At 26.3% G+C, this 112,898-nt stretch overlaps 1 protein-coding gene across 8 annotated transcripts; it reads right to left on the reverse strand.

Annotated features, from left to right (window-relative positions):
• Positions 1-8,147: 8,147 nt before the first annotated feature.
• Positions 8,148-112,464, reverse strand: cpx (complexin). 8 transcript variants are annotated; one of them, XM_067278322.1, is made up of 5 exons: positions 112,352-112,462; positions 36,086-36,225; positions 16,986-17,152; positions 16,306-16,441; positions 8,148-13,073 (listed from the first exon to the last, which is right to left on the reverse strand). In XM_067278322.1, exons 2-5 carry the CDS (start codon positions 36,138-36,140, stop codon positions 13,000-13,002), a joined length of 432 nt encoding a protein of 143 aa, XP_067134423.1. In that variant the 5' UTR covers positions 36,141-36,225; positions 112,352-112,462; the 3' UTR covers positions 8,148-12,999. The 8 variants fall into 8 exon arrangements, with proteins under 8 accessions (XP_067134423.1, XP_067134432.1, XP_067134418.1 ...); XM_067278331.1 differs by lacking the exon at positions 112,352-112,462 and adding an exon at positions 69,663-69,817; XM_067278317.1 differs by lacking the exon at positions 112,352-112,462 and adding an exon at positions 56,455-56,601.
• Positions 112,465-112,898: the final 434 nt, after the last annotated feature.

Below are 112,898 nucleotides of genomic sequence, written 5' to 3' on the forward strand. Positions count from 1 at the left end.
AATTATTAATGCAAATATTTCTTTTATACTAGTAGAGTTTAGAAAACTATGAGTATTGTAACTATGTAGACTGTTTTTGTAAGTATTAAGTTAGTTTAAATAAAATTTGGGTTAATGTTATCTTAGGTAGCCAAGATGGCAGCTTGTCTCTAATTCCAGCAAGGAAACAGTGGGTCGCACATTCTAACCTAACCTAACCTAACCTATTCTAATAAATTACATAATTATTAGCAACCAAATTATTAGAATAGGTTAGGTTAGGTTAGAATGTGCGTCCCACTGTTTCCTTCCTGGAATTAGAGACGAGCCGCCATCTTGGCTACCTAAGGTAACATTAACCAAAATTTGAAGTGTGTTATACAAGGTCTGGTCAGAAAGTATCCAAATTGGATTTATTTTAAAAACAGTTATGTTAATTACAAATATGGAACTTAATTGTCTCTGAAGTAGTCCCCTTCTGAATCCATACACTTAGCCTAACTCTGTGTCCACTGCTTGAAACATTTTAAACTCATCTAAAACAGAATGCATGAGGCAGCTATTCACTATTGTATTTCCTCAGCATCCTAAAATCTTTGTGCATATGTTATGGACAAAGTGATTAATACGGGCATTATGAATAATGACCAACAAAATCGGGCATTGTAATAAATATTGATTAATTTATCAAATTGACCGGTCATTATGAATACTGCTATCACCTAGTCGGGCAATGTGATAATAATAAGTTGAGGAATAATCATCCAACATACACTAGCTAATCGGCACTCAGTTGCGTGTGCATATCATGTTTAGTACCGAATTTAAAATTTGATTAAAAAAACCTCCACTTATTTCATTTAGAAATATTTATTTTTTGTGAATTATTTCAAAGTATTTTAAGAAGAACATGTAATCTTTTAAAACTAAGTACTATTAACTATATTAATTAAATGGCAAAATTTTACCTATGTGTACCATCTTGACGGTGTTCGCGACTGTTGTGCTCTCGATGGATTTCTCCCAGAGGGGAGCCGCCGGCAGACCGCTGATTGTTTAGCGTTGCTAGATATTGATACATACTAGTTATTGATACGTGTGTTCAAGAACTACCGTGAATAAATAACTAGTGACGTTAAACAATCGGTGGCCTGCCAGTGGCTCCCCTCCGGGAGGAATCTGTTGAGAGCACAAACAGTTGCGATTGCTGCCAAATGCAGTACTAAATGCAATACGCACGTGCAACTGAGTGCTGATTGCCTAGTGTATGTCATATGATCACTCCTCAACTTATTATCATCACTTTGCCCAACTAGGTGATAGCAGTATTCATAATGATTGGTCAATTTGATAAATTATTGAAATTTATTACAATGCCCGATTTTGTTGGTCATTATTCATAATGCCCATATTAATCACATTGTCCATAACATATACACAAAAAAAATTCCTTAAAAATTATTTATTAATCCACTTGTGGCAAAATTCATGCATTATTCATTAGTTTTTATAATTTATTGTTATGTATGACAATAAACCTAAAAGTTTGAATAAACAAGGAAATATTCTTAAGATTGTAATTTAAATGGCTTTATGACTACGACCTTACATAAAATATCTATTTTGATGTTATTCAAAATAGAAAAGAAAATCAATTTCACATATATACATATTCTATAATCTTAATTTTATTACTAAATGATGATGATAATTATAAGAAAAAAGTTGTTAAAAAATTTTCAGTACTTAACAGATGCATCTATTTTTCCTAGTTCTTAGAGAATATTTCAATAATACAAGTATTACAAGTATTTCTGCATAAGGTAGTATTATTTCATGATCCATTAAAATTTTAATGCAACCCATAGTTTGAGAAACACTGAGCTAGGCATAGGGTTAATCTTGGAACCAACAATACATACCATAAGTCATTTGTCCCTTGCATGTTTTGTTCACTTATAATAAGGCTTTATGATATTGAAAAAATTGATTAACGAATTTGCATCATATTTTGTCAAAAACATGGAGAAATGTACAAAGACACACACTTAGTTACAAACAGTCTTTAGAGAAGATTGTATATTTACATTTAAATATACTATATTCCTAAAACTTTCACAAAAATATTTTAAGTTGAGCTGAGGGACACAGTCCATCACAAAAACCAGCATTACATAAGAATGGCAAATGCAATTCCATCACAACAATAAACCTTTTGTGAGAAAGCAAGCAGTTTCTCACAAAGCATCACATTCCAAAAGCCCAACAGCCACCCTTTTTGCCAGATTTTTCTCCATGACTTTTCCTCATCCCAAAAATTAAAAGCCATTTGAAAGGAAAAAAGATACAAAATGAAATTAACAAAATCTTCTTACAATCTGAAAAGTACACTTTACAAAAGGGTTCATTAAGTTTGAAAAATGTTAAAAGTTTTTCTTTATAAAGTAAAATTGTTTCAAAATTATTCAGGTTTACCAGGTTTTTAAAAATTTTTTATTATATTATAAACATTTGGGTCACAGAACCATTACAAACAAATATATTGGGTCGTGTGATCAAAAAGTTTGAGAAATGCCGGTCTAGCTGTTTCTAACTGTCCTGTTTAATTTGGACTTAGGCCACTTTTTGATCACACCTTGTAAATTTGTAAAGTAGCAATTATTTAGAATATTTTGGAAGAAAAATGTCTGGAAGTGGAGATTGGACTGGAGGCTCATGTAGCATAACTGACAATGCAGTAGCAATGATTATACAGATGAATCAATTTTTAAATAAAAAATACTTATTTTGTTTCTTTTAATGAATAAATGTGTAATAGAAAACTTGAGAAATTTTGGACCTACAAAATGGAAATCAAAACATTTAAAGGGCATTTCTTAAAAGTGAGGAGTTAAGTATAGATCAATGGTGTGTTATGCTAGTGTTATATATATGCAAAAAGAGCAATTGCCCACTAAAAGGGGACACAAAACCAATTTTTTATAAACTCATTACAGTAGTAAGAATATCAAAATTTAAATTTGGGCCATATATGGGGACCCTAGATTTCTGGCATGGCACTGAACTTAACCCACCAGAGGTCATAAAAAACAAACAAGGATACAAGGAATTCCCCAAAGAAAAATGTTTGAAGTCAACACACAGGGGTCCTCTACTTCAAATTTTCCTGGGCCCCCATGTAGCTATAACATGCCACTGGTGTAGTAACATCATATCTTTTTTACATGCATTCATTCATATGAATTTTTGCATGCTGCATTTTTTATGCAAATACTAAAAAGATTCAAAGTTAGTTTTTAGAAACTTTTATGTTTCAAATGTTGAAAATTCTAAGTTTAATTTTTGTATTTCTATTCAAATAATTTGGACACTTCTCAAAAATGGATATTTTACTATTTTCTGTAGATGTCCATTATTGAGAAGTTTCACTGAATTCTTTTAAAAAATGATTAGATGGACTGTAGAGCTGACCAGAGATGAACACTAAAAATTATTTGATGCCTCAATCATACCACACAGCAGTCAAGTGCTGTATCATCTGACCTAATTGTCAATCTAGTTTCTTAATAAATAATTACACAATAATAATATTAATAAGAAAATATAAATATTGTTTTAGTCAAGTAGCCAGATGATTACAGGATGCTGCAGTCTTACATAATATCAAGTGCAGATTCCTCCAAAAGCTGGAACTTTTCTAATATGCGACAAGAGAACACTTCCTCACTTTTGAAATAAAAAAATTTGCTAGAAAAACAGATGTTTTTAGCCTTTTTTAGTAGCTTGCCTCAAGTCATTGAATGGAAAAATCTAGATAAAAACTGAGCATTCCAATTATAATGTTTTACAGCTTCAAATGTTGTTTTAACCTAGAACATGAACCTAGAACATAACCTAGAACCTTCAATTACATTAAAACGATATTCAAAGTTATAGAACGTTATAATTTGGAATGCTCAGTTTTTGTCTTTTAGTATTTTCATTTTTTTGATTCGATAACCCGAGGCAGGCCACTAAAGGCGGCCAAAACGATTACTGTAATTAATCAGGCTATGTTTTGCTACTATTAACGGCAATCATTTGGTTTATTATTAATACGTCGGATCGGGCTTAGTGATGTTTATATATATAAAAAGTTTGTTGGAAAAAAGTGAGAAAGGTGGCTTATTTTATGTAATATACTCATTTGCTATAGTATTGAAATGGTACTGAATATAACAAAACAGTTTATCAGTAATTTCTGATAAATTACTTATAAATGAATTATTTATCATTTTCAGTTTTAAAATGTTAATATAAATAAATAAATGAATCATTTCAAATTTACTTAAAAAAACTTTTAACATATTCAAAGAAACACAGTTTGCATATTTATTAATACGACATTTTAGAAGAAGAAGAGTAAAAATATTGTAATTTTTTATATTTCAATTATTGTTAGAATAGGAAATTTTTTCTTCAATATCCTATTATTATTTAAAATTTGAAAATATTTTTTTGAATGCAATAAAATTAGTTATTATTTAAAAATCCAACAAAATTTTATTTTTTTAAAATTATTTGAATATTTTACCATTACAATGCTTTCATATTCAAATATTAAATTACAACAAATATATTTTTTAGTTTTCCTTTATTTCTTTAATGTTATAAAAATTTAAATGATTGCCATTTGATAAATTTAATGTGATGATAATTTTAAAATATGTAAAATTATATTTTTTTAATAAATTTTTTAGAGTTAATACTTAATAGTGTTTAATTGTTAAATTTATTGTAATAATTTATTTTAATTATAGTTATTTATTTTTGATATGGATTGCTGCTTTGTGTTAAGACTTCATCCTCTGAATTCCAATCACAATTTTGTTCATTAAGGTAGATCTGACCCACAGTAAGATCAATCAATGTACCGTACGTGATGAATATAATCAATAAGTACTGTACAATTATATTATTCATTTGTTTTACATTGGAACGTGCTTGTTAATTTAAATTTAAAAAGTTAACAAATTGGTAATTGTTACTTTTCTTCAGTAAATATTGTTCAAAAATCAGTTTGGCCACTTTGCTTTTTTATATTATCTCAAATAAAATTTTAATAAAAAACAAATATAATTATAATTTTTCTAATGGTTATGCATTTGCATAATATAAAATAATAAACTTTTAAATTACATCTGTTATATTAAACTAGTCATAAAGTTTAAAGAAAATGATAATAAAAATGAAAATCAAGTATATTTAAGAAAGAAGATTGCTATGCTTAACCTACTGTAACTTCCAAATTTGCATCAAATTAGAGTAAATAATAATTTTATAAAAACTTATAGATAAAAAAATTTTTAAAGTTTTACTGTTGTGTAAATTAATTATTATGGTATTTCTGATGGAAATCTGTTACAGGAAGAATAAAAATCTTGCAGTAATATGCAAGAAAAGCTTTGTTGCAAGATGTTACTTTGTCATTATGAACTTGTTTTTTTTTTTTAATTTATAAATTTAAAAATTTTCAATACATTTTTATTCAAATGATTACAAACATGTAGAAAACAATAATTTTAATGTCTTTTTATAATATGTATATTGCAAGTACAGTATATTTTTGAGCATCAGTATTCAAATACATACATACATATCCTCATGCTCATCCAAAAAGGGTGAGCAACAGGCAAAAGGGAGACTACAATCCTACACAAACCATCCATTCAGCAACTTTATCCATACCTTCTTATCCAGATACAACTCTTTTGCTTCATACACATTCATGCCTCTTCTAATGCACTTCCTTCTTACATTCTCTTTCTGACTCAATACCTTATATTCTTTCAAATACTCATCCACTTGTTCTAACCAAGACTTCCTTTATAACCAAGGGTTATAAAGGAAAATTCTAGAAGGAAACAAAGAAAACTAAAACTAACTTAAATCAATATTTACAATAAATATAGCGTACAGCAGCTATACGGTTAACTTAAACTCTGGATGAGTCCATTTTCAAATTGCCTCCCTTAAAAATTGAATTGCCCCTTGTGGGGCGTGGGCCCCACGTTGGGAAACACTGCTCTACATTCTTTTATTCCTTGCACCCACCACCTGTGCTCCTGCATTCACTCTTCTGGTGATTTCACCATCTATTCTTCCATTCCTATATATCATGCTTCCCGAATATATAAACTCATTCACTACCTAGCTCAATTATGCAATCCATTTGCTCACCTTTTGCATTCAAACACAATCAATTTAGTTTTACTCATATTCACTCGCAACATAGTTTTACTCACAATCCTCCCATGCCTCTTCAAGATTAGACAATTGTCTGAAGCTCTTAAGTATATAAATATACTTAATAATTGGTATTACTTAATGTTATTATTGTTACACAATTTATTTGCTATTTGTACTATTAAACATTAAATCTGGAACAAATTTGAAGAAACTTTTAAAAGTATATTTAATGTGATATTTTTTATTTAGAATAATAAATATAACGTAAGTATTAACTTAAAAAGACTATTAAAATTTCATTTGATAAGAATGTACATAAAAATGTTTATTGTTATTTTTATATCTTTATCCACTTTGGACATTCATGTGAACTGGGGCTTGTTATACCAAGGGAAGTGAATAACATAATTTCTACATAAAATATCTTTAATGTAACATAATCCTGTATGCCACTACATTTCAGCATTTGAATTAAACAATTTCTGCTTCTTTTAGTTACAGATAAATTACTAATTGAAATTATGTTTTAATATTTATGAAATTTAACAAATAATTGCAATCGTTTATATTTCTTTTACTTGTTTCCTATTTAAATAATTTTTTTTTTAATATATAATATTTTTATAAATTTTAAAATTTTGGTTATTTGAAAATAAATAAAATATAATTCAAGTTTTATTGGGTAATATGTTGGAAAGTTATTGCTTTGTAAAGTAAATACATAAGACGAAAAACATTTAAAGTTAAATTCTTCTAATAAAAATAAATTTTTAATATAAATTTTATCCATTAAAATTCTCTTTTTAGATAAGAGAGAAAAATGTTTGACTTATATTATCTCATGAATAAAATTAAAATATAACAGTTTCAAATTAAATAAAACTGCATATATATATATATGATTCTGATGTTATTAAAGCATCACAAACTATAAAAATAATAAAATTCTATACGAGTTTGAACATTTTATTTCTTTAAAACTATATTTTGAAAAAATACAGTTAAATTGAACATGAATAAAAATGGACTTTTTTAAAATGCTTCATTTTTGTTCTTTAAAATATATTTACTATATATTTAATGTTTGATACTGATATTGTATTCACTTCAAAAATAAAGTTTAAACTGAAAAAATGTAACATCTCCAGGAATACAGATTATATATTTAAACTTTTTATAGTATTTTTATTTTACGTAATATCACAATATGATATTTATTCCAATAATCTGAATATACAAGGAAATAATATAAGTTGATTTCTTTAAATCTTCATTTCATTCTAATCTGTAGGTTAATTGTTTATTTTATAGACCAAAATGTTTTGTTCTAAAAAATAAATTTATATTATTTTTCAATACATATTTAATACTTGATTTGCTATTTTTTATTTATTGAATAAATATAAATTGGAAAGCCTCCAGTCTCATTTTACCTTTGACATAATCTACATTAGAAAATGATAGTGTAATCAGCACTATGTATTAGTTGTTTTTATCTCTCAGAATCCCTTTCAGATACTCATCTGAAAGGGATTTGAGTGAGCCTCAGACCTTGGTATTGCAAGTGCTAAGAAAAAATCAGGCTTTTACTACAATAGTATGACTCATATCAAGCTATTCTAAATTGAGCCATTCCAGCTCTTTCCATATCTTCTTTATAATTTATATAAACTTTGGTGAAAAAAACTTAAGATAGATATTTTAATATTAAAAATTCTTAGTGGATATATCTTAATATATATATATATATATATGATTTAGTATTTAATACATCAAGTCAAAAAATGTGTAGCTCTCATAATGTCAATTTATTAATTGTAATATGTTTTATAAAAAGTTCTATTGTTCAAACAGTTAGGTCTATGTAAAATTAAAGAAAACATTTATTAAATCAACAAATGAACTTTATTGAATGGCAGACACAGAAAAATTCGATAAAATCTGAATCAACTTTTTAATAACATCTGTTTACACCAAGATTACACGAATTTGGAGCACTTCTTTTGGCAATAATTTTAATCCATTAACACAAAACCAATATTTCTAAGCTCATATAGTGCTAAATCTACACCTGCCTAAATTAATATAGAAAGTTTTTTTAAATCTATTCACTGACACATCGATAAGTTTGAATAATCAAAAAAACATCGATCGTATTACCCGCACTTTCTTCTCTTCTTTTTTTTTTAAAGCATAGGAATAGGTCGGAAATTTTGAAGGAGTAGCCATGTGAATGTCCATTCTCGTTATCACAAATTTGTAGAGTACCAGTTCTAAGTCAAGGTAGAGATCAGATTATGCTTCTCTTTCTTTTAATATAATTTACAAAACTTGATAATTTACAAAGTTCATTTTGGTACATTTGACATTATTTATATATATATTTTTTATATTTAATAACCTTTGGCATTTTTTAATGCTTTTTAAGCATTGCCACAGATTTATAAACATGATCATATGATCATTTATTCATAAAATGCTTTTGAGATTAACTTAATAATTTTGTAATTTAAAATGTTTTTATTTCATTAATTTATCATATGTAGAGTTTATAAAATGTTGGAATTTAAAGCAAACAAAGTATTGGAAATATGTAATGCCATAGTGTTATGTGTGTGTATATAAGTGGGTATTGTGTAGCAGGGAATGTCCAGTTTTGTTATCATCATTCATATGTCTTTCACAAATAAATTAACATTACTCCTAAATTCAAATTACTACACATCAAAGAATCACACTAATTACAAATGATAGATTTAATGTGTATTTTTTTTTTTTTTTAATCTATAACTAGCTGCCGTTGAATGGTCAGGGATTTAATATAGAATAAATATGCTTAGTTATTTTCTGATAAATGATATCATACAACCACAGGATTTTTTTCTTTTAAAGGCACTAGTATTGAAAATCCATGCTACTAAACTACTAACTTAAAAGTGACTGAAGGGAACATCCCTGATCATTTCAGCTACTGAACTATCGCCATGTGTTTATTGCTCTTTTACAGCACATTCTAATATGAATTCTATCATTTGGATAGAAGTACGTTATTTCGTTGAATAATTAAAGAGAAAAATAGTGGCTGTATTGGCATCTTACTCAAAATACATTTAATAGTAAATGATAAAATAGGAAACTTTACACAAACAATAATAATATAAGGCATATACCTGAGGATATACACCTGTAAGTGAATAAAAATTTTCAAATTTTATGCCAGAAGGCTATCAAATCTAAAGAATCATATGAAAAACTGTGATTTCAAATAACTCTTTTGCATCCGATAGCAAAAATTTATATCCGGAATTTTTGAAATATATACATCACATCATATATTCTTTATACATTGGAATATCTGGCATATACGGATATGGTACATGTAAAGTTTTGCTGGATCTATGGATATCTAACATATACAGATGCCGAATATTTAGATCATAATTATGGATGTTAGATACCTAAGTCTCCAGTATCCAGAGGATGCTGGATAAAGATATCCAACAAACCATAGATACTGGATATGGATCTCCAGCAGACAGAGGAAACTGGACATCTGGATATCAATAAGGAAAGATTGTTTGGATATCTAGCTTATCATGGATAATGGATATCTGGATATCTACCTTACCATGGACAATGGATATCTGGATCTTCAACATACCATGGATATTGGATATCTAGCTTATGAGAAACTAAAGACACTAGAATATCTAAATGTTCGGCATCTGCAAATATATAATAATCAGGATTAAAGCACAAGAATATTGTCATTTCTTAAAATAAAATAAAAATATACACAACTTTTTATAATTATTTACAAATTTTCTATAATAATAAATTCAACCATTTCTAACAGTTCCAAACTATAATAATGAAATCCACATATTGTAGATTATAACTTTCAAGATTTCCTACATAAAATTATTCTAAGCATTTTTATATAATTATTTCTAAATTTTATTATTCTAATAAAGACTTAGTGAAAGACTACAGTGATTATGGTCCAGTAGCATTCAAGAGATCTACATTGGGCTACGGACTATTGGATAGAGATAGAGATAGAGAGAGAGAGAGAGCGGAATACGGACACATCATCAACAACACAGATGGAGAGAACTTGTAACATTGAAGGAATTTCAAAATTTTTTATAGATATTTACTATATTTATCATTGTATCTTTTTACATTTTTACGAAATTGCAGTTTTGGGAACAAATGGGAGGTCTGTCTTCCTGGAGGTTCTCTGCACCCAGGCCCTTTGGATTTAGTTAATCACATTAGGGCTCTATCTTTTATTATTATTTTGTTTATATTAGGCCTCCATAAACAGAAGACTGGATGGATGGGATTCAAATTAATTTTATCTTTTATTAATTCTACAATGTTGTAAACATAGTCAAATTTTATTTTATAAATTGGTTTTCGAAATTTAAGTTAAATATGCATTGAAACAAAATTGTTACACTCAATATTTAAAAATTAGGCACAATTAATTCAAATATAATATTCGTTGTGAAACTTCAAAATTAATTCACTAATTTAAGTATTTAAAATTTCAAATAAATTATTTTGTGAATTTATTAATTTTCTGAACAACAAAGATTTCTAAAGGAATAGTACCAAATTTTTTAAATAGGGTTGCCACTTATTGTGAAAGACTTATTAGAAATTTTATGTTTTCAATATTACTTTTAGAAATCAATTTTTTTCAAAATCTTTTGTGTTTTGGGATGTTTAATTCAGTCCTTCGTTTTCATGCATAAGTTAAGTAAATCCTATCTTTATAGGCTTTTCTATGTTCAAATTCTTTCCAGTTGAATCACAAATAATTATATTTTTAATCATCTTGTATCAATTTTCTTAATTATGCCAAGTTCAAAACTTGTCAGGAAATCTCTCAGAATGGAAATCTGATCTTGTACAAGAAATAGTGTTTTTTTTATAATAATTTTCTAAATATAAATTACTAAAAGTTGCTAACTAGCTCCTGAATAATCTATTATTATTATTTTATTCCGAAGCTGTTTCGGTTTCAAGGAGATTAGATTATAAAGTCGGGAGTACGAAATTTTTTTTATTTCCCATACAAAAAATATTAACTAAAAATATCTCAAATTGCAAAACTTCTCAATGAGCAATTTGTGTATAATAAAATACACTTATTAATACGCTCTGCTCTCACGATAGAGGCATTTAGTATAATGGCATTAATGCACCAACTGGCCTGTTATTTAGAGACCCCAATCAATTTTATTTTAAGGATTCATCATTGTTGTAAGGATGGCAACCCTACTAGAAAAAGGATAAGCCATAGCAGAAACATTGAAATAACTGATAGAGGATATCAAGTTTATGCATTTGAAAAAAGGAAAAGAAAAATGAAAAAATTTTTGCTGTTTCTTTTCTTTGGAATCTTCCCTAACAATTCTTATACCAATTAAAAATGTTCAAAATTTTCCACAATTTTTATATATTGCTTTAAACAATATAAACAAACACCACTAACATTTATATACAGCATGTAGAACAAGAATTCACCTTTATGCTGGGAATAAAGGCACCTTTTATATAATGTCTTATTATGTATTGCCCTCATTTGAGAATCTCAATTCTCGATTTTATCACTTCACCACTTTTTAATCAAGACCTCGCCTTCAAATAATTCTTCTATATATGTACTCTATTAGTGCAGCTGAATCTAACTATAAAAAGAACATATACATATTAACTGCCCCAATACTTCTAACAGCATTTTTCAATCGGTCTCTCGTGCATCATTTGAATCTCTAAAAAATGTCCTAAAAAAGACCTATTTGTTTTCATAGCTTACCTAGAATTCTCTTTCTTACTTCAAGATTCATATATTCTTTATTATAGAAATTATAGACTTAAAAAGTCTAAAATATTTCTGCAATGTTGGGGCTAAACATCAGTTTGCACTTGTCCAACCCATTGCATTTATATAGAGATCTTCTGGAGATCAAGTGTTTTGAATGAATTTGACATCAATTCACAAGAAATTCCTTCATTTTCAAATTAAGAAACGATTGATAAATGCTGTTTTGACACCATCTATGAAAACTGGACTATGTATAGGTGACTATGATAGTTTATAAACACGGACAATCATAAATGCACAAGGGTTCTACAGTCTTTCTTCGCCGACGAAAGATATGCCTATATACCATTAATTGGCACGTTTCAGGATGATTTTTTTTAAAATATAGGATAGACACAACGATGGTATATGGAAAGAATAGCTAGTTTACATCACACATGCACATGTACACACACATTAATATGTAATTATATACATTCTAGGTGCCTTGAAGTTAAGAGCGCGGCGAACAATGAATATTCGTTGTTTTGTGATTGAACCGCCGGGCCATTCAGCTGAATGATCGCAATCAAGCCGGGGAAGGAGGAGGATACAAAACATAACAGGACAATCGCTGAAGTGTCAAGACACACATCATCATGGAGACACATCATCTGAGCGCGTGGGATCGTTGTCTTGGAAACCTGTTAAGTGATCCGCAAGCAATAGGTGCGGGGCAATTTGGTCTTGTGGTTATGTGGATTATTTGATTCCTTTCCGTTTGGGCTTCCATTTTTTAATTAAAGTAAATAATCATATATCATTTATTTACGTGTGAAATGAAGATTTTTCCACTTAGAAAGTGTGTTTTTTTGTTTGTTTGGACTAAAAATACGATTTCGAAATACGGCTAATTGCACGGATATATTCTAGAAGAAATAAAATTAGTGTTGCATAGAACATGGCCAGATATTTCATTGAAGAGCACACTTTCCTTCAATTGTCGACTTGAGCTCGTTTACTTGCGTTTCCAGCGAGTTCTTCAACTCTGTAAAGAAAACCATTGAGTTAAAAACAATTTCATTTAGGCCTAATCAGAGAAAAGTATTGATACATCAAAGAAATCCTTGACAGTAAATGTGTGTGTAACAGAAATATAAACAATATATAAATCGCGAAATTGTGGCACCGATTGAATTTCCTAGCCGGTGCTTCGTGACATTCAAAAAAGTTTCGAATTTTATTCATGAATACTGTAATGTCACGATAAAACGGAAGTCACAAATAAAACACAATGAAATTCGCTAAGATTCATATATATATGAATGCTGGAATATAGAGTTTCATAGATGAATGTTGCTTATTAGAATTAGGATAGGATTGATGGAATAAGTCAAAGCAATACTTGGGCGATCTGCCAACTGAAGTACCCCTTGGCAGATCGCCCATTTTATGGCAAATTTGCTCCTATTTACGTGTCAGACACGCGAAGAAAACCAGGAAGACTCCGCATGGCGGCCTGTTGGTGGCATGCCACCAGTAATCGGTGATTTTATCCACTGGTGAGCGTATTACAATTATTTTTCATGTTGCCAAACATTAAATATGTTAATCTTTACATTACATGGCGTCCAAAATAATTTAGAATCTAACTATAAATAAAATATTTTAAGTAGAAACAAAATTAAAATGAACCATCGACAAGTTGAGAGTAGTTCGAAATTTAATACGTTACATTGTGGGTACATACGAAGCCGTGGGTATATTTTGTATCTATAAGAATTTTAAATTAGTACCTACATTCGTGGGAGTAACACAATTTAAATTCAACTATAAATATCTAATATAGAGACACGAATTTCTCATATTTAAACCACAAAAGGTTACATTTAACCTTGGTTGACGAATAATGACTTCACATGGGAATTACATTAATCATGTAGTGGAAGTTCTCATTAATGTAGCCTAATATAAAATATAAGAAATTGTAAAATATTTTTCGATTTCAATTTTCTTTTTAAGATAAACCTGGACCAGATCAGAAATAATCTTTTTATGATCAAAATTCTATAGAGGAAGAATGGCATTTTGAACTGCCCTTTTACTTTTTATCGAGTTTATTCGTTTATAGATTTTGTTAAAGAAAGGGAAAGAAATAAAGAAAAGGAATTCCTGCAAAATCTATGATCGTATTTTTCGCTGATGGGTAGAAAAACAATAATCTAATGATCTTTTTATGTCATTTCGAGATCCATAACAAGTAAAAAATAGTTCATGTTTATGTGAGTTGGGGGAGAATCCACGATAGAATGGCAAATAGTTCCCCGGCGGATACGTTCTGTAAAGAAGTTTGCACTATTCGGTTGTTATTGATTCTTAAAGCAGTATCATCCGACATATCCCTTACCTATGCAATATCTATCTTATCAATAAAAAAATAAGTTAGAGGATCTGTTTACGCACGCTGCACACGTCTACGATTCTTTTCTTTATCCTCCGAGAACTGAAAATAGAAAAATCCCCACGGGGATTAAATGGAAGATAGACGTTATTTTTTAAAGCTTCTTTGGTGTGATTCGTATAATTTTTTTTCTTTTTTTTTGATCAGAATAAAAACATTGGACGATAAAAAGTTGTACGAACTTTCTTCTATGTAATAAGCTTTTCAATTTTTCATTCTAAACACGCGAATAATGCCAAACTAATTATTATAATCTACCTAATAACTAAGTAGTTGTCTGTCTTTAGTTTCAAACTAGCTATTATTTGATATTTGATATCAAATTTTCAACTAAAATGTATGTTTAAACTGATATATACTGTAGACAATCGATACATCGTAATTTTCGGAATGAATTATTTAGCTTACAACCAATTGTCATTAAATCATACGGTAATAATACCAATATAAATTCTAGGTAAATTTATATTAACATTAATTTTTTTTCATCGTTTAGGTCAGACCGTCCACACCAAAAAAAAAAAATAAATAAATAAAAAATCGTAAAAGTTGAACAACAATTTGTAGGTTATTTTAAGAGAAAATTTCGATTAAAATATGCCACTTAAATAAATCTAGATGGGTTAAATAATTCAAGAATTTAGTCCTCACAACAGGATTTTCACTTTTTTTTATATTTTACTTGTCGATTCTTTTAGTGTATTGGAAATCTTTAACCGGTAAGTACATAATATAAGGAAGTTCCCAACTAATAAATAGCAATCTACTGGTTGAGAAACTGATCCAGATTTTTTTAACATTCTTAATGAAGATTTTGTACATTTGAATATTGATTTAAGAGAGAAAAACACGAGATAAACTTTTCATAAGTGTCGTTAATGATCCAAACAGGTTACATTTTGCATTCAACCATTGTTTTTCCTTAAATTTACAAAATTTTTGCCTCCTTAAATTAATAAAATTCTCAATACTTTCAAAAACCTCTATTCTTTCTCGGTATTAAATTGTTTCTGGATAATTTTTTGATAATGAAATTCGGATATTTTTTTAAAAAATATTAATGAACAGCATTAAAAAAATGCTGAAATTATAAAATATTCTTGAACTTTGAATTAAAATCTTAACAATATTAAGTTCTTAATAAATTCTTACTGAGTTAATAATTTAAAAACGAATAGTCTAAAAACTTTTATTAATATTTTATTTTTGTTGTAACTTAATAATGCGAAATAAAAGAAGAGAAAGGACATAAAATTAAGATTTTTATGACTCTAAGTTAAGTATCTTTAATATTTTTTGTATTGTTTTGTATGATTTATTCCTTAGAATAAAATGTTTCTGTGCAATTTTAATCTACAAAATAATCGTAAAAATCAAAAATTGACATCATTAATTTATAGTTTATAGCGCAAACATTTTCCTGTAAAGCTTTGTCTTTCAGTCCAAGGAAAGAAAAATAAGATTCGAATGGAAAAAAATTAAGGTAAGTACTGTACTTTTCTAGATATTTTTCCATTCGATGAAATTTCTGTAAAGAATTTAGAATTTATTACTTTAAAACAAAAGATTTATCCAGATTTAATGTTTTCCAACTGGGAGAGTACGATCCACTCTTTGGAAAATTTCGTATCTATTTTGAGTCTACTTTTTAAAAAATTATATTAAATCTATATTATAATTTATAAGTCTGCCTTGCCTTTAAAAACTACGGATACTTTTTAAAATAAACCCATAAATTCATAGAGAAAGATAACCATATAACATTAAGAAATCACGTATTTTATGCTGAAAAAATAGCGTATATTTAGAGTTGACATACTTGTAAAATCATCTTGATCTTCCAACTCTGCTTCTGCTGCTAATTCTTCTGGAGTCTTTTTTCTTCTATTAAGCCCTCCCTCTGGTTCTGGTAATGCATTCTCAGCTTCTATTTCCTCTTTCTTCTTTATATTATACTAATTAAAGTTCAAATATGATTAAAATATTTTGTGTACAATAAAAATATTCCTCTAAAAATTGTATTCCTTTTAAAAGTTATATTTCTTTAGCATAAATTCAAATGGAGGAATAATGTTTACAGATATGAATAATGGACTTATGGTGATCTATAGTGAAAATTTTGAAAAGTTTTCAAAAATAAACACGAATTTCAAACTTTATTTTGTCAAAAATATAAAATTCATAAAATATTTTTATAAAGGTAACAATTTTAAATTTTTCTAGCAAATTTTCGCTAAACACACATGCCACAAACAAATAGTTTTGAAATTTGAAGCATTCAAACTTTTCAAAACAATTTCGAATATTTTTGAAATTTAAATAATTTCTTAAAATTAAATTTATTTTTTGAAATATTCAATTTTTTATCATAATAATTTAAAATTATTATTATGACATCATTTTTCTTAGTGGCATCTCGATGAATGACTCGGTATCATCCACGGAGTGAGTAAGAAGCTAGAAACAAAACACACGAAGAGGAATATATGCATTTAGTACCTTATCACGAATTTGTTGCCTCATTTGCTCACGCTCTTCTTCTAATTTACGATGCTTTTCCTTTCGTCGTTCTTCGATTTCCCTCAAGGCATCCAATCTTTCTTTCTCAGCTTCTTCAGCTGCTTGCTTTTCTTCTTCCGTCATTTCGTTTTCACCCCCTACGCTACCTGAAATTTCACATTCACCAATCAAAATTACATCCTAAAATCTCTTAATTTACATTATTTATAGCCCAAATAAATATGCAACGTGAAGGGAAACATTCGTGTTCCGAATGTTCAAGTTTGAATTCTTTTCGAATCTGATTATTAAATGTCACCAGATGCTGAGTCGAATATATATATATATAAAGGATTTTTTGATACAAAATATTATATTCTTTATCATGTTTTTTTGCCTATGATGCAAACAAAACTGATAGAAAAGCAAATATCAACAATCGTGACTGCATGCCATTCGGATTTCCACCACGAAAATGAAATTCAAAATTTCATTCATTGAATATCACCAGCTGCTGCATGCCGTATAATTCTGTAGAAGGATACTAAAAAATATATTTAAAAAATTAATATTTTCCGTAATATATTAACTTAATTAAGATTTAGATCAATTGCACATTTTCCATTTAGCATCACTAAAAATTTTGCAAAAAAAAATTGAAATTTAGGCACTTTAAATAATGTTTTTTCTTTCTTAGTATTTACTTTCGAACTAGAAGAAAGTATTATGTAACAGATTATTTCAATAAAATTTTCTTGATCAATATCTAAAAGAATTGGATTTTGTTAAACAAATAATTGTCTTTCTTTTAAACATACCCTACAATAGATATAAAAATATATTATTTATAAAAATCAATATTATATAAAAGATTACAGAGTACAACATATGTTCTTACTAAAAATATATTTTTCTAAAAAATTTAAATTTTTTTTTTTACACTTTAAATAAAAGGAAAGTTTTATAAAGTTTGCTATTATTTGCTAATAAATTTTCGTAGAAAACAAAGTAAAAAAAAAAAATCAGGAAAAAGTATGGAAATTAAGAAGAAAGAAGAAACCAGTCAAGCGTAGGATATCATAGTTCAATCAATCATCGTGTCTGTATCTCATCAAGGATCTAATTATTGACACACGAGTAATGTCGAACAGTAACCATCTTTACTTCAATCCATCGATCTCGAATGTCAAAAGGTACATCCCAGTTTACTTATTTCCTTATTAAATACAATAATAATTCTAGAAAACTAAGATGTAAATCCATTGAAAGCATTAGAAAAATTAAAATCTTTCATCTGAAAGACATGTTATTTACATACTTAAAGCTTCTTGTTTTTTATATATATATATTTTAATCATCGAAATTAATGCATTTTTCATTTATTTATTTTTTTCTATGTTTAAAGATTACGACTTTTAATTATAAGTGGATTAAATTAATGTTTGTTTGACAAACATGATTTTTTTATTTATTTAATTGAATAATTTAAATATTAATTATTATTTAAGGATGTCATTTATAACTTTTACGAGAAAATTACAAGATTATCATAAATATATCCAGCATTTTTTCATATTTTTTATGGTGTTTAAACGTGTTTTTTAAATAAGAAAAGCATTATCGAGTGTTCTCTTTCAGTACGGATCAATTTTAAGTCTTTAAATTAAAATTATTTTAATATTCAGAGAATTTATAATGAATTTCGGATACTCTATCCACTATACCTTTTTAATTATTAAACAGTTTATATAAGGAATACTATTTTTTAAGAAGATAATACCAAATATATCGAGTTAAAATTTTAATATTACTAAATTTTCATATTTAAACATTAAAATATTAATGTATAAAATAACATTAAATCTGTCTAGTATTTCCACTAAATAAATATTATACTTTAATCTTCCAGCCATCTTCATGCGTTTAAATATTTATTCCACATAATCTTGCTTATTTGTGCATTTTAAAATATTTTAATAATAATAAAAATGTTTATTTAATTGAAAAGGATATTTGAAACTCTCATTCCTTCGTTTTTAAAGTAATAAAACAAATCATTCCGTATTAAAAGTTATATTTGGCATATGTACTGTATATATATCAACGTAGGGATCGCGAACTACGGCTTGGAAATTCTGAATAGATGATGATCGTCATGGTAGGGATGCTGATGATAATGGAGGAGGAGGAGGAGGAGGAGAGGAGGTAAAGGGGTGGAGATGGCGATGAGTTAACTGTCTTATAAAATTTTAAAGTATAAACTTACTTATATACACGTGTTTCTATTATAAAGATGTAAATTTCTTGTTTGGTATAAAGAATTGAAAAAAAAATCATGTTGGGGGAAAAAAGAATATTTAAAATATGTCATTCGAAATAAGAATTTTTGCGAAAAGATAAAAGTATTTTCTATAAGGAAAAAAAAAGGAATTTTTTCACTATATGTGAACATTTTTTTCCAGTTGTATAAACATCTTACATTCAATAAACTGTTTACTTTGCTTTATAATAATCTTTTGTACATCGTACAAATACTTTTGCTTTAAAAGAAAACAAGAAAGGAACACATATACATTATAACATTAAATTAAATATATTTAACTTATATAAAAAATGAAAATATATATATATATATTTGTTGTTTAACATACGAATATTTACTGAACTAAAATGTGTTTATAAAATTGGTTTATACTTAGTTATAAACACGAGTTGAGTTTACTAAAAACAATTTCGAAAAAAATCGATTACGCAGATTAATGATAAATGATTAAACAAGGAAATAAAAATTACAAAATTCAACAAAAAAGAAGCAATAAATGCAATTAATTACTCGATAATAATGAATAAATCCCTTTTTTTCTTCCTTGTTAACGCAGTTCACAAAGAAAAATTAAAGAAGACATTAATTTGTTTTTGTCGACAAAGTCATTTGCTTATTTTCTTTTTAAAATTATGATTCTAATTAAAATGCTAACCAAAAAGAGGGGTAAAAAAACTTAATGAAATTTTGAGTTGTCACACCATAAAATCCTAAATGCAAAAATTTTTTTCAAAAAATAATTCCAAATTTTTATCATTTTTAAAAGAAAAAAGTTATTATAAAGTATTCAACATTAAAACTCAGTAAATTTTTATTTTTAAATTTAACAAATATTTTTAAAATTAAAAAAAATATATATATATAAAAAGATTTTCTTCTATAAAATACTTAATTTAAAAAAATAATAAATTAAAAAAAGAATTTTGCTTCTGTATAATTCTATTAAACTTATCTCCAACTGCGATTTTAATTGCAACTGTTTTTTGTTTTAATGATTCTTAATTGCTAATTTTTAAGAAAACATATTTTAGAAAGAATTTCCTTAACTAGTTAAAAAAACTTCTTGATGAAGATTATTTAGAGTTTAAAAGTTAAAAATTCCAAAGTAAACATAGAATTAAATTTAAATTCGATAAACTTTTACGTGCTTAAAAGATAGAAATCGTGAAATATATATATTTTTGTTTTAAATAAGGAAAAAATATATTACTTTGCTATTATCTTAGACCATCAATTTCTACAAAATTCTCCTCCTCCTAAGTTAAATTTGCATACTCTTAACATTTCACTTTCTCGTTTGTCATCAGAAGCTGTATGTAGACAACACGACAGAAGAGAGAATTTCAAAAGTTTAGATCAATGCGAAATCGGATTTTCAATAAACCTGATCAAGATTTATGGAATGACTAATGATGAAAATGAAACCAAAGATTTTTTAAATACAATTTTATATATTGATTTAAAGGGAGGGAAAAAAAGGAAAAAGTGAAAAGTACGTTGCAAAAGGGAGGAGTTTTTTAATGTCACTTTGTAAATTTGCGCTTTATGGAAACTTTTACAAAAGCCTTATCGTGAATGACTTGACATTACATTTGTAAATTCGATATATGAAAGTTTTGCTTAATTACAAAAGTGTTTTTTTTTTAACATTTCAAATAGAAAGTTACATCGGTGTAGATGTAAGAGAAGTATTGATTGTGTATGAAGTACTTAGCGAAGGCACAGCCCCTGGCAAAAGTAGGTCATGAGCACCATCTTGAGGTTAAAAAAATACATAAAAAATTCTATTTATACCGAAATAAAGGGAGTGATTAAGAAAATTACCTGAGGCGAAATGCAACTGTTGTTAAAAATATGTACCGTCGTTTCTTCCTAATGTAAGATTTTTTCCCCCTTTCTCTCTTCTTCTCTAGTAAAGAACCTAGTCCTTTATATGATTACTAACAGAAAGTTACAGCTGCTGTTTTTGGAAATTGCTCAAAGCCACCTTTCTCTAATGGATATGTTTTTCTTTATCGATTCCACAAGAATAAAATTGACTCGGACCGTGTCGTTTTGTATATACATAAACACCTCGATAAAATTTTTAATTATTTGCATAATCCGTTAAGAGAGAAGATTTTTTACATTTTAAATTAAATTCTATACGACTTTTTGAAAAAGACAGAGTGAACTGAGAGTTGATTTCAGTTGCTGGCAGATAACATATTATAATGAGTTTCTAGTAGGTATATGCGTAGTGTATAATTTAACTGCCACATTAGTAAATGAACTTAAACAAATATAAAAGAGGGAGAATATTTAGTAGATCTTCGATGTTTGCAAAGACACAAGAGTATCAAAATTCCATTAGTGTTAATGCACCAGTAGATGAATGAAGTGAAATCTCGTTTGCTTCGAGTCCAGCAGCTGGAGTGAGAACTTCTATTCATGAAAGCACCAGAACTTTTATCAATGGAACTGGCCAAGGATGAAATTTGTGCCAAATGTTAGCTAGAAAAGAGATTTTCCTCTTTCAAATAAATCCTTTTGACATTTTGATAATTTGTCTACTTATTTCTTCTTTTTTAAATCTAATAAAGTTTTATTATATTTTCAATTTCTACTCTTGCAAAATATGTTGTGACGACCTTCAGATCAATAACATTAACATTAGTTACAAGATGTCAAATATTATCATAATTATTTAGTTTTAATTACATTTTAATGCGAAATCTGAAGAAATTTACTTAAAAAACTGAGAGAGACTTTTGATAGATTAAAAATATGAAACAATTTCGATTCATTTTTTTTTATAAGAATTCATTTATAATATAAATTCTGATGTTCAATTTTAAATGGGAGAGTTCGAAAATAGTAATAATAAATAAATTATAATCTATTTTCAAATTTTTTTTGCTAAAAAATCATTTCCAAATGTCGCAAATAAAATATATTTTTATATATTCTGACATTTGACATTTGCCATTAGATTTTTCTGAATCTTCTTAGATTTCACCATTATGAGGTGTTAAAGATTCTCTCGCCTCTTAAGCAATTCTTATTTTATAATGCCATTGGGCATGATAAGTTTGTGACATTTTTTACGAAAAAAGTAACGAACAAGAAATATAAATCTTTTACTTTTAAAAAATTTATCTTAAAAAGAAAAAAAGGTTTTGAATTGTCATTCGCATACAAAGTTCTTAATTCATTTAAATAAGCTGGAAATAATTTATTATAATTCTTAGAAAATCATTTCAATATTTAAAAATTCAACTATTTTTGAATCATGAACAGAATAAATTAAAGTTTAGTAATAAACTAAAACCGATAATATTTAAATTTACGAAATTCAAAAGTTTCCACGAATTGTTTAATAGGAAAATTTGTGAAAATTTGATGTGAATATAATTATAATTTGATGAATTCAATTATAATCATCTTTCTTTATAGTTAAGAAAAAAAACAATGTTAATTATATACAATTCTGTGCAAATTGTACTTTGTTCTGGTTGTTGTTTTTGTGAAAAATCTCAATTTTAAACCATGCATTATCAGTGTACACTCAATGTGGTCCTTTCCTCAGCCAGCAGTCATTTCCGACATTGATGGATCACGGGAAATGGGATAATGTTTTCCAGCTGGAAATGTCCGAATCTGAATCATTTCTTTTGTTTTTTCTAAAACTTACATTTACTTTGTAGATCTGTCGACAGGTGGAACTTATGTTCTATTTATTCAGTCTATTTAATGTATTTTGTATCATTTGCACTCTTCTAATTACCTTCTAAAAATTAAAAAATCTTTTAAAGAATCGAACTTTATTAGAAATACTTTAATTTCGAAATCGAATCCAGAACTTAATAATTTATGAGGCAAAAGAGCCGATGTACTCGTATAAGGGCTCTTACTCCTGTAATTGCTCTTGATCTCTTGTTAAGTATTAAAGTGTATCTACACTAAGATGTCAAAAAGTTCTCCTCCTTGAGATTTAGGATTTGCGAAATATAAATAATTCAAAGAAGTACACGATTCTTGCAAGATGGAGGATTTCGCGGAAGTATTAAAAGTTGGAATTTTTTAAAATTCTAATTACGTAATTACCTCGATTCTAAATTATACAAGTACTAGATAATTAATGCAAGAAGTTAAACTATTCGAATTATAGATTCTTATATCGTGTTTTGTGAAACACGCTTTTTCCTTATGTCCCACGGCGACTTAACGCATTGCACATCTCGAAACAGGCAAAAAAAAGAACGAGTCTCTGAATTTTATCGCACGATAAATATTTGAAGACATTATTTAGTAAACAAAACATAAAAATCGATAGCTATAATGCAAATTTTTATCCCTCCGAGTATTTAAAAAATTGGCAAAATGGCTACTTTCCATATTGAGAAACTGCTATAAGAATTCATATTGTTTGAAGTAAATTCGATGCTATTATTGTTTAGTAGGCAAGAAACACTCCGGAAGAACTTTATATAGTTCTTTGTTCTCCTGCATTGTCCTCCAGGGAACGAAATTTACTGTCCTTTGTCTGGCATCTGAACCTAACAACGTTACTTCGGATCATAAAGCGGGAGTTTGCCAGTTTGTCGTCCGGCATTTTAAACAGGGTACCAACTTTATCGCAGCGACACAATTACCGGGTTAACACGTGATTCTCGACAAAAGTTGGATCAAGAAACCCTCCTTTCTAATTTTTTTCTTTAATGTTTGTTTAAGCTATTGATGATATTTGACTTGTTTTATAGACTCGCAACTAAGTAAACTTTCAGAGTATAATATTTTTAAAGAATAGAGTTTAGTGAGTTTATAACATCGGTGTAATGTCTATTTACAAAGACGTAACTCGATTTTTACTATTATTTTAACTCAAAAAGGGAATTTTAAAACATAATTAATGAAATCGTTAAAAATTTTCCAGTTTAATTTGGTTTTTTAAACATTTTTTCGGTAGTTTAAATGCTGCCGCATTATAATTTAATAGTTAACTTTTCTTAGTAAATTATGAGCTATAAGTTAGTTAATAACGAAATATTTTTAAGTTTATAATGAATAAATTTATACGACTTCCTTTAACTTTTAAAAGGAAGAACATTTTTAAAGTGCTTCTTTATTTTTTTAATATTAATTTTTAAAAAACTAATATTTTTAAAATTAATTGTGCTTTTTACATTTTAATAACTTAAATTATTTTAAAATTTTTAATTTGCATTAATAATTTCTATTTTAAAAAAGGAATTTTTAATAATTAAATTTGTAGACTTTGTTTAAGTAAAGGACAATTGAATACAGAAATCAATTCTTACAATTGTCTTTAATTAAAAGTCCATGTAATTATTTCTAAGAGTTTTGTGTTTTACAATTTGTTATATAAAATTATTATTATTTTTTTTTTAATTTATTACTTTGATAAGTGCAAAGAAATTATTTATTGACTTATCTGTAAATTTACAAATGAAGCTTACCAACGTGAAAAATTAATTATATAAGAAAAACTAATTGTTATATATATATAATCAATCATTAACATTCTCTAAAAAAATTATTTTTATGCTTCAAAAGTTTCATAAATTAATAAAATTTTATTAATAATAAAAAATTGCATTTCATTTTTTTAAATAATTGATTGATCAGTGAAAGCGAGGAACAGTACAATGAAGGCTAATGGCAGGCTACAATTATGCCCATTATAAATGGGACCGACCCGCAATGGGTCTGTCAACACAAGTAAAGGATAGGGAAAAACAGGCGTATTAAAGAAGCGAGAGGGCATGTGTCCCTTAACCAAAAATTTTAAATAAAGATAAATAAATCAAACTAAATTAATTTTATGCACACACCTATTTCCCATTACCAACTTAAGGTACTGGAAAATTAACGCTACCTATGTTAAACTATGGAGATCTGGATGGAATTCGAACTCGGATCCTCCGTAACGGTACATTGATACTTATCGAACATCGTTTTAAACAATTTTTTAAATCACCACTTAATATTATAATTCAAAAGTACAGAAAATTATAAATAATTTTGTATTAGAAACTTTTTAAGGTTAAATATAACGTTAAAATAAAATTTAATCTTAAGATATTATTAAAGGCAACAATTTTAAGATTTAGGAATCCCTCTAAAATGGTTTTTAGAACGTTTATCATTATAACTCTATTAATAACAATTTTTAAAGGCTATTTATAATATAATATAATATAGAATTTATTTTAAGTAAAATAATCTTAAACATTAAATAAATATACAAGAATTATATCATGACTTTTCTATATAAACTCGCGATGATTTAATGATTTAAATCGTTTTATTTTGATTCTGACAGGAATCAATTGTTGTTTTTCTTTTTGAAAAAATACATTGGAGAAAAGAAGTTTGCATAAAATCTCTAAAATTGGAAAAATGTAAGTGTAATATTTCTTGACAATGATCTTCCTCTTCTGCAGATGATGGATGAAGATTTACATGCTATTTGGGTATATATACTTTACAGGCTATTTTAACGTCAAGTAAATTCTAGAATTTGAAATAAATTCAAAAGATTTGAAATTCTAGAAGTTCACAATGACTCCAGAATTTCAAATTTCTGAGATTTATATGACAGTGAATTAGAAAAGTATTAAATTTTTCAATATTTGGATAAACTGAATTATCAATAATTTATATACTTCTTTTAAAATGGCGTAAAATAATAAATATATTACATTTTAAATGCTTATTATACAATAATTATTCATTCAAAACAAAAACTTATTTTTGAATTCAATTTAATTTATTATTTACAAGTTAATAATGAATTAAAAATTAAATAATGTTTTGAAAACTTATGAATATTTCCGGTTCAAAATGTAATTCGATACATAATACTTATCTACTCATATGTAATATTGATATTAATGAATTGATGCAATTTTATTCATTTAAAAATTAATACTCGAGCTGCTTTAAAATATCTTAAAGTTTATATTTAATAATGGAACTAAAATTACATAATATTAAATTAATGTATCAGTTATAAATATTACATCTTTAATTTGAAATTTGTAACATAAAAAAATATATTTTACTTATGCAAAACTTCATAAATAATGTGTTATTCGTAAATCTATATTTTTCGGATATTTTGAGTGAGCTGTAAAAATATAGCTTATATATATATATCTATATATATATATTGATTTGTCCATCTGAATGTCTGCCCTTAAGATTTCTCAGAAACTGAAATAGCAAGAACTGTTTGGATGTGTTATACAGTAAGTCGTATCTGTACTATATTTTCACTTCCAAAATTAGAGAAAAAAATCCCTTCAAATAGTTCTTTTTCTATGTTTGAGTTCTAGATTTTTGCAATTTCTATATTTTCTCTATGATTCACTTTTTATATATATAATTTTTTTCAGATAGACAAAATAAATTTCTATAATTTATTAAATTATTTTTATAGAAATTTTTAATGCAAAGACGTTTAATTTTAGAGTTTCGGCAATTTCTTTTCTTATTTTTAACAAGATAAATCCTATGTAACAACATCGTGCTTTCAGATTCATTAGAAGAGGATCTTTTTACAGAAACTAGATTACCAAGCTCCGATTACAGTTCATGTTTTAAACAATTTTTAGAGCAACTTTCTCCTTCTTAATTCTTCTACATTACAAGAATTTGAACTTAAAAATAATTCTAGAATATTCTTTTAAATGAAATTAGTTTGTTTAAACAAGAAATTTTTAAAAAATTCGCAACAATATTTCTTTTAATCCAATATTATAGAATACATTTTTAACCTTTTTTTTAATAAAATTGACAGGTGAACTATTTTAACGTAATTATAACTTTTAAAAATTTTCGATAAAACTTTCAAATTATATAAATATTAAGAATCCAATTCGAATTTTTGATCGAGTATTTTAATATCATACACTTCAAAAGGAGAAGCTGTCAGTCAAAATTGCTAAATTTCTGCTTTGAGTTGTCAAGTCAATTATTTATAGACGAACGAATAAATTTATAAAATGAATATAAATTTAAATAAAAATTTGAATTTCTTATCTTAAAATCTATTTCCTTAACATTTGTTTAAGGTATTTTATAGCAATTATAAAACTTTTACTATGTTAATGCAAATATTCATTTTATTATAAAAGTTAAAAATCTTATAAAATGAAATATAAATTATTGTTATATTTTATTTTAAAATACAGTAATATAAATTATTTTTTTCCTATTTTTTAAAGACAATTGTATTTTTCTCAGTGCTATTTTTGGATGCCGCGATCTACACGTTGAGAGTTTTCCTTAAAACTAAACCTCTATAATCCCATTATAATTAAACTACGATTAATTTATCTAAAAAAATAAAATATTTGATAATAAATTTGGGTTTATAGCGATTAGAATCCTGTAAATTTTTAATTTAATTTTTAAAAATAGTCTCTGTTTATCGCTATAAATTTTGACTCGATAAAACTCGTTATATCAACAGTTAAAAACAAAATTATTTTAATTATAAATCAAAATTAATTCGATTTTAAAGCTGTTTATTTTTAATATCAGAATATATTTTATTAGAAAATAAATAATTCAACGATAATGTTACTAATGTAGCGAAATAATTACATTTAATTAAATCTATAGAGGTATGAAGTTTATTGTTAGAGATTTATGAGGATTAATTAACGAATGCAGCTACTAATTCCAGTTAAGAAAGAAAATTTTATGTAACGCAATTTTCATTTAACATTCTTTTTATGAGAAAAATAGATTTTAAAATCCGAGAAACAATGCATTTAGCCGAGAAAAATAAAATAAAATATTTTACAGCTACTCGTACAAATGTATAATTTTCGGAGGGTATTTGTTAAGAGGAAAATACTTAAAAATATTTTTACGTATCTTGCCGAAAGATGTCGTAAATTTCAAAGTACTAAGAAAATTGCAACGTGAAACAAGTATGGATTGCTGGAACAATGTAATATCATTAACTTTATGACGTTGTATCATCTGCTTAGATGTATCGTCGCTAGGATAAGACTATTTTCTCAGTTAAGAGTTACCTGTTGATCCCGTGTTAATTAAAATTTCTTTGTGTTTTTTAAAATAAAATTACCTATAAAACATTGAATGGCTTAAGAAAGATATTGTAATAATAATAACATTATTACAATACGACTTTTATATTCAAATTAAATGCAAAGTAAATTTAAATACTCAATTTTAGAGGTATTTGAACTGTTTAAATGATTCAGAGTGAAGGATTTTCGAAGTACTTTGAAGGTTTTTTGAAATATTGAAAGAATTCGGAGATTTTCGTGAAATTCGAAATATTTAGAAGGTTTCAAACTTATCTGGAACATATTTATCTGAATATCTTGAACTTACATACAAAATAATTAAATGATAAGATAATATAAACGGTAAAAAATTATTATTCTATGAAATTTTATTGATTATGAATTTTTTATAAACTATATATATATATATATATCGCCCCGTCCGTGAGAATAGTTTGACTCCATTGTGGGCCTGGCCGAAATTCAAATAGGTTTGGAAAAAACATCCTGTTAGTGTCCAAGGTAAAAGAGAGTCAAAAATGAAAAAATATACTAGAAAATACCGAGCTTAATACTTTTATAAAATTCCCATTAGTTTGAAAATCATTATTAAATTTCAATAAATTTAATCAAAATTCAGTCGATTCTTTAAAAATTTCTTGAAAAGTTTCTTGGAATTTTTATCGATTCGGGATCAATCTCGTGTGTCAGTGCGCTTTTAGTGACCCTATTTTTTTACATTATATGGTAGTAAATGGATGTTTAACGAAGCTAAATATAATTAATGACCCATGCAAATTCGAAACTAACAACATTTTGAGAATTAAAAATTCTTTTGGAATACAGAAAATTTTACTAATATAATGCCACTGTCGAAAGTGCCACTCGTGAACAGCGAAAGTACATTCCGTATAATTGCATCGTTTGCAGCCAACCCTGAAGTAATCAAATTAATTGATTGGAGACATGATCAAACTTTTATATCACTTTTGTATTCTATCCGCATTCGGTTCGTGATTGGCGCCAAGGTAATGAAATTCACTTTCTAAATTTTATTCAATGTGGAAAACAATTTATACTTAATTACATTATTAAAGTAAATAATTTAATTTACGAAATAAAAAAGAAAATCATGAAAATTTAATGAAGGAATAATTATTTTAAATTTATGAAATCCGCAGGAAAAAAGAAAAAAAATTGAAAATAGAAATTAGTAGTTGCAAAGAAAAAGAATTGATGATTTCATTTTTCTTCCTTGCAATCTTCAATTAGCAAAATGTCAGGATGATTAGTTAAGCAAATTTTTGATGATTACAAATATCAATGAAGAATTATTTAACCGTCAACGGAAAAAAAACGCATTGCTTCCGTAATAATTTACTTATTAAGAATTTAATTTTGCAGTGAAATATTTTAATAATTTCGATTTTATAAACTGAAGTAACAATTCTCGAATTAAAATCCTGTTATACTAATTTGGTTTGTTAACTTCAATAGAAAAATAATAATAATGATAATAGAATTAAACACAAATAAAAATTTATTCTGTATTTCGGATATAACAAAACAATGAAATTTTAATATTTAAAATTTGTATAATCAACGAATTTTTTAAAGAAAATTTGATATTTTTCGAGTAGTAAAGTAGTTTATTTGGTATGAAAGATAAACCGTAATGGTCTGCTTAGACTCTAAACTGCTTGTAAGAATGGAATTGTTTATCGCCTGAACTAAAACAATCGATTTGCAACAACACAAGCAAATGAATGGAAAGCATCCATTTTCTCTATCAACAAATGCTCCCGCTATTTGTTGTTGATTACAGTATTTGGTATAAAAGTTGATGAAAAAAAATATTCTGAAGAAATTACTGTTTATCGTCCTCGCAAAATTTAGCTTTCTTGAATGAACTTGGTAAAGAACGTTTAAGATATGAAAACATGTAATTTTTATAGATGAAAGCAAATGGTTTTTTTTGTGTAATGAAAAGTTCGACGTTGCCAAAAATATTTCGGCTCCATGTAAAAAGTATAATCATCAATATTTTTTTATAAAATAATCTAATAACGTTAATATTGGTGCGCGCACGAATATAGTTTAATGCTTTGGTTTTATATATTTATAGCGATGAAATTATACGTTTAAATTGCAATACATTAAATCGTTGACAATATATGGCGATTAAAATCTTGTCATGTCATCATAAATGATTAATTTGGTATTGTTAAAAGGTATTAAAAGCATATTACTTAAAACTATACAACTATACTTTCTTAGAATAGTAAACTATTTAAAGAATTAGAATATTATAAAAATTAACATAAAAAAGGCAAGTTTTCTATTTGAAAAAATAGAAAGATTGTCTTTTTATATTCATTTTTTTTAATTTTTAAGTTATTATTTTCAGTAAATGATTCAGAATGTGTACAGTCACGCAACACTGAAGATTATTGTTAGTTATTTTTAATAAAAATATAATTCAAATATTTAAAATTTGAGTAAATGTAAGAGAAATTCTTTAAGTAAATATATTCCAAGTAATTTATTACTTAATATCAAAAGAAATTATAGCTGTGTTATAAATTTAACCAATTTCTAGAAATAAAATGTACAATATTGTTTACGAAAATGCTGGAAAACAATATATATAAAAAACTTTAAATAAAATCCTAAATAAATAAAACATTCTCATAAAATTTAATTTAGTATTATCGTCTAAAGCTTCAATTCTTTACGTATATAAGGTATTTCAATAAATCTGATTCTCAAATAAAATAAAAACTTTTATTTAAAATAATTAAAATTGAGGAAAGTTTACTTATTAAATAGAGACAAAAAAAATAAAATAAAATAAAGATTTGTAAATGTAAATACATAAAAGTAAATGTTGAAAATTCTGTTTGTAAGACTGAACTTTGACATTAGTTTCAGATATGATTATGTCAAAAGTAAGGAGAGAGAAAAGAAGATAAGAATGAAAAGAGATTGTGACTGTTAGATTATTATAAAAGAGACAGTAATAAATCCAATTTAGTAAGAAAGAGACAAAACTGGGAATTATTTGACAAGATTGTTCAAATTTCATTGCTGAAATCAGAATTAGAGAAATCAAATTATAAAGGAAACTGAAATGCTGAAAATGACTCAAAGATCCATTAATGCTATGGCTGAAAGCCAAATGATCATTATAAAGATAATTAGACAGATATGAACAAGTTTTTTGATTATTAAAATTAGACTTTTAATGAAGAGGAATTGCTGAAACGGATAATTATTTATGCATACGTATGCAGATTTCTGAAAGATTTCATATTCACCCTTTACATTAGAATAGAATATCCATTTACTTATCGACAACGAATAAAATTATGCAATTTAAAATATCGAAAATATCGAATTTTTCAAGTTCCTTTCAAGTATGTTTTCGTTATTGTTATTAAATCTGCACTCTAATAATTATAAATTCCAATTTTAAAAGGATATATGCGATCGAATTTAACTGCTATTGGTGAGTGGAAAAAAAAACTCACTCTCACTGTCATTCGATATATCATAAAAATAAATTATTATAAAATAGTAGATTAAGTAGAATCTTGGCTAAAAATTTAAATCACTAAAAACTTGGAAGTAATGTACTTAAAATAAAATAAATTAAATTCAATTTATTTTTATTTCTGGTAGAAAGTATTGTTTAATTTCGTTTCCTAATAAGATTTGCATGCAGTGAAATAATTAAAAGAAAAAAAACACATAGCTTCTAATATAATTTTGATACGAATTTAACTAATAAAATTGGATTTTTTAACGTTAATTTTTATAGAAAGATAAATTAATAAAATTCAAATTTAATTAAAAAATAATAACTTTATTTAACCTTTATGCAATAAATAAGAAAAATATATTTAACGCTTTTCTTTTTTAAGAAACTAAGTATAAAATATACAAAATTAAAAAGTTATTATTATTATTATTATTTATTAATTTATACATAAGAATATATTTTAAGAATAGATTTATATAGGAAATTAATTAGTGAATATTTTTAGAAAAATGTCGGCTTATAACGTTATACTTTGTCATTTCTCAAATCGTGTGATGTTACTTTAAGAACAAACTAGAGTAATGTCGGGTGATGTATAGAATGACCAGAAAATGGAAGATTACGGTTGACATAATGGATGGTATGGTAAAACGGTACATTGAGCAGAAAATAACAACCAATGGTCTGAAATCCCCTAGTAAACGATGGATTGTCCTAGATATAAGTTGATGTCACCACATCAGATAGCCTCAGGTGTAAGAGGTTAATTGTTAACAATAAATCGTCACTTGTGGTTTTGCCAAAATGTCGCGAGACTTTAAAGAACATTCTAGGTTATAGCTTTTCTTCGTGGGGAAAATACTTCTGATAGGAAACGATATACAGGTTTTGCTTGGATAGTAAAACTTTTACAACAAACCCCTACTGATATAAGATATATTGTAAAGATGCTCTCGTTTTTTATATATGTGTATTTTGTCGACTTCAAGAAAAGTTCAAAGGATTTGTCGCGAGATAGAAACGGAATAAATAATAATAAAAAAAACTTTTAAAAAATTGTTTCGAGAAATATTCTCTCTTATATAATCAGCTTTATCTAAACACTACTTAAATCGATTTTTAAACCGTTATAAAGTAATGAAATTTTCCAATATCCCTCTCTATATATAAATACAACCTCTTCTTGATCTTGTATTAATATAAATGAGATTATAATAATATATTCTAGTAAATTAATTAATAAAACTGGATTATATTAAACGGATATAAACGAATTTCATCTAATAATATAAAGCGAATGTGTGAATTTTAATTAATATGTTGACACGTTAACTAGCTTTGAATAATTCGATAGATTATTATTATTACATTAGCAATAATTTTTATTACTGTAATTTTAGAATCACTTCTTTAAAAAATCGATATATTTTTTTTATATAATAATAGAAATGTGCAGAAAAATATTTAAGAATAAAAATCAGGTCCAAATGATCGGGAAAATCGAAAAGATAAATAAGTCGAGTGATAGTAATTTAATAAAATAGAAGCTCGATATTACTTTATGTTTATAACTTTTAGATATAAACTTAGAGTATTTTTATGATATTTCCTAAAATTTCATTTATTTTTTTACTTTATTTTTCTTGTTATCACATATCATAAGTTTACTAGAAAGTTTAGAAATATAATTTCGAAAATTCCCTTTAGCATTATATTTGATGATGAATTTTGTTTTAATAAAAAAATACATATATTTGTTGCGCTAAATTCATTTTACAGAAATGGAAAATATTTATTAACAAATCATTGTTACGAATGACAGTTTTGCTGATTTTAATTTAAAATATATAAATAAGTAAGAACATTTTATTTATTACTGATTTGAAAATTAAAAAAAAAGAAAAATATGTAAATTATTGGTTTAAAATATGGAAAATTTCCTTGTTGATAATATAAAAAATTGAAAATAAAATGCAAAAGTTTATTTACTTCAATCTAAAAAAATAAAAGTAAGAATTTTAAAATTAATTTTTAATTATATAAAACGAAAATAAGTACGAAAACTATTCGCTCGAATCTAGAAATTTTAATGTTTTAATCTAAAAGAATGAAAATAAAAGCAAAAACTTAATTTATTTTATTTTTAAAAAATGAAGAAAATAAGTACGAAAACTCAATTCATTATTTTTGTCGACTTAACAATAAATTTTTTAAAAAAAAAACAATAAATAGTTGTACAGGACTTGAAACACTCTTTGTACGACTTCAAATACTAGATTAAGCACAAGAATGTTATAATTAGATGCTTTCAATCACGTTCAGTCGCATTACTCTTTCCAATATTTCTAATTATAGTTTCTCGTTTCTATTCAATCTGTCGGATAAATGTCATGTGATAAGAATAGCGAAAGACTTTACTAAATGAAATGACTTTAACGATATTACTTTTGCGAATATTCATGTTTTAAATATGAATGATAAATCAAAAGAAAATTCAATATTCTGAAATTGGAATGTTTCGTGAGAATTTCTTTAATCTAGAGTTATGTTTAAGCTTTCAATATTTACGCATGGAAAACTCTTTGTTTTTTGAATTTTGATTATTCGATTTAAAATTGTAATTTTATTAAATTGTGACGGGAGAAAAAATACAGTTTCTGAACTAAAACGTGTAGCTGAATATTAATCGCTAACTACTTTCATTTTAAAGAATATTTTATTTTTCACTTTTGATGGGCTAATTAAATATAATTTGTTATATTTAGAAAAATAAAAACATTTTAAATTATTTTTCTACCGTATTATTATTATTCATGCTCATAATTATTTAAAATTTATTTATTTTTATTTTAGTAAACTGTAGCAATTAAAAAATTTCTAACTTTTTAAAAATAATCGCTAGATTTCGCTGTTTATTTTTGGAATTTTGTAGGAATTAAACTCTAAACAAATTCAAACTGTGCGTTTTTTTGTATGGAATAAACTCTCAAAAACAAAAAAAAATTGAGAAAGGAATAAAAACATATAAAGAAATTGTAGTAAAAAACTGAAGAAATATTCCAAAAACGTCAAAAACTAATACATCAAATAGAAAAATTAAGGATTTTCTTATTAACGAGATATCCGATACATTTCTTACTTTGTACGTTCATTACTTATTAAATAATGGATTCATACAAATATAAACAAGATAGAAATGATAATATATGATATATAAATAAGGAAAAAATAAGACAAATATATCATTTTTGTATCCATTCGATCCATTATTTACATTGAAATTTTCAAGATGGAAATCTCGTGGGAAGTACATTTGATAAATTTTCCAGATATATATAATATTTTTGATAAAATTTCGGCATTCTAGTAATGAAATAAATGCGATGATGTTAAGTAGAAAACTTCAATCTACGATAATTATTCAAACATCAGTTTAATGAAATTTTAGTAATTAGCATTTATCCCATTCCACCAAATAATTTTCCATGTTTAATTGTCTTTAGACAATGATTTTCTATTTAAAACAAAGAAAAACTGCGTGTCTTATCTGTTTCCCCCCTAGAATTCTATCAAAATATTAATTCAACATTTTATTATTTTTTAAATAATTATAAATTTATATACTTTATTCTAAACTATAATTTTATTTTTTTTAAGTCTCTCTTAAGTTAATTTTTTTAATCATTTTAATTATGATTTGTTGTTAAGTGAAAAATTCAAATTATAATTTATCACCAAAACAAATTTAAAAGTTGCAACATGAAAGAAATTTTCAAAAATAAAATATAAAAAATATATATATTAATAGAATTCTGATGATAAATTACAAAAAAAAATTCAATTTAAATGTATTTGGAATTTTCATAATAGTTATTTTTCTTTATTTTCAGTTAAAAATCTGATTTATTATGAAAAAAAGGAAGGTATTTTATAGAGAAAGAGAAAATCAGTTTAATCGATCTACACGTTTTGTAGTTTCTTTAATGGTTTAGTATCAACCATCAACAAATGGTATCAATTAGCCAATGCCAACCGCAGAACCCTTGATAGATTAGTTTCCTCAATACATCCATTAAGCAGAGCCTTACTTTAAGCCATTTTGTTTGAAAATATAACCAAATTTTGAATAATAATATACAAAATAAATTAATATTAATATTTTAGTGCCATATTTCAATTAAAATCATACCTTTGACGGCATTCATTTTACTCCCCAACATCTGCTTGGCTACAAATGCCGCCATTTTGTATTCCTATTCTGTAACTTCTATCGAAGAAGATAGAATGCTGAGAATTTATAAATGATGTTTATTGCGGGAATAATGAGAGCTGAAAAATAAATTAGCACATTTAATTTGAATTATTTCTATTTTTTTTTAATGTTATGATGAGTAGCCAAAATTTTTTTTTTTTTTTTTTTTTAAGTTTTGATTATTCCCTATTAAATTTCACGTAATACAGGCAGTTCCCGACTTTCGGACCGAATGAGTTCCTAAAATTGTGTACGAAAGTCGAATGTCCGAAAGTCGAGCTAGACGTTATAAACGGGATTCCGTTGACAGAGAGCTAAAAAGAGAAATTATAAAATCAGTTATTAAGATAGGAAAGTTTTAGTTTTTCAGAGAGAATATGTAAAAAGGCATAAGAAAGTATTTTTAAAAGGTTAAAAAAATCATAGATTAAACAGAAAACAGGCAATAAAAATTGATTTCTACAAGTGATTTTGGTGTTACCGTAACCGAAACTGGCGCGATAAAGCTGGAAATTTCTGTTTGTCGCCTGAAAAATGTACGAAAAAGTCAGAATTTGTGTACGAAAAGCGATTTAGAGGTGTCAAAGTATCGCGTATGAAAGAGAAAATTGTCCGAAAGTCAGGACCGCCTGTATATAGTTTAATTGTTACAGAAAAAAAATCAAAATTTTAACGTTTCTCTTCTATATCATGAAGTATTGATCTTATTATTGAAAAGAATAATCAATACACAGTTCGTGGTATATTTTAAAGAATAATCAAAAGTTAAAATTTTTAATTTATCCGTGCTATATCACAAAATACAGTTTATTGTTATAGAAAAGAATAGTCAAAGTTCTTTCTTTCTTTGTTCTCTAGCAAGACATGGTTCTTTCATAGAGTGAAGAGTAGCAGAAAATGATCTTGCTGTAGAGCAAAGGATGGAAGATATACAATTCTTATTATACAGAAAGTTAGTTAATTATTGCTTTTTGGCAAAAGAGCCTATTAAGCTAAACTATAAAGCAAGATATAGCAGAAATTAATCAACTTTTCTATCTTTCTCTTCTTTATAACAATACTTACTTCGTGCTATAGCAGGGAATAATCAAAAATTCAAAATTTTGACTTTACTTCTTGTTATAACCTACTTAAATTGTACTTTTATATAAAAAAGCAATAAAAAAAAATAAGATATATCGTTAATTTTTTAATTGCCATTTGACATGAAACAGATACCACAAAATTTCGCAGATAAACTATAAAACTTACATTATTTATTGATTATTATTAACATATTCCACCGACTAACAATTAAATTATTCGGAAAAGTTATAAAAAAAACTGCAATTTCAAGTTATAAATTTAATAAAAATATATATATATATATCGAATTTTATTGTAAGCGATAAAGTATGATATTACAGATATGTAACATATCAGACAACATCTTTAAATTTTATTTTAGAAAAGAAGAGAATAATGTCATTGATGGATACCCCCAACAAAGCGATGCATTCTATATAGATTAGAACAAGAATATCCAAGAATTATCATCATTAATCTTTATTTATCACAAACAATTCTTTTTTTAAATGATATAACATCAAATCTAGACATTTTATACTGGACAGTGTCCAAACTGTATGTTTGCGTACGCGATTTTTGATTGATGGAGTTGCTACTCTCTCGAGAATTCTACAAAAGATAAGTTCAACTGTTCTTTATCGAAAAACGAACAGGAATTATACTTAAACTTTGATATAGAAAATAGAATAAATATTTTAAAATATAAATAAGAATTTTCTTTCAATCAAAAATATAAAAATTACTTTAAAAATGGTTCAAAGTAACTGAATAAATGGATAAATGTATCAGGAATAATATGTTTTTCTTTAGATACTATAAATTTTTAAGCAGAGTTAGAGAATTAAAAAAAAAATAACTAATAAAATTTCGATTTTTATAAATCTATTTTACAACATTTTACAAATATTTTATTAAACACGTTTTATTCAGAAATTCTAAGTTTATATTAGGATATATTGTTACATCATTCATGATAAATTTTACAGAATCCGTTGCAGAAAAAACTTTTTAGATGTAGAAACTATGCTAATGAAACAAGATAAAAATAAATGGTCTGTCGTAAAAATAAAACTAAAATAAAGAATGTAAATCAAAGAATGCATTTTGTCTTATTTGGTAGTGGACTGTAAAAAATAAAAATATTCAAAACGTATTTTTTCATTATCGACCACATAAACAAATTTATCTGTATATAAAAGAAGACTTTATATATATATACTTTTAAAGATAAAGAAATGTGGGATTTTGTTAAAATGGCAACCTATAGATGTTTCTAAGCTTTGGCTTCTTATCTCAATGATAAGTGCTATCTTTTTCTTCTGTTGGTATTGAATAAAATAGCAAAGTCGAACTTCTAAAAAGAATGCCATTTAGTAGAAAATATCGAAAGTGATGTTATTCCTTCTCACTCCATGTATGATTTCTATATTAGTTATTTCATGAAGAATTTGATGAAATTCTTGAGGTACACGTCTTTCACATTTTGTTATTTCGGATAGGAGCGCGTATAACTTCCAGATAGCTTCTGGTAAAATTCTGTTAATAGACAAGCAAACAGACATAAGCTTGATTTAGATGTTGATAGCTACAGAAACAGTTAATCCCTTTAAAGAATCTAATCATTCGAGATTTGTTTTGAAACCGTAACAGACGGGATAAATTGCTTGTTTTTTTCTGTCTCTTAAATCTGTAAATCTGTTCGCTTTTCGTTTATTTTATACGAAACAATACTTATTCGAAGGTAAAGAAAAATGTAAATAAGTATAGAAATTAAATTTTAATATTTATAGATGGATATTATTTGAATTCAATTTTTGAAGTAATGAAAAAAACCGTCTGCTTTTTTAGATAATTAACTAGAAAATAACTAAGCTTAACGATCGTCTTTGATAATCAATCTAAGAAAACGTTCACGCATGAGGAGAATTTATTTTCTAGTAAATAAAATGAACCATTTGCACAAATTCAAATACTTTATTTTTTAATTTAGTATGTTTTAAAAACGTTATTAATAATTGAAAATGTCAAAAAGTTGCAAATGAAGTTGTAACGTGCAGTCGAAGAGAAGCGAAATTTGGATTTTGTAATGGAATTTTTATTCTTTTTTGGTAATGTATTTTTTGAAACGTGATATTTTTTATAAAAAAAGAAGAAAGGAAGAAAACAGTAATACTATAAAACGAAAAAATTGATAAGCCTACTTTTCAGTAATGAAAGATATTGGAAAGGATCTGTAACGGAACTGTAGTTTATAAGCTCTATAAGATTCTGTAAGGGAACAATGATAAAGTTTTGTAAAGGAAATGACGATAAGGTTCTGTAGACGAATAATGATAAGGTTCATAAGGAAAATAGTAACACTCTGTAAAGGGACATTAGTAGGGGTTGAAAAAGAGAGAATAGTAAGATTCTGTAAAAAAGACAATTAAGGAATTCTGTAAAGAAAGCAGTAATAAGGCTACACAAAGAACTGTAGTAAAATTTTGTAAAAAAAAAAACATTATAAAGTTTTATAACGAAAGCAATAAGATTCTGAAAGAGAATAATAATGAAGCTTTGTAAAGGAAATAATAGTAAATTTCTACAAGAAAATAATATTGAGGAATTCTGTTTCTTTAAGAAATATTGATAAGATTACATTGAAGTCAGCTTCTATAGAGAAAATATAACAACATTTTATACACAATATAATAATCGGATTTACGCGCTTGAAATTATATATAAGATTAAAGCTACGAGATAAAAATAATTCTACAGAATTTAACAATAAAAATAAACAATTTAGAAATTAAAATACAGGCTATTTTGTTTTATGAAAGAAAGAAGAAATTCGATTTTCCTTGTATGAATAAACGGTTATATCAATAACAAAATTAGAATTCTATGAAAAATATAAAGGAGAAAAATTAGATCGTGTAAAAAATAATTATAGAAGCGAAACTTTTTTAGAAAAAAACTAATTATTGTATAAAATAAATCCCGAACATATTCCCAAACGTTAAAAAAAATGATTCCAACAAATTTTTTTAATTTTCTAAAATAGAAGCAATAATTTTATAATAGTAATTATGGTAACGTTAATAATAAGAAAGACCGGAACTAGATCTGTGTAACGAACATGTAATTAGCAAATTCACTAATATCTTTATGTGTCTAGTTTTAGGTCATTTACTTCGCTTGTCCTGCTTTTGCAAATTGTAATTTCCTATCTGGATTACAGATAATGAACTTTTAGAATGATTATATATTTTCTAACTAAAGTATTTTCTCCTTGTTATCGACCGAAAATTGATCTTTGCAGCAACAAATTTTGTTAGATGTTAAATGTGCGTGTAATATTCAAAGACTAGAATTACACGCTAACTATATACAGAATTCTTTATTACGACGTCCTCTCCCACTTTTTCAATATGTTTTTTATATTAAAAATTTATTTTTTTTATGTTACATGTAATTCAAAATTTTTGGATTTTCATCAACGTCGAAATTCCTTATCCCAGTAATCATTTTTGATTTAAACTTTTGAAAATATTTCGTATCTTCGGTGAAATATGTTCAGTCAAAATTATTAATAAAGAATATTAATATGGAAAAATTTATTAAATTTTAAGACCTTCTTTGAGTTTCTCAATTTGCACTCGAACGTCTGTCTACGTGTCTGTTCCGTTCTGCAATCAATTATTATTCTGATCGAATTTTTAAAAGTTGTAAAGTATGATTAATACTTTTCATAAGATGTCTTCTATCAATTTTCATCAAAAATATTTATCGAACGTTTGTTATAATTTATCACGACACTCTTCATATAATTATCACAAAAAAGTTCCATAAAATACATAGTTGTTAGTTGTTAAAGTAAAGTGTGATTAAATATATGTATTTAATAATAAATTACAAAAAAAGCTGTCAAAAAAATTAATATCTTCCTAAGTAAGATTAAAACAGAAGAATTTTCTTTTTGAAATTTCGAGTTTTTAATTAAAAAACAAATATTTATTTTTGAGATTTTTAAATTGAATTTCAATTTATTAACTCTAATTTTTGAACTAGAAAAGCTAAATTTTATTTTTTAATTTTTTGAATTTCGAATTTTTAAGTTCAAAATCTTTTAAGTTTTATAAATTGAAATTCAATTGTAAAATTTCATATTTAGAAAATTTTGCACGAATAAAAATCAAAATTTTGTGTGGTCCACTAATAGTTGAATTACTAAAAACCACTGAAGACTGGCAACTACCACCGAACACCGATAGTTGAACACGGGTTTGTGCCCCACCAACGGCAGATCACGTGGAGTTTTGGGTGTCTTCTTCACATGCCTAACACCAAATAGGAGCCAGTTTCCTATAGAAAGTCCTCTCAGAAGATCTCGTATGTGTTGTTGCCTTATTACATTAATACAATCGAACCAATCAAAATTTTAACTTGAAAATGTTTTAAAACTCAAAATTTTTCATATACTTATATTAATTTTTTTTCAAAATTAAAAACTAGAAAACGATTTTTTTAAATTGATTTTTTTCCATTGTCCTTGGATTTCTCCTTACTTCTGTATTTCGAATTATTTATCTTTCTAAATTACAAAACAGAACAAAATTTTGCATATTTTATCCATTGTAATTATTCTATTTCCAAATTAAAACTGAAATTTCATATATTTTAATTCAGCGAATATGTTCAAACAACTTATTGATTATTAAACGATGACTTTACTTTATTAAAATACAATGCTCCCATTTTATTTTCGTTTTAAATGTACTCGAGAGACTCACAATTCTTGCGAAATCAGAAAATCAATCAAACCTTACGTAAGTTTAGAGAATAGTAAAATAAACTACAAAACTTTCCTCTACTCAAAATGGAAAAATTACATCTGCCGTTTGACATAAAAATTTTTAAGTTTAATTCCAAAATTACGTAAAATTTCAAATAAACATAAATTCTTGTAATAAAAGTGCTTTTATTTCAATAAAAGTTTTGTAATAACTCAATTGGTTCTCAAACATGATAGGGACATATACATTTATTTACTGTAACATTTAATAAATCTCTCTTCTGAGTCTCGTTATGTTTTAAACTATCGTCTTTAATGATCTACATCGCAAAATATTAAATTTCCTCTGGATATTTTCAATTTTTCAACAACTCGAAATACTTCAGAAATTAAAGAAAAAATTCAGAATTTCACAAAGAATTTTTTTAAAATACATTTTAATTTTCATAAAGTTTTTAAATTCTCTTAATTTTAATCTTTCCATAACTTTACTTGGAATTTATAAATTTTAATTTTATTTTCAATTTTATAGTAAATTATATTCATCGTGATTGTTCGGAAGGAGGATTTCTGATCGATATATAAATTAAGATTGGGTTTTCGGAATTAATTTATTTATCTTAGAAACAAACAAATTATTGCAAATCAATACATTGATCCAAACAAGGTAAATAAATGAAGTTACAAGAACGGTAGTAGTGATTAGGAAGTGAAGACCACAGGGAGTCTTGTTATATGCTTACAAATCCCTCAAGTAAAGGTAGCATAATGTAATGGTTACTATAATCAAACGTTTTGCCGCGACCTTACTAAAAGTCACAAGAAATTTGTCTTATAAAATATAATACATTACCATAAAAGCATTATGAAATCTACTAAAATTTTAATTAAATTATCCCTTTCGACTCGTTTAAATTCAGTTGTACTGGAATTTTCAGCCTGCGCTTACCTTAATGGCTTAAATTATAATTTATTACAGGAAATATAACTTACCACAAAATACTTTAATACACAAATAACATATTATCATCATCATCATCAATGTGATGTTGTGGTTACAATGATGTACAACGTTAAGAATGGTTTTCTTTCTTATGCGTTATGAATTTGATTTACAGCAATTGCTTAGTTTGCGATTATAATAATGGTTAAATTGCCCATTCTAACATAAATCTCTATAAATTATTCATTTATTTTTATCACATTTAATTAAAATAATAAGAAGAAAAGGATTCTTTTTGAAAACAAAGTTTTAAGAATATGCGATGCGTTAGAATAAGAATTTTTGTATTATTTCTTTTTAAGAGAAAGACTTCCAAAAGTACTTTTCTAAACAAGCTCCTTGCACTGATTCGAATTTAATTTTCTTCAGTTTTAAAATAGCAGAAAGAATCTGAAAGCCGACATATTGAAACAAAGATATTAAAATAATTTTCACTTGAAGAAAACTTTTAAAAAAAGGAAGTAGAAAAGATGGAACTTTAGATAATGGTTGTGAAATTTGAATTTAAAATTCGCAAGAAAAATTCAATATATATATATATATTCTTGCATTTTTCTGAAAAGAACGGAGAGTTTTTGTTTAGAATATTTATAAAAATGTATCATAAATAAAAAGCATATTATAATTTAATAATAAAACGTTACTAAATCATGACTTTTTTAAAATAAAGTACACAAAATTTATATTTCTCTTCTTAAAATTATCAAAACAATTAGTTCTCGATCTACAGAAATATTCCTAATCATTCAATAAGTTAGAAAATTTAGGAAATGCAATTTTATAACGCAGCGAATAAAATAAAGCAACTCATAAAACAAATTTATTAATTAAAAAATAACTTTTTATATAAAAATATTTTATCTTTGTTAAAAAAAACAAAAAATGAGAATTGTTGAGAGAAGAGTCATTTAACTATTTATCTACTTGTGCTATCAACTGATTAGAAATGAAGAGAAACTCTATTGAATCTCTAACAACAATTCTAATGAAAAAATCAAGATAAGTTCTTTAAGAATAACGAGGATATTATCTGTACGATTGTCATAAATACATAGAGTAGAATAGAAGAGGGATTATATGGAAACTTCAATAAGATTAAAACATTGTACAGGAAATATTTTTTATTAAAAGATTTAAATTCTTCATTATACTTTTGTAATGATGTAGATTAAAGTCAGTAGAAGTAAAGGAAAAGTTTGATTTCCAAGTAAGAATTTTCAATTCTCATTCTCGTAATGTAGTCGTCCCAATGGAACCAGTCGACAGCTGTATAATGGAAATCAATCAGCTAGTCAGCTTTACTAGAGTTGTATCTTCTTTTTTTGAAGTATTCCAAGTAATTCTTTCGGGGCGACTGAAAGTTTTATTGCACGGAAAAAGTAAACTATCAGTTGAGAGAGTCGTTACAACATCGACATCAATCAAATTTTGTGGTTCGCCTCGAGCTTATCAAAATAAAACAAGTAGCCTAATACAAAAAATATCACAAATTTCTAATGCTCCGATATTATTTTACTTCTCTTTCCGATATTGATAAACAACAATGTACTTACTATTTTATCAAATTAGTTCTGGAAATTTTACAAGATTGATCGATCGAGTTAGAAAGCAATCCCAAAGAATTGCAAATTTCTTAAATTCTGTTTGGAATAATCGTAAAATATATCAGAATTTGTAGATTTTACATCCTTTTGTTTGTTTGTAAGAATCGAATTTAAAATTTAAACACGAAAACGTATAACTTTTAAGTAATTTTGCGCGAATTTTTAGTAATTAAATATATTTATGAACATATTTCTAACAACTTTATTATATGAAATATATCTCAAAATTCCTTAAAGTTTTTAAAATTACAGCCTCCAAAACTTATAATTTAACAAGTAGAGAACATATTCATTAATTAAAATACCATGTTCATGAGTGAACATAGTAATTGCCACTGCTTCAATATGTTTTGTATTGTTGTAAATGTACGAAAATTTCATTCATTTGACACATTTTACGGGATTTTCTACTTTTTTAAAGAAGAGAATAAGACGTGTTATAGCTTTTATTATTTATACGCGGAAGAAAGAGCGAAAGAGTCTAAGTAATCTCGTTACATTGGGTCACTATCTGCAGATGCTATTGTCTTTTCCAAGAAAATGTCTAGCTTTACTTCTAACCACACTAGTTTTTAACTTTTTCGTAGAAAGAAATCAAGTAAAAAGTCCGTTTTCCCATCACTAGAAAGATAAAAAAAAAAAGAAGCTGAATAGACTAAAAGTTGTCGAGTAAGTTGAAAGGAAAAACTTATTAGCGAGCGACAACTTTGGCAATTTCGCGTCACATGACTCAATAAGCCGATCTTACTTCCAATTTGAAAGGATATTTTTGTGTCGTTTCAACCTAAAAGCTTACTGTCAATGTATTTTTGCTGTATATATATTAATATTGTTATTTTTTAGAAAATAAATCCACTGTTTAACATTGTCTCGTGAGGGAGCAAGAATTTAATTAAGTGTAAACTGTTAGAATTTACCATCCGGTAATGTAAAATCGCTTCAAATTCGATGCAAGAGAGACTCTAGGTGCTAGATAATAAGTATAAACGAGGGAAAAGTTTTAATTAAAAATAAAAATTGCTTTAAAATCCATAAAATGAGAAATTTCTTTGATTTGTTAGTGGATCGATATTTTATGCAGTAGTCTATGAAAAATTGCAAGTTATATTCTGTAAAAGAATATTGGAGTCAATAACAAATGAGGAATTTTCGACCAATTAGTCAATTATTGTGACTTGTACTTGTGACTAACCTTTCATATTGATTTTCAATATAACCATTTAATCACGTTTGACTACTTTTCATTCATCCTGAGAAAAATAATTAAATCAGAACAAATAAATGGAATTACAATGCATACGCATACCCAACTACTGATATCTGCAATGCAAAGTATAAATATTGCATCTTATAAAACAGAAATATTGTAATTTGAGAAGTGAAATTAATTAATTATTAAGCGTGTACAGATGTTAATATACGAGTGATAATGATAACAGAATATAAATTTGAGACATGTTGGCTCCAATAGTATTTTATCTGTCGGCAGTCTTGGAGACAGACATCTTGGCGTCAGAATCACCATTCATCTGTCAATGTCAAAATTTACTCTTTTTAACCTCCTTTTTGGCCTTATTTTCCGTGCTATTCACTAGATGAATCGGTCATATATTTGTTGAATAAACATTACCAGATTAACATTGAGCTTTCTTACTTGGTGAAGAATATACGTGATATGGATGCTTGGTATTTCAAGAATTACAAATGCCATATTGTTAGTATTTGTAATTTTTAAATATTACGGATGATTACTGTTAATGATTCGAATTTTGTATAGTTGAGAATTTTTTTCTAAATACTAGAAGACGATAAGGTAAAAATCTTTATTATAATTCACTTTATATTAGAACTTACCTTAGATTTCTAATCCTTAATAATCTTATTCTATAGGCATTACTTTAGAGCATAGTTTCAAATTTAAATCCTTATACTAGAGCTTATCTTAGATCACATCTCAATCCTTAATAGACCTTATTCTATGGCCTTAATCTTAAAGACCTTATCTTGCACTGTAGTTTAGATCTTATATCTTTATCTTAGATGGAAACTGGTAAAATTAAACTATAAATTAACGTTCAATTTACTAATTGTACAATAAAAAACAGGATTTTACAAATTGCATATACAGAAATAGCATTCTCAGTTAGTAAATTAGAAAAGTAGAAAGATAATTGAACTTCTATCGAAGAACACACTTAAAATTTTACAGATGAAAAGTCAGAAAACATGAAGATTGATCATCTTAAAAAGCTTCACGCGTGAATAAATTCAAATAAATCCTCATCATCTTCACTTAAAAGGATTTTAAAGCAATTAATTTAAATTTTCCCGATTGTATTTCGAACAACCTTTATCGAGTTATCAGAATTTATTTCCAAGTACAACTTCTGAGTCAACACACTTTACATGTTAAGTTCCGACCTTAATGGCAGTCGTCGGCAAAGAGATCAAACAAGCCGAAGCTAATGGTTCCACAGAATAGTAGATGTTGAAATCACTTGGGTGACTTCGAATTACCAAATGCGAAACACTTTAGACAGATAATGAATCATTTGTTTCATCATTTATACTCAAAAACAAGTCGTATATAACTTCGGCTTTTATGTTAATTGAAATACCTTGTAATTATATAAATAAGAACTTTACGAAGAAAACAATAACCGAAAATTTACCCAAAACCATCTTTTATATGAATTTTTGTAATTTAATATTCATTTTCTACATGCGAGTGAGCTTCGAGGTTAAATTTTATTGATTAATTATAATAATATACCATTTACAGAATAGACAAAACTTAAGATAGTGAATAAATTTATGCACCAAACTAAAAAAACCTTTTGGTGTATGAGCCACATAAATGGAAAAAAACTTTTAGAAACAAGGGGGAAAACCATAAAAGCTTTCAGTTCTCAGTTGAATAGGAAAGGTTTTATGATCTACCTTATGTTTTAGTGCATGGTTTTAACATTAAGATGTACATTTTTTATACAGCAAGCGCATTTTTCAAAATTGAATTAAACGTTTTCGATGAAACTATCCAGAATAAGAGCTGTGAGCCACATGCCGATTAAAGAAATAATCTTTGGACTAAAAGATGTAAACAGTTTCGGTTCCTGTTTTCCAAAACCTGTTTTTAACCTTATTTTTCTTTAATTGACTTATAACTCATATTAGGAATTACTAACCTTTGGTTCAACATGGAGTTTTTAATTCGATTGGTAAAATTATATTTAACATTTGATCAATAAAATATTATCTGGAGAGTAGTTACAGCTATAGCCAAAACTCATATACATATGAAACTCGAAAACATCTTTTTCTCTTGATTATTTTTATTGTTATAAACAGGTAATACTCAAAAGTACAACAAGCAAAGAGAATACATTCATAAACAGAATTTATATCGATTGTTAACGATTAAATCTAAAAAAAACCGCAAGAAATAGAAGGAAAATGGCCGTGTTTACGTATAAAGTTTTAAATTCTTTAACCGTATGAAAGTTTAGAAAATAAAATTCTTTTCCTATTTAGTCACGTTACACGGCACAAGCGTGAACGATTTAAGAAATGGTACATTTAATTCAATAAGCGTATGTTTTTAATATTCACCGTTATACATTTTACTAAAATCTCACTAAAGCCGAAAGACTAATGCTATAAAAGTACGATGCGAGATGAAAATATTTTCGCTAAAAATATTTCTATCTGCGCTATAAAAACCAAAAAAAAAGTTCGATAAAAAATTTTAAAGTTAAAATGCTTTAAAAAAAGAAAAAAATACGTACACTTTACTTAGTGAATATCGATCGCTGCGATTGATGATATATATAAAATATCATTTGGTTTGATTAATTAAATTAAAGTAAGTGTAGATTAAGGCGGAAAAAACAAGATTTCTACTTAGAAACATTCTTTCTTTTTTCCTGAATGTGCATTCTCACGAATCGACTGAGTGTAAGTTAGAAAGAACATCAATCTAAAGCACGGGTCAATTGTCCAGTCATCCAAAGTGGAAAATATCTCAGAAAAAGTGTAATACTTGTCAGAAAATTAAGAAAAAAAAAGATATAAAATAACTAAAATAAATCTTTAACTACTATTTGGAATGCAAATTCTTGTAATAATTTATCAAATTTGTTGATGGAAAATAGGAAAATTCAATTGTCCATGTCTAGAAAATTCTCTCCTTTTTTGTAAGTGGTTTGTTAATAAAGCTAAAATGGTTTTAAAACTAACTTTTTTTGGAAATAAATTTGAAGAATTAATAAGCATCTATTAATAAATTATAAGTATTAAAAGCATAAAAAAAGTCATATTAATTTCGGATCTTAAAGCTGGAATGCCTAGAGTTGTTTCAATAGTTGTTAATAATAGATGTACCCAAGAAAATTGGATTAAAGTTTGGCAATGCGTATGTTTTCACGTTAAATACGGCCTTAAAATGAAAATAGATATATTCAAAATTTCAAATAGAATTAATTTTGAAGTTTTCCTATCTTAGTTTTCAATTTGTTAAAAATCAGAATTTTGAGAATGATCTTAATGTGCTTTAACTTATAGAATTTTCGAAAATGATCAGAAAAAAGATTTAATTGAAATTCTACAATTTTTTTTTCCTTAAAAGATACATTAATATTTTAAAAATTTGAAAGCTTAATTTATTTTCATGAATTTTTTAGATACTTAAAAAATTCATCCGAAAAAATCTTATTATAAATACTAATAATTCAGTTATTCGGAGAAAATAATAACCAACTTTTATGTTTTATACTTCACTGTTTTTATTCATTATATAAATTTTAAGAGTTACTTTTTTTCATAATAATAATAATAATAAGCGTTATGGATTTTCATGTTTGTAAATTTACTTCTTTTTTAAATTTAATCGATAGACAAGACGTCATTTAACATAAAAATTGGTGCACCGATAGATTAAAAAAAAATGAAAATTTTCCACGTAAAGTTTAGAATAATACGCAAATTATATAGCAAAAATTTACACTTTAACGTTTACGATCTGAAAAAAGGAAATGAATTTTTACTTTAACTAACAAATTGCTCCTATAATATAAAAGCGAAATGAATAGAATAAAATATAGAAAAATATGTCGAAGTGGCCAATTTCTTTACGTTTATTGATTTAAAATAGGAAGAGAAAATTGATAATTTGATCAAACAGAGGTGTTTTATAGACTGTAGACTTTAATAGAATGTATAAAGATGGTGGTCCAAGAGTTGTGCAACTATATAATTTGCTTTTCGCTCGTTATCGATTTAAAGAAGAATGAAAGATGGATTTACCAAACTAGGATAATAATAGAGAATTTCGTAACAAAATAGGAAAATTGGAAAATTTTTAAAAGCTACTGAATAAGACGTTCTGCTTTACTTAATTAAAAACGCTAACATCGCCCTATCTTGTTTACTTATTGGAAAACTAAAGATGAAGAACGTTTGAAATAATGATCTTACTTAATTTCAAATTTTATTTGTCTTTTTAATTTTAATTTTGTGTTTAATATATTCAGTTGTACTCATCATAACTATTATTATATTGAAATATAAAATATATTCAACTCTTCCCACCTTTTGGCACTAAGATCACGATGGATTTAGTTAGGCTCACGGGTAATGAGCTGTGGCCCGACATATTCGGAACAGGCCACCTTTCTGGGTTTTTCACAGCCCGGACTCGATCCTGGATCCTCCGGAGCAATAGACTGACACCTTAATCGCCTCAGTTTATAATATTACATTCAATTTCTCACTACATTTCTAATTTTAACGCTTTGCTAAACTTGGACATTAAGAATTAAAAAACAATAAATGCTGATTGTAATAAAGCATTCATAATTTTAAGAATTATCTAGTACTTTATACACTCCAACAATTATGCACTGTTAGCTTTCATATATTAAAGCCTAGTACTCATTGTTTTCGACTTACATTGCGATTAAGCATTCGTAACTTCAGTACCAGCTTTCAACACTTACTGCAATCAAGATTTCAAGCACTATGCACTTTCAACATATTGCAACTAAATATTCACGGTTTCAAGTACTTTCACCTTTGGATATTCAAGCATTACTATATTCAAGCACCCATTACTTTCGAGCATTCATTGGCGAGTATTCAACATATTCTCTACACTGAAATTCTTACAGGGTTTTCATATTTAATGTCAACTTTCGCGAATTATTATGTTGTATCCTTTCAAGATAATATGACAGAATTATATTACGTATCAAAATTTTAAATTCTCTCCATAACTCCAATACCTTACGAGCATCAATTAACTGATACTGTGTTATTAGGAAATTAATTCAGAGAATAACTATCAGAATAATAAATTAATCGCCGTTCAAAAATTAATGCAAAGCGATACTCGAGCATAAATGTCGCATTTTCGATTAAATTAATGTTGATTAAGTAGGATATTTGCAAAGTTTTCGAAGAAAATAGTCGTAATAAACGCCTTAAAAAACGTATGATCGATATATAAATTTATAGGCTACTCATTTTTAACGAAGTTTAGATTAGTCACGAACGAAATCAGACTACTTTATGTTTCTAAATTTGTAAAATCGATATTATATGTATCGATTAAAAGATAATCGATACACTGATCAATAATATAGAGTTTGATTTAAATTAAAATTTTGCTTTATTATTACAATTATCTTCAATTTAAAAAAATATCATTTTTTCCCTTGAAGTTTTATTAGTAAGATTGAAAAAATGGAATCGTAATTAAGCAAGTTTCGGAATTTATCAGCTTAACTACTTCATTAACAAGCTACGAACGTAAATCTTTGATTTGATTTCCGTCAGGCATTAGTGTCAACTGAAGGATATCTTTACCTTTGTTATCTCTTCACCAATAAATTTAAAAAATCAAATAAAATTACACAATGCTAAACTAATTATAAAACTTGGGATTTGTAATTAAATATTTCGTGTTTGTTCTTTTTCGTTTGGTATATCCGTTTTAATTCTTAGCCTATGATAAAGAATCTTCGGATTAAAATATGAAATGAATTTTATAAATTATGATCGAAAACTTTAAAGAATAAAATTGCACATACAAGAAGGTCGATATATTATTTTTATATTTTTAATCTTTGTTGTGTAATTTGTGCGATTCAACCCTTTGCATATGAATTCTTTAGCCTTTTCCATGGTGCTTTGTATTCAACCCTTTTCGTGCGCTTTGTATTCTTCAACCTTTTGTGCTCTTTAACTCTTTATATGCGCTTTATATTTTTCAATTCTTTGCATGTGCAATATATTCTTTACTCTTTGCGTGTCTCTTCATATTCCTTAATCCTTTTCCATTCTTTATCCGATTATATGAGCTGTATGTTACGTATCTATTGATCCGTTCTATGTCGTATGCATTTTTACCATATCTTATAACTAATTTTAAGTCTAAGTACCTTTCGTTTGTGCACATTTTATATATTTTTTTAATTTTCTGCATTATAAAACATACAGAACACACGTAAACGTGTAATGTATGTTTCAATCTCGCGCGTATACTTCATATCATTTAACCCTTTATCTATATTCCACATTAAGCAACAGACATAGAAAAACTTTTATAAATAAAAAATAAAGAAATATTCTCACTTTTAATAGGAAAAAATATATTTAGTTATGAATTCAAGCAGATATTTCTATTTTTAACATAAAGATGTTTGGTGTAATGTGTAGAGTATGCATCAAAAAGAATTAGAAATTTGATTATATTAAAATAAGCAAATCTACCAAATATTAATATTTAAGATTAAAAAGTATATTTTTATACTAAAACCTGCTTACAAAGTTTAAATAAATCTAAAAAAAATTAGAAAATAAGCTTTTATTTCATCAGTAATGAATTTAGGTTTCAATATTTTCGTGTAATTTTCGTGCACCGAAAGCTTATTTTATATAAATTTGATGATGATGTTTCTTATTTTATTAAGTAATAATAACATAATTGTAAATAGTTAGAGACATTTCTCGTAATCATAAATTTCGTAGAAATTCGAACATTTTTCGGAAATGAATAAAGATTTGGGGGGAAAAAAGAAAAGAAACGAAACGAAAATTGCAAAATGGATTTTTGTTTTCGTGTTTTGAATTTTTTTATGGTTTTTCTGAGGCAAATAAACATTTTTCAATATATAAAAATCTATTTGTTGAAGGATTTCGCAACGAAAATCTCCATCTTCACCAACGATTTTCCTTTTTATCTTTTTTCATATTTTTTTCTTTTTTTGGTCAATGCAAATGTAAAAATAAAGATAAAAAAATTTATAGCTAAATCAGATTTAAATCTCTTTATTTTTGCATATATATGTATATATTATATTACTTTCTAAAAGATTTCTTCGTAATAACAAATTTATTGTAAGTTTTTAATACAAAAATGTTAAATTAAGATGTATACAATATTACAAAAACGAGAGAAAATTACATAAAAACCAAAAATTTCTATATAGAAACATATTTTAATACGTAAAAAATCAATAAAAGCAGTTATGATAAGTTATGATACTTATTTATATCTTACAACAAAGATAAGTAAATGTAAAGTTTTCTTTTAAACTATTTTTAAAAATTATATCTATGAATAATAAAATTTATTTTATAATTAAATATAAAAACAATATTAAAATTCAAATGTACACATTCATATATTTTATTTTTAATATTCGAATGGAATATTTGTTACCTAAAGGCAATTTTAAGTTGAACAAACAGGTAAAGATTACAATTCTAGAATATTAAGGGCTTTCTTTATACTTTTCAAAGTAATAAAAGAATCTATATATATATATATATAGATTTCAATGTTTATAATTCAAGTCAAGCCATGGAGAAATGATTATTGCTGTGGAGTTAAGAATCGAGAAAAGAAATAGATAAGTGGAAAAACTGATGACACGCTTTCTTTGTTGAAAAGAATAATGTATCAAATGTAAAAAAAAGAAAAAAGAGTACATCTTTCATGACAAACGTCTTGATTTAGATGTCCAGAATCACACTGGATGGTGTCCAGTTATAGATAAAACTGTTCCTGTGGGTATAATTTACGTTTAACACTATATATTCGTGTTAGGTTTTTTAAAAATATCCTTTAAAATACTCTAAAATTCTCCATATTAAATTCCGTAAGGTAGCATTTCTATTAATCACACTTTCCTCGTTTTAGTAATTAATATAACACTTTTAAAAAATTCAACAATTAATTATGTAACTTAAAAGAAACTATATAAATAATTTTAAAACTTATATAAATAATCTAATATTTTATACGAATTTTTCTTCGACAAAAATGAATGTAAATGTGTAAGTAATAACGCGACGGTGCGAGAAAATATTTATAAAATTCTAAGAATTTATGGTTAATATTTGAAATAAAAATGCGAATTATTATTAAATTTTTTATCGCTTTTCAATGATTAAAATAAATATTTTATGCTGTATTAACTTCATTTCTACGATTTAAAGTATATAAAAAAATGTATTCAATTGTATTCTAGTGAGCTTTTAGGAGAGAGAATCTGGCTAATTTTATTGGATTCCGACTTTTATCATTGCATACCAACAGTAGGACTTCATTTTATGAAATTCTTTCTCGTCTCATTCTACTCAATGAACAAAAGCATTTAAGCGTCATTAATTACAAAATGAATAATACTTTATGCGAAAAGTTATAAATAAATTTCTCAGATATCGCATTCTTTTGTATATCATTAAAACTTCATTTTTATTTATTTATTTTTTTCAAAATTAAAGAGGGAAAAAATAGCAAGGAAGAAAAATAAATAAATAAAATGCATGCCAGCATGAAAAACATCCGATTATATCAAATGTATACATAGAAGAGATATCATCAATTTATACAATTTTTATATGATACGGAGTGTATTCTGTGAGTTTATATTGATCAATGTCTCACGTAGAAGATATGTTAATAATCTTTTTATATTATTTAATTTTTAAATTACATTTTAAAACTAAATATTACAACCACTTCAAATTTAAATCGTGTCTAGACGATGAAAGTATCAAGACGTAAATTATTTAACTGAAAAGTTTAAAATAATTAAACAACTTTTATTTAATAAGAAATTGAATATATTTAAATGTTTATAAATATAATTTGATCTTAAATTTAATATATATATAAATATATCCATTCTATTACATATGTAATTAATATTAGATTTACAACTGTGTTATAAATTCATACAATTTTTAATTAAAAAAACTAAAAAATAAACTTTCTATATATATATATATTTCTTTAGATTTTTTTAAGAAATAATTTCGTAAGATTTATGTTACGTCAGAAGTTTCTGTTGTTTTTACGTCAGAACAAAGTATTAATAGAATTTTAAAAAAAATTGATTTAAAATAAAATTACTGATTTTTCTAGTGCAATTTATCCGTTATAAATGCGAAGTATAATATCATAAAACTGTCAACAATCAAATATTCGATTTTTATAATAAAAAAAAAGAAAGTCTATGCAGTTCTTACAATTGATTTCCTTTCTGTACAGAAAAGAGATTGCTAGACTTCCCTGTCACAGTTCAGAAATCGAGACGATTTGCTGCAGTCAGCATTTTGTTTCTTTAAGAATAAAAAAAAATTTTTAATATTTTGCTCTTCTTAAAATATTAAAAGAATTAAATTCTAACGTAATAACACGTAGAAAAGAAATTATGGAAACATATAAGCCATATATATGTATATATGTGATGGTAAATTGAATCTACTTCGATAAGACACGTTCAGATGTGACTGCTATCTTATCAGTAAAATCAATGCCCTAGCCCTATAATGATGAGTATTGTTACCATGGTAACATCAAGTGTTGCCAGTCATTCCAAGGTTGCTATGGTAACCAATCACGTGTTAGTATATATACTTCTTGTATAACATTCTTACTAATTATAACATTTAGCGTAATACCATTAAAGATAGCTTTTATAATCTTTTTTTCTCACACGATAAAAGAGTCAAAAAATTTAAAATATATATAATGGTATATATAAATTTCATAATTATTACCATAATTCAAATGTAGAACTAAGAGAGATATTTTTAGAAAATTTAAGAAAGGAGAAGGGTTTTTGCGGGCTCGAAAGATGCGCTGAGCTTGTAACCGGATAGCATAGTGTTATGGTAATATTAACGTAACAAAACTTAGTTAATTCGATATTTTAAACGATTTCCATGCTTAATTCCTCATCAGTAGAGTTTACAGTTTGAGAATAGACTGCAGCAAAATGCAATGTAATCGGTAAGTAGACAGACATCTCCCTTTGGGAAAGAGGCAGAAACTTTAATACCCTAGCAGGAGTGTTTTGGAACCAAGCCAAAAATCCAACCTATTTGCCGCAATATAACATGGAGGCTATCGCCGTACTGCGGCAGCATTCTGCATTCATAAAAGTTACAGAGTCTAAACAAATAAAATATTGTATAAACAAACATACCCCGGTATGATAATTGGTAAAGTTGATACGATAACGACAACGACAACAACACAAGGTTCCGAATGGAATTGATCTTTTACAATGGCCCTCACAAATGACGTAAGAGGAGGGCAGAGTTAGATAGACGAAAACTTTGGAAAGAGTTTGTCGTTCCACTTTCCGAAAGTTGCACAGAGTTTGTTGGAGTTACTTAAACTCATCAATTATTTAGAAAAAGGAGTGATGCTGTGCAACGAAATTACTATTAAAGGATAATAAGAACGCATGCGCCGAAATAAATAACAAAAATTTAGAATAAATAATAAAATTTACCTTTATCTTATATGTAATTTTTACGGTAAATGATGTACGATGTGGCTTACCTTGAAGATAGAGATAGAAGGGACCAGGAAGGGAGGGTAGAGCGTGCTTCCCAGATAGGGACCCGGGCGATGACAGTCGTGCAAGCTACAACACTATGTGTGGGCAGGAATGCAGTCGGCCTCTCTGACGAACCAATATGTGCCGGGCAAGTCTTGTTTGCAGCCAATCAATATAAGGCTCTATGGACTCATTGCTAGCCACGTGGATTCTACTGTGGATGGACTCTCACTTAAACATACGTAAATAAATATTCTGCATGTTGTCTTTTTATCTGTTTCTTCGATTATTGACATATTAAGCACTTCGACATAATCGAATTATTTCTCTGCACGCGTCTAACTTTATTAAATTCTCGTTATTCCATTTGAATAATATTTAGTTTTAATATTGTAACTTTACATTTGTTTTGTGTTTTTTTTAATTAAAGAATATATTTAATAAAATACAATAAAATGCTCTTAAGGAAATAATATTTTATAAAACTTGGAAATATTTTTGTAAGTAAACAAGATTAATTATAATTAAAATATAAGTTTCTCAAAATAGAAAAGCAGAAATATTTTTTGATATTTACTTAGCAAATACGTGTAAATTTTTTCCTCTCCTTTTTAATAATTTCTTCCAAATAATTAAAATTGTAAGTATGAAATGTTAATTAAAAGAAAAATAAATTAATTTGTTAACATTTTTAAAATTTTTCTTTATTTCGCATTTAACTTTAATTATTCTTTCATTAAATTATTTTAAAATCAATTTTAAATGCTTTAATTTAGAATAAATTTCAAGTTTTTATTGTTTATCATAAATATAAAGCTGGTTAGAAAATTCAATAATAAAAACAAAGAAAAAGAAAACTCAGTTTACTAGAAAATAAAATAAATCAATTATTCAAATTATCTGTATGAAAATTCATTTTTGTTTTTAAATTTTCAAAATTCGGCTCTCTGCAGTTTCCTTCTATTGATTCAATATATTATTTTAAATTTCGATAAAATTAAATAAATTTATATAAGTATATAAAATTTTAATATTAATTTTGCTGTTAAAGAGGAAATTTCTTTTCTATCTGCGATAAATAATTAAATTTTATTAATTAATCAATCAATCAGTTTATTGTAATAAGGATACCTTGTTACAGGGGGAAATAATTGTATTATAAAAACAAATTTGATTTTAACTTTGCCAAATAGTTATTTACATAAGTATTGATATACAAATAAAATAATTTTCTGGACATTCGTAACTTTAGTCTTAATTATAACAACCTAAATAATTAAATTTTATTAGATTTTGTTCGCAGCAAGAAAATAAAAAATAATTTCGTGATTTTCATCTTTCGTACAGAAATATCAAATTTCACTCCATTTCGAACGATAGGAATAATGTCAGAATATAACCAAGTGAAGAAAATATGAAAGAGATCGTGTAGAGAAATATCTGTTCTATATTTTTTTACAGAACTTTTTATGTGTTTCTAAATTATGGAATATATTAAATTCAGTAACTACGCTCGATTTTAAACGACGTGTTTGTATAAAATATCGAAATATTTAATTTATTGTACTAATATTTAGTACGTAAGTTATAAAGTCTACAGATTTATAGATTTATTTTATTTTACACTCTCAAAGTTATGTGAAAAATCTGACAAGAGTAGTATACTATTTGATGATGTTCGTCTTCCCTGCAATACATCCGTCTGTACCAGAAAGTGTTATTTACAGGGGCTATCTATCATAGGAATGCTTCGTCTTACTCGATAAGAATATCGAATATTTTTATTTAAGACATTAATATATAATAAAATCTAAAGAGTGTGAGATATAAACGCTATTTTTCAAAACATATTCATGTTTTTATAAGAAATTTACAGACGAAAATAAAAGCTTTGCATTATACTATGTATTATTTAATATGTAAATTTTGCTATTCTTTGAATAAGCTTATTTCTATTGCAGATCACGCTTTTTCTCAGTAATATTTTTTCCTTTTGACTTCAATGAAAGATTTCTTTTTACATCTTATAATGTAACTGATATCGACACTCGAAAATCATAATTCGTGAGGTGAATCCCGAAGAAGATAAATCTTCTTGAATACTGATAAATATGAAAAATTGGGAAAAGATGCTATAAAATAATCCATATTATTTATCAATGGATAGACAGTCTGTTTGCCTGTCTATATAATAGTATGTTGAGTGCTGGAAGAATTATGTCAGACAAAACTGTAGACGGGTAGGATTTTTCTTATGCCAGGTTTCTGTGATGAAGCATGTAAAAAAGTGACATTTCTAAATATGTTATTTCTTACTTTTTGTTTAGTTTCGTCGCTGTGTTTGTGACTTGTTTCCTGTCAACAGCAGAACAATGCTGGATTTTGCTTGCTGCAAGCATTTTCACCAACAGTTTTTCCTTTATATTGATGGCAAACTGATGGACGGCGTATAATATTTCCCTCATTTTTTTATAAGGAAAAAAACGAAAAAATACTTTCCCAGCACTCTTACTGGAATATCTGGCGAGTAATTCATTTCTGAAGGATTTGTATTTTACAAATTAAAACCTAAAATGCTATATTAACAAGTTTCATTTTTAATATTAATTAAATAAATCTAATTAATCACCATTATTTTCACTTTTTTCAGAAGAGTTTTATCCTCGTTAATTAAGGAGACTCATTTGTATCCATTAAATGTTATTAATTGATCGATTAGAGAAACTTAATATTTAAAATTTTTATAAATAAACAGTGCAACTGTATTCTCTATAATTCGCTAGATATATATACATATATTTAAATAATAAATCAAAACATGTCTTTCATATATAAATGAACGAAACAGAATAACTAAAATATGAATATACATAAAAAATTTAAATAAATGTTTGAATATAGAAGATCAATTTTATTAATTTAATATATTACATATATAAATACATTTTATGATATAAAATACAAAACTGCATAAAGTATAAATATTTCATGTGATTATTATTAAAAACAAAAACTGAATGATCGATATAAAATTTGTCTAGGGAGATAAAACCTTTATACTTTATATGTAACTAAAAAAGTTCTTATATTTAATAAATATTTTAAATAAAATACAATATAAAGATATTCTACTGTCTAAAGGTAAGATATTTTTTTTAAAATAGTTTTCGAAACTAAATTGTTCTAGAATTCCTCTCTAGAATTTTGTCAAGAATAGTTCTTCTCTATGAGAGATTCTGAACGAAATAAAGTGTGTTCTCGAAAATGCTCTCAAAACTCTTTCCCCCCTTTTTTTAAAGATTGTTTTAAAACTAAAGTAAACTTTATATATTTCTATCTGGAAAAAACTAAGCATTTTATTTCTATTCTGAAATTAAATTCTTCCTTTAAAAGAATTTAGAGAGAAAATTCTTTGAAAAAGTACTCTTCAGTTCCAAACTAGTTCTTAAATGCAAATGTTCTAAAATTACGCTCTACTTTAAAATCTAGGTCTAAAATACCTTTTAGACATAAAAATTTTTTTTTTCTTTTTTAAAACCAACTTTATTTTTAAGAATTGTTTCAGAATAGAGTTCTAATATAACGCTTAAAAAAATAGTTCTAGAATATTTCTAGACAATTTTAAACTTGAAAATTGCATGTTTTACTTTATGTCCTTCGATGTCTACTTTTTACATTTTAATGGTGTTTTTATTGTATTGTTTTTCACGGGTGGTGGTCAGCCAAGACTTATCAAATCTGGCAAACTTTACTTAATGTATCCAATAATAAATAAATGTTATTTTTTATAAAAATCATTTTATAAACCTGTTAAAAAGTAGATATACTTTCAAAAACTGTAAAAAAAAAACAAAAAGAAATTTTCTTTCTGTTACAGAACTCGAGCTCTTTTGTATTATTATTATTATTTAAAAATTCTCAGATAAAATAACAATTGTAATCTTAATTGTTAAATATTAATTTGTAATATATTGTAATCATTAATTGTCATTTCTATCAATAATAAAAATAATTTGTTAAAATAACTTGCAGTCTTTACACATCCAAGGGGGAAAAATGACTTTTATGACAACTTTTAACAATGACCGACAAGGACATCGGTCGCAAACAACTCTATGATTGTCTACTTAAAGCTAAAGCTTGTTACTGTCCAGAAATGTCCTCTTCTCTCTACACGACAATGCAGGGTCACAATAGTGGTCGACAGCAAAGGATAGTTAAAAGCCAGGAAATATTGAGCTTAATGAAGGCCTCGCTCAGCAGTCAGTAAATGGGAGTATATCCAGTCGATTGAAGATCGAAATAGCCCAGTTTAGAGATGTTTGCAAACACTTTACGCCATTAAAAATACCATGTACGAAATTCTTGTCTCGATAGGTGGGCGTTACGAAGCAGATTTTCGCATTATTTTATACAACATCGTTAATAATGTATTTATCGTGCGTAAATAATGGAAAAATTCGATATATTTTTAAAGTTAAATTTTCTTTCCGAAAGATGATATGTTATATATATATATATAGACAAGTCGTCTTGTGACCTAGAATCAAGAATCGATCATTTTTGCTTGCTATCAATATGACCAATTCTGAGTATAACATATATTGGAAATGTGTATTTTATTCGATAAACTAATATTGGTTCGGGTGCATAAAAACAAAAATGTATTTTATAACTTCTAAAATTTATTGTACGTTGAAAAGCATTACAAAAATCGTTTTTTTCCGTGTTTTTTAACGTATAAAGAAAATTCAAATAATAAAATATTACTTTATCGCAGCTCAACAAAGCTTTCTTTCATCTAGGAGCAAGACATGAATTATCCACCGCATATTTATCCCGCTCCTCATCATCTATATTTGGTCCTGGCACTGAAGATTATTATAATATGGATGCTATATAATTAACTAGAAAATATTTAATATAGATATTAGAATTCAGAATGATATATACATTAATTCTGTATTTGCGTTTGTTGAATATGTAATTTGATATATTTACTTATAATTGAGATAAGATGACTGAGAAAGTATAAACAAAATTTAATTCTGAAATTTAAGAAACTTTACTTCATTTTCTGAGGAGCATATTTTCTTAATTGCTCGTTAAATTCGATTTAATTCGTTACAAATTAATGGAAAACAATAGAAGAAATGTCATTATCGTCAATTTTCAATTTAACTTTTTCGTAACATAATTGGAGAAATGCGAGAATATTAAATTAGCTAAAAATTGAATAAAGATAGGAAAACTTCCGATAAATAACGTAAGAATAAACAAATTAAGGAAGGAGAAATTTGTTACAAATTATTTTTTAATAATTTCCAATATAATTATGCAGAATTCATCAAATGAGTACTACTGTTTTAATTTGTTTAAAATGAATCTTTTAAATAGTTCTAATCATAATTAGTGCTGATTTTTATACATTTTATACATCATAATTCTCAGAATATTTATAAATAAAAGGAAAACAAAATATAAGAAACAAGAAAGTTAAAATTCGGCGTTAATTCTTTCTTTTTTGCTGTAACTCTTGATAAAAAATGTAATTTATAAAAAAAAGTGAAAAGAAAATATATTTTTATAATAAAATCATTCAATTTTCTAAAATTTGTAATTTATTCCTTTCAAAAAAAATTCTCTCTACAAAAAGAGGACAGTTCATATTGCTTTTTATGATAATTAATTTATCAAAGTTTGCAGCGATTGAATTAATAATCTGCATATTCTAATTAAAATTACAATAAATAAATTTAAAAATCATTATATTAAAAAACAAATTCTTATATAAAGATTTATATTAAAATATAAAAAAGCTAAAATAGAAAAGATATCAAGTGCTGTGACGACAAAACTCTCGAGAATTATTGACTCCAATAAAAAAAATATATATATATATAAAATCTAAAATTATATTTAAGTGTAAAAAATAAAAATACTGTAGTAAAATAACATATTATTTTTTAAATAAAAAAGAAATCTTTTTCCCTGATAAAGTACTATAATCGTATCCTTACAGATTGATTTTAAAAAATAAAAATAAAAAAACGAAGTTAATTTATTAATTTTATAAAATTTTATATTAAAAATATAACAAGATTTGTCATTTTTAATTAATTTAAATGCAGATTAATATCGTAGAATAATTGTAAATATAAATATTTATCGAGTCGAGTGACCTGTGAACTTTACCAGCTCATCATTACCCTATTTAAAGACAATATGTTTTTTGATCTGTTTAATACTTTAATAATTTGTATTTAAAACTGTAAATTCGCAAGAAGAATTATCGAATAGATGTTTATAAATGCCATTTTTATACGCTAAAAGATTAAAATAGTAGTGTGTGACAGAAATCCAAATTCTTAAGAAAGTAATGTGCAGTTGCATAAAAACACATTATTACTGCATCACTTGGCTTTCCCGCCTGACCCATTCCAGACTTCACCCAAAAGAGATTTACTATTTGTTTCATTCTTTCTTTACTTAAAAAGAATCTACTTAATTTATTTTGCATTATTCGAATAATGCAAATTTGTCTTTTCTTTTTGTTTTTACTAATTAATGTTGCATCAATATTAGATTGGAGGAAAATCTAGTAAATACAGGATTTATAATGTTTCCAAATTTTATTTATTTATTATTAAATTTCTTTTTATATTTTTATTGATAAAATATTCAATAAAAATTTAATTATTTATTCCTTTATTATTGGAAAAGTTATTACGTTCTTTAACTGGATCGTCGATAGCCCAGAGCTAGAATTAATTTCGTGCAAACGAAATCTTTTGAAAATTTATTTTAAATCATTGATAATTATCAGTAAACATCGTTAAAAATTCCTTCTCTCTATTTATTTTTATAATATACAGTACGTAAGTGTGTAATTTTTTCCTATAAAATTCCTTTGATTTAATAAAAATTAATATGTATATGCATTTATATATATTTTTTAATTTATATTTTTAGTGAATTCACTGTATTTCTATTTAATTAGGATTGCTGAACAATTCTTTTTAAGACAATTGGATTTTAATAAAAATCTACAATCGATTTAAATCCGATTCTATTTAATTCCTGATTTACTAAAACCTAATTAATCGTGATTGGGTAGAAAGCTAGAAAAAGAAATGAGTTAAATTTCTATTTAAGTGTAAAAATTTTTAATTAAAATTTTACAAAAATAATGATAAAAATGTAATATGTCTTTTACTATAAAAGCTGGACATTCTGTTGAAATTTTATTAAAGTTTATAGCCCGTTAAAGGAAATAAACTATATACATAAATGATGAGAATAGTTTTAGTTGATAATCTAAGGATAAACGGTTTAATCTAAATCATATTACGGCAAATAAACATTTAAACAATTAAAGAAACGGAGTATCAAAGATCAAATTTAGTTTATAACAGTGTTTTCTACAGGATAACAAGCAGTAAAATGACTTTCATTCCTATCACATCCAAGCCCACTATAACCTAGTAGATGGGATTATTATGCTCTTATAAAAGCCATAGTCGTAAATATACCTTATTCGGCTAAGAAACTACCTTTTAATGGAGATAGGTATTTTATAAACGTGGTTTCGATCGTTACCGAGCAAGTTTATTATCGAGAAGAGCATACGATATTAAAATATTCCATATTCATTCTGGGATGTATTAAATATCAAATACACCTCGATATAACGTTATCTAACTATTAGAAATGGATCTACTTGAAAGTGAATGATTGATTGATTTATCAAAATTCTGATTAGAATACCGCAAATATTATAATGGATATCAATAATTGGAAAATGATGATAATGTTTAGGCATGCCTTCGTTATTCAATTGATATAAGCTTACGAGCGATAATTTTCAACAATGAACACTTTTAGATATAAGATAAGAGCGCAGTAATGAAGCGAAAATGATTAACTCGTCGATACTACAGAATCGAATGAATTTTCAAATTACTAATACTCTAAAATATGATGATGATACGCATTATCTACTTTTAGCTTTAATCTCCTGCCAAATTTCGGCTTCATTCAATGATTCTTCCTTGTCTGACGTACTTTAATACCAATTTTTCAGTCGTTACACGCTTTACATCCGTGCTTAAAACGGAATTTTCATTCTTAGCACATAAATATTCTATTTTTAGGACAAAATATACAGATCTGTTCATTGCGTAGTAAATATATCTAAAGAAAAATTTTTAGTCTGTAACGTAAAATATAGAGTATTTAAACTTTATAGTTATAGTTATGTCCACGTTAAGATAAAATATTAAAGTAATGCTGTTAGTCGCAATAATAATATGAAAATAATGATTACGATCACTTGGAAATAATCGTGATTAACAGAAGTGCGTAATCGTAATGAAATATTGGACATAATCATCATAAGTACATGAGCATAATCGTGGTGACGTCTTAAGAATAACTATAATGATTACGTGAGCGTAAATACGATAAAACTTTGGGAATAATCGTTTTGGACACGCGGGTTCCACACGATGTCCACATCATTACGTTCATAAACGTAATCGTTCTGTGTGATCTCATATGAATTTAATCATCTTCAAAAGGTTAAAACAATGCAAAATCTAATAATTTTCAATAACGAGAATACATATAAATTAAGAATAAAAAAAAAATAAATGATATCAGAAGTTGAGACCTTAAAAAAACTTAAATTTTTTACGACCGCACATTAATTTTTCACTAAATATTTTTTTATTTCTTTTTCGTATTATTGTTCAAAAATTTTATTTTAAATTACAAACGAAAGAAAAAATTTTCAGATTAAAAATGCTATTCTCTCAGATACATTTTCTAGATAACATTCGACTCCCTCCAACCGAAAGATTGATCTTTTCTAACATCTGGAATGTAATTTTTTCTTTTTTTTTCTTTTTTTTTTAATCTGTGCAACTCATCAGCTCGTGCAGCATCCCATTCCACATCATAATCAGCATTACCTATCCATACAACTGTCCATTTTTCAATGATCTAATTTGATACGTTACAATCATCATCTGAACCATTTTGATCATTTTTATTATCGTATTCACACATCTTCTATCACTTTGCTTCGTTCTTTGTCGTTCCTATCGTTATGAACATTTGGTATTTTTAAAACTGCACCAAAAAAATGTTCATTCTTTTACCATTATTCTCAAAAACTTTTTCCATTCTAAAAAATATAATAGCCTCAAAAAATTCTTTATAAAAAAAACTTAGAAATTCTATCTCTGTTTATTATTAATATATACTATTGTAAACATTGAAAGTTATGATTTTTACATCGAAATTTACATAATTTTTAATAAACAACAAATTGCATTTTTATCTGAGAAAGAAGCAATAATAGGAGAATATATTCCTATATTTTTCCTATCATAAAACAATAAAAAAAAGCTGTTCAAAGTGATATTTCTTGTAAGAAATTTGATCGATATAGTGCTGATGCCTGGAGAAATTTTAAAATTTTCTATTGGAATTTTTCTAGGAGTCCTATTTTATTTTGTATTTTTTTTACTATTGTAGATGATATGCAACTAGTGAATTAAAAGAAAGTAAAATGTTATTGGGAAATTTATTATTACTAATTCTGATAGTTAATTTATTGAATTTTAATCCATATCTTCAGTTTATTTATCGATGTTTGAATTTGTGTTCTCGCAACTATTTATCATGCGTAATAATGTAAATTGTAATTTGTTACATCGAGAATTATCATAGCAATCCGCTTTTAATGCACTCAAAGAGTTGTTTTTAATGATCTCCTTTTAATGCGCTAAAAATTGACTTTAGTGATTCTTTTAATGAGCCAAGAAACCGTCTTGGTAATCTATTTTCAATGCGCCAAGAACTTTTATAGTAACTATTTCAAATGTGCTGAGTATTATCTCGATGATCTACTTCTAATGCTTCACAAATTATCTTTCTGGTCTACTTCTAACGCGCTAAGAATTGTAATAGAAGTCTACTTCAAATGCACCAAGAACTATCTTGCTGATCTACATCCGAAGCTCCAAAAACTCTGCTTCTAAAGCGAATTATCTTGCTGATCTCCTTTTAACTCGCCAAGAAATATTTTACTAAAGTACTAAAAATTGTCTTATTAAGCTAATTATAATTATCCAAGAATCTTAGAGGTAGGCCATACTTTTAAGAGTTCTTGCTGATCTACTTTCAACGCGTCAAGAAGGTAATCTTGGCATTTTGAAAAGAGATTGCTAAGAGACACTTGGCGACAAGAAAGTAATTTTCAAAAATTATATTTCTACACTCCACTTACTACTATTATGACTTGATTTTCTAGTTTCAAAGCGTCGATATCTTACTGATTTACTTTAATGCTTCAAAAATTATTTTAATCATCCACGGGACGAATCAAAAATCGCTTAACACCCTTATAAAATAGAATCGAGTCTGGCATGGAAATTTTTCGATTTTATAAGGGTGTTAAGCGACTTTCGATTCACTCTGTACTTTCATTATACTAAGAGATATTTTAATATATTAAAAATAGATCATTTCGTAGTCTCATAACTCAATAACTCAATTCAACTTTATACTCATTTTGAAATTATAAAACGTAAAAATTTTCGAAAAGAGAATTGGAAATTTTAATCTGAATTTCTCTTTTAACGAAACGAAACACTACTTTTTCCTTTATATATTTTTATTTATCTCATTACTCAAATTCGCAAGACAGATTTACGCGAGACAAAAACTGATTTAATAACTCGAAAGATAAAAAAAAGAAAATTCATCAAATGGAAATTAGATTTACGAAACTTTAGCAATTCTCAATATAAAAATACTTATAAAAGAAATAATTCAAAAGAGAGATGATGATGGAGAGAATATTTTTAAATTGAAAAAAGTCGTTTTTATAACGAACGGGTGTAAAGTAAACCATCGACTTTTCACCAAATGTCATGTGTGTGTGTGTTTGGCTTTCAACACACCAGCAAAATTGAATATTTAATAGGTTAAAAAATAAAAAAATAAAAAAAATTTAGTTGATGTATTACTAGAAGTGAGAAACAGAAAAAAAATCACCGGAGGAATGAGAGACATTATTTAAATATCGAATCAGGCAGTGAAAAATTCAATTTCAAAACATCAGCTACGAAGGTATCGAGTTTAAAAATTGAGTAATAAAAATTTTTAGATATAAAATTTGATTATTAAATTTACCATAATGTTATTATTAAAACTTATATACACTGTATATTATAAATGTGATCGTTCAAAGTGACTGGTTTTAAGTTTTACATATTAAAAAAAATAAGGGTAATTTAGTTACAAGCCAAATATCTAATGACAGCATTTACTTAAATGATGTGCTATTTGGAAATTACGGTTTAATTTTATTAAATTCCTTTTACGTATTAGTTACTGTACATGTTTATCGTATATAATAGCTAGGGAATAAGGTAATTACAGTTTAAATGAGTAATATTGTTAATCGTCTTGGCATTGACTTTTAGTAATAAGTGAAGTGGAATTTTGTATCCGATCATTTTTTAAGGCAAGGGAAAACTGTTTACAGTATGAGAAATAAACATTATAAGCATTGAAAGATTACTTTTTAAGTATTTACAATTCAAATTATAAGCGTTAAAGAGTCACTTTTTAAAGTCTAAATCAATTTATAAGCATTGTAAGGCAATTTATTTAAGGATTAAAATTAAATTATAAGCTTTAAAAAGTTACTTTTTAAGGTCTAAATTAATTTATAAGCATTATAAGATAATTTGCTTTAGGATTAAGATCAAATTACGTTGTAAAAACCTTAAAAAATATTTCTTATACAACCATTTTTAAGGTATAAAACCAAATTATACACGTTACTCTCCGAGTATAAAAATTAAATTGTAAACACTGTAAGATAACTTTTTTAAATTATAAACGTAAAAAAATGAGAGAAAGTAAATTAGCATCGTCGTGTTTTAAATACTGATATTCAATTTCAAGGTTCAACTCAATTTAACCGAGAAGAGTAAAAAAATCGATTTTGTTCATCAGATACATCCAAATACAAAATCACAAGAAGTTAAAATTCGGGGTTTTGCAATGAATAAAAACAGAATATATCAATAGAAACTAGCTACATTTCTCTTTCTACTAAATCAGTAACTATGTTTATCAAAGTAGAGCATCGCACGTTATAAATGCTAATTAATAAAACATCAGCTATGGATTGGTAAAATGTAAAATAACTAACTACCGTGTGATAAATATAACATTAAATGCTAATTATGAAAAAGTTAAATCAGTATTTTAAGCAAAACTACCATTTTTCATGCTAAATTTAATCGAAATTAAACTTTAAAATGTTAAAACTCTTAACATACATCGCAGGATCGATGAATAGAGAGATGCGATTTTCGTTAATTTCTAACATAATTTTAAATAAAGTGAGTCGTGTAAAATATTTTTTTTTTTAAAGTAAGAAGGTATCGGGTTCGTCTTGGTAAAGAAGAAAAGTAAAGCGAGTGGCAGAGATATACTCTGAAAGTTACCTGTCTGAGATATAAAGTGTGAAAGTTAACAGATGACATCAGGGTGATGGATTGCGCTGATATAAGTTTTAATAAGATGGAAAGAGAATTCTGACAGCAACAAAAGATTACAATTTGAGCAGCTTAGATTGTATGTTTCCACTGTTTTCTTTTTCTCTCTACATAAACTAGAAATTATTTTTATAATCTTCTATTTTTAATTAACTTCTTAAAAATTTTCCAATTACTTTACAGTGTAAACGTCCGAAAAAAATATTCCGTAAAATATTGAAAAAATGCTATAAAAATTTCTGTATAAACTTCTTAAAGTATCGATTAAACGTATTAAAGAATAATTACTTCAATTTGCATGCAAAATAATGAAAATAATCGAATTTGAATTACACGAAATTAGATAATTAACACAATTTTATTCCGCGATTAAATTTTAATAATATTTCATAATTTTTAAATCGATGCAATCAGTGAGAGATAACAAGTATTAACTATCAACGTTATACGAAATAAATTAAATTAAACATAATTAATCTATCTTAATTATCTCCCTAGTGTAATATAGTTAGATGGATGCAACTATAGAGGATTTAGAACTAAAGATAAATTCAATTTTTCTCCTATTAAAAGTAGAAGAAAAGAAGAAAAAACTAAAATAAAATAAAAATAAAAGTTTGTTTTCATACCTTGAAAGCTTTTTAATTTATTCAAGAAATAAATAAAATGAATATTTCTAGTATCGTGTATATATATATGTTATTAATACAAAGAATAAGAATGGAAGCAATCGGGCATATTTGTCTTCTCTCCTTTATCTACGCATTACCCCCAGAACCACTGCAAAATTCCGTCTATAAGCACGACAAATATTGACAGAAGTCACCAGCTTCTGTAAAGTGACACCCGAGTGCAGTTTTTTGACTGGTTAGATGCGGTGACGTCACCGGCGAGCACCCTCCATGAATAGAAGTGGCATGTGCTGTTAGTAAAGAAAATTTCCATGACTTATTGCAGTTGACATTTTTAACGTCAACATTTACTTATCGAGAGAATATATTACTAATTTTTTTTATATATATATATTTTATAATTGATACTTTCTATTGATTCTATTCGTGAATATACAAAAGAAACGTCATTGATTTTTTTTGGAGTATTAATAAACGCCTTACTTACTATTCTCGTTGCGTAATTACTAAATTAGTTACATTATATAAATAAAATTAACTTGTTTAAGATGATTTTTTAAACAAATCTTCAAACTTTAATGTAATTTCATTATATTAAGAAGGTAAATAAATAAATTTAGCAATTAGAACGTATTTTAAACACATTTTTAATGAATAAATATTATTTTTTCTTAATTTATTATTATTATTAATAAAGTAAATTAAATAATGCAATAAAGAATAAATTAATTTATTGTAAACAACGCAATTCTAATTAATAATTCGAATTAAATTGTTTGTTGACCTACAAGAGATGAAGTAGGAATGTAAGGTAATAATATCAAATAAATCCTTATATATATATATATTTTTTTTTTCTACTATATATATATATGATAGGAAACATAAATTTGAGTGATATATTAAGATATATTTGTATTATATATATGTGTGTGTGTTTGTGTGTATATCTGTTAAAGGTCTATATCTTTCTAAACCATAAATATGAGATATATACAGACTGCTAGACTATATTTCTGTAGGTGAAGTAAATAAGGACTCCAACATAATTTAATTAAATACATCTAGAAAATATTTTCGACATGTTTTAAATCCAAAAAATGCTTTATAAATATAAAACGTCGCAAAAAATATATTCATAAAAGTTACTGGAGTGAAAACATCTACGTGAAGAGCAGTATAAAAAAACTAATGACGTTGTATAAATGTATTATAATTTTTGATAAAAATAACCATAAAATCACCTTATTCATCATACCTTTTCTACTTTATCGACTTCATAAGCTTAACAAAGCTTAACAAAGCTTAAGCTTACGTATAAAACTTCAATTCGCAGTCATAGAATATGTATGTATTCAGATTTTGCATACGAAACAACATTCAACAAACGCATTTCTGCATTCCATGTACTAGATATAAATATTTAATATCTAAATATATGAAAAAAACTTATTATATCTGCTTAAATGTAGAGTTGTATATAATGAAATATATGCCGTAATTTTTTTATTATTTTCTTTGTTACATTCTATAAATCGTAGATTTGCGAAGAACATTTTGAATTGATAAACATCACATCCTTACAGCCGCATATTTACATAGCAAGTAACACATGTTCTAGGAGTGAAGAGAAGAGTTTTGATAAACCAAAGACACACGGAACAGATCAAACATTTCACTCGAAAATCCCTTTTAAATGTTGACACAAGAAGCACAGTATCAATTTTATATAAAATTTCATCAAAGTATCCTCTTATTTTTTAAAATAATAATGAAACTTTACGTGCTTTATAAATATTTTCTTAATTATAAATATATAAGTATCTATAAAGTATGTAAACGTACTTTTTATAAGTATTTTTGTGGGAAATTTAAAAATAAAGTAATAAAATGGTGTAATAGATGCATTTTTATATGTTTCATAAGCAAGTACTTTTTAAAATAATAATGAGGATACGAGCGCTTATAAATATGCACCCCTAATGTAAAATTTCTCTATGTTTTATCTGTAAAAATCTTTGAAAAACTATATTTTTATGATCAATAAAAAAAGAAATTCTTCATCAAACAGATGGATTTGTCATCATTGTCAAAATATTATATATATAAAGGTATAAAAAAAGTTAACAAAAGAATCGTTGTTGTAGCGTAGAAAAGCTAACAATAGGGAATTATAGTTGAGTTTCAGTTTTCTGAGAACAATATTGATAATATAGAACACTTTTCTTTCAGGTAAATATTATTTGTACTATTATCTGGATAATGTTATTTAATATAAGAAACTCTTACTACATAAAATATTTCATTTATTAAACAACTTTTATGATATTAAACACAGGATATTTACATAAAAAAATTAGTATCTTATATTAAAATTAATTTCTAAAGCATTAAATTCGTTCCAAAATAAAAATAAATTAAAAATGAATTAAGAAAATACAGAAATGGATAAAGTTTTCTATCCAATTTTCTTAATTGATACACTGTTTTATATTAAGAAAATAAATGCACCTGAATTTTATAATTGTATGACTCTTGCAGAGATTTTTACATACAACTTGCATTAAAAGTAAAATTAAATATAATCGTGGAATAAAACGAATGTTTTAAATGTTATTTTTCAGTCTTTACCGTTATTTGAGTGTTCTTTAAAAGACTTTCTAAAAATCTCTCTCTTTCCAATTACACAAATGGCTACTGTCTCCTTATAAAAATTCTCAAACAAATATTCCTTTTGTTATATAATTGATGTACATAATAGTAGTTTTTTTCTATATTATTTTCCCTTTTGATGTAGTAAACATTCATAACATTATATAAGAGACTGTGATTCATTTCTCCTCCAGCTCTCGACTTACCGGTTGGGGGTAATAACAGTAATAACTTCTTTAAAAACACTCGCGAAAATACTTTCTTCTGTAAGATTCTTATAATAATAATATATTTAAAAATATAGAAAATCTTTAAATTAATTTTTTCATATATTTAATTTAGTTACGAAACGGTTTTGTAACCGCTTACAACGTTTTTTTCAAAGAAAACAAACTTTTACAATTTTCAACTTATCGCTTTAAACTATTCGATTATATATTATTGAATTTTATCTTTAAAATTCGTTTTTATAAACCGTAAAATAAACAATTATCATTCTTTCATTACTATTGAACAGATTTTCTTTTTAATTTTCAGTAAAATCTGTCATTTATAAAATTTGATAAAATAATAATAATAATAATCTATCCTCTCCAAATAATAATATATAGAAGTTATTATTTTTATTTTTTTTAACATCGATCCATTAAAGGAAAGTGGAAAAAGTGAAAAAAAATCTAATTCCTTCTACATATTTAATAATGAAAACTTTTGCAAATTCATCAAGTTTTACTTGTAACTAATGCCCTTAGAATATTCAATAATTTGCATGGTAAGAATATGCCGGAAGACAAATGAAATTGGAAAATAATTCCAGTCGAAAATTTCTCCTTCGTTTAACATTTTAGCCCCTAGTCAAATGACGTCACTTCGTCCATTTAGCAGCAACAATTAATGAATTTCAAAAAAAAAGAAAAAAGAAAAGAAAAAATGGAGGAAGCAACAACAGACAGACACTTACGACTGGCAACTAGCCAAAACTTTATTGTGACGTCACAGAGCTGCAGTGTCTAATGTGGTCGCCATCTTGAAAGAATTGAAACAGATTATTTTTTTTTATTATTTTTATTTTTTTTAATTTTAATTTATTCAAAATGGAAGAAATTTCGATTTCGTTTCTAAAAGGAAGTGACGTTTCTTGAAATGGAATTCCTAAAAGAAAATAATTAATTAATATAAAAAATTTAGCTTAATTTTTAGTGTGTTAGCTCATTAAAACAAGAATAAATTAAAAAAAGGGTAATTATTAGCGTAAAAAAATTGTTTATATTTACACAATAAAACATTTTTAAAAAATTGAATTTTATAAGAATTAATTTACTAATTAATTCGCAAAATTAATTAAATCAATTTTATTTTTTCAAAATCTAGTATTTAATTCTAATTAAGTGATTTTGTTCGTTAACAAATATGCTAAACTCGATTACAACGAGGTTGCCCCTCTTTTTTTTGTCGTTCGTTTGTTTTGTTGTCTAAACAAACTCGATCCGAATTAAATTGTAATTATTTGTTGTTAAAAAGAATTGTTTGCAAAGAAACTACTTAATTATTAATTAGAAAGTATAAAGAAGTTTTCTTTAATACGATTTGAAACAAGGTAGAGTAATTACTAGTAAAGAAACGTAGAAATATCTTTGTTTTATTGTAACGTAGCCACGTGGAACACCATTGTTAACAACAGAATAAGTGTAAGATTATTGTCACTACTAATTTACCTTCTTTTTTTTTTTTATTCATTCAGGAACTAATAAAGTTTTCAACATTTTGATTTTTTTTAAATATTTATTTAAGCGATATTTGAATAACAACGTGAATGTCGATTAAGTCTTTTATATAACAGTTGTTTGCTCTTATGTAACGTTTGATTTACTGTTCTTAGCTGTGAGCCATATTGCTTACTATTCTCTATGTTGTACAGCTTTGCTAGTGCTCTTAATTTTGTACATCTTTTCGTGGTGTTCCTAATTGGTGTTCCCTAAAGCCGTCTTCCCTAATCTCATAAATGGAGTTAGATGAAGGTCGAGACTAGATATGGAAAGCTTAGAGGCAGGGGTCCCGATTAACTATATACGAACTTCCGGTCTAGAGCGGAAGTCACGTGAATTCAATTCAAATATTTTTTCTAGAACTGAGTTAGATGATCGGAATGACTCTGTTATCAGAAAAAGTATGTTTTACGGGGGAAAAACACTTAAAATCTAGAGCATATACTTTAATTTATTAAATTTAAAATGTAATTAAAAAGTTGCAGCCCGGCATTGTGACCACGTCGTGATAATTTTGTTCAGATTGAGTATGTGTAAGATGATGATCAGAGAATGTTAATTTCGTACTGTTTTGTTTACCGCTCTTAATTTTGTACATCGTCTACTGTCCTTAATTGTATTCAACAATATTTACTGTTTGTAAATTAGAATTTATTTTCTCAATACGAATTACTTACAAAATGCTAATGTTAATGTTCAGAAACAATGCTCAGAATTGTTAATTACATAAAAAGATTTTTGCTTAATGTTTGTTTATTTTGAAAAACATTACCAAAAATTTATATATTTCTAGAAATGTTCATCATTGCTTATTTGTTTTTAACAGCTTGCAATATTAAAATACAGTTGATTGTTATACTGTAGTTGATGCTTCGTTGCAGCAATTACTTTTCTACTTTTACAAGGAACAATAACAAGTAAAAAGTACAGTGTAAACAAAATTAGAATTATTATTACTTCGTGCAACGTTGTAAACAAAAATGTCCATATACCGAACAAATAAAGAAAATGTATTAAATTGTCGACAACAATAAATAGTATTGCAAATAATTAGATATAAGCAATATTATATATTTTTGAGTAAGTAAGAAATGTTATAAAACATTATCACTTGTTGTTAATTGTTTATACAACAGTTCGCAATATCAAAAAATAAACAATTATTTACAAATTAATTATTGCTATATCTTTATAAAAATTTGTTTACACTACCTCGTATTTAATATTTTAAACAACTGTTTTGCAACGATAATAGCTTTAAATCATTTATTTATTAATACTCAATTCTAACATATTTATTGTTCTTGACAGTATATAATTCTTTAACAAAATACTATAGTCTATTGCATGCTACAGTAATGTTAATCGCATAATAAAGTTGCAAAAATGTGTTTCAGCTGTGTAAGTCCAACAGCAGACAATATTATTGTCGTTAGTTACTTAAAACAATATTCAACATTGTTAACAGGTAATATTATTTGTTAAAGACATAACGAAAATTTTATTGTTTGTTGTTTGCTACAATTAACTGTAATATATGCAACCTTAACTCTCGGCTATTTATTATATAAATGTTATTTGTTTACCGCCATTTGCTGTCGATGTTTAATTGGGCGGAGCAGTTTAATTAAAGATTTCTACCTTTCCCAATTGGGTTAAACACGATTAGTTCCGTCCCGAAAATATGTTCATCAAAGCAAATTATTATCAACCTCCTCCTCGTCCTCCTCCTGCTCTTGATAGCATCATCAATTTGATATATTGCTGTCGATATTTATGAAAAATCAATATCATCCCTCGAATAGAATAATTATCTTAAAATTAATATAAATATTTAAAAAATATTAACATTAAAACTCGAATTATAATTATACGGATTTGAAAATTATAAAGAATATGCAAATTATGCATCAGCTGTTACCTAAAATCGATTTAGTAAATATAAATTCGTGAAAGATCATTCAATTAATTCGTTTTAATCATCTTTATTCAACTTTATTTTGCATAAAATATAGATAATATTTGTACATATTTTATCAAAATTGTTCGAAATTCTCCTTTTATAAAGAATGGAGCCATTTACATATAAACGTATGCAAAATTTAGATAGTGCTTAGCACTAGCAGATTGATGGGATTATGACGTTGGATAAGTTACAAGGCAGTTAATTGCACAGATGCAGAACTATCAAACATTTACAGGCACTGCATAATATTATAATCATCACCATCATTGTTTCCATCCAGTTGATTTTCTAAAATATTTTTACAAACTTGTAAATAAACTTTAAAATTTACATTAGTTACAATTCAAATTTTCTCTCTCATTCTCTTTATGTTCATCACATTGTTTGTAATTTATAACTAAAAGTGAGAATGCAGCAACATTTACTTAGCACGCAAAGATGATTTTATCTTTCCGGATGGGATTTGGAAATGACAAAATAACTTTTCCGACCTAAAGGCCATACGTCCTAACTTTTACTAACCTTCGTAAATCATTTTATATATCGTTTATATAAAGTTTCTGACTTATTAATATGGGGTCAGTCGCCTCCATAATAATATTTCATAGGAAAAAAAACCGACACGTTTCACATCATAAAAATCAAATCCATTGGTATTATCGTCTAACAGTTGTTAACCCTTTTAGAAAGAAAATCAACTGTTGTTTATTACTATAGGAAGAAATAGGTAAAAGTGCTTATTAAGGCTGTTGAACAACAAAACTCCAAGCGGCAAATGACGTAGAAAGAAAAAGGAAGTAGTCTTTATTATCAGGAAAGGTTGGTATTTATTAGTTACTTCCGTCAAATTATTTATTGCCTTTCTAGATGGATTAATACTTCCGGAATGGAGTAGTGTTTATCACAATTTCAGAAAAGTGCAAGATGCTATTAATGATATTTTCCAGGATAATCGGGATTTGTGACGCTTTCTATACAGCATTAAAGCCTAAGCAGATAAGAAAAAAAATACTCGCAAAGTTGAAATGACTTTTTACCAGACCCTACACTTTTATGACAAGCAACTACATCTTCACAATTTAACCGTTACTTCCATAATTATTAAATTTAAATTAATTTAAAATATACTCCGGGTATTAGTTTTATATATAAATTTTTAAGAACTTAATATTTTAATTAACATATAAAGACGGAGCAAAGTTTGGTACAAACAACAAGAGGAGAAAACAAAAATTCACTCTTCTATACTCTAAGAAAATACGCTCAACAAACTTTAACTCGTTAGAAATTTAAACTTTATAAATTTTTAGCTCCTTCTCCTTTAAATGGTCTAAGAAAAGATGAATCTACACGAAATTAAGTAAAGAAAAACAAGTAAAAAATAAACATTCGATTCCATTTTAGAAATGTAATGATACACAGATATATAATACATATAGAAGTAGTCTTATATTTGAAATTGTATATAAAATGGATAGAAGTAGGTTGATATAAAATATCAGGAATCACTTGTCCATACAACTATAGCGAAGAAAGGAAGTCCCAAAGGAAAAAAGATGCTCTTGTATTGGAAACTTGGAAAATTTTACTCTTTTCTGATGCCACAGATGAAAACTATTGATTTTTGACAGGAGCATCGAATAAAAGAAAATGTTCCAAGACGAATTTCACTTCCTTTCACTGCTTGTTACAAACTCTTGATTCCTTTCCAAAGATCATTACTGATAAACCTTACCTTTGCTACAATTTTACACTTACAGGACGTGACTTTCGTAAAGCATAAATCGAAGATGCAATCATACGCGCCTATAGATATAGAGTTTTTTTGAATTATACGTAGCCTATCTATCCTCTTATATATAAATCTCTTTCTCAGCACGAAGGGGGAAAATATATATATATATATAATTGATTTCCGAATTTTGTTGTCATTTACAAAATACGTACCATACGCAAAGGACATTAATCATTTTTGACGCAAATCGTGTTTTTAATGGGAAAAAAAGTGGGAAAAAATAACAATTCTCTTGTTAAGTCAGGTGGTTATTATTTTTTGAAAATTTACAAGAAAGATTCGAGATTGTTACTGTTAAAAAATTGCAAAAAATAAATAAAAAAAAACTTATTTCCAAATATTTTTTTATTAAAGTCATTATTTTATACGTATCGTTTTTATATATTTAAGAGGCTTAAAATTCTCTCTCTCTACAAAAAAATTAGTCGTTACTCCTCGCAAACGACGTATTTGGCATCGAATAATAATAATTTAACAAGAAAAAATTAAAATTTTCGAGAATTTATATCCTTATTTTCGATTGATTTCGAGAGAAATGAGCATATAAATTACATGCATTGTATGAAATATTTGGCATTGAATAGTAGTAATATTTTAACGAAAGTAATTTATAAAATCAAATTAATCTTGGATATTAAATACTTAAATACTCCATCCAATATATACATACAAATTTGAAATTAAAAATATATTGAGAAGGTAAAGAAATTTAACAAGCAAATCTATCGATAAAAAATTAATTGATTGGCAAATTAAGTTTTATTTTCTTTTATTTTCTGCTTTCGTTTAAAGTACACTAATAAACTTTTTTCCTTATATAAAAAAGAAAAGTTAAAAGTTTCAAAGGAAGGAAAAACAATCTTCTTTCTTTTTATATGTATACAATCCAGATTACTCATTTCTGAAACTTTCTTAATATCGTCAACAAGAATGCCGAAAGGACAAAGTTTTAAACACAAATCCTAATGGAAGAGAAGGATTAAGTTTCTGATCCTAAAAATAAAGTTGTTCTGCCGTGTGTTAGTGCCGTGAAAGGTGAAGTTTTATAGAAAAATAAGAAAATAATAATAAGGAAAAAAAATAACATAAGTTAGAAGTGTTTAAATACGGCCAACGATGACAATAAAATGCATTTGCCGGATAACATAGGAAAAAAATTATCATCTTTATTGTCCTGTCAAAGACAATTTTCCAAAGAATCAAGCAGGAATTTATCATTGCCACAAACAGACAAAGCACTTAATCTCCAGTGATATAGCAATTTTATTGTTGCAACCGTATCAACAATATAAAACTCTAGTTGCGGGTTCGAATCGCTTCATTGTGCTTTAGAACAAAAGAACGAATCAAATATAAATTTGAATTAAAACATTCGATTTTCTTGATTAATTAATGATATATTTGCATGCCTTAAAGATAATAAGATTAAAATAAATAAAAGATTTTGCAACGTTTTCTAATGTACAGAATTATTTCAAATGTCAAAGTTTGTAGCTGTAACGAGGCTAATAATATGCGTCTAGTTATATACATTTCAAGCGAGAAAAAGTATCTTAGCTTCATAATTTTAAGCGATTATAGAAGCAACTTACCATATTTAAAATTTCAAAACACATCATATTGTTTGCTGCAATGCACGACAGTTGAAGCATGCAAGAACAACTTCCATACTTTTCTATGGAATGCACTCTGTGTGGCGTGATTGCAATCTTTGCTATCCCTCCTTATGAGGCTTCACCCTATCCTATTTATCTTGACTGACAGTCTTATTAGAAAACTTTCTACACCTTCCACTTCTTTCTAAGCATCTCTAGAAAATTTGGCAAATTACCAAACTTTACGGCTGAGGTTGTATTCTTTGAAGTACCGCCATATTTTATAAATACGTATAATGGATAATCATGAGAACTCTCAACTGCAGAAGACTTTTTATTATTATTTTTTTTTCTTTTAAATTATAGAAGAATATTTTATATATTTTACATTTTTTTATTTTTTAATCCCCTAGTGAATTTTGACATTCAACAAATCGTTGCAACAGTTGGTTACTGGACTATGTTGTTTGAATAATTGATTTGGCTTCGCCTTCTTGTACACCACCAGAATTTTATATTATTGATGTCAGTCAGCTTTGATTAATGATATCTGACTAATAACTTGAATCGAACGGTAATTTATTAGCTTGTACTTTAAAAACATTTTAGCACGAGATGAAGTGTATACATAAAGATGTTTTGCATGATTTCATCCTGTTTATAAACTGTTGTATATAATGAATTTGTTGAGTAATTTTTTTACAGATTGACGCTTTATAAAAAATTCACTTATTTTTATATATAAAAAAACATAATTTATGATGCTCTTTCTCATGTTTTGTAGTTAAATCAACTATACTCGAATGATATTTCATGAATTTTTTAACATGTTTTAACGTTGGGGTCGATATAGAATACATAAATACGAATCTTAAATAAAGTTTTATTTTTTTAAAATCATTATGTATGAATTATAACTGATTTGTTATACTCATTTTATTGTAAAAAAATTAATTTTCGCTTAATTTTAACATAAAATTTGCTAAATTGGTCTTGAAATAACGCAATCTGCACTCTCTTCGTCTTCGGTAGAGGAGTGTAATTTACTATATAATTTAATAAATATTATCATATTTATTAATTACGTATAAAATAAAATCGACTTTTTAATATTTTAAATATTCTAAACAATTTATTTTCGGTAATTTTAGTATAAATTTTACATAAAAAATTTTTTAGAAAGTGTTGAAAATTATTTTTGCATGAGTCGGTGACATTAAGATGAATGCGTGTTTATAAGAATATTTTTCATAGTTATTTATTTTTTAAAGGAAAAAAAAACTGTAATTTAATGTTAAACAATCGTCTATTTTTATAAAAAAAATTCTTATTATAGAAGAATTAAAAGATAATCATTACAAAAAAAAAGCTTCAACATAGCTTCATTCTTCTATTAAAGATTAATGAATAAAGATATATCATTATAATTATTTGTAAAATAAAAAAGTAGATACTTGTTTTTAATATAAAAATAAAAAATTAATGTAAATAATATCAACTTTACTAAACATAATTATACAAAAATGTATTTATAAATAATCAAGTATCCATCGAATATTTTCTTCATTTGCATAATAAAAATGTATCATAATCATTTATTTTAATAAAAAATAAAAATCTGTGTGTCTCATTATCAAATTGTTTTTAAATATAATATATAAGAAAGCCGTCTTAGTTCATGCTTTATCTTGTTTAGTTAAAAGATAAGGGCGACGTAACTAGAAAAGTGTTGTTTAGAATCATGTTTTTTCCCAAGTTGTGCCCCTTTTTTGAAGCAAGAAAACTTTTAAATTAAATTAATTATTCGTTTCGTTTTATTTTATTACATTTACTTTAATTACATTCAATGCAATTAACCGACAGACAATCTATTTTGCTAGTATCACTCGCATAAAATTACAATCGTCCTAATGTTAATATGCAAAATAGTGGTGTGGCCAAAGCAGGCGTGGCACAGTTTAACACCGTTTCTATATAAAAATTCTTTTAGTTTCCTAGCTTATAGAGAATTGCTGTAGCACTCTAGACACGTGACAGAATCTTTCTATGCAGCAGAATCAATAACTGCTACCGTGATTGATAGCAAATCCAATGCTGTGCATGTATCAGAGTAAAGCCAAGAGAGTGCCACCAGATTTGATATTAGCGATAGGTAACAAAAATAAGATGCTAGCACAAAAATTATCATTATTTAAGAGTCGAGACGATCGTTATGATCCTCGAGAGATTTCCATCCATTAAGAGTGTAAGGTGTAAAATTTTCCGGCTCGTTAGTGTTACTGCAAGGAAGGGAAATGGTGAAAGATGTGACGTTACATCTCCTGGGATCAAAGCTTTAGTATAATCGACTTGAGCAACATTCTTTTCTGTTGTCTTGGGATATAATATTCGTCTCGAAGGACATTGCAATTCAGTTTTTTCCTTCTTCTTCTTTTTCAATTCTTATAGTTTCTTGTAATGATTTCTTGTACTATTCAATTATTGTTAAGTATAAGATACGCTTCCTCTCTTTCTTCAATTGAATTAATGCTTTACATAATTACTCAGAATTAAAATCTGCTTGATTTAATTATCATAGAAACTAATATTTTACAGTAAACTACTTTAGCTGACATTAAAGATTAACAATTTATTTTACTCGAATTGATTGCTTGCAATTCGGTGTTTAACATTAAAATCTGTTAGGAATTTCTCGTTACATAGCTTAATGATTAATAATATATTTATCACAGGTTATCAAAGTAACGTATTTTGATCATTATTTAAGAGAAATGAACGATAAATTTCTCAATTTTTATTATTAATTCTTCAATTTTTTTCCGTGATGCAATTCTTAGATAAATATTGATGAATAATCTAATATATTTATTATACAATAAATCTGGCTTTTTATATGGTTACTAGCTACGATTTACTAAGGAAAAAGCACATAATCAGATTGAACTTTGCCATGTTGAATAATTAATCTGAATAATACAACCCGGAATGATGGATTGATTCGCACTGAAATGAATAACAGCTTAAGTATTATAATAATCAATGATTATATATCAGAACAGGGCAATTTTATCAACGTTTTAGTGCCTTGTGGGTTGCCTTTAATCTAGTAAAAAAGATTTATTCAAAATAATAAACAATAAAAACTGGGTTTGAACAATATTGCAATAACGAATAACCACGTTTAATGGTCACTTAAATAAATGTTTCCAGTTGTTACTGTTGGCGTAATGAGCTAGATTTATATTGTGTTCGGTGATTCGAAAATTAAATATTTTAAACACAAACTTCAATAAACCATTAACTTTTAATGGATACAAATGCGTTTACAACGTATAAATGCCATTGATATAAACTGAATGGCAATATTGCATCGCGCGAATAACTTATTATCGCTGCAGTAAAATTAAACATTTTTTTAAAAATTCATATCGAAAAGTAATTAAGAATTATATTTTTACTATGTTAAATTCGAAAATATGATTCGGTAATTAATATAAACGCATCTACAACGCGATTCATTTTACTTTTACTAATGCCAACTTACTAACAAAATGGTCCGATGCTGATTAAAATAAGCGCAACAGTGAATAATTTAGATAATATTTCATAATTTCTAGCTTAAATAGAGATAACAAAACAATAAATAACAATTTAATTGACATCGTTTTGCATAATCATCCGATACTCGAAGAGGGATGCCATCAAAATTCAAAAAAATCATGTCATTAAAGTGACAGAAGTAACACGTTACGCTCAATCCCGACTTTGATTTGTAGAATTGTAGTATTAGAAGTACTTTGTGACAGATATATGTATAAGATAAAAGTATGAAGAAACTTAATTAGTTGTTATCCTCCAGAGAATAAGTTTCAGAGAAGAGAATGCTACTTTATTGGGCAATCAATGATTGTATAGTGAGTCTGATCTGGTCGTTATGGCCTATTTGCTAGGATTACTTTTTGATGGGATTTTTCAGATCTCCATCCGAGACGAAACCCTTTAATAGTCTCGTGTTCCGATATATATACTACAATTATTTACGTGAAGAGTCACGAGTTACTAATGTAAATTTATATCATTTAAATTCCGTCTTCATGAATAATTCATCCCAATAACAAATTGTCTCGTTCTTCAATTGACAGCTTCAATTTTTGACGTAGAAAATGATTTACTCCATAAATTTTGTGTATATTTATTTAGTAAATCGTTGAAGTTTCTTAACTCGTTGTTTCTATGTGCATGTATATACAGGTGATAAATTATTCTCTTTTAACTTGTAAGTTGATTGAAAATTGATTCTCTTAATTAACTTTTAATACGTTGTTTTTTGGTATTCCTCATTCGATTTCCAAGTTTTTATAGAAATCCAAAGCGTAATTTTAATAGTTAATTATAATTTATTATTCGCTGATTAATGGCATTTCTTTACGGATTTTAGTTTTTGAATATTGGATAATTACTTGCTTTTTTCCAAAGAGAATTTTCCTACTTTCGTAATTAATTTCCTTGCCGGATTAATTATTCAAATTTCTCTGGATTAAGTAAATTGCGACAAAAGTAATTTCGATTTGTTTATAATCTTTTTTTAATATATAATAAAAAAAACGCAATATCACATCACAACTCTTTGTGTTAATGATTGATAAGAGTTACCTCCACGGATTACTTATCGACACCTAAGTGAACTGATAAAGTTACTTTCTGTAGATGAACAATTGCCATTTTTCATGGAGTATGGAATGCTGCTTCTCAATTAAGTATTGACAACTCTTTCACAACTATCATTTGGCATTCTGTAACTAATGATCGAAACTTTTGATTAGATAATTAATTGCCTGCATTTCTCGGTGGTAAATACTTGACAGTACTGATTCTGTTACGAGATATAATTAACAGCTTGCACTATATTCGTAGATAACAATTAAAATATGTATTTTAATCCACAAATGATTGACAGCAGAACCAATTATACTGGATGTCCACTGTGGAACCAATTAGCGAAACAAACATTCCTATTAAAACTCTTCCGGACCCTTTATACAATTGATTAATGTCTGTTACGGGGATTTATTCCAAATTTTAATACGGGAAAAAGGATAGAAACAGTACATGAACTTCACTAAATTTAAGTTTCGTAGACACGTGATTGCATGAGGAAGTTAAGGCACGTTTAGGATAAACAAATTTGATGCTTCGTAAGTTAGAAAATGACTTCTGTAATTAAGATATATGCCAAATTGTTAACGAAGAAATGTCATAGAGAATGTTACGATAGCATAAAATTTTCGACGCACGAACAGACAGAATAATAACATTCACTTAAGTACAACCCAACTAACAAGCTCGTTATCTACAAAGAGATCACCATGTGACAAAATCTAAATGCGGATATTACTTCTCCTCTCTAACTGATACATACAAACAGAACGTGTCATCAGGAATTAGATTATTCTCCCTGCTGAAAATTAACCATAAATTTAATTTGAATATCAATTAAAATGTCAAGACATTTATATGTATTATAAATAGTTTAACAAGCAAATTTTCAGTTGTAATATTCAAAACTCTTGCATAAGTTGATGTAGAGGATATTTTAGGGGATAAAGATACTTTCAATCAAGGAAATTTTCCTCAAAACTTTAGAAAAGTATTTTTAATTAGACAAATTTTCAATTCTTAATGGGAACTTTAAGAGAGAAGGAAAAGTATTTCTAATCAACCCCTGAATAAACAGAATCGTTTTGAAGACAAATTTTCAATTATGATCGAAAGTTCTTGTTTAAATTATTGGAAAATCATTAGTTTAGAAAGTGGAAGAAAGTATTTTTAATCAGTTCGTATGTATAAAAAGAACGGAAAAAACGAGAATTAGATCGTCACGCAACGATTTATATTCTACAAGCTGTCATTTGAAGAAGTATAGTTTTTCGGTTATACAAGTGAAATAAACAAATGATATCTAAATTTGGATACGTGACGTGAGTAAATATCACGCTACAGTCCAAACTAGTCCAAATTTTGACACGTGATTATAATGGAGGAGAGTAGTTAAGACCGTGAATAAACTAATCACGTAACTACGTACCAGTCGCAGACGGTTTAAGTTTCCACTCGAGTGACCGGAAATCCCTATAAAATTATTTTATATTTAATGTCACGCAAAGGGTTCAAAGAACCCTTCTTTAGTACATTCACGCGACATTGAACACAACTTTTTAATTTTTTTTACTTATTTATTTTTACTGTTAAATTCAAATTTTGCAAATCGTCATGGGTCTTTATCACGTGAATAAGCGATTATAAATAAATTTACGAGTTAAAATTGTGAATACTTAAACGCAAATGAAGACGTCTGGAATTTCTTAGTTCTCGTGACTAAAATCCGAGATTTTCTCAACTTTAAATCCGATAATGGTGTTTAAAGAAAATAAGATTGCCAGTCACATGATTCGAAAATAATTAAAGTAAGTATCGTAGAAAGTTTTGAACCGGGAGGATCATTTGGATGCATGATTTAAGTCTTTATCTAATTCTAGAGTCGACGTGATCTTGAATTAAAAGTAAATATTTACGATTCGATATTCGTCGAAGTTCATGCAAAGTTTGCACAAACTCTGCATCAATTTACGTTAGATATTCTAGAACATTTATTCGTCGTATTCTAAAAATATTTCCTGAAATTTCTGAAAAATTTAAGCGGGTATTTAAGCGGGCTACGCATACACACACAGACGGGCAGAAAATTTTCCAGGGGGAAAAGATTGGAGACAAATAACTACATCAACAGATTTTATTTAATTTTTTGAAATTTTTTTCACAAGTAGATTATAGAATACTGTATTGCATCAATGCATCCTATGATCGAGGGTGAAAGGTTACATATCTCAATCATTTTTATTATAATTTGTAGAATTTTTTACTCGATCCCTGAGGGAAGTGCACCGTTTCCCCTCCCCCATGCACATACACACACACTAAACTGTACAATTTTTAATTTTTGTTTGATGTTACGAACTAATTTTTAAGAGATAAAATGAAGAAATAAAGCGAAGAGAAATGAAAAGCAATAAATTTAACAATATCATCATCTCCTTCATCAAGTGATGCGGCAGAATACGAAGGAAAAGAAACGAGAACGTATCAAGTGCGTAACTCATAAGAAGAAAACCAATTTGATTATGAGTCATGACATCGGAAACAAAGTCACGATAACACGAACCGATGAACATGTTCACAAACAAGAAACATAATAAGCAAATATGCTTTATTAGGTTTGTGTATGGAGAGACCGTTCGACCGAAAACTAGATTTATTTGTTTATTTATTTTTTTATTTCAATCTTAATTAAATTCCGACGTGTCTTTAACCACGAGAAAAGTATTGACTCTTGTAAGGAAAATAAATAAAAGTAATCGGAACGACTTCTGTACACTTAACAACTTTTACAATGTGTACAGAAACAGAACTTCTAATAAAAAAAAAAAAAAAATTCAAGTAACGGTTTGTGTGGTTGTCAGTGTGTTGTCAGAAGCAACTCGATACAGAAAATTGAATGATAACGACACGAGATCACTCCAAGCGTACAGATTAGCTCGAAATTACCGTTACATAATTAACATGTATCGTTACGGTTACTTTTAAACGTTTTAAGGATTTGTGTACGTCGTATATAATAAAACTTCGTCAAGTGTGAAAGATATAACCTAGCTTTAGGCACGACTTGTAACTCTTCTCTAATTGAACTGATAGCATCAGTTGCAGAGCTTTATTTTTTAATATAAATTTTTCCTAATTATGATAACTTTTTAATTATTGCGCGAGTGTTTAATAACAGACTATTTAAAAATTTTACCGTTTTTTATATTTAAAATTTAAAAAAGGCTTGAAATTAAACGTTAAAGATATTTTCGTACTTTTGCTATATGTTCGACTGTTGTGTAGATATTTCTGTATTATATAGCATCCCTGTTGATCTGAAGCATCTCTCTTTTATTGCTAGCATCCTCGTTAATTTGGTTATTACATAGAATTTCTGTTATATGTCTCTGTTCTTACGAAGCATCCTTGTTGTGTAACATTTCTGTTGCTGCGAAGCTTCCTTGTTATGTAGCATCCCTGCTGTTTATATATATATCTGTTGTTGTATCGCAATCCTATTATTATATAACATCATTGTTGTTACTACAACATCAGTGCCGTTGTGTGCATTCCTGTTATATATCATTTCTATTTGGCGAGAAGCATCAGTATTCTATGACATTCGGTTTTGTTACTCGGTATCCTTGTTTTATCATATAGCAATTCTATTGTTATAGAGTACAGTATCCTCTTATTACGTACCGCTTCTGCATGTTTAGCAAACATCATCTCGGCACAACAATGACATTTCACCACTCATTTATCACATACAGATGAGAATTACACGTTAATTAACAAAAGCATGCAGTAGTTTTTTCCCTTAACTCAATAGGGAATTGGATAATTTTCTACTGATGTCTAAACAACTTTAACACTTCCTTAAAACATCGTCTTTAATTAAATGACGAAAATAAAGGCCGTTGTTTACAAATCTACAAGTAAGACAATGCAGAGCGGGGGACACCTTCCAAGTTGTTTGCATTAAGTACGATAGAATTTATACTCTCAGCTGATTAAAAGTTTAAAGTAGCACGAATCGATTCGGAAGTCTAGAGTTAGAAAAAGACAAAGGAAAGTATTGAGAATGAAAGTGAAGCATTGTATGAAATTGGACGATAAAGAGACTTATTGTTTACACTCTGTAGCTGTTTAATATTAATGATTCTTTTATATAAAACTTGGCAGGAATAGAATTTTAAAAAATGTCGAAAATTTTACGCTAGAATTATCTCATCCTTGTATGATAAATTAAAATATTTTTGAATAATTTTAGCTCACGGGAAAAATTAATGATTGTTAAAGGTTTTGACACGCGTTGATTTATATGAAAGAACAATTTATAATTATGTTCAAACTTTTCAATCTACATTAGAGTTGAAGTCTTTGATCGACTTTTGAATTTTTATATCGATTTTCTCTTCTTTAATAGCCTATTTAAACTGTATAATTTGCATAATTTTAGAAGTTAATTTAACAAATTTACACTCAAGATTATTAATATTACTCGGCCTGTATGAGAGATGAAACATATTATTAATGAATTATCCAAAATACACTCATCACTGATAGTTCATATATATATATAAAGTAGAAGATCTCAATTAATTTTAAAGATGCCAACTCGGCTAATTATTCGAAATTCTGTAGAAAGAAAAGCCTACTCTGTAATAGAAAATTTTTAAGGGTCACATCATTATAATTCAGTTAAATTCGCCTCAGACCTACGGAGTTTTGGATAGGAGCCAAGTCGGATTCTGTACTTGACTCTCATCGTGTGATGTTTCGGATCGTGTGATTCGAGTGTTCTTTCGGATAGAACAGTAAACTTCTAACGAGAAAAAATAATGCTTAAGTTGAATAAAAGTGGAATTTAATTCCCATCAAAGAACCACTTTTGTGTAACGAAGTGGGGGTTTGGATGGGAGCCAAGTCAGATTTTGGTATGGCTCTGATGGAGGTAAAGTAATATGATGCTTTGGATCATACGGAGCAGTATACGGCCAGTCTTCCTTCTGGTAATTACTCGGATACTACTGTTAAATACCAAAATAGGATAAAAGCAACCTTCAAAAGGTAAGCTTCCTAAATAATCATACCTTCACTTCGTTTAATGTCTTTTGAATTACATTTTTTAATACGTAAAGCTTTACTTTTAGATTAATTAATTAAATTTAAATTATTTTTTACATGTTTTAATTAGGTTTAAATAATTAATTTTTGTTTATTCGCTTCTTTTTGAAGTATTATAAGTACAACATTAAAAATTAATGATTCGTGTGCACCAGATTTCGCATCCAACTCTTAATCACTAAACAGTAAATTATGAAAAAGTAAATTCTATATAAAAGTATAATTTTCCCACTGACTTTGATATATTTCAGAGGATTAACTGTATATGATTTTTCACTTAAAGTAACAAAAATGTCACATCAGGAGTGATCTTTTTTTTACTTCTTCCATAAAAAGATTCCCCTTTTTTGTCTTAAAGCGGTACCTTGGAGGGAAAAAATGATCTTGTTAAGATGAAACTAAATGCAGCAGACATTTCAGAATGCGATATTTATCTTTTTTTCGAAAGATTTCTTAAAGAGAGAAAAAAAGTCAAGTGATAGGTGAGTGATAATGGAATATATACGATAAATATTCAGTTTTATGAAGAATGTATATAAAATATTTTGCATGATGCATAAAAATTGTCAAATCTTTTTAGAAGTTATCTTGACAAAGATGCAAGAAACTGTTGAAGATACTGTATACATTTAAAGAATATTTAATATCAAACACGACAGGATGAATTTTTATTAGCTCTTATTTATGCAAGAATGTGTCATTTTTGAAAAATATTCTTTAAAAAACTTATTCACTTTCTTATTTTTTTTTAATTTAAGAGATTTAAAACTTTTATATTAACATTAAAACCTGTTAAATTTGTTATTTTTCTTTCCTAGATTATATTCATCACTGAACATTTCAGTCAAAACAACACCATCTAAAATTAAAATTCTACCTTTTTTTTAATCTAAAAAAATCGTTAAAATAAATATATATTTATTTTTAAAATTTATTAAATGACTAAAAGGATTTAGTTTCGCATTAAAAAAAATTTTTTTTTAAATAGATCGATTTTCAGTTTATAAAACTAAACTTTAAGATCTAAAAGTAAGACAAAATTTGTTAATCTTTGAATATATTAGTGTTGGTTTTTTATTAAAAAAAGAAGTGTACATAAAGACGATAATCCTTCATTAAATTTAAGCTTATTTTTCTTCCAAAATTTTCGGAATTTTTTTCCTTTTTCTTCTTTAATTACAAAGAATTTTAAGAGAATAACATTTGATTAGATTCTCACATTTTATACGAAACAGGTAGAATGGACTTGAAAAAAATTATTAAAAAATTACTAAGGATTTCCTTAGATAATTATGAAAACTTACTTAACTTTATTATAATAAAGATATGGTTTATTACTTGCAAGAATCACCACATTACCACGTTTAATAACTTTACTAAAAGAACTTTAACTTTGGGTGTTTATTACTCAATACGTTTTTAGTAGTAAGATCTGATTTTTATTTATAATAATCAACAACGTTTTAGTTATAAAAATTATCCTCTTTATCCTAAAATTTATAACCATAAAATTGGATTTTTTTTGGTATATAAATATATTAAATTTTAAGTGAATTAATCACTTGGGAAAACACGATAAACTAGTTTTCAAATTAATTAACTAAATTGCCAACAAACTGACAGAGTAGACAAAAGACTATCAAACTTATTCATTACATTATACAACAGATTAGTGAAGTTGATTAAGTTTTAACTAACAAAGTTATTAAGGCAATAGATGCTGAAACAAACGGACAAACAATATGATCAAAATTAAGATGGATTCAAATATAGTACTTAAAATTTATTAAGGATTCTGTTAATGCTACTGAACTACAGAATTTCTTGGCTCCAATTCTGAGTTTATTCATCTTCTATCGGAAAAAAAATTTAGGAATTTTTTAAAGATTAATTTATGGAGAAATACTCGAAATAAATGCATCTTAGATAATGTATTTTCTATACAGTTCTAGTAAATGTTTAACTTATATAAAATATCTCTGTCCAACTTTTGATTTATTAAGCTTTTACCAAAAATAGGAATCTTTATAGATAATATTTTAAGGTTTTTAAGTTTTCTGTTCGACGAGAAATATTCAAAAATCAATAGTTTTTATTGAAGAAACCAATACATCACAATTGCTATTAGCATATTACAGCTTACGAAAGCCAGTTTTTGTAACTTATACAGAATTTTTCATTTAAAATTATGAGTTTATCAAACTTCTGTTTAAAATTAGGAACGTTTTATTATTATTATATATACTACTTGAGAATAATTACTCGAATTAAGTTTTATTAAAGATTTTACTCAACTTTCAGCTTATATAAAATTTTTCTGCTCAAATCTCGATAAACTAAGCTTAAAATATATATATATAGAAAACTTTGTTTTGCTTTGTTTTTTCATTATTTTCAACATTTTTAAACTTTCTATTCAACAAAAAAGTACTCGAAATTTGTAGTTTTTATTGAAGGACCAATGCATCATAGCCCACGTCTACGAGCTGTTGCTACTTATTTTGAAACGTTTCTACTGTAAAAATTTAAGATACTATCTACTATAATAAAAAAAAAAAATCGAGAAGGTAAATGCTTCTAGTGTTTCTAACGATAGATTTTATATATATATATATATTTGTGACCATTTCCTAAGGGAAAACCGCGTTTTATGTTGAGAATATGAAGAAGATAAATGAACATTATAGACAATCATGATTGATACGAAGTAGACAAAAATGACAGACATGAGACACACAGCCGAGATAGTATTGCTGCTTGACATTTTGCACAACAAAATAAAAAAATATATATATGGAACACGTCAGGTGGGATCAGAATTTTTGAAAAGAAAAACAAATATAGAAAACTCTATTCAAAAAATATCAAATTCAACAGACCTTATAGAAGAAGATCCATTATATTAAAAGAAAGAAATTATAAGAGTATAAATTTCAATTAATATGATGCGATTTGATAGTTTTAAAACGTATTAAGAGAATGTAATTTATCCAATTTTTCTCTTAAATAATGGCATAAAATATGATACTACTTTTAAGTTTGGCTTATAAACTTTTAACTATCGATCACATGTTTATTTATAAAGCAAGGAGATTTATTAATTCTTAAAGAATATTTTTCATTTTGAAAGTCATTTAAACGAAAGGGGTAAAAGCTAAGTTTACTAAAATTACTTTAAACAAATTGAAGATAATGTTTTCAATTAAAATTTATAGTAAAAGCCGATGTTAAAGCAGAGATTTTTGTAAGGATAGGAACATTTATTTAACAGAACGTCTCGTATAAACGTCGCAACAATGAATTACAATCTTCGGTATTCACAGCTAAAACTGATGTTTCAGACATAAAATTCAAACTACTTAAAGGTTTAATTTAAATTTCTTTCGCCTTTTTTTAAATTTACCATTGGAAAGTGCAGAATAATTACTTTACAGTAACTAATTTTCCCATTTAGCAACATACTACATCTTCCTCCGCCGAATAGGAAGGAAGGAAAAAAGAAAAATATATAAGAAGATAAATGTAATAAGCGGTTCCTTTGACGAAAATCTGTATTATACATAGAACTAAAACATTTTTAACATCAAAAGATTTTAGAATTTTCAAAAAAACTTTTATTCTGTTCATTTTTATCAGATGTTTTTTACGAGAAACATGATCCCAGATCAATTTCTTTGAGAAATGAAGTTTTTGGAGAAATCGTAGAATGCATTTTTTTTCTTTTTTTGGAAAATAATGTAAGCGATTCTTTAGAGGTTTGAAAAGAAAATACTCAAATGTTCAGGATGCGATATTTTTTAGCTACGCTACATACGAGCTGTCATATTCTCAATTCTTATCAGATTACTATATACCCAAGTATAAAAATGATCTTGGAAAATTGAGACTAAACTCAATACATCTCATAAATTATACAGAGAAGTGGAATATTTATCACTTTATTTTTTATATATATATATTTTACTTTTCCTTATCCTATCTTTTTCAATATACAAATATTCTTCAGGGATTGAAAGTTTATGTTATCCATAAAATCAATGGCCTAAAAATTTGACTTTCCGAATAAATAAACTTCAAAAATTTGATTTAAAAAGAAAAATAGTTTGTATTTATAGCAACTAGAGTATGTTATCTTAATTACTTTCCATGTTTAGTGATGTTTTTAGGAACGAACTGATTAAAATCCTCGTAAATTTAACACGTTTTGTGTTATTGGAATCTAAAAAAATAAGATATAGTTGGCCTCATATAACTTGGAGATATAAGCCGGTATGATGATGGAGTTGGAAGAATCCAACAAAGCACAGTGATCAGACACTTCTTGGTTTTTTTTTTTTTTTTTGTCTCCGGGGATAGCATCCTGCATCATCTAGTTTATCTCTTTCTGCTCCAATATACGTTACATGTTCCTTATTCGGTTCCATAATGGCTCAACAAAGTAACATAGAACCATTTTTTCATATGTTAGATAAACTATATACTAGCATTTTTATATATTTATTCGTATTTTTACTGCTGCGGCTTATATATAAATATATACGCCATCGAAGTATTTACTAAAAATATTTATCATCTAAAGAATTGCATGTGGCATTTTTATAAAAGAAAATATTAATATTTCTAAAATTAAAGGGAGAATAATTTTTATGTAAAACGATTCTCTAAATGAAGTGACAAGTTAAGCTTTTGTATTTTCATTTTTTATTGCTTTAAAAAAATAATAATAAAGAAAAGTATTTTAAATGGTAGTCAACAGAAAAAGAAATTAAAATACAGTTAAAAATATTTTCCGACTATCATTAATATTAATAATTTGAAAGCTTTGTAATTTTAGAAGAACATTAAATTCATAAAATACCTTTTCGCACTTGAAGAAACGGTTTTTTTAATGTTTTTAGAAAGTTTTTTTTAATCTTTTCGACTGTAAAATCTAGCTACACACTTAAAAAAAAAGTTATTGTGAGCTGTATCATTTATAACACAGAAAATTCTAATAAAAGTCGTTAGATTTTTTAGGGGAAAAAAATGAAATCTCTAAGAAAATGAGAGAAAGTTAGTTTCAAGAATTCAAAATTCAAAAAAAAATAAAATCTTTTTAATAAGATTTAGGAGATTTTTAAACTGTATCAAGTTGTGTTTTAGAATGCGCTTAAAGAAAATGATCAACTTTCAAAGGAAACAACTTTCTTTATGATAAACTTTAATGCTTGAAGAATTTGAATAGATCGAAATGCTATCAACTAAACAATCAATTATCTCTCTTTTTTCCCTTCTAAAAATACATTAATCTTAAAAAAAATGTTTTGAAGTAAGAATCTGAATCAGAATTAGGTTTTAAACGATATTTTTATCTAAAAATTTTCAAAATTTAAAGTTAATTAAACGTCGAATTTATCGAATATTAAATATTTTAAATTGAAAAAAAAGACTCTCAAAAAATTCTTTTCTGCTAAATTAAATAAATAATAATAATAAGTTTCGTTAATCTTAAAGAGTTGAAGAATAAAAATATATTTTATTACTATTTTTTAATAATAGTTAATGATAAGTAAATTTATATTTAAAAAAACATTAAGATTTTTCAAAAATTATCTAAAAATATTGTTTTTTAAAGTAGAAAAGTACTTAATTCTTTATTTAAAAAAGGTTTAAACGACATCTCATTTAGAAAATTTTTTAAACTTAAATATATCCAATAAAAAAAAGGAATAAAATAAAATAAAACAAAACATTTTAGAAAAGATTTTTTTTTAAATGAACAGCTTCAGGCATTAAAAAAAATGCAAATACTTAAATACGAAATTTCTAAATAATATTTTTACAAATATTAATTAACATAATTAAATTGCAATAGAAGAATTTTAATTGTATAAAATTTTTAAAATAATCATTTATAATTTTATTTAATGAGTTAGTAATATTAACATTACATTTTCCAAAGTTGTGATGCATCGCATGCACGTAGAATTAATTATAGGCTTGTATGCATTTGTAAATAATATTTTCTACCAGTTCGATAGTGAATAATGTTCGGGTTTAAACAATAACTTCTAAATTTAGCCGCTATCAATTATAGCAGTGGCATTAAGAGTGTTACAATATTGATTTTTCTTGACCTATATTGATTTAATAGGCGTTACGAACAAAGTAAAGATTTCCATAAAAGAAATTTCAATACTTTCAACAGTTTTTTTTCCTCTCCTGTTATAAACATTGCATATCATAAATTCCCTTTCCTTCTCCCTCTTTATAGTTATGCATTACTACTATAAAAAAAATTGCCGATTATACCCAAAAAGTTTTTTCTTACATAAAAAATAAATAAATAAATAAATATTTTAAGATTTTTTCGAGTCTAAAAAAGTGATTCAATTTTTGGAAGGTGAGAAATTTATGTTTTTTGTATTAATATTATTTTTTTTTCTCCTTGGAAAGTTTCTGGGAGAAGGTTTGTTGATTGTATCGTGATCCTCCGTCATCTTTGTTCTTTCTATTTTTGGAAAAAATCTTATTAAAAAAGAATACATTTTTTACAGTGGTAAACCTTTAGAATAAATATAGAAATAGGGGTGTGAGGCCATAATATTCCACATAAATATGGCACTAATATTAATTTTTGAAGAGAGGAGGAAGTTTTGAAGGGTGGGAAGAGAGAGAGAGAGAGAGGAAGGAGGTTGGAGGAGTTAGATAAATCCCTATTCAAATTTTTTAAATCACGTTAAAAGTGAATAAATATTCACTTTTATTTATTTAACCTTTAACCCTATTAACATCGTTTTATTTATTATAAAAATAAAATTATAACTCCAAATGTGCAAGGAATAACGCTTATTTTTGGAAGTTCTTTAGAGAGTTTTATCATAGTTTTATCCTTTTTTTTAACATTTTAAATGCGAATAAACTTTTTAAAATGTTAAACATTGCTTCATCTATTATAACAATAAATATGGAAACAGAATTATAATGTGAATTATAACCGTATTAATCCGCATAAATAAAGTGTAATCAAATAAAACATTGTTGTAAATTTGCTTTTTATGTTTATGATTTTTAATACATATGTATATAGGAGAAATAAAAATAGAATAAGTAAATTCTGATAGTATATAATGGCTGCTTTATATCACTACGGCTTAGTTTCTGATATATGTTACGGATAAACAACTGGATGGACGAAGAAAGTGAATATGGAATTTCTTCTCTATAACTTTCAGTTTACGAGAAATATTTTGGATAGACAAATAAACGAGCAGAGAGCGAACTAATGAATATAAAAGTCATTTTTAAGTTTTAAGATTTGGTTTTAAGACAACAAAATAAAGTCCCAACCAATTTTAAAAACTATAAAAAGAAATAAATATTTTTGAAAAACGTTTTATTATGTCAAAATTATAAAAATTAAAAAATTATTTCATGTCAAAATAATAATTAAAAAAACACCAAAAAAAAACTATTTTATTTCAATTTGTTAAAAGAAGATCCACTTTAAAAATGTGATTTTGTTATCTAAAAAAAGCAATTGTAAGTTTGGATTTTTTTTAATTTTTTAGTTCTTTTATTTTTTAACCTACTTTTTTAAAATAAATTACTTATAATAAAAAAATAAATTACGTTATAACGATAAAAAACCGAAATTTAAATTTAAAAAAAATATATATTTTATTTAATATAAAAAGAATTTCCAACATGGAAACATAAAATTTCAAGAAATAATAATGATAAAAATCGATGAATAGCAACTTCTAATTTATATAATAAAATTAATTGTAGTTGATGGATATTAATTGGTAAAGAAGAAAATTTAATAATTTAAAGTTTAATTAATTAACAAATTAAATCAAAACTAGACAACAATTAATATTTTTCTACCAAAAATAAAAAAGGTTAAAAATTATATTTACAGAAAAATATTGGTTAAAAATACATTTAAAAAAAAATCCAAAATACATTTTACTTTTTAGATGATAAATCAAATTTTTTTTTTAAATTGAAAGAGAAATTTTATTGTTAATTCTTAGGTTATTCTTTTAAGAGTTTTTTAGATGTGTAAATGCCACTTAAAATATAAAAAATAAGAAAAAAAATTGTTAGAAAGGAAGGAGAAAGAAGTAATAATGGCGCCCATTACTAACAAAAATTACAAAAGATAAAAATGATAAATGAAAAAGTTCAAAATGTTTTTTTTTTAGAAAGCATTTGCGAAGCAATTAATTGAAGAATAGTTATTATTCAAAAAAGTCGATATTCTTAAGTTAAAAATGTTAAAGAAATTTGAGAAGTGTAAGGTTTTTTTCCTATTTTTTTCAAAAAAAAGAAGATATATAGACAAAGATTATGATTTTCAGTAGAACTTACAAGAAGAGTATCAGGTTTCGATAGTAAACGACAAAAAGAAGAGACTTATAGGATAAAAACTTTTCATAAACTTTACAGGCAGCCTATTATCGAAAAATTTTAAAAATTATATTGTATCGAAGGTAGAGAAATTATTAAAAAGAAATAATAATAATAATAATATAAAAAAAACTTTTCTTCTTCTTTGATCGATAATTAATTCGATAGTCCGATATTCACCTGCGACATTTGTTCGAAAATTCTTGAAAATATATGCAAACAAATTGCTTTAAAATTTCATTTATAAATAAATTCTTTTGTAAAATTCTAATTCTAAAATATTTATAATGCACTTAAATTGAGATTAATTATTTAGAAAAAGTTTCGATTTTGTTTAGGTTTCGAATGGTTGAAGAAACGTCTGCATTAAATAAAATCTATTTAATTGTTAGTTTTGTAAATATACTTTTAAATATAAGTGTATTTAAACATTAAGTTTTTCATTCACTTTTTGAAAATTTTATATAGACAGTGTAAGATTTCTTAGTCCTAGAACCTTCTTACACTAATTTTGTCTGAATTTTTAGACATAAAAACGAAGTTTTGAGTGAAAATACGTTGAATTCTTAAAAATATTTTGAAAACAGACAGACAGACAAACTGACTGGTGCATAACAAAGAATTTTCGTAGCTAAAAATAGTTAATACTAAAAATAAGAAAAGGGACTTTATTTTTTATAAACCTGACCTTTAATATTCGTTTCGATGTTTAATTAATTAATTATTCTTGAATATTTAACAGGCACATCTCTTCATTTAGATAGCATCTTATCGTATTAACACTTTTCTCATATAAATTGCGATATTTTAATAACAAAATAATCCTTCTAAAGTCCCATGCTATGATATTAGAAAGGGGGATTATGAATAATATCTCCTAATATTTCATCTTGCACTTTTCTTAATTAATTTTCCTTTGTTTTTGACACGCTCATTTTAATATTAAATTTTTAATTATTAACTAAACGTTATAATTTATAAAGTAATTCTTTTAAGTTATGATTCTAAAAGTAGTTCTATTAATATTAAATTGAACTATCTTCAAAATATATCTTCCATAACTTATCTTAGTAGTTGTGTAACCACGTAAAAGTAATTGGTTGCTTATTTTGTAGGCTGTGTATACACATACATATCCATTCATTTTTGTAGATATATATACTATTGACTTATTCTGAAACTGTGTCTTCTTTTGATTATTCTTTACTTCACAACTGGGTGCTTAGGTAGACACTGGGAATCTTTTAACATCACTCTTTATTCAGGAATACCTTACACGCCGATATGCGTATCGGCGTGTAAGGTATTCCTGAATAAATGTATGGTGTATATAACTATTAATAAAGATTCATTTTTACCCATTTATCCATTAATTGATATGTGTATTCATCATCAACTGCTGCACCCCTATTCGTCATCGATTGCTCTACTACATCCCTATTCACCACCAATTACTACATCCTTATTTACCACTAACTACTGTACTCACATTCATTATAAATTATTTTACTACACCTTTATTTGCTACCAACTGCTACACCTTTATTCACCACCAACTGCTGCACTCCTATTCATCATCAACTGCTACACCTTTATTCACTACCAACTGGCACGGCTATTCACCAACAACTAATACATCATTTCACCATCAGTCTGGTGCATCCATTTCCAAATGGCACGACCATTCACCATCAACTGGTATACTTATTAACCGCCAACTACTGTACCATTTATATACAGATTGTTGTATCCATTTACTTATCCTACAGAAACCTATCTACTGATATATCATAATAAAGACAGAATCGCCTATTAACTATCTGCATCTGAAAACGGCTTAGCAACAAAAAAATCAATCAAATATATCTGTAATTGCTGTGGATGTGAAGTAAATATTGTAGAGATTTTCTACAAAAGTTTATCCAACTCAAAGATAATATAAGAATCGAGTAAAAATTTTAAATCATATTTTTAATTTATTTAATTTAACATATATGCTCTCCACCTCAAATTAGTAGTGGCTTGCCCCTGTACATCATACTTTTCCTTTAACATCAGAGTCATGCCGGTCATCTATGTAACTCAGTTGTGGAGAAAATTTTTTGAATTAAAACACGTGACTTCTTCTAGAACCGGAAGTTCGTATATAATTAAAAGGGACCCCTTGTCTTTAAGTTTTCGATATTTGGTCTCGATTCTCATCTAGCTAATATATCTACCTAACGATGTTATATAGATGAAAGTCAAGACTGAATATGAATATCGAGATTAAGAAAGGGCAGATATAGACACAGACGGACGACAGTGGGAATTTACGGGTCTACAATTTTTTTCAAATTGCAGCCAAATAAAGTAATTATCTATCTTCTACTGTAGACTGCAACACAAACTATGATACAAATGGAGTGATGCTCCATCCAGCACCGTACAGAAATATTCAAATATCTTATTTACTACTTCGTTTCAATGTGAAACGGAGCAAATTTCATTTTGAACAACTTATCTATCGATATTTTACTTCAAAATCAGTTCAATTTACTTCGGTAACTGGAAAAATTTCGATCATCGATTCCAAAAATTCCACTTTTAAGAACTTCTTGTAAAAATTTCCATCAAGTTAATAGAAAATTTTGAGGGAAAGAAATGCTAATTCGATTTATTACCAAAAATGATTATCTAACAAAATGAAATTTTCGTAGATAATCGTTTGATCGCTTTGAGGTGCTCTTTTTTTTGGGTAATAAAAGACGATTTTTGGAAGAAATCGCAATGTAGAAATTCTTTTCTATTAATCAAAGTTATATTATACCCACGAGAATGGATGTTGACTCTAGATCGATTCTTTACTAATAGCTTTTTTTTTTCTCTCCTTCATCTTCTTCCAACTTACAAAAATTCAATTATATGTTAATAGAACTTTTATGCAAATTCTTATGATAAAACCGTAACATGTTCGTGTTTTTTTTATTACAAATAACCAATATTGAATCGGTTTAAGATTAGCAATGTTATGGAACAGATTCGAGGAAAATTAAAACTCGACGAGAGGGAAAAAAGGTTTTAATTTATAAATTTCTAAAAAATTTAATAAAATACACGCAGAATTTTACTTCAAAATTATTAATTCACTAAACAGTAATACCGAATTAATAAATATTATAAAATTTAGTTTCTTAAATTATATAATTTTATTTAAAATAAAAGATCAATTTTCAAATTTCTTTAATTCTTAGAAATATGAAAATTATCATCTTTTGAAACATGTTTTCTTAGGAAAAAAAAAGAATCAAAATACATCTTTCACTCTAAAAATATTTAAAAAATGCTTAATTTCTTCTGAATTATTTCACGTTAAACTTGTAAAAATAAAGAAAATTTCTTAGATTTTAATTAAATTTAAAGATTTTAAAATGATTATACAACATTACTTGTTGATGTCAATCATCACCATTCAGCAGTTCAACTTAACGATTACTCTCCCTTAACAAATTAAATATTAATCAAGAGTTTACACAATGTCAAAATGTCAATCACATTAAATTATTTTATAAAACTCTTTAACTTTCAAATAACAAAGTTTTGGTATAGTTTTAAGTGAAATAACTTGTAATAATAAGGAATGGATTAGAAAAGTTTGCTTTCTACAAATATTCTAATAAACTGAATAGAATATGAATATCTCAAATTCCATTCCGGACCATTATTACAAATTATGATATTCTCACAAAATTTATGTAACTAAATGAAAATTCAGAACATTTCCAACACTTTCTCTTATATATATTAGCTGTTAATGTATTATATGTTTGTAGATAGAAGTTGTTAAAGATTTTCATGATTATTTCGAATTTTTAACACATTTTCCTCTTTCTTAACTCTAAAAATAGAAAATCCTTCTTCTTATTCTAAGATTTTCTTAAAGAGTAATGTACATTTTCACGTTTTAATTCTAAAAAAACACGAAAATGTTTCTTCTAAGCGTGCTCATTTTTTTCATTTTTAAGGTTCTTTAATTCTAAGAAAGTTAAAAAATTATTTTAAAATATGTGAATTTTTTCTGTTTTTATTTTCATGATAAAAAATATAATTCTAAAAAAACATAAATGTTTATTCTACGGCATTTTCTTTAACTAGGTTTAAAATGCATCTAAGAAATGTAAAAAAAAAAAAAAAAAAAAAAAAAAATGCTTTCCTTTCTCGAATTAAATAATTCGAGAAAGGAAAGCATTTTTTCAGAGAATTATTTAATTCTCTAAAATAATTCATGAACAAATCTTAGAAGAAAAGAGAGATTTTCATATTTCTTATAATGAAAGAAACCGCATCTTTTACTCAAACAAAAAATGAAGTGATTTAACTAATACACTTTCATATATCTAATGAAGTGATTTATCTAATGAATTCATGCAAAAAAAGTTTGTTTATAAGAAATATAACAGTATTTTAGCAACATCTGTCGAATTTATAATTATAATTATAATTTTTTAGCGGTTTTCTAGTTACGCAATTTGACTCAATATATCAAAAAAGCTAGTTTAGATTATTCGGTGAACGTTCAAGAAAATAATTCCTCCCTAAAATAAAGAAAGGTTTCTAATATTTAATAACTTTAACCACTTTTTTAAAAATTTTAAATAATCAATTTTATCAGTGAAATGTAGCGGTTGATTCGACATTTTTAGATGAAACTAAATACAAAAGGGCTACTAAAATAACATTATTTTATCGGAAAGTAATTAAATAACGTAAAAAAAAACCATTCATAAAAGCTACAGACGTATGCAAAGCAGTCTTTACTTTTTATTCATAAAGTAATAAATAGGACTTACTTATCGACTTTCTGTTACAGATTCACGCACGAAAATACATAAAAAAAATTTTTTTTGAAGTTATTTTATATCACGAAAGTATATGTTAGAAAGCACGTATTGAGGTGGAACTATAAAATGATCATTAGCAACGGCGTCTGTATTTTTCGAGTACTTTTGGGCGTAGGATCCTAAATGGGTGTGGTACCCCATTGCAGATCTAATCGAAAGTGGAATATTGGAATGGTAAATAGTCTCATCAGTCTTGTGATTCTTGATTAAGAAGCTAACCAATGGAACTAATTATACGGGCTTAAATCAATCGGGGGATACTTTACCAAATTTCTTCGTAAAATAGAACAGAAAATTGTTATTTATTATAGCATAAATAGCGTAATTTAATATGGAATAAATGCAAATTTGGATTCGTCTGAATCAAAGAGGAAGAAAATGCTCGTGAAATACGCTATAAATTTTATTATAAACTAACTTTTGTACCGCGGATTATACTTGTTATATATAAAATATATCCGCCAAAAGTCTGCGTAGATTAGATGCTGTTGTTAATACATAATTACGAGTACTTCTGAAAATTGTCTGTAAGCGAATCGTTGTAAATTGAATTATAATATTACGTAGCTTACTGTCATAAATTGAGGCTTTATTTCTGAAACTAAACATTGAGTTACACAGTGTCACAATGGTCAACAAGAAATGTGGTATTTAAACATAAATAATTAATCATCACTGTACGAAGTGCCTTATCAGTCGTAAAGCGAATAGCCATTATCTTGGAATATAGACCCGGTTTTAAGTTAAGAATTTCATTAAAAAAAAACAAAAAAAAAAATATTTCCAGATATATATTGTCTTAGTTTATCAGATCATACATATTTCATATAAAACTTCATAAACATGTTCATGGTTTTTAAAACGAAATAAATTTCTTAAACTGAATGAAATATTTTTAAAAATAAAGTAATACGAATTGGTAAATTAGAAAAAGAGGGCATTTTGTAATGTTATCAAAAGACGTTGGTTCATATCTCATTTCTAATCTAAACACATTTATTCCTGCGAAGAGACGTATAGTTTACCCACTACACATATTATTTACGGGCAAACAAGCAAAGATATATAAAATACATAAATGTAAATACATTGTTTACGTAAAACGAAGCGTAAAATTCGTGTTTCAATTTTATTGGAGAACCAAAACATTTTATCTTGAAAAGAAAATAAAAAAAAGAAAATTGAAGTAAGTAATCTGTACACGTGGACAGATAAAGTATAATCTCCGACTTTACGAGGAACGGAACAGATTTTAGTAAAGTATTTAAATAAAAGTAGCTATCTAGCAATAATAAAACAGCGTTAAATGTAAAATTTCAACAATCCTCTATTGATAAAGTCATTAAGTACTTTATTAAAACTTTGATACTTAAAAACTTTTTAAACAGTTCGAAGAACCAAAATTTATATTCAATAAAGTATAAAACTAAGTTATAAATTAGTTAAAGTATGAACTAATATAAAAATATTTAGTTAGAAAAAAATGAAAAATAAGCTCTGTGTTTCAGTTATAAATTTCATTTAATATAAGAAAAGTGGATTATTATTATTATTTTTTTTTTATATAAACTCTGGATCAAATCGATGAAGATAAAGAATAAAAGAAAAAAATAACTGAGCATTACAACAAATATATTCAAGATATAAATAAAAACCTATATTATTATTATACACTTTTATATAGATATTATAATAAATTCTTTCATGCAAAAAAAATCTTTTAAAATTTCAAGTTTAAAAATAAAATATTTTATAAATGATTACATTTTATTGTTTTGAATATTTAAAGCGCTATCATTATTATTTTGAACGTTATTTTTAAACGTTTATTTAAATATTTCAAAAATGTTTACTGTGATTATTTTATTGTTTGCTACAGTTCTTTAAATTGCTTTAGAAGTATTTTAGAGCACGTTATTGTGAGTGTAAAGAATAATTTTTATATTTTTGATGTAAAATATATTCAAATACTTATACAATTATTGTATTATGTAGTAAATACCATAAATCTATGTATTTTTGATTGTGGCGTTACTATAAATACTATAAAATGCGATTGGATTGAATTTATAGAGTAAGACAACGCAATACTTGGGCGATCTGCCAAAAGGGGGAGGACTTTCTAAGCGAAACTGGTCCCTATTGGGGTGTTAGACACGTGAAGAAACCCGAAAACTCCACGTGACTAGCCCGTTGGTTAGGTGCGAACTCGAGACCAGTGGTCAAATCATCTCAACCACTGATAAACATCAATGTAAACAGCGTTATACTGTTACAATTACTGTAAAATTGCGTTGTTGTAAATATGATATTCTATTATACTGTTTTGACAAAACAAGTTATTAAGAATATAAATTTAATTTTCGTAATTCCATAATTATAAAAATTACTCTTAAGTTGCATTATATTGTCCCAATTATAATAAAATTACATTATTGTAAATCAATATATTGCTATAAATACATCAAGTTAAATTGCATGAATTAGAACTGCACTAAATGTGTAGAACGGTATGATTACGAATTACTATAATACTTTTAAATAATGTAAAACTATAAATAACTAAGATATTTAATAATTGTTATTTATTCTAAGAACAATAAATACGTATATCAAGTATAATAATAATAATAAAACAATTATTAAAAATGTATCAAATATTTTTGTAACGAACTAAAAAAATTCAACATAAAAATTAAAAAGTTTTAATGTAATAAATCATAAATCGATTATGTCATTCGACATATTTTCCCCCCTTTCACAAGTATGAAATAATCCAGATTTACTAGAAGAGGAGGAAGAAAAAAAGTATAAAATTAATGGAAAAATCATTAGATATTAAGCTTTCAACGTGTACAAAATATAGAAAAATTAATAAATAACGTAAAGATTTATTATTATTTTAAATTAAACAATTTATTTTAACATTTTAAAGAATAATTTAATTATTATTATAATTTTTATTCCTTGTAAACATTGGGAAATTTATCTATCGACTGATATAATTTCTGACAAATTTTCCAACTCCGGGATCGAAAACAAACTTCAGACTTTTATTAATTCGCTATTTGCAAGTAATGTAATGTTTGCTTATTTCTCAAAACCTTCAGATGTATCGTTTAATAAGCGAGTGCTATCACTTAGAGAGAGACGACGATAAATTTGCAAAGAGGAGCACACACCTTCGTGCATCGTATGGAAGGATAAACACGTGATATTTCAAAATATAGCTTATAAGGAGGACTTAAATTGCTTACTCTTGCCCTTAAACACGTATCTAGTTTCTAAAGAATTCTCTTCTTTTTCTAAAATCAAAAATGTGTTCAAAGTGTTAATTCTAGCTTTGATATTAGAAAGTATAAAAGAGTTCATTAATATAATGGTTTTAAGTTGTTAGAAACTGGAAAAGAACAATCCAAAAAAGAAAATTTAGATGGCTTCTTCCTACTTCTAGATATTTTTCTTAAAAAAATTGAAGATAAAACTGTGTTATATCAACAGAAATGCCATATATCAATTAAGTTGAAAGCCGTGTTATATCAAATCACAGTAGTACTCTGTGGCTCGTAAGAGCATGAAATACCTCTTACAATATGATAATTTGTAAAAAAAAAAAAACTATTAAAAATATGTAATTTATTATCTTAATTTTTGTAAAATATTTTTAAAAATTTATATTTTTTCCAGTTTTGATCCGTCCCTAATGCAACAATAACAATAAAGCAATACGGTTCCGGTGCTTTGCGTCTAAAAGCAGTTACATCATTGCTCTAGATAGAAGCTTATGTTATGGTATGACGTTGAAATATATGAAATTCCGAAGATTAATCTAGTTTTAAAACAGAATACATTATTATAAACTCAAAATTAGGGCCCGTATCACGTTATAATCGAAAAACTCTAATACATTTCGAATTTTTATTGTTCTAGACTTCTATTATTGTTTTTTATATTCGAAAAGGTTTGATGTTATTTTTACGACGTTGAACTTCGAAAATTCCAACCAAAAAAAATTTATTGATGCTCTAGTCAAATTTCTCTCCTACTATATAAACAAATTGGAAGAGCAAAATTGCTCGAAAGTAATTTCACTGTCGACGATTTCGGGAACAAAAATTTGTAAAAATAAGAATAAATAATTGAAGAACAAATTAAATCTTTTTTTGAAAATATGCAAAATTCAAAACTACAAAAAAATGAAAGTGAAGTTTAAGGGAATTTTACATACAAATTCTTTACCAAAAAATTACCTGAATATTCTTATCTTGAATACATTTTATGCGAGTGTATGCAAATTAAATCCCTAAAACTATCCTAAAGATTTCAAATTTAGATCTCAACGCATTTTCGAGACATTCATAAAATACGTACGGACAAACGGACTCACACCAAGCTTCAAGTCATTACAAAGCTTAAATAGTTTTATTATGTGTTTTTAATGGATATATTTATAATTAGTTAGCAAAATTTCGCTAGAACCGGAGATATTTAAGTCAATGTATTTCCCCCTCTTCATCCAATTAACCATACATGACACGACGATATCGAAAATGTGAATGTTATGATGCAAGATGGAACGTCAACACCCGATCGTTGGCTCTTCTCATCGAGTAATCACTTAACTGATTAAATTGAATTTAAGGCCATATGGATTCAAAGCGGATATCTTTTCATCAATCTACATAACTTAAATATGGATTTTTACGATAATGCGCGCCTAAGGATAACAATTGACAAAGATAAACAAGGAGAAAGATCTTTTAAAAAAGAAATCTTTTAATTATTCCCTATAAAGTTTAATAATTAATAAGGCGAAGTATATTGACAGTTTTCATTAAAATTATGCCATTATAATACTCGTCGATCCGTCGGTCTGTTCATTTGCAAATGATCCAATTTGCATTCAATTTTCTTTGCTTAATAATAGACGATGAATATGCAAAGTTTAACAAGTTCGTTACTATAATAACAACATAAATTTAATTTTTTTTTTAAATTTAAATAAAATTATTCGAAATAAATACACTCAAATATTTATTATATTAAGATATTCATTCAAATAAATCGATCTTCAAAATCTTCCGAGTTTATATAAAAATCATCGTATCAACTAATTTCCCAACCTCTTTCACTCGACGACCTTTTTAATGTACTTGAAGATTAATGACAGAGTTCGCGATCTGCCAGTTGCGAAGCATTAAACTAAACCATTCTTCTTTCTTCAATACAAAGCAAACAACTTTGCTTTGTAACTTTCTTCTTCGATCGACCAAAAAATAAAAAAATAAAAAAACTTCTGTCAGCTGTTCTATTTTCCATAAAATACCGCAGATATTTTATATCCTTCTATATATATACCGCAGTATATCTCTAGAATGCTGAGGATGCTCATATCATTTACATCTTCTGTATCAAAGAAGTTTGAAATAGTTACGTGGGATTTTGAATGGAAAAAACTTTTTCCAACGAACTACAAGATTCGATTTCACATTTATATATATATTTAACTAAGAGAGATTATCCAATTCTCTCCATAAATCTGCATTTTCTCAATTATGCAAAAGGAAATGCTTGAAAGACCAAAAACTTTCTTTAAAAAACCAATTCTATTATTATTGTTATTATATATATATCTTTCAACAATCAGAAATATTATATTGATTCCAAAGTTTAATAAAGGTATTTTTCTAGAAACGTGATGGATTTTTATATGATATAGGCATTTTCTAGTGATCCTAACAGGTCCTAGAAGATCTAGATTTATCCACCGTTTCCGAAATATGTAAAGATAGTTTTTCCTATAAAATTTATATAGTTCTTTCGAAATGTTGGCCGTAAACTGTTTCTTTATGGAAATAGAAGAAAGCATTTATCGACTTTGGAGACGAACTCTTTAAAATTTCGCTCTAAACTCTGTTCTTATTGACCGACCCGTTCTCGATACGGTATATGAAGTGGAGTTTTAAGTGAATAACTGTGGCTTTTATAACCCGACATAAACATCATAACGATGAATGAATGACGTTCTCCTTCCAAACTTTCTTCGCAAGGGCGATTTAAAGAGAAAACGAACGTTTGCTCTAACTTATACATTCGACTGTACTCATAACGTAACCCATTTTATATCTAATAATGTGTATGGCGATGATCTGATTTATCTCCTTTTTTTATAATTCGAGTTTTACTGAAGAAATACTTTTATCCCTCCAATATCTGATTTTTAGCTTGTCCTTAATAGTTTGATTAGTAGAAGAACAAATTCTTCAGCTACTGTCGAGATATTTTTAGAAAAATCTATAGAAGTAACTTTGAAACATCACAAAAATGAGTATCGTCTTTTCTATATTGGATACATTTGAAATTCTCTTTGAAATAGAAAATCAGTCTACTGAAAAATATACTTAGCTGAAGTTGTTTATAAAGGTGCATGAGGTTCCAAAAGTTGAGAAAAAACAGCTTACAATCTCCCACAAAAAAATAAAAAAATGCGTTAAAAAATTATTTTTTATAAGAAATTACGTGCTTCGATTTCATATAGAAAGCAAATCAGATGAGAATTTCCAAGATACTTGAGTAATAAAATTACTTTAACCATTAATAAATATTAAAATAAAACGAAAATGAGATTATTTTGCGTAGAATAGTGTGGGTTGCCAAATGTCTTTATTTCAAAAAAGACAAATCTTTATTTTAGCTAAACTGTCCTTGTTTTTTTATTAAAACGCATTTCTTCTCTATTTTCATTTGTCAATTCCTGTATTTTGTAATAATAGACATAATCTATGTGAAAATCCGCCACTATCCTTATACATTAATCCATATCCTTCACTTAGAAAGTTATGGCTTACTATTAAAAATTTTAAATTCTAAATGAAATTAAAATTTGAAAATATTTATATGCATTATAGTCAATACTAAAACTAAATTTTTAAATAAAATTTTATTAAAAAAATATAAGCAAAGAATTCAGTTATTAACTAAAAAGCCATCAATTTAATTTTTGTTTTTTTTTTTTTTTTTTTTTTTTAGAATGAGACGAATTGGAGTAAAAGTTGAAGCATTAATCATTTTTAAAAGTCCTTTAAACTAGATTTAGAAATCTGGCAATCCTAATACAACATAAAATTAGAAGCAAACTTCAAATGCAAGCCGTTAATTTTAGTTTTCAATTTAAGTTGCATTTTTACGGAAATTGTTATTTTCCGTAAAAATTTCTAATTAAAATGTCTTTGCTTTCTCACCAAAAAGAAAAAAAAAGCAAGACAACAAATCTAAAAAAAATTAATGAAAATTAAAGCAAAGACAGCAGCTTACGCACGCAAAACTTTACAGCGTAATTAAAATTAAATAATTAAAAAATTATTTATAAGTTTAATTATAATTAAAATATATTTACTATAAATTATCTCACTAAATTAAATACCATTATTCTTATCGCCTTTATAGCGAAGTTCTTGATCGTAGGAGATATATTTTAAAAATTAAAAATATAAATTTTAATATTTAAAATTACATATAGAATCGTGAAGAAAAGCAAAATTTCTAGACAAAAAAAAAAAAAAATGTTCTTTATATAACTATTGTAGCATATATGAGAGTCTCATAAAAGTGTTTACATTCAAACACAATTTCGTGTAAAGTCGTGATTGAACAAAGACTTTTTCTATTTGGCTTTCAACTTTACAACCCGCATACATAACACAAGTTGAATGGGATGCGTTGGCAACAATCAATCCTTACAACAATGGATGTTATTCCTAATCCAAACAAGTAGAAAGATATAAGACGATTTTAATGCTGCTAGTAATTTCAATATACAGAATTAAACTATGTTTAGCTCTATATGTTCATTGTACAGATTCTTTTAATACAAAAGAATGGCCCATTTATTTATTTTCTGAATGTTTCTGTGAAGTTTAACAAATGAGATACAATGGAATTTTATTTATGATAATGTTAATTTTGAATGGAACTTTTATTCTTGGATTCTTTTTCTTCTTCTATGCAGTAAAATTCAAGTTATAAAATATGGAGAAGATTTTTTTTTCTTTTGCAGAATTGGTACAGATGTGAAAGAATGTACAAAGTTTTGTCACTTTGAAAAAGTGATCCATTATATGTTCCTTCTGCCATCTGTTGTATAGATTAAGCATTAAAATTTTCTAAAATTATTTCATAAAATTAAGAATTTTACCAAAAAATTTATCTGTTAGATATAAATTAAATAATAATGGTTTACATTAAATTGTAAAAATTTTTGATTAAAAAAAAATATATACACAAACTAAACAAGAGAAATTATATAAAAATTTCTCCAGATGTTTGTTTATAAACCCATTAATGTTTTGTTGATTAAATTCATGTTTTAATTTTATTATTTTGAATTAAATTTCATCCTTGTTAATTTATTTTATTTTATTTTTTTTGAAAATTTAATAAAAGGAGGAAATGGACTTAAAAAGAATTTAAAGTTTGCAAAGAAACTTATTTATTTGATTTATTTGATATTAAAGGCATGAAATTATTAAATATTTTTAGAATAAAAGAAATTATTTGGAAAGATTAATTAACTTCTACAGAAATATTTCTATTCAAAATAGTCTTTGATACAAAAATGAATATTTTTAATATTTTCATTAATAAATAGGAAAATCATTCACCAATTAAATTTTTAAAAATTAAGTATTGATTTATTCTACTTACTTTTTATGCTCATGAATGTATGAATGTCTGCACGGATGTTGAGAATAAAGGTAAAAATCTTTGCATTTAAATTGTATTTTTAGAAGTAAATTTATTTCTCTCTTAAACAAATTATATTTTTAATGTATTTTAAATAAATGTAATTACAGAAAATCAATTTTTTAAAAGAAATAAATTTACAACAACCCAGTTAATCAAATTTTATACATTAAATTTAGGCAGGAAAGACTGATATACAGGGGGAATGCAGTTATCGTTGACAAATTATTAAGGATAGTAGATAATTTTTTTAAATACCGAAGAAATGTGTATATAATGACAAATAAGACTGTGATTAAAGAGAACATAATCTTAAATATTAATTTGACAAAATATTTTGCAAAGCATCAAAAATTAATGCAATATCTAAATATTTCTTCTAACGAAGACTACAAGTTCTTAATGTTCTTTAGCACGAGAAAGAGATGGAGAAGAGCATAAATTTAAACAATTCCTTATAAGAATATACCTAAACTCACGTATCATCCAACTCTTACCAGCATTAATCTAATTTGATGTAGCTAAGGAAGCGTTGTTTAAATATGCATTTGAGTTAACACTAATATATGAAATCTACCGATTAAATTTCCCACGATTAACGTTTGTTTCTAGAATTTAACTACTCATACACATGCACATAACTAGAATTGTAGTCGTAAGAATCAAATATATTTCTATACATTAAGACATTTTAAACAATGCTTATTAAATATAATTAATTTAATTAAATTTCTATCTTGTCCACCTATACGATTGTATAAATCGTACAAATATGAATAACTGTCTCATGCTTAAATATATGCTATCAAGTAAGACGATTGGGATCGAAGTTTAGTAAGCAAAACTGTGCAAGACGACGACCAATGCAGTCGAATTTCATCTACACATTATTGATTGAACGTTTGGTGTGTGTGTGTGTATTGTACACACACACTCAATGTGTACATTTATTGGAAGAAAGGAGGATGCAAAATGTATTCAGCATCTCCAAGCAATTGATGAATGAATCGATCACGTGACTACAATGGCATGTTAGGCTTAGCGATTAAATAAAATTAAAAAAGAAAAAATTTTTTAAAGCAAATTATAATTTATATTAATTTTATTATTTTTATTTAAAAATATTACCTGCTGTTTTAGTTAATTCAACGTTTTTTTTTCTTATTAGGAGCCTGATTAGGAGATGCACCATGCAGCGGACCAGCTGCACACACACACAACCCGGAAGTGGATCAATGCCATCTGGTGATCGATAACTTTTACTATCCCCACGTGGTGGTGCCCTCTACCTCTGGTACGAGATTTACAGGTGAGTTGTGACGTAATAGTTATATACATGACGGGTAATTGACGATACTCTCTTACTTCGGTTAACTTCTGCTATGTGATCATGACCTGACTTCGAATTTCTGTTCTTAGTACTTGTAACGAGAACCGTACGATCTCACAAAACGTTATGTTATGATAGATATTGAGATTTATAAATTACGTCTATAAAATAAGCATAACCATAAATTTGGCATACATCTTAGCAACTACTTACTGATAAAAACATGGTAAAACTTAACATACAAGCAGAACGTTCTATTCTTTATGCAACAAACAATTCAAAAGCAAAAATTTAATCTGAATTAAGTCCAACCAAAAGTACTAAGCATTATCGTAAATCTTGCCT

The sequence above is a fragment of the Centruroides vittatus genome, unplaced genomic scaffold, assembly GCF_030686945.1.
Source record: "Centruroides vittatus isolate TY-2023 unplaced genomic scaffold, ASM3068694v2 contig_1168, whole genome shotgun sequence".
NCBI classification, from domain to species: Eukaryota; Metazoa; Arthropoda; class Arachnida; order Scorpiones; family Buthidae; genus Centruroides; species Centruroides vittatus.

Coding starts and splice junctions, on each gene's coding strand:
- cpx (XM_067278307.1), bottom strand. CDS start 112,415: ATGGTGCATCTCCTAATCAGGCTCCTAATAAGAAAAAAAAACGTTGAA. Junction 17,153..112,351: donor TGAATTAACTAAAACAGCAG/GTAATATTTTTA, acceptor GTGAAATTTCAG/GTAGCGTAGGGGGTGAAAAC. Junction 16,442..16,985: donor GGCAACAAATTCGTGATAAG/GTACTAAATGCA, acceptor AACTTTAATTAG/TATAATATAAAGAAGAAAGA.